The sequence below is a fragment of the Acipenser ruthenus genome, chromosome 6 (genome assembly GCF_902713425.1).
Source record: "Acipenser ruthenus chromosome 6, fAciRut3.2 maternal haplotype, whole genome shotgun sequence".
Taxonomy (NCBI): Eukaryota; Metazoa; Chordata; class Actinopteri; order Acipenseriformes; family Acipenseridae; genus Acipenser; species Acipenser ruthenus.
In genome coordinates, this window is record NC_081194.1 from 72320025 (window position 1) to 72464203 (window position 144179).

General features: G+C 37.9%; 5 protein-coding genes across 7 annotated transcripts; 3 read left to right on the forward strand and 2 right to left on the reverse strand.

The window, feature by feature from the left end:
- The first annotated feature begins 24213 nt into the window (after positions 1 to 24213).
- On the forward strand, positions 24214 to 32067 carry LOC117972478 (adhesion G-protein coupled receptor F3-like). Its single transcript, XM_034921566.2, has 5 exons — positions 24214 to 26412; positions 26541 to 26582; positions 30963 to 30986; positions 31098 to 31163; positions 31677 to 32067. The coding sequence occupies exons 1-4, from the start codon at positions 25054 to 25056 to the stop codon at positions 31143 to 31145; spliced, it is 1473 nt and encodes a 490-aa protein (XP_034777457.2). The 5' UTR covers positions 24214 to 25053; the 3' UTR covers positions 31146 to 31163; positions 31677 to 32067.
- An 8391-nt stretch (positions 32068 to 40458) lies between these two features.
- Positions 40459 to 53739, reverse strand: mep1a.2 (meprin A, alpha (PABA peptide hydrolase), tandem duplicate 2). Its single transcript, XM_059025785.1, has 14 exons — positions 53662 to 53739; positions 53521 to 53545; positions 53369 to 53422; positions 52747 to 52787; positions 52581 to 52656; positions 52015 to 52132; positions 50901 to 51076; positions 49655 to 49876; positions 49243 to 49389; positions 48617 to 48832; positions 42207 to 42653; positions 41612 to 41776; positions 41218 to 41428; positions 40459 to 40894 (listed from the first exon to the last, which is right to left on the reverse strand). The coding sequence occupies exons 1-14, from the start codon at positions 53719 to 53721 to the stop codon at positions 40741 to 40743; spliced, it is 2112 nt and encodes a 703-aa protein (XP_058881768.1). The 5' UTR covers positions 53722 to 53739; the 3' UTR covers positions 40459 to 40740.
- An 8249-nt stretch (positions 53740 to 61988) lies between these two features.
- On the forward strand, positions 61989 to 86227 carry LOC117410972 (tudor domain-containing 6-like). 3 transcript variants are annotated; one of them, XM_059025786.1, is made up of 8 exons: positions 61989 to 62282; positions 67296 to 73762; positions 74187 to 74314; positions 75652 to 75741; positions 76052 to 76115; positions 77445 to 77524; positions 81571 to 81616; positions 85443 to 86227. In XM_059025786.1, the coding sequence occupies exons 2-8, from the start codon at positions 67369 to 67371 to the stop codon at positions 85670 to 85672; spliced, it is 7032 nt and encodes a 2343-aa protein (XP_058881769.1). In that variant the 5' UTR covers positions 61989 to 62282; positions 67296 to 67368; the 3' UTR covers positions 85673 to 86227. The 3 variants fall into 3 exon arrangements, 2 of the variants coding, with proteins under 2 accessions (XP_058881769.1, XP_058881770.1); XM_059025787.1 differs by having other exon boundaries at positions 85555 to 86227; XR_009328960.1 differs by lacking the exons at positions 77445 to 77524; positions 81571 to 81616; positions 85443 to 86227 and adding an exon at positions 74735 to 74840.
- Positions 86228 to 88178: 1951 nt separating this feature from the next.
- On the forward strand, positions 88179 to 91955 carry LOC117411357 (splicing factor 3B subunit 6-like). The gene is made up of 4 exons (XM_034018734.3): positions 88179 to 88365; positions 89514 to 89632; positions 89997 to 90135; positions 91547 to 91955. Exons 1-4 carry the CDS (start codon positions 88336 to 88338, stop codon positions 91634 to 91636), a joined length of 378 nt encoding a protein of 125 aa, XP_033874625.2. The 5' UTR covers positions 88179 to 88335; the 3' UTR covers positions 91637 to 91955.
- A 5061-nt stretch (positions 91956 to 97016) lies between these two features.
- LOC117411356 (visinin-like protein 1) lies at positions 97017 to 140951 on the reverse strand. The gene is made up of 4 exons (XM_034018733.3): positions 140625 to 140951; positions 115543 to 115709; positions 99579 to 99794; positions 97017 to 97970 (listed from the first exon to the last, which is right to left on the reverse strand). Exons 2-4 carry the CDS (start codon positions 115702 to 115704, stop codon positions 97773 to 97775), a joined length of 576 nt encoding a protein of 191 aa, XP_033874624.1. The 5' UTR covers positions 115705 to 115709; positions 140625 to 140951; the 3' UTR covers positions 97017 to 97772.
- Between the last annotated feature and the right edge of the window lie 3228 nt (positions 140952 to 144179).

Genomic DNA, 144179 nt, shown 5'->3' on the forward strand with positions numbered 1-144179 from the left:
GCCCATGGGGGCGGCCATGGTGGGAGGTCTTCCTTCTCCCATTGCTGAGGATGGGTCAGTCCATAGCCCGGCGCCCTCTTGGCGGGACCGAGACCTGGCGAAAGGGGACCCAGGTGCATTGTATGGGGCGTCGGGAGCACAGGCAGGCGACCAGCCAGCTGCAGCCCCAGGCAGAGGTGCGAGCCCAGGCGACAGTGCAGCGATGTCTGGGCAACCAGGGGGAGCGGAGCAGGAGACCAGGCGACCTCCTGTGCCTGGTGGTGCTGCGACCTGGGAGTCAGGCCCAGCGACCTAAGGTCCAGACATAGAGCCTGGGTGTCCGGGAGCCCAGGCCGAGGGATCCAACCCCCAGGCGCCGGGCTGTGGCACAGGGGTGGTGGTCGGGGCTGTGGTGGAGGTGGTCTCCTCACCTCCCCCCCCTTCTTCGTGGCCGGCAGCTCCCCTTTGTGAGGCTCCGGCCACAGTACTTCCTGCTGCCATTCAGGACTGGCAGCGACCCCAGGCGAAGCAGGACCCTCGGCGACCCCAGGCGAAGCAGGACCTTCGGCGACCCCAGGCGAAGCAGGACCTTCGGCGACCCTAGGAGGAACAAAAGCAGAGCAGCAGGCAACCCCAGGCGATGCGAGGCAGGCATCCTTGGGCGTGGCCAACATTGCAGGAACCTCCGGCCAGGGTGGCAGTGGCCAGAGTTCCTCTTCTCTGTTGGCAGCAGGAGGTAGAGCCCGCTCCAGCTCCTCTGGTGGCGGACGCGGGAACAGCAGCTCGTCTCCTTCTGATGGCGGAGGCGGGAACAGCAGCTTGTCTCCCTCTGATGGCGGAGGCGAGAACAGCAGCTCGTCTCCCTCTGGTGGCGGAGGCGGGAACGGCGATGCTGGTCCTTCCAGCGACGCTGGACCCTCTGGCGACGCGGGACCCCCTGGCCCCTCTGGTGACGCTGGACCCCCTGGCCCCTCTGGCGACGCGGGATCCCCTGGCCCCTCTGGCGACGCGGGACCCTCTGGACCCACTGGCGGCGCAGGACCCTCTGGACCCCCTGGCGCTCGGGACAGTAGCTCCACCCCAGGCGACGGCGGACCAGCAGCGACCCCAGGCGACGGCGGACCAGCATCCCTAGAAGAAAGCACACTGAGAGTTTCTCTAGACGATGCGGACAGGCAGGCACCCTTGGGCGGTGCTGTGCCTCTTAGCCGCCGGGCAGTTTGTCCCCGCGCTCCCTTCAGCAGCCGGTACAGAGGCTGGGAGGGACCTCCAGCATCTTCTGCTGGCGGTGGAGGGAGAGACAGCGCCCGCTGTTCCCCCTCTGCTGGCGGTGGAGGGAGAGACAGCGCCCGCTGTTCCCCCTCTGCTGGCGGTGGAGGGAGAGACAGCTCCGGCTGTTCCCCCTCTGCTGGCGGTGGAGGGAGAGACAGCTCTGGCTGTTCCCCCTCTGCTGGCGGTGGAGGAAGAGACAGCTCCGGCTGTTCCCCCTCTCCTGGCGGTGGAGGGAGAGACAGCTCCGGCTGTTCCCCCTCTGCTGGCGGTGGAGGGAGAGACAGCTCCGGCTGTTCCCCCTCTGCTGGCGGTGGAGGGAGAGACAGCTCCGGATGTTCCCCCTCTGCTGGTGGTGGAGGGAGAGACAGCTCCGGCCCCTCCCGCTCGGGCCGTGGACGCACCGACTCCTCCCGCTCGGGCCGTGGACGCACCGACTCCTCCCGCTCGGGCCGTGGACGCACCGACTCCTCCCGCTCCTCCCCCTCGGGCTGTGGACGTTCGGGCTCCTCCCTCTCGGGCTGTGGCAGCGGCTCCCCCTCTCTGGGCGACGGCAGCGGCTCCACCCCCTTTTCTTCAAGGAGGGGGATCTCCCCCATGTCTATCGCCAGGTATGCCAGGACCATGACGGCTATCTCCTGGAGGGACCCCGGGTGGTGCTCTCTCTCCCACTCCTCCCACCTCTCCCCATCTCGATACCACAGCGTGCTGAGGGCTGTGGGGAGGTCGTGGAAGAGGTCCGCTTCGGGGTGCACCAACCACTCCCAGATCTCCCGTGATGGTGGTGAAGGCGGTGGTGGTGGGGTGGCTGCCGACGACGGGGTTGGTAGCTGCTGCTTTCTTCGCTGCCTTTGTTTTTTCCCCATTCTGCGCACCGCCAAAAAACCTCCAAAAATCCCAAAATTCAAAAATTCAAAATTCAAAAAAAAAAATACTGCTCTGAGCCTCTAGGTGGCGCTATCCCACCGCTGCCACCACGTGTGGCAGGATGACAAAGGTTTGAGGCTCAGAGACAGTGAAAAGGGCAAAATAATGATCTTTATTCAACAAAAAATAATCAAATAAACAGGCACAAGGGCCAACAAAAAGGTTCAAACAAAATACAGACATGTAGGCTGGGCATTAGCCTTCACTACAGTTTCTTTCTCCAAAATTAAACAGCACAGCACACCAACAAACAACCTCACCCAAAAACTCCTCTCCCTAACAAAGGGTTTCAGCTGTCTTTTATAGTCTGTGGCTGGAGCCCAATTAACTAATAATTAACAATTAAACACTTAAGGCTCCAGCCACATTCTCACATGCATTTTACAGGGAGGAATTTAACCCCCTCCCTGCCAATCCAAAACAAACCAAGAATCACAAAAACATAATGAAAACAGTAAAAACAACAATAACAAAACACAAATTTATAGGGGCGAGCTAGCACCCCATCACAGAGGTCCATTTAAGTTTTCTCATTCGTCTCCTATTTGGAATAATAATCATTTACTGACAGGAGGTAAGCCTTTTCTATACCCTGCCTGGTCAAATAGCGGTGTGTATAGTTTTAAAGATATTTTTAACAGTAAAGGCCTTCGAACGTTCCAGGAACTCAAGGAAGACTTATCTCTCCCCGGTTTTTCTTATTTTCTATATACAAGACTAAGATCTGCTTTACGTGCCTATGGGGTTCCTTGGGACTCAGATGTATGTCCTCATCCTTTGATAGACTGGTTGGTCACAGACACCTGTTCATGAGGGACAGTCTCAACTATCTATGGACACTTGCTAAAACAAGCATGTAATACTCTACCAGTTACAAAAATTTGGGAGTGTGAAATGGAAAAGCTGGGCTTTTCTCCTGATTGGGACAATGTATGGAACAATACATTTTTAGCTTCCAAGAACCCAGCTCACCAATTAATACACTTTAAACTTATCCATAAAGCATATGCTACTCCATACATACTTTTTAAAATGAAAGGTCCCCTAGTCCGCTCTGTACAGTTTGTCAGGCTGGTGCAGTGGGCTCATACCTACACATGTTTTGGGAATGTCCGATTGTGGCTGCGTTCTGGGACAGTGTAGCTCAAACTATTACTGAGCTGACGGAGGTTCAGTTCATAAAAAATCTGGTTGTATTTCTATTGAATGATGACTCCTCCCTGGGCCTTTCTTAACACCAGAGCAGGATACTTCTGGCAGGGTTAACTGCAGCCAAGAAATCCATCTTACGGCTTTGGATAGACCCTACTCCTCCTATGATTGCTACCTGGCTCTCGGACCTTAGAAGCATTGTTTTTTTGGAATGCTCCACAGCCAGGATTAATAAGGCACGTCTGACAACTATACAGGCATGGAGTGCAACTGCTGCCGATGATTAATGCTACACTGATGATTAAATGACTTGGGCTTCCTTTCCATTACCTTCATACTAGCTTATATTTGTGGTATGTAATTTTATTTTTAGATAACAATATTGTAGTAACTTTCTTATTTATTTTTTTCTTATTATTTTAATGTGCAAGCATTGGCAATATTGTAAATAGTTTTTTTTTAGGTTTTTATGCTTTGTTTCTGTTATTAAAAATAAAAAAAAAAACAATTTATCACAAAAAAAAGTACTCTATTACAATACAGCCGCAGGTCTATGTTAAGTTAATATAATAATCATCCTTGTATCACTCAGGTACAGTGCATTATAATAATACTAAAAATAATAAGCCTATGGTATGGTTCTTATATTTATATCCGGCTTTATAAATTAGAGATAATGTATTGATGCAGAAAACGTCATAACACCTGGACACATTCGATATGAGTAGAGCACACCTTAGTACTTTTTTTTTTTTTTTTAAATGGTCTATTATTTAGTTTTGTATTACAGATTGTTCAATTTTGAATACTTCATTGCAAAAAGCAATATGAAAAATGGGAAAACAAACCTGAATCAATTTGTGTATTTTAAACTCAGAAATTGGAAAATGAAAAACGGGTCGATTTTTGTTTTTATGAAAAACCGAAATAGAAGAACGAGTCGTTTTCTGGTTTTTCGATTTCCGATTTAGAATGCAAAAACGATTGGCCAGAATGTACACGGACCCAATACAATCATATTAGCACAGGTTACAAACTGACTTTGGACCAGGTCTCAGTACAGCTCAGTGAATGTTTGTATCCACGTAGTCAGTTCAAAAGAGATGAAAAGACTGATAAAACTTTACAATGTTTGATATTTATACCTTTGTAAGCAATTGTCAACTGCCCCTTCAACCCGTCTCATTTCTGTCCAATAATCGAGGTAGTTGTTCTCTTATTACACACGGCGAGTCTACCACAAGCTTCCTCTATGGGAAAGGGGGCCGGGCTCTGTGACCTTATGGTCCTCCACGTGCTACATTCAGCAGGGCGCATGCATCTTGTCTTTTAAAATACCTCCCCCATCTCGGGGTGAGCCACATGTAATGTGGCATGGTGCGTCCATTTTGTCTTTTAATGCACCTTCCCCCATCTCAGGGTCAACCATATATAATGAGAGAATTCTAAACCTGGACAATACTGCATTAAAACGACTAAAAAGCACATTCACACACAATTTAAACATCATTATTAAAAACAACTTAACTATGAAAGACACACACATACACATAATGTAAAACTTATAATTAATAACATAATTAATACCTCATGCAGAAAGCCATTACTACATTTTAGTTATAATTTACTGCAGCTTGTACTGTTAGAACCGTCCCACATGCTTGGATCCTTGTAAATAACATGTCAGAACAACACTGAAATTGATAGTCTGGCAGAATGTATTACAATCACCTCTGTGCATGTACTAACATAACATAGCCAGCTGCTACCTTTTGCCGGTGCTAGTGGAGCAGTGAAAACTGCATGGCTGTCTTCTTCAGATTACTTCAGCAGCTGCGTAGCCTCTTCTGAGTGTGTGTTGGATGTGTGCAAATATTTTTCTCTTGAGTATCTCCTGGTCCTGGGGTTAATTTTAATTTGTTTTTTAAAAGCACTGTATTGAGGATTAACGTGGAAGGTAGTTATAGCAATAGAGGTTTGTGTTTGGGTAAGATTGGGGGGTTATTTTATTCTGGGGAGGGCTAAATTAATGTCACTTAAGGAAAAGGGCTTTCAGTTGAAAACATGCAATATCAAATATAACATGTGAAGCAGTTAGTGTAAATAGGCTAAATTTAAATGAATAATTGCATATCCTGAAAAAGCTAGAGGAATTTGGAGGTAATTCATGTCAAGATCAATGTCCTTTTACTGTTTTTTATATTATTGTGTAACTAAGTCTATTTTATCTTTTCAGAAGTCTATACATCTTCAACAACAGTCAATTGTGCTGCTGTTGCTGATGATATTACTGTAATGTGTTCATTTGAAAACATTATGGGGCAGGTGAAATCACAAGACATAAACATTTCAATTATAAAAGGTAAGTTTTCCTCTTAACATATTTACTAGATTAATGTAAGGACTTGATTAAAATCATTTCACTAAAGCTAACAGGGATAGTTTCCTAAAAAGCAAGTTTTAAGCACTAAGGTCCGATGCAGCGATGATTCCAGCTAGATAATTGACTGCGGCTACAGGTATCCACTGCGGAGGATATTCATTCTATAACACTATGTAACACAATTTTTGTTCCTTGGTAGTAAGTGTTATTTCCTAATTGCTTATGCCTCAAAAGTATAGAAAATGGCTATTATTCCCCACAAACTTTGCTTTTGTGACCAGGACAGTGATATTTTGAAATTGACCTATTTCCAATGAGAAAACGGGCGAATTTGTGTCTTTTCGTTCACAAAGTCAGAAAAAAACAACATATGAATCCAAATTAACATGTATTTATACTAAAGTAATACAAAAAAGATTTAGAAGTGAGTAGTTTTTCGAGATTTACGATTATACTGTAAATCACTTTCACGAATCAGCCCCCAAATGTAGTCTCCCATCATGTTCTCGTTATATTGTCCTTGGTAGCGGCGTTCAAAGTCCAGTATATCCTGGTGGAAGCGCTCGCCTTGCTCCTCCGAGTACGCTCCCATGTTCTCCTTGAATTTATCAAGATGAGCATCAAGGATATGGACTTTGAGGGACATCCTACAGCCCATTGTGCCGTAGTTCTTCACCAGAGTCTCAACCAGCTCCACATAGTTTTCGGCCTTGTGATTGCCCAGGAAGCCGCGAACCACTACGACAAAGCTGTTCCAAGCCGCTTTCTCCTTACTAGTGAGCTTCTTGGGGAATTCATTGCACTCCAGGATCTTCTTTATCTGTGGTCCGACGAAGACACCGGCTTTGACCTTTGCCTCAGACAGCTTAGGGAAAAAGTCTTGAAGGTACTTGAAGGCTGCCGACTCCTTATCTAGAGCTCTGACAAATTGTTTCATAAGGCCCAATTTGATGTGCAGTGGTGGCATCAGCACCTTCCGGGGGTCCACCAGTGGCTCCCACTTGACGTTGTTCCTCCCCACAGAGAACTCGGTCCGCTGTGGCCAGTCCCGCCTGTGGTAGTGCGCCTTGGTGTCCCTGCTGTCCCAAAGGCAAAGATAGCAGGGAAACTTGGTAAAACCACCTTGGAGACCCATCAGGAATGCCACCATTTTGAAGTCTCCTATGACCTCCCAGCCGTACTCATCATACTTCAAGGCGTCCAGCAAAGTCTTGATGCTGTTGTAATCCTCTTTGAGGTGCACCGAGTGAGCCAAGGGAAGAGACGGGTACTTGTTACCATTATGGAGCAGCTATTTATAATTCTGGAAAGTTCTAGAAGTTACTGCAAGTTTACTCAGCACTGAATCTATCTGGAATGTTCTGGAAAATAGGTAAATTTCAAAATATCACTGTCCTGGTCACAAAAGCAAAGTTTGTGGGGAATAATAGCCATTTTCTATACTTTGGAGGCATAAGCAATTAGGAAATAACACTTACTACCCAGGAACGAAAAAAAATGTTACACGGTGTAATAAACTGAAAAATAGGATTATAATTTGTATTTTTTTTATGTCATTTGTACTCAATCGCATAAGGGAAATTGCAACCTCTATGTCCACAGCATAGTCCACAGCACTCAAGCTATGAAAGAAAGAATTACATTAATACCATACTATCTATGCTGATTCTTTTACTAATGTAACTTATTTTCTCTGAAACAGTGATGTCATGAACTGAAACTAAATCCCTGCAGTAAGGAATTTAATATCAAAGTCCCATCGCTCCCATAAGACATAATTCAAACTGTAAATACCAAAACATACATATTCAAATGAAAACGTTACACTCTGAGAACTGTGTGACAACAACCTTTTAATTTTGAAATATCACAAACATTGATTTGATGTTGCTTCCATCAAAATTCCAGGTAGTGATGCATTTTGTTCAAATGACCAAGAGTGGCCATTAACCAAAAGTGGTAAAGTGGCAGTTCTGCAGTGTGCAGATACTCAGGTGGGGACAAAAACACGGAAATGTAAAGGAAGCACATGGGAAGAAAAACTGGAAGACTGTATCGACAAACAATTATATGAAGTACGTCAAAGAGCAGAGGTAAATTTTAACAAAGGGTTAAACAAACAATATACAATTGCTTTCTCTATTATAATTTATATTATATATCAATAAACCTTTGAATTCAAAATGTAAAAAATGTCTAATCGACCTGAACTGTGATATCAAGTCTGTGTGAGAAGAATATACAGTATATCCAAATATTTATGGACAAAATGTTTTACTAAAATGTCCTTTATGTATGATCTGAAATTTCATACATAAACTTTCATTAAACTATGACATCTGAGAGAACACTCGCTCCACATTTAATTCAGGATAAGCTCCCACTCTTTTCTATATATTTTATATCAGTATAACTCAACTGATCTTCTGTTAACAGGCGCTCAAAACATACAGTACCCATAATGCAATGTATAGCAGCATGTCATATCCACAGATATTGATGCGTGTTATTGTTACAATGTTTAGCAATAGTGATGTTGTAACAACCAGACTTAAGACACAAGCCAAGACTAACTGTTTTCAAAAACAGATAATTAAAGACTGATTGACAGCAAATAATGGGACCAAAAGTTCGTGGGTAAGAGTGTCATAATCTTCAGTAACCTTTTTATAGTGGCAAAAAACTGTAGAACAGTACAATGTCGATACAAAGGAAGCAAAATATACCTTAAACATTGCTCTAAGAAACCTCATAGCACAATAGAATGCATAGTGTATACACTGATATAAATATTTTGGCAGTGAAACAACAAGTAATACAGTAAACAGTCAAAATGACCCTGTTAACCCTGGGTATTACTGGTAAAACCGATTCGCAAAAACAGCTTGAAACACAATGAAGTAGTATTAACAAAAATTAACCAGTCCATGTAAATCAATGCGGTTATAAAGTTCCTTATTGCAGAAAGACAAACCAAACAAAGCCAATCCAAAAAACAAAGTCAAACGTGCTTCAAAACAAAACAAACTTGCAAAAAAAACATATTCCAGAGAAAAATAAAGTATCAAAATAAACACTCATAGTACTATGAAAAAAAAAAAACAATTGTAATCCAGCATTGTCCAGCGCAAAAAAGAAAAGTTTAACAGACCGTCTCACCCCTTCCGGCCGTGTGTCCAAGGACCGGCTGCGCGTTGTTCCTGGGAAGTAAATCGATCTGTTTTCTTCAGTTTCAAATAATCCATATAAAACGAACGGTATTTCAAAGCTGTATTCGCGACAATTAGCTCAGTGACACTCCATAAAAAATGTTACATCGTCTCTAGATAAGCTTAAATAATTTAAAAAGCAAAAAAGAAACCGCAACAAAACTGCAAACGACACTCAGCTCTCCTTTCAGGCCATCCTCTCATTTCCCACAATACGCTCTTTTATCAATGAAACCAGGTGGCTTGAATTAAAACAATTACCGTAGCTGGCAGAATATAAGAGCCTTCACATAGAAAAAAGAAATAAAATGAACCCCGATGAATCCCCCCCAAGCCTGGACAACTAAGCCAAACGGGAGATAGGCTAATAAACAAGGCAGAAATGAACAATTTATTCTAACCTGGCCAGGTATAATCCATTCTAATTAAAGAACAGATGATGATGTATTTTTAACATCATTTATGTGGCGGTCGCCACATAGTCGTCCCCCCCCCCCACCGGGGGTACAGAGGGATCTGCCCCGAAATATGGTTTTAAATTAACCACATTCACCACATCAACCTTCTGAGTTGGGTTCATCCACTGTATTTCATAGTTTACTGGGCCCAATTTTTTTATTATCTTAACTGGGCCCAACCATCTAGGTGCCAGTTTAGCTGAAAATTTACTTGCTGCTTCTGACTGCGGGTGTGCTCTAACCCAGACATAATCATTGTCCTGATAACTTGTCTGCTTCCTATTAACATTGTAGTATTTAGCCTGCTTGGCCTGAGCTCCCTGCACATGCTTTCTCACCTCTTCTGCTAATTGATGCTGGCGCTCCAAAACAGAATACTGTTTTGAACCAGGCAAAGGCGGCACAGAAATGAGACGGTCAAGAGGCCCTTTAAGACAACGCCCGACCGCAAGCTCAGCTGGAGAGTAACCCGTGGTTTCCTGTTTGGCGGAGTTAATAGCAAAACGGAATTCTGACAGGAACTCATCCCAACATTGATGGTTTTCCCCTACATAGGAGGCGATCATACTCTTGATTGTGCGGTTAGCCCGTTCCGTAAGGTTGGTTTGAGGATGGTAAGCTGTGGTCAACTTTTTAATAACCCTCCAGGTCCTACAGACATCAACTAGAAGCTGACTTGTGAATTGAGGTCCCCGATCAGAAACCAAAAAACGAGGTGTTCCCCATCTCGTAAAAATTTCATTAATAAGAATGCGAGCAATTTTCATGGTTTTACTGTCCTTCAAAGCAAACATTTCCACCCACTTCGAATAATAGTCAATGACTACTAGAAGAAACGTATTGCCTTTTTTGCTTCTTGGGAATGGACCCATCAAATCAACGCCCATCATTTCTGCAGGCTCCGAAACATGGGTAGATTGAAGCAACCCAGCCGGCTTCACATTGGACGGCTTATATTCCTGACAAATCATGCATTGTTTTAAATACTTCCAGGTGTCGCTGCGCACAGACGGCCACCACGCCACTTTCAGAATGCGGAGTAAAGTTTTCATCCGTCCTAGATGTCCTCCGAGTGGATTATCATGGTAATACTGCAGAAATGCTGGCCTCATCGAAGTTGGTACCACCAGCTGGTATCGCACTCCACCATCACCCATGGGTGCTTTCCTATATACTAGTCCTTGAGTCTCCACAAAGGAAATGCGTTCTTGTTTCCCACCTTGTCGTGACTGTCCTTCCTTTAGCAACGTGTTGATAGAAATATCACGTGCCTGAGCCTCTGCAATTTCATCCAGAGTGGCAGGTATATCAGAAGAACATTGTTCTCTGTCCTATAAAGAACAGTAAAATTAAATTGCTGCAATCTCAATGTCCATCTGGTCAACCGGGAAGAAGCTTTAGGTGCATTAAAAGCCCATGATAAAGCAGCATGATCAGTGACTACTTCAAAATGAGGACCTTCCAAGTAATGCTTCCATTTTTCTACAGCCCAGACCACCGCTAGACATTCCTTCTCGGAAGTAGAGTAGTTTTTTTCAGCCCCGTTAAGAAGGCGTGATGCATAAGCGATTACTTTCTCGTTCCTTTACACCTGTGTTAAAACAGCACCTAGCCCCACCTCACTGGCGTCAGTATAAATCCGAAAAGGTAACGTGAAGTCTGGGTGAGCCAACACGTCAGATGACTGAAGAGCTTTCTTGAGGTCTTCAAAACTAGCTTCACAGGCCGGTGTCCACTCCCACAGCACTCCTTTCCTTTTTAGGTTATTCAGTGGGGCAGCTCTATCAGCAAATTGTGGAATGAATTTGTGATACCACCCGGCGAGTCCTAAAAATCGCTGAACTTCTTTGATGTTAGTTGGTGCTGGATACTCTTGAATGGCACTGACCTTGTCAGCATCTACCCGTATTCCCGCTTCAGAGACAATATGTCCTAGGAACTTCAACGACTTCTTGAAGAACTGACATTTCTCCATGTTAAGGGTAAGATGGGCTTGAAGTAATTTTTTAAAAACACATTGGAGGTCTTTTACATGTTCTTGATTATTTGGTGAATAAATGATAATGTCGTCAATGTATACAAAACAGCAATTGCCCTTCAGTTCTCCTAAAACACGCTCCATTAACCTCTGGAAAGTAGCAGCTGCGTTATTAAGTCCAAATGGCATAACCTTGAATTGATAAAGTCCAAATGGTGTAATGAATGCGGTTTTCTGTTTGCTACTTTCAGCCATAGCAACTTGCCAATAACCAGAGCGCAAGTCCAGTGTGCTAAAGACTCCAGCACCACTCAGAGACTCTAAAATGTCATGCACTTGGGGCATGGGATAGGCATCAAACACAGTTTTTGCATTTAAACGCCGGTAATCCACACAAAACCTGTAAGTGCCTTTTTTTTTTGGCACAAGGACCACAGGAGCTGCCCATGCTGAAGATGATGGTTCTATGAGGTTTTTCTCCTTCATTTTCTTCAAGTGCTGTTCAATCAACTCTTTCTTGAGTGGCGATACCCGATAAGCTTTACTACGTATGGCAACTTCATCAGTAGTAATAATAGAATGTTTAGTCACCGTAGTCATTCCCAGACTGGACGTACACACGGACGGCCACTGTTCTATCAGTTCCTGTACCGGCTCCTGGCACAAGAATTCTTCCCTCACAGTCAGCAACGTAGTTGGAAGTGTAACCCCTCTGTCCAATAATGGCCGTGAAACTGCAAAGTAGATGCACTGCTTAGGTAGTATAGAGCTTCGTTGTGCATCCCAGACTGCCTCCCACTCGGGCTTCGCAAGGAATGGACAATACTTATAGCCGTCTCGCTGCCAAACTCCATATGATTTTCTGTACATGTCAATTTTTGTATTAGTTCTTTGAAGGAAATCAAGCCCCAAAACCAAAGGAAAAATTAGATGTTGGTCCTTCATGACATAAGTATCAATTTTCCATTTGACGCCATGGAAATTATACAACAGAAGGATCTTCCCCACAGCCCCGTAAGTACGCCCATCTGCCAGGACGAAAGCCTGCTCCTCACATGGTATGAGCGACTCTCCAGGTTTCCGAATCTGTTGCCAGAGTTGATTCTTCATCAAGGTGTAAGTGCAGCCTGTATCCAACAAAGCTGGACTTTGCATGTTTCCCATGCTGATCTGAACGACCAAAAGCTTTGGAATATTCGTATCATCTTCGGGAATCTTCAAGCTTTGCACCACTCCTACTTCAGTTTGCTTTTTCATAAAACTTTTAGCTCCCCTCTTGTCTGAACGTTCAGTTGACTGGTTGTTGACTTTAGCCCAATATTCCTTTTGAAACGACCAATCTCTCTCTACCATTGTTCCAACTTTTACGAGCTCAGCAACAGAAGTGACAGTACCACGCAGTGAGCTGGCCAGCTTTGGATTGCAATTATTTAATATCCTGCGTATTACTTCTGTTTCTTCCATATCCGCCTTCCACTTTATACAGAGAGCGCGATAATCGTAGGCAAAGTCTTGTATGCTTTCCCCTGGCGCTTGCACTCTGTCACGGAGCTTGTCTTCAATCATGGTTTGAAAATCGGCAGGTAGAAATGCTCTCAGGAACATAGTTTTAAACTGACCCCAATTCTTTATGGTCTGACGTTCGGCCAACCACCAACTCTTGGCTGGACCCTTAAGAATCGAAGAGAGGGTAGCAATTATTTCAAGATCTGACAAAGGACGCAGAGCTAAAAACTCTTCACACCTTTCAATGTATCCAATCGCATCTTTCTCTTCAGCCTTCTCACCGAACTCTGGGAAATTAATTCGAATAGGGAGCTTACCAGCCATCATACTGGTGTTCTCTCTTTGTACTATCGATGACGTAGATTGACGTTCCTCCTCTCTGGCATGTGAAGCCACCGGCTGGGTTCGAGGAAATGCTAACGATGATCCAAATGACACGCAGGGTGTACTAGCCTGTCTCTTTAATTGCTTCATTTCCTCCTGCCATATTTCTTCTCTACGACGCAAACATTTCACCACAGACCTCTCCAGCTTAGCAAGGGCAGATTTTACATAATTCTCTACATTCTCAAATCTCTGATCTATATAGCCTCTTAATGACTCTTCTCTATTAATCTGACTTTCCTGGGACTCCTTAAAATGTTTGCTTAAATCATCAAGCTTCTCCCGCACTTGATCTACATCAACTGATAAATTAAGGGCCTGATCTAACACCCCTTCATTTTCCAATTGGGACAGGTTATCTTCCAACTCTCCTTCTGCTCGTTCTAAATTATCTAAATAAAGCTCATCTAGGGAATCAATCAGTTCCGACACTGGTTCACGTCTGGTTACAAACGGAGCCGCAGCAAAATCAAAATGCTCAAGAGTTAATGTTTCACTTCCTAATACAGACATTTTACTTTTTTTTTTTTTTTTTTTAAATCCCAATTAAAAAAGTCTGTAAACAATAACACACCACTCTAAACGTAACCCAGGTCCCCGTACGGGCCACCAATTCTGTAACAACCAGACTTAAGACACAAGCCAAGACTAACTGTTTTCAAAAACAGATAATTAAAGACTGATTGACAGCAAATAATGGGACCAAAAGTTCGTGGGTAAGAGTGTCATAATCTTCAGTAACCTTTTTATAGTGGCAAAAAACTGTAGAACAGTACAATGTCGATACAAAGGAAGCAAAATATACCTTAAACATTGCTCTAAGAAACCTCATAGCACAATAGAATGCATAGTGTATACACTGATATAAATATTTTGGCAGTGAAACAACAAGTAATACAGTAAACAGTCAAAATGACCCTGTTAACCCTGGGTATTACTGGTAAAACCGATTCGCAAAAACAGCTTGAAACACAATGAAGTAGTATTAACAAAAATTAACCAGTCCATGTAAATCAATGCGGTTATAAAGTTCCTTATTGCAGAAAGACAAACCAAACAAAGCCAATCCAAAAAACAAAGTCAAACGTGCTTCAAAACAAAACAAACTTGCAAAAAAAACATATTCCAGAGAAAAATAAAGTATCAAAATAAACACTCATAGTACTATGAAAAAAAACAAACAATTGTAATCCAGCATTGTCCAGCGCAAAAAAGAAAAGTTTAACAGACCGTCTCACCCCTTCCGGCCGTGTGTCCAAGGACCGGCTGCGCGTTGTTCCTGGGACGTAAATCGATCTGTTTTCTTCAGTTTCAAATAATCCATATAAAACGAACGGTATTTCAAAGCTGTATTCGCGACAATTAGCTCAGTGACACTCCATAAAAAATGTTACATCGTCTCTAGATAAGCTTAAATAATTTAAAAAGCAAAAAAGAAACCGCAACAAAACTGCAAACGACACTCAGCTCTCCTTTCAGGCCATCCTCTCATTTCCCACAATACGCTCTTTTATCAATGAAACCAGGTGGCTTGAATTAAAACAATTACCGTAGCTGGCAGAATATAAGAGCCTTCACATAGAAAAAAGAAATAAAATGAACCCCGATGAATCCCCCCCAAGCCTGGACAACTAAGCCAAACGGGAGATAGGCTAATAAACAAGGCAGAAATGAACAATTTATTCTAACCTGGCCAGGTATAATCCATTCTAATTAAAGAACAGATGATGATGTATTTTTAACATCATTTATGTGGCGGTCGCCACAATGTAAACACTAAGGGTTGTATATATACTTTTGTATTTTGTTTCAAAATATAGTTAAAACTGTAAAACCATAAAAAATATATCCAAATGTGATACCCACACAAATTCCCCAAACTAGCCCAAAAATTAGGCACCCACCAAAAGCCATTACAGCGACTGCCCATAACAGCGCTACGATATCACCGCGCCAAACTACAATTTAATTCCCAGAAGGCTCTGCAAAGTTCACAAACGTGTCACTTACCAGGAACTCCCCCCGCCCCCCTCAGTATGCAGGTTTTAGTATGACCTAGCAGTGTCAGTGAGACTCGTATTGCAGAATTGTAAAGCAGTTACATTCCAGGTTTGATGAAGATCTCTTTGGAGCATAATATATAAGTGTGCGGGTTCTATGTTTGTTTAACATTAAAATCTTTCTTCCCTGCAACTTAAAGACTTTGGATGTGCGTATTTTTTCTCTTTGTTTACTAGCAGCCCCACATCCCATTTCTCAGATCGTCCATTTCTTAAGGGAGAAATAAACAGTGGTTGTTACCATTATTTTGGCGCCAACACTGCCTTTTCTTCTGTTTTCTTTGTCCAAAACAAAAAACTGTCAGTTCAGCTTGTTACAGTTACGTACTGCTTTGTTTGTGTTGTGCTCTTGTAGCCCTGCTTAAATATATTTTCAAAGAAACAAGAAATCACCATTTAATGCATGCAACAGAAGCATACATTGGGATACCTTTGACAAACAACTGTGGATATTGGCCAATTGCAGTATACGCTGAGACCTTGAGGGTGGAAGACCCACTAAAATAAAGATATGAATGCACAATTTATTATTAATAATAATAATAATAATAATAATAATAATAATAATAATAATAATAATAATAAAAGCTTCTGCTCGGAACTCAGATACAGGGGAATGGAGAAGAGCTGCACTGGAAGAATTGGATCAAGCTTGTGCCTTTGACAATTCAAAAATATTAGCGAATGTAAATATCTAATATAAAACAACAAAAGCAAACTCGCTCTGGATAAAAGCGTCATGCTAGAAAAAAACAGTGGGTTCAGTACGCATACGACAGGGCAGAGAAGTAAGGACAACAATATAAAGTTAAACTGTTTATTTAAAAAGCAAATCTGTACAAAATATACATAAAAAAAAAAAATCCAAACACGTCATGTCCTTGTATCGGTCCCCAATCCCGGATGTCCTGTGGAGGAGTAATCATATACAAAGAGATATATATATATATATATATATATATATATATATATATATATATATATATATATATATATATATATAAACCTGCTGAATATCATTCTGCAACAAGTGAAAACCAAAAAAAAATCGGTATGCAGCCCTACTACATAAAAAATGCTGGTGGAAACACGCTTTTAATGCATGGAGGTTTTACTTAACGTATTTACCAATATGGGAACAGTGAAAAAAAAACTATAGTCTTCTGCAATCAGAAAATCTGTGGTGAACCCCTCTCTGACTGCGTCGTGTGTCCAAGTTCCTGGTAAGTGACACTTTTGTGAACTTCGTAGAGTCTTCTTGGAATTGTAGTTCGGCGTGATGATGTCATAGCCCTGTTATGGGCAGTCGCAGTAAAGGTCTGAGCTGTAATGTCCATCGCGGTGATGTCGGTGTGGTTTTGGACTCACTGTTATGTCATATAACCATGTATGGTACAAGGCTAGTAACTTAATGATCTAAAATATGTTGTTATATTCAGAATACAAAAGAACATACTTTACAGTTACTTACCCCGGCTTGTTACATTCTGTACAGTATGCCTCCCATCATCTTTCTTGACTTTACATATGCCAAGTGACAAGACAAAACTCTGAATGTACTGATTGTATAAATAGTTATCTTTATTATTCTTCATAACATTGATGTTTTTAGGGTTCATGTTGATTCAATGTGATTTCCAATACAGACAAAACTGTAGTTGAATAAAACAGAACACAGAAAAACAAAGGCAGCTCGAGCCTTAATCAGGCCATTACACATCTTTATATCAAATTCAGTAACTTGTATTGATTTAATATATTTCACCAAAGGACTGCCCATTGGTTGTTTGTTTAATGTAAACTATCAGATTGACACTACAGTATATTAAAATATTATTTCAAAATGACAAAATGTTGTATGCACATCTATGCACATACATTGAGTTTACTTGTATTTCCTAATATTAGCCACATAACTAATTGCTTAAAAGTATGTAAATATTCATTATGTCCCACGGAATGATCATGTATATGTTTGTCGTTTGTCTTTATTACAGAAACTGGCAGCAGGTATTGGAAACCCAAAATTTCTTGTCAATGATTTGTTAAATGGCCTTGCTGCAGGGACTGACAAACAAGATAAAGTTTCAGTTGCAAGTCTTAATGCATCATTAACTGTTCTGAAACTAATAAGTACTGCTTCAATGAACACAAATACCACATTTTCAGGGGATGTTTTGACAGTAAGTTTCCTTTTTACTAAAACCTTTAAAATAGAGGCATAATAATTTAAATAACAAATGTTTTGACTAGAAGTCTTTCAAGGTGTAATGTTGAAAGGAGTTCAGATTCACATACCTATGTGGACTACAGCCCCTGATTGATAAAATGTGAGTATTCTCTTAATGGTCCCATTAAGAGGAATGTGTGTGTACTAATTATCCAAATGGAACATTCCCCTTTCAGAGGTGTGAATGGTGCTAGTTGAAAAGGAAAGGTATGCTAACAGGATCATTTTTCTTAACCAAAAGTAAAATATCATGAACTATGACAAAAGTGGCATCTCTCGTGGCTGTAGTATTATTTCAGGAAGGCATGTGAATATTTCAAGCCCTATAAAAGTGTCGTCATTTTTTTTTTTATCAAAGTGCACACACATACAAATGCACACTTGCCCAGATTAGCCGTCAGCCCCGCCTCCCTTAGACTGCAGGATGGCCAAATGTCTAATTATATGCTCCTTCCAGGTAGAGCTAAAGATCACTACATCATCAGTGTATACGGCAGCATACTGATGATGGGGTGCCAGAACCTGGTTCATCAGTCTCTGAAAGGTAGCCGGGGCTCCATGCAACCCAAAGGGCATGGTCAGGAAATGGAACAAGCCATCTGGGGTAGAGAAAGAAGTTTTCTCTTGCAAGATCTGAGTTAGTGGAATTTGCCAGTATCCCTTCGTCAGATCCAAAGTCGAGATTAACTGCGCCTGTCCCAGTCGGTCGAGGAGTTTGTCTACTTGGGGCATGGGATATGCATCAAACTTGGAGATGGCAATGACCTTTCTAAAGTCCACACAGAACCGAGTGGAGTTGTCCCTTTTAGGCACCATCACTATCAGACTGCACCCCTCGCTCCGGGAAGGCTCAATTACTCCAAGCTCGAGCATATCCTTGCTGACTGTACCCCTGCAGCTTTCCAATCAATCAATCAATCAATCTTTATTTTATATAGCGCCTTTCATAGTGGACCACCATTACAAAGCGCTTTACAAGATGCAGTAACAACAAGAAAATCCATAATACTTTAAATACAGAGAAATGCATAATACATGATATATAGTAAAAAAAAAACAATGCATAATACACTACAGTGAAAAATGCATAATACATGAAATACAGTAAAAAAAAAAGCATAATACATTAAATACAGTGAATAATGCATAATACATGATATAGTAGCATAATATATGAAATAGTAGCAACAACACAGCAGCTAATAGCAGATAGGCTTAGAGCATGGAAAGCAAAAGAGAACAAGTGGGTCTTGAGAGTTGATTTAAAGCGAGCGACGGTGGGAGCATCACGCACCAAAGTTGGGAGATAGTTCCAAAGAGTCGGAGCCATGAAGCTAAACGAGCGTTTTCCAAGTGTGGTGCACTTTTGCTTGGGGATAACAAGCAGGCCAGAATCGGAGGACCTCAGCTTGCGAGCAGAGACATAGCGGGTCAGCAGGTTGAGGAGGTACTCGGGACCTGTGTGATGAAGGGCATTGCTGGTGAGCAGGAGAGTTTTGAAAGTAATCCTGAACTTTACAGGTAGCCAGTACAGCTGGGCAAGACGGGGGGTGATGTGTTCACATTTTTTACATCTGGTAAGGTTCCTGGCAGCGGCATTCTGAACTAGCTGCAGTCAGTTTATGGTGCGTGCCTGGAGACCACCATAAAGAGAGTTGCTGTAGTTGAGTTGAGAGGAGACAAACACATGACAAAGTATCTCCGCATCTGGGAGGGAAAGGTAGGGATGGACTTTGGAGATGTTTCGAAGATGGTAGAAGGAAGATTTAACCACAGAGGAGATGTCGACATCAAAGGAGAGATGGCTGTCAAGAAGTACACCAAGGCTTCACACTGTGGGGGAAGGCAGCAGCAGACAGTTTCTGAGGTTCAGAGGGAGCACCAGCATCAGCATTAAACAGGAGATCATTCACAATCCGGAGCAGAGCCGTTTCAGTACTGTGATGCAGCCGGAAGCCAGACTGTAGAGGTTCAAGCAGATTGTTATCCGCAATATGTTTCATCAGCTGACTGGCTTCAGCCCTTTTTAGAGTTTTGGAGAGAAAAGGGAGATTGGAGATGGGACGGAAATTAGATAAGTCAGCTGGGTCGAGGGAAGGTTCTTTGAGTACCGTTGTAACTCGGGCAAGCTTAAGGGCAGCAGGAACCGAGCCAGAGTCCAGGAACAGGTTGAGAGTGTGCATAATGGAGAAGTTCCAGGGTGTACCATGGGCAGTTTCAATCTTTCTTGACAGTTCTGGTTGTAAGCGGGGCAACAGTGTCGATGACATGAGTAAGGGTGGCATTGTAGAGGGTCACCGCATTGTCAACTGAGGACGGGAGAGTACCAGTTAAAGGGGATGCAGAGACACATTCTGAGAATTTCAGAGGATTCAGCAGATTCTTGGGACAGAAGGAGATAACAGTATCAGTAGCGGAGGAAGGAGCATTGAGATTGATATTAGCAGAGATTAAGAAATGGTCAGAGAGAGAGAGAGATATCCGAGACAGAGAGATTTGAGGGGTTAAGACCCTTGGTGATGAGGAGATCCAGGGTGTGTCCTCGAGTGTGAGTAGGGACGTTGACAGATTGAGAGAGCCCAAGACAGTCCAGAAGCATGCTGAAGTTGGTCACTAGGGGGGAGGAAGGCAAGTCAACATGAATGTTGAAGTCACCTGGGAGTAGGATTGTGTCAGTAGAAGTGCAGACGAGGGAGAGGAATTCTGAAAACTCTTAGGTGGATGGTAGATAACAGCAAGGGTGAGGGCCATGGGAGAGGGGAGCTTGATGGCGAGATGCTCAAATGAAGAAAAGGCAGGCAAAGAAAGAACTGAGGAAGCGAGCACAAAATTAGCGATAACAGCAGTACCCTCACCTCGGCCAGTGAAGCAAGATTTGTCAAAGAGGGAATAGTCCTTTGGGGTGGCTAGATGCAGCAAGTGCATGTCATTTACAGAGTGCCAGGTTTCAACTAGACAGAGAAGATCAAGACTGGTATCAGTTATAAGTTTGCTGAGAAGCAGAGATTTGTTAGTCAAAAAGTGACAATTGAAAAAGGAGATTTTCAAGTTTGTAGCAGGCAGTGTGGGGGGAGAAGGAGTTAGTAAGGGTATGTGGAGCAGGTACTTACCAGTGTTCATTCTGGGAGTGGAGAAAGAGTGAACCCGCTTTGTCCAGGGGATCCAGACGTTAGGTGTCAAAGTAGGAATGAGGCCTCTAGTAGCCATTGGGAGGGATTTGGAAAAGATCCTCGCTCCACCTGTCCTCGCTCGGACTGCCACAGCTCAGACCTCCCTTGGACGTGTGGCCCTTAGACGGCTGGTGCTTAGAATGGCTGGCATTCTAAGACACTGTTTGCCAAGTTATACTATCCTGAAGGCCTAGAGCTGTATACTTAGCACAATATTCTAATGAACCTCACGATTCAACACAGCCCAGCACAGCTTACAAAACTTAAATTACAATTGTTAAAGGCAGGGATAGTTACCCCAGCAACACGAAATGTTCCCGGATCCGGTATGGTCTCTCCCTGACCTTGACACCTGCTGGAGTAATAATAGCATGTTTAATAACATTAGTTCTAACGGGCAGGTCAGAAAAAACATCACCAAACCTTTTCACCAACTCATGGAGCTCACACTTCTGATCAGGAAGTAACGAATGTTAACTATAGCTGGTGGATTAACAGTGGGACCAAAATCCTCTTCCATACTGCCATTAGCTATAAACAAGGCCTCCCTTTCTTTCCAGTGTTTTAGTAAATTAATGTGATAAATTTGGGTTTTGTTACGGTGATCGGTGAGCCTAATTTCATAGTTTACTTTACCAATTCCCCGTATGACCTCATATGGTCCCTGCCACTTAACACACAGTTTAGATTCTGAAGTGAGAAGTAGCAACAGTACCCTATCTGCTGGTCAAGAATGGACCGAATTTGTAACAATTCATACAGTTCTTTTAAACATTAAGACATAAAGTTTGTTCCTTGATCAGTCAAGATTTCTTTGGGGATATCTACTCTCACTATGATCTGTACTAACTCTTTTGCAATTGCCAAGGCACTAGTGGATCTCAATGGTACTGCCACTGGATATCTAGTCGTGTAGTCCACCACTACTAAAATATGCATATATCCAGTCAGACTGGCTTAAGGGGCCCACTATATCCACAGCAATGCGTTCAAAGGGGATATTAACCATGGGCAGTGGGTCCAGCAGGGCCAGGCGAACCCACCTTGGCACAACTTGTTGGCATTCCAGACAGCCCGCCATATATCTCGTCACCTCAGTAAAAACTCCCATCCAATAAAATCAAGCCAGAATTTGTTGCAATATGTCCCTAACAAGGGACATTGTGAGCCAACCGCATGATCTCATGTCAAAAAGACCTGACATGTGCTTGTGGCTTGGGATACCCTATACAAGTAAATGCATGACAATAATGTGGTGAGGATGTGTCAGCGGCCGGTTACCTTCAACCTCCTTCCCCTCGATAGACCGAACCTGCCCCCAGAGGTGGGCCAGTGGGGCCTATTGTAGCTTCAGCACTAGGGGCCTCAGTAACCTGTCTGACGCCCAACAGTCACAACTACTTTGGTGATGGGATATGCCCTGTTTTCCCCATGGATACAGGAGATGACCTCAGAGCCCTGTGACCACCAGGGCACCCCCACCAAGAGAGCTTCCTCAATTAAGGTTTGCCCGCATCCCGTCCACTAATGCATGGGTGCATACATAGGAGGCTGTGTGGTCCAGTGGTTATAGAAAAGGGCTTGTAACCAGGAGGTCCCCGGTTCAAATCCCACCTCAGCCACTGACTCATTGTGTGACCCTGAGCAAGTCACTTAACCTCCTTGTGCTCTGTCTTTCGGGTGAGACGTAATTGTAAGTGACTCTGCAGCTGATGCATAGTTCACACACCCTAGTCTCTGTAAGTAACCTTGGATAAAGGTGTCTGCTAAATAAACAAATAATAATTACCAACCCATATATCAACAGTACAAGGCCCATCCCAATCATTACCCCTGGACTTGCCTGTTTCCAGTGCAAAATACTGCATGGTCGTGCCACGCAATTCCTGGAGAGGTGACCAGCCTCATGGCACCGGTAATAGACCGAGGGAAAGGGTGCCCACGAAGCCTGTGTGTCCCGCTGCCAGCTTGGCAGTGGGGAGGGGGCCGCTCGAGGTTGCCCTCGGCTTCCATTGATGTGGAGCGAGGCCAACCGTTGGGTGTCAAGGAGGTGTCAGTCCGTGGGTGAAGGGTGCTTGCTGATGAGGGGGCTGATGTCCTTGGGCCCACCATCCTGGGTCTGCTGGAGAGAGGAGCTGGTGTTGCAGGCAGCGGAGAGGTGGGCTGGAAGTCCTCGTATTCTTTGGCCAATCGGACCGTGCCCTCCAGCATGGTAGGGCGATGTCTGCTGACCCAGTTTTGGGTTTCCAGCCCCAACACCTGCACGAACTGTTCAATGGCAATCAGTTTGATTATTTCTTCTGTTGTGCTGGGGCAGAGCTACCGGGTCAGCTGATCCACCAGCTGATGCACCACCACGCAGGGCCTGACTCCTGAGGGTAGCTGATATTCCCGGAATCGGCAACGGTGTATCTCCATCGTGATATTGAGTCGCTGGAATATGGCCTGCTTCATGCGGTCGTACTTCAGGGCAACCTTGTGTGTTAGGTCCTGGTAGGCCACCTGGGCCTCCCCAATCAGATTGGGGCCCAACTGGGTAGCATATAATACTCCCGAGGCCATTGGGCTGCAGTTGATTGCCTCTCGAAAGCCAACAAACAGGCATCGGAATCATCCTCCATCGACATCTTCACCGCCCGTACCTTCGGTAGTGGCACTGCTGGTTCGACTGCCTGTTCCCTCCTCTGATTAGCCGCCAGGAACATGGTATTCATCTGCTCCATCATGGCTGCAATTCCCTCCCGATGTCTCTGCTCCTGTGCCTTAAATATCGCTGCCACTGTACCCGGGTCCATCTTTATATCCCTCTTCTGAACACCAAGTGTGGCAGGATGTGAGTGGTGTAGTGAAACAAGTGAATGTCCAGACAGTGTTGTTCTCAAAAATATGTGTTTATTTTTTCTAAACTAAATAATAAGCTGCCCCTCTACCAGCTGTGGTATCAGGGGGTACACTACAGGTTACAATCCTAAACGCAAATGTACACCCCAAAACCACAATCCTCCACGCACGAAAATGTGCGGGACGTGATGCGTGTCTGTGCTGTGCAGTGAGGGTATTGTGCAGGGGTTCATGCTGGCTCCATGGCAGCAGCTTCTCTCTCCTCAATCCTCTGCTGCAACACATAAACAGACAACAGCAAAACAAAGCTCCGGCTATCAATCCTGTTTAAGCATAAGGGGGTGTACTCACATAGCTGCATCCCCTTTGTACTACCAAACTCCTCCCTGCAATCAGCCCGGCACCATGGTTTATCCAATCACTGCCTGCCCCGTAGCTGATCGTAATGGAGTAGTTCAGAACATTTGCAGCTATGTGTTTCCCCAAATATGGCCAACTTCCGGTTTCCGCCTACCATCGAGTCCGACCGTCTATGAGGAAGCATACCACCCACTTTACATAGTGTCCTTTTTGGTTGGGAAGGAATTACAGCTCAAATTCCTCCTCTCTCTGTCACAGGCTGTTAAGAAGAAGAAACAATGTGGCGGTGAAATGCAGGATTTGTATTAAAGCTACAATCTACCACAAAAATGTTCAGTTGTATACAAAAAAAGAATATTTCTTCATTGTTTACCCATCTGTGTAATCTGCGTTATTAGACCTTACCTTTTCAGGGTGTGTGCGTTTTCTAAAGGATAAAGTATTACTCAACAGGCTGTTTGGTTTACAACAAGCTATAAGCTCTGTTGTAGGGAAGAAGTTGCTGTCAGTGTTATGGAGGAGCCTTCTTAATCTGTTGGTTAAACAGCTGTATAATGTTATCTTTTTTTTTTAAATGGTAATCACTGTACCATTATATCACATATCATGTGATATAATGGTATGGCATGATTCTTTTTTTTTTTAATCCAAAATGCCTCTCATAGTTAGCAAATCTGAGGTAATACTGTTTTTATAAAATCAAATATCAGAATATACCTATATATACAGTGCCTATAGAAAGTATACACCCCCTTGAACATTTTTCACATTTTGTTGTGTCAGTGCCTCAGAGTTTCATGCATTTAAATGAGGATTTTTTTTCACTTATCTACACACCATACTCCACACTGTTTAGGGGAAAAAAGTTTTTATTGAGAAAAAAATAATATATTAAAAACACAAAACTGAAAGAAAAAATGAAAAATGAAAAAAAGCGATTTTAATGCATTTTAATTCAAGGCTATAAGGCAACAAAAGGTGAAAATTCTGAAAGGAGGTGTAGACTTCATATACGCACTGTATGTCTATATCACCTGCTGTACTTTATTATATACATGTTACATGTATAAATAACTAGTTCATTTTGATTTAATACAAATAATCTCTTTGTTGGTTGTGCAATGGCTAACTATCATTTTCTTACCTCATGCAGAACTATGTTGGTAACGCAAACAATCTCATGGAACCTTCTCTGGCAGACAAATGGAAAGGATCTACTGATGAAACTTGTCTTAAAGCTTCTGACTTCCTTCAGTCTATCGAAAACTTTACAAAGCTGACATATGCAAACAATGGATCATTTTATAAAAATTTTACCAATGTTGAGTTGAAAGGAACTCCTATACTAGCAGATAATGAAGCAAAAATAAACTCCTCAAGTGCATCTGTCAAAATGAACTTTAAAAAAACCTCTCCAAACGCCACAATTTCTATCTTAACGTATTTTTCGTTAAATTCAATTTTACCCCAAAATACTATTGAAGACTTTGGTGTTAACAGCAAAATTCAATCCATCACAATAGTAGATGCAAAACCACAAACAGTAGAAATTACATTTCAATTGGAAAATGAAACAATTTCAAAATATAAGATGATGTGTGTTTACTGGGATTTCAAAGCAAATGATGGAAAAGGAGGATGGTCTGGTGAAGGCTGCAAATGGGACAGACAAAATTCAAACTCAACCACCTCATCTTGTGTTTGTGACCACTTGACATCTTTCTCTGTGCTAATGTCAAAATTTCCTATCAGTTTACCTTGGCTTGACAAAATTGGTTATGTTGGCGTGGGTGTGTCCATTTGTTCCCTCATTCTCTGTCTCATAATTGAATTTTTAGTATGGAATTCAGTAGTTAAGTCAAACATCTCTCATTTTCGACACACAGCCCTGGTTAACATTTCTGTGTCTTTGCTTATTGCAGACTGCTGCTTTTTGTCTGCTTCTTTCCAAGGTGGTAAAGATGATGAAGTCTGTTTACCTCTAGCAATGGCCATGCATGTTTCTTTCTTAGCGATGTTCTTTTGGATGCTCTGTCAAAGCATAATGCTCCTTCACCAAATGATTTTCCTCTTCCAACAACTGAGAAAGAAAATTTACCTATCTTTTTCATTTGTTCTTGGCTACTTAGGCCCAATATGCATTGTGATTGGAACATACATGGTAAATCCTGATAAATACCACAATAAAGATTCCTGCTGGCTAACGTATGAAGGGGGGATGAAGGGATCCATTTTAGCTTTTGTTCTACCTGTTGGAATCATTGTTATCATCAATACTTTTACTTTGGTTGTGGTCATTTCCAAGCTATTGAGACCATCAGTATCAGAAGGAGATAAAGCAGATGACAAGGAAGCTGTGAAAAGTATAATGAAAGCAGTTATTATCCTGACTCCAGTATTTGGATTAACATGGGCCCTGGGATTCCTTACTCTTATATTTGACCTACCTGAGACGTTTGGAGCTATGGCAGTTCACTACTTATTTTCTATATTGAACTCATTCCAGGTATGCAAAAATTATTTAATATGTTGATTCTGTTTTACATTTTCAAAATTCATAAATGTGTAACTACCTGTTAAGCCAATACTAAACTAACAAGTATACTAACATATTTGTATTATTATTATTTAAAGGGCCTGCTTATTTTGATAACTGGATGCTTTACAGAGAAAAAGGTGTGTATGAGCAGTATTTAAATTTTCAGTCTGTTTCAGTTTGATCAGTGAACTCCTGAGTAAGATATCAGTTTGAAATCACGGTTGGGGGAGATTTGTGTTACTATGGCCCCTTCCCCCAAGTTTCAAGGTTACGTTTTCCTTAATTGGTCCGACTTAAAGAAATGGTCTTCATACAGTTTTAGTGTGAATTGGACACTTACTTACGGTAGCCTTGAAGTGCAAAACACAAGTACAAATCGAAAAACACAAATACCCAAAAAAAAAAAACACAAATACAAATCAAAATCACATACAAATCAAAATCACAAATACAAATCAAAAACCACATACAAATCAAAATCACAAATACAAATCAAAACCACATACAAATCAAAATCACAAATACAAATCAAAAACCACATACAAATCAAAATCACAAATACAAATCAAAACCACATACAAATCAAAACCACATACAAATCAAAATCACAAATACAAATCAAAACCACATACAAATCAAAATCACAAATACAAATCAAAACCACATACAAATCAAAACCACATACAAATCAAAATCACAAATACAAATCAAAACCACATACAAATCAAAACCACATACAAATCAAAATCACAAATACAAATCAAAACCACATACAAATCAAAATCACAAATACAAATCAAAATCACAAATACAAATCAAAAACCACATACAAATCAAAATCACAAATACAAATCAAAAACCACATACAAATCAAAATCACAAATACAAATCAAAACCACATACAAATCAAAATCACAAATACAAATCAAAACCACATACAAATCAAAACCACATACAAATCAAAATCACAAATACAAATCAAAACCACATACAAATCAAAATCACAAATACAAATTGAAAAACACAAATACAAATAAAAAAAACAAAATACAAATAAAAAACAACATAACTACAAATTGAAAAACACAAATACAAAAAGCCCGCAACACAACAGAAGTAATTTCACAACAAAAATACATCGCGATTATGGCCACTCCCCCAGTTTTGCAGAGAGAGAAGGTTTTTTTTTCAGTGCGAAAAATAGATTACTTTTAAAAAGTGAATTACTGTATACAGAGAACTTGGAATTAAAGAATGGAAAAATTAATGCTTTAGAAGGCGATAATATTGTAGAGTTGTATGTGGGTGTTTAATAGAGAACCCGACGATGCTGTTTGGTCCTTGAAATGCTTTGCTGGTTTATTTAAATCAGATCTGAAAAAACAAGAACAGTCACCATTTTCTTTTTCTTTACTGCTCTCTCTCCAGTCTCAGCTTAACAATCCCTGCGTCAATCACACAGGCATGGCAAGTCAAACATCGCTCAACCTATACCCCAAACATTTCCCATGACAATTCTTACTATATTGTGGATGAGGAAGCAAAAATCTAAATTTCACCGCCACCAAAAAATTAAATAAAACAAGGCAACATATTAAATTATTCCCACAGGAGCCACTCTGCTCAGCAAAGTAAACACACTGGCAACTTCAAATGCAGTTTGATAAGCAATACAAAGACAGTTTAACCATGAATATTGCTGTTTAATATTCTTTATCAATTCTTTCTTCATCAGCGTAAATGCCAACATTCAGATAACAAGCTCATTATTATTAGTAGTCGTAGACGTCGTAGTAGTGTTGTTATTGTTGTTGCAAACTTTAAATAACCAGTAGACTATAAATATATAACCTGCTTCAATATTTGACATAGTTGCATTAATTTATCCGTAGAAATACTGCATTAAAATTACCTTTTTTTTTAAACGAAATAGGTAGTTTTTCCGTGATAGTATGTTATTGTATTATAAAGAATATAAGGTATGCTATTTTTTCTGTCGTAAAAGCATCTGTTAACTGAACATTTTGTAATAATTCTGTATTACAAAATGCATCAATAGACTATGACTATTACATCTTATGCTGATATTTCAACACCTGTTAAACCATCTTTCTGTCCATGCTTTTTTTACATTTTAAACCCATATATCTTGTACTTTGTTTTACAATAGGCATGCTTAAAATGTAATTTGTCCTGCAAAGCTATAATGTCATTTAAATGTTTAAAATGTAATTGTGCTTAATTTTTATAGAGAGAGGTGCTGGGGCAAAACCACTGACAATACCGTTCTTAAGAATCTTACAAGTTTATTTGAAAGTGTGTGTGTACTACTAGTGTTATAAGTTGGTTGGCCATCGTATATTTCTGTCAGTGTTATAATTGGTATCGCAACGATAAATATCATGTTTACCATAAATGAGTTTGTGTACAGTAATTGGGGATAAAAACTACTATTTTAGTTTAACACATTTTTTTGTAGCTCAAAAAATTCTGGCTTCAATGTCTATGAATTTCTAGCTTCCCCTAATATATACACCATTGGTATTGGTTAACATTTCCACAATTATGGCCGTGTGAACGATGAACTTTATAGTATTGTACATAGTATTTACCCAAACATTGATTAAATAAAAACAACAACTGAGAAGTGCACGTATATTTAAATCATCAATACGCTGTGACCCAGAAGTAAACTTTGATCTTCAAGTGTTGAACCTCAATGTTATTGTGTAAAACACTTATGATGCTTTTAGAAAACAACTAGAAATTCACAGGCATTGATGCCAAACTTTTTTGAGCTATAAAATCGGTAAAAAATAATTTTTAATTGAAACATCGGTACAAATCGGGGGTATACACTAGCAGTATACACACTTTACATGAAAGATTAAAGAATATGATGTGTAGCAGTTCTGGTTTCTGATTAAAAATGTCCCTGGCATGTATGATGAAGCAGAATCTGTGCAAGTCGAAGCCACATTTTCCCAAGTTAGCTGGTATTTTGCGAATGTTTGGACAATCGCTGTGCTGACGGAAATAGTATCTACAGAAGGTATGAACATGACATCAGCACAAAACAAGCCAGGTTTATTCACCTTGAAATCATAAAAAGAAAAGAAAATGGACAGAACTGGGTGGTGCAATCCATCGGGAGACGCATCAAAAATCACACTGGACATTTCCACCAATGCGTTCCATAAGTTTACCAACGAAAGCATCACCATTTTCTGTCAAATATGTACGATTAAGATTGTCAGTGTTAGGCAGTGTTTTACTACAGACAGCACTGTTGCACAAAGTCACCAATAGTACATACCTCTCTGCAATAAACAGTGGCTGTCCAGCAAAGAACTGTTCTGTCAAATCATTGCGCTCTGTTTTTATTAAAGTGTGTGTAAAAGCCGCATAATTGGATTGCTTGTCTCTCAGTTCACTTTCTTGTTTTAGTTTTAATGTGTCGTTTATTTTTCAGTATGTTCTTTTATTCTGTCAGCGCGAACATGTACCTCAATGCAGCAGTATTTGCAGCGCTGTGCATCCTCTGCCTCACCTGAGCCTTCTGCTATTTTCCTTTTGGTATACTTCAAAACATTATTTTTCTTTTGAATATTCATAAACTGATTTACGTTTTCTCCCCATTCCTCATCCACTAAAAATATTATATTTTGGTGTAATTATTTCAGTTTAGTTTTTGATCAAGCTAGCAGTTGCCCAGCAATTGCCACAATAATCAGACTTTGATTGGCCAACATAATCAGGTGATAGTGTGTTTGTGAAGTGACAGAGAACCACTTTGAACGTTATTTGATAACTCTGTCTAAACGTCTGCTGTATCCTAGGATACAGCTGCTTATTACAATGGTGTTTTAATCAAAATAATGTGTATTTCCTAGCAAATTGTACCGGGAAAATATTGAATGATAGACAAAAAAAATGTCCAGTTAAAAAAAAAAAAAACAACCATGTAATCTTTCGGTAAATTTTGGAATAAACCGGAAACGCAGAACACTAGGATAGGTTTTTGTGGTCGTCGGTCAAGCTTCAGGAGATGGTGGTGTTGTATAGAGGCAATCCTTGTATGGAGATTTCTCCTTTTTGACACAATGTACATAATGGCTGAAGAAGCAAACATAACCGCAGCCATCACCAATGAATATATATATATATATATATATATATATATATATATATATATTCACACTTCACACTCCAGACCTTCTCCCTGTCTTTTGTATTTGTTTTTCTCCTCACTCCTCTGATTCCTGCTTCCAATCACCCTCTATATAGTGCATGCGATTGCACCCTGTCGCATCGCACGGAAATCGCATAGTATCGTGGCCTTAAGGAAAAACAGCAGATATCGATACAGAACACACACACAATATGATATTAACTAAACTATGGTGCCTTGAAAATGGAATTGCCAATATATGACATAGTGGTTAACCACTGTTACTACTTTTTTGTTCTGAAATAGCAGGTCACTGTTTAATTTTCTCTTTTATGTCTGAGCATAGGTGCGAGAAGCCCTCTTGAAACGGGTGAGTGGATCTTTTTTTAACTGCTTCCTAATTCTAGCATGACCTTTTAACAGTTTTCAAACGTATACATTATTTTACAACATACCTTCTTTCTTTCTTTCTACATTTCAGTACTCTCCACAGTCCAAGAGTGAAACCTCAAATTCTGTAAAGAAGTGAAGAAAGTAACGGTGACAGGTTTGTCATTTTTCTGTCCCTTGCATATCATTTGAACACTAAAGATTTTCATAGGCCCTCTTTATGCTATACTTTTTATAATTCCTCTTCTAGACCAAAGAAAAAGCAACCATTTAATTGAAGAATTAGTACACTTCCAAAAGGAATATGTGTTTGTATTTCACATGATAGATTTCTGCCCTTTTGTTACAGCACTAGTACAATTAGTAAATTAAATGTAAACAGTTACATTACAATAATTAATTGTAAAGTGTCTTAATATCCTGCTATTTACCAGTAGACTTCTACCTATATGACCTTTTTCTATAGAATACACATGTGCAAAAAAGAAAAAACTGTTTAATTGGGTGATTGGCAAAAGAGAGAACCTGTACATTCATACTTTACACTGTCAAGTTTTTAAAAAGTTTTTAAAGTGCAGGAGTGGTTTAGGTTGGGTCCTAATACTAAGGATAATTGTTTGTTTGTTTGTTTGTTTGTTTGTCTGTTTGTTTGTTTTTTGTTTTTTTCTAGATTGGAAATTGGAAGAACCTGGAATGCAATCTCGGGCCCTCTTCACAAGGATATTCAAATCAAATAAGTCAATTGTTTATTATTAAAATAAAGGTTGATATGAATTAAGCTGTTCTAGCCTGTTTTAAAAAAGCAAACAGCAGTCTAGAATAGTGATGTATGCTGCAAATGTGCTGTAGTCATTGTTGCTACCTTGTTTAGAAACTTTTTTTATGCATTAGAAAAGCACCCATTCTGGCACTTGTAAACAAAACAAAAACTCTTACTTGTTTCAATTGATTTTCAGTTCAAACTCATTAGTAATTACACACTATTTGCCATACAGGCAACACTTTATAATACAGGTACATTAACTACAATGTAACTAGAGTGTATTTAGTAAGTAAATTATGTGTAGTTACAGATAAAATACTATTATCGAATATGTAATTACACCACAAACTTACTTACAGTTAACTACGTGTAGTTTGGCTTAGTTACATGTAGTGTGGCTTAGTTACATTACACCTTCAAGTAAAATGTGACATTTTGTGACCTTAATGATTACATGTTTTTTTTATTGTAATTAACATGGTTTATAATATAACTAAACTGTTCTTGTTATAACATGGTATTAGTGAGTCACTCCACAATACTGTACACTTCCAAAGGAGTAACAATCATTAGATTATTCTTTACATAAGAGGAGAAACCAATATTTAGATGGCAACACATTGTCCATATAATTTCAATATAGAATCAGGTGCTCACATCACAAAACAGAAGGGGTAATGTATGCAGTGAATAAAGCTGAGATTCAGTGTTACACACACAGAGCAGACCACAAATCTAAACAAACAGAAGTCCCGAAGTTACAACTTCACTGATGCAATGTACAACTGGTTTCTAATTTTGTGAGGTAAGAATGATTAAAATCCAATTCAGTATGCTTCGTAAGGATATACAATTATCATTATGCTTGTTTTTTTTATATAGAAAGATGTCTAATTCGTAATGTTGGTTAGATGTATACACACAAGCAGCAGTTTCTACAACAGTGCTTTTGGCAAAGCCACAGAACAAGGTATTCCAGAATATTTAGCGAAAGGTTTTTCTAGCACAGTGCTGTATTTTGCACATGGGAAACATCATTTTTTGGTGTCTTTCTAATATTCCTCATGTTACTCCGGATGTGTTGTGTTCCAAGCACAAGATTTTTGTGCATTTATGCTAATTGGTGTGCTTACACCATGTTAATAGATGTATTGGGCTGGTAAAAAAAATGTAATGTAATTACATGTAAATAGGAACTCGTGATAATCATGTTGTTACACTGTAACAAAGGATCACTAAGACACACTGCATGTAACTAAGCCAAACTACATGTAGTTAACTGTAAGTAAGCTTGTCGTGTAATTACATCTTCAATAATAGTATGTTATCTGTAACTACACATAATTTACTTACTAAATACACTCTTGTTACAGTGTAGTTACAGTGTAGTTAATGTACCTGTATTAGAAAGTGTTGCCACAATACATTTACACAAAAATAAAACTTATTCATGTGCAGGGCTCCTGCCCTACCACAGTCAGGCAATTAAGAAAAATAATAACTGAATATTTAAGCAACAAAACCCAAAACCACTTAGAATGATTACATTCATTATAAAACCTAACATATAGCAATGTAAATTATCAAAAGAAATGACATTTTCATATGTCCTCTTTTCTGTTTTTTTTTTGTAAGGAGCACAATCTCTTTATATAATAATTGATGAATCATTAATTTTGGAACATTATTTTATTAAATATTCTATTTTTAGTTCTTTATTATAAAAACTGTCAGAATAATTATATTCTTCAATGTAAAGCTAAATGTGTGAAATAATATGTAATGATTTGTAATGTGTACCTTAATTATAACTCAGTTTCAATGTGTCTCATTTTATTTTCAACTTTTTTGGTTTACTTTTTTATCTATACATATTTAGTAAATAATTGTAGTAATATTAGCGATAGCTATTGAGTTGTGGGAATACTTCGATCTTGTACCTAGAAATGTATATTTAAAACAAGTAACTGTTTTAGAAATAATTCCTGAAATAAAGATATTTGATTATTAAGGTTACAATTGTATTATTGGATTATGTTATAACAAACTTGGGTGGCGTGGTCTTTCCTAGATAGAGCCCCAAGAAAACCAGGAAAGCCTCCAAGCACCGACTATACAGTAAATAAACTCTGCATATACTGTACTACACAGCTCTACCAGCACAACCACTCCAGCCCCACACACGCCCATCTAAGAACTAACCCACCTGTATAAATGAAGCTCTTGAATATATTCTTTCTAAATACTGTAGGTCAGTTACAGTTTGGTGATTAAACATGAATATCTTACATACAAATACCTTGTTGTCCTTCAAAGATAATGTACCAGAAAACTATATACTATCTATATTACACAAGAGAACATTTATTGAATCATTTAGAGGAAAAAAGGACCACTCCTTTGATGGGAATGTAAATTGCGACATCCATAGGACAACAGTATATATTTGCTCTTGGGTTGACTTTTCATAATGTAGAAAAATAAATACCATAAACGGGGAGGTATAGAATCCCCGAGGTTGGAGATCCAGGGTCTGTTAGTTTAAATTACTCAATGCATCTTTACAAAGCAACTTCTTGTATTTGGATCATCCTCTGACCTCGACTTCAGCATCTGGCTTCGATTCCCCTCTTTTTCCTCGTGACCTCTAAAAGCCAACCCTTGCCGTGCCAGAAACCACACTGTGCTTACAATCTTCAGCAGGCAAGATCTTGCCTCCTGTTGCTGTGACGCCAAAGCACTTGAGCTGGGTGTCTACTGGTCTTGCTGCCTGAGCATGAGTTGTCACCGCTACCTTATGTGATTGACAGTCCAGGAGGCTGTGTGGACCAGTGGTTAAAGAAAAGGGCTTGTAACCAGGAGCTCCCTGGTTCAAATCCCACCTCAGCCACTGACTCATTGTGTGACCCTGAGCAAGTCACTTAACCTCCTTGTGCTCCGTCTTTCAGGTGAGACGTAATTGTAAGTGACTCTGCAGCTGATGCATAGTTTACACACCCTAGTCTCTGTAAGTTGACTTGGATAAAAGCGTCTGCTAAATAAACAAATAATAATAATAATCAGCATGCTTTGCAAACCTCTCTAGGGCTTTTTTCCAATTTCTAAATCCTGAGGATACAAACGCAGGGTCTGCATTTTTGGCGAGCGGTGACTTTTTTCCTCTGAAAGCTTTTGTGCAATAAAAGCATAACCCCTCTTTCAAACAAGGGCTGTAGTGGAGCCAGGAAAAATCTCTGAACCATTTGTCCTGAAAATGAAGTCCTATTTGTCAACTTTTGGTCTATAATAAACCTTGGGTTTGGCTGATGTGGGATATTTCCAAGTGCATCTCTTTCCGACCCTCCTAACTCTGTGGCTTCTGCCTCATATGCCTCTGTGCTGGGCAGATGTTGATGTTCAGCTGATAATTCTCTCCTCATCACAGCCTCCCTGCCTGCATATTCTCTCTCTCTCTCTCTCTCTCTCTTTCTAGGTGGCATTGCTGCTCACACCTGCCTGCTGCTGCACCTCCTACAATAAACATGACAGCAAAAAATACCAAACTCAGGTACCACAGTAAACCCCTTAACACCTCTTTCTAAATCCCCTAAGAAATAGGGATTCTTACTTTACAGATAGGCATGTAAAATTGAATAAATAGTAGTAGTAGTAATAATAATATAATTAAGAATTCAACAAACAATTCAATCAACACTTACACTGCACTGCTTTGCTTGGAAAAAAAAGCCTTTTGTCCATTTTTTTGCTCTTTGCTGCTTTTGACATTGTTGGTAACTTCTGTAAACCAAAAATACACATTTAATTCGTTGTTTTACACTAACAGTACAGACAACCACTTTCTACAATTAGACCCTCATGTCCACACATATATTATTTAAGATTTACAGTAGTGAAATCATGGACATAATTTATCTAACTGTATTTTAAAACCAGACATCTAGATCGCTAGAGGGATGATTCTTGCTTCTCTTTCCTTAGCTGCCAGTGACCAACTGCCTGTCTGTGTTTCAAACACTCCACTCAAGCTGCGCCAAGACTGAGGCAGCTGCATTGTTACGTGAGTCTCCGCATGGTCCTAGTGCAGACTGCGTTCGTGACAACTGGTTTTACGTAAAAAATAATTGAGAGGAAAATAGTTAAGTCGAAAAATAACATATCCCCATCTTTCAAAAAGTGGGGGGGGGGGGGGACGACAATTTGCCACACTTCAAAAAGTGGAGGGGACATGTCCTCCCTGTCCCCCCTGTAAATTACATCTATGGAACATATTACTTTCAATTTAAGGACAACTTCAAAATCCTGTCCTGTCTCAAAGTGTAAGAAAGTCTAAATGAGATGAGGTGACCTGGCAAGAAAATTGATTAACCTCATATTTTGTATATAAAAAAAATCCACTCCCCTCCCTCTTTCCCACTGAGATGGCTATTAACATCAGATAAATGTAACTTGAAAGCAGGTAATTTGTGCATTCATGTAAAATTTTTATTTCATTATTAGCATGCATTTTTTCAAAGCACGTGTAAGTTTTTTTATAGCCTGTTAAAGTCAACAGGACATAAACAAAACTTACTTCAAAAAGAGTTCAGTTATATTGTTATTATTCTTATTGTTATCATTTTAACTTTGTTTTCTTTTTTTCTTTTTTGCATATATTAAACTCTTACAAAATCGAATAAATCATCAATACATAATTTACATATTTTGAATCACTGTCGTTTATTTGTGTTAAGTAAAGAAAAAAAAAGTCTTTTCTATCCTATAGACATTGCAATAGTACTCGGTTACTACAATCCAATGAGTTAAAAGGGTTTTGCAGTAAAATAAATAGGGAGTGTGAAATCAGCTTCAAACCAGAACCAGAACTGTTAACCGTCATTGTAAATGAACATATAGTACTGCAGAAAGTGGTGACAACGTGGCGCCTGTACTGCTGATTTAGGTCACGTGAAAGGGACTGGCCAATCACCTGCGGCCATTTGGCGATCAAAAAAGATCAAACTGAGAACCAGGAGAATAGCGCCTCCAAGACTCAGTTTTGCAGTTTTTTTTTCTTTTTTTTTATAAACTGGGTCTCAGGCAAACAGGAAAAAAAAGTGACCAAGGGAGGGGGAGGCCTGCTCGCCATCGCCAGGGGAGGCCTGCTCACCGTCACCAGGGGAGGCCTGCTCGCCGTCGCCAGGGGAGGCCTGCTCGCCGTCGCCAGGGGAGGCCTGCTCGACGTCGCCAGGGGATTTGCTGTTTCTGGCCCATGACCCTGACCAAGACTTTTGGGCTTTTAAGGGGGAGGTGGCCTTTGAGGCCATGTGTGTTGCACACAAGGGGGAGATATGTGGTGGGGTGCCCCACACCTGTACGTATATTTTTGTGTTTTATGTGGTATGTTAGTGTGTATATGTGTGTATGTATTGGGTCATGTCGGGATTGTTAGTATTTAAAATGTATATTTGTATTTAGGCACTGGGATTGCACAATCACTGCAGATTAAAAAGGTTTGATCGGGTGACACAAGGTTGGTGTGTTCAGGGAGAAAGAACGTGAGTTAAATAGAAACTGACCAATTGCTACTCGTGCTGGCTTGACACCAGCGCGATACTTGTTTTATTTAGGGTTTGGTTAGTGTTTGTTTAGTGTCTGTTTGTTTTGGCGACTGCGCCTTTTTGTTTCTGTAAAGTGTTTCTATTTTGTTTAAACTTTTTATTTTACAATAAATCCACGCAACAGTGCATTTCATTCATACCTCGCAGTCGTGACTCTGTGTTAATTTCCTGGCCTGACGTCATCACAAGTCATCCATGTCACATGCCCTTGATTTATTTGGTTCTATTACCTGTAAATTGCGTATCCTTGCTTTCTTGTTTGTTAATACCAAACTAGACATGAATTGTATCTAGTCAGGCATTCACCAGTTGTGATAAGAAACAATCTTGCTTGTTGTCCGAGGTCATGTGATCCCAGTTTGTGTTTGAGAAGTTGAAGTCTTCCACAATTAAAGTGTTCCCTTCCTTAATATTTTGATGCTTGCATATAAGTTTTCATTTAATGATTCATCAGAACTTGGGGGCCTATAGCTGTGGCAAAGTGCTGAATGGATACAGGTGAGTGCAGTACAGGTACAAATCACACGGACAATTACAAACAGGTGCAAGGATGTTTATTGATAAATTACTACAGTGTCCAGAGCCTTATGGCAAACACCTGTAAATAATAATGATGGAAGTGATTACAGCGGCGTGTATCACTTCGGTTTGTAAAATCCCACGGGATTGACCCGCAACCAAAAAGTCCAGTTTTATCACACACATAAAACACAAAGTCACAGACACAGTTCCTACGGTGTGTGAATTAAGTACTTGTGGAAAGTGAAGTTCTAGTGTCTGGGTTTAATGCTGGCCTGCGGCTGCAGCTCCGGATCGTGCTAGTAATCTTGAAACAAACAAACAACGTTTACAAGACAGACTAACAGAACACTCACAGTTTTTGAATGCAGGGACTCCTTATAGGTTGTTTTCTAACCATTCACAAAAGGAACAGATCACGTACGCTATGTCACCTATTTATATCCTCTCTCATGACCCCTAGGTTAATGAGCGCGTCCGCTCCTCCAATCCTCGGATGCCACGCCGTTTACCATCTGGGTCATTGAGTTTGGATACCGTAGCCCCGCCCCTTTCCTAAATGACCGACTTCCACCTACCCTACGGAATAAATTGTCATGCCATTTAGTTAAGTGTACTCTGTTCCTTTTACACAGTGCCCTCACAGGTCGAGAGGGAGCTCGAACACCAAGAATCATTCGATCTCTGTCACAGGGGCCTATAGCAGTCTCTCACTATTAAACCATTAGATTTGTTTTCACTTAATTGAATCCATATTGATTCACTGTTGTTGCCATTACTTTCCAGTATTTCCCATTCTGTCATTTTTCTTTCCTAACTAACCTATATCCTTCAATATTGAACTCGACTCCATCGTTTGGAGTTAACCAGGATTCCGTTATTCCCATAATGGCTTCTACTTACAGGAATGTGTTTCTAATGCTTCTTGCATTTAAATATAGGCATATACGTTTATGAACATCAGTGACTATTTGATTGTACTTGTTTGTTGTATTCTTGTTCCCCTCTGCATCATTTCCAGTCGTTTTTAATTATTGTATTTGTTGTTTGCTGTGTAGTTTGTAGTGTAACTCCCCTTGGCTATAGTCTTGGCTCTAGCCTCCTTGCCCCCCAGGTCCCTAGTTTAAACTCTGCCTGATTACTCTGTTAACTGTCTCCCCCAGTGCACTGGATCTAAGGGCTTCCACTAGGAAACAACAGTATTTTTTAGAGAACAATACAATAATGAAGGTGAATGTGTCACATCATGCAAAACTAATTGCACATGCAGTAATGTGGTCAACACTGATCAGAAGCCTTCTGTGAACAGCTACAGAGAGGCCATTCAAAACACAGGAAATAATATGCAAAAATCAGAGATATCGTTAGAAAAGGAGCATTTACACATTGGAAAATGTAAATGTATCCACATCTTACTTTCATTTGTTTATATATATATATATATATATATATATATATATATATATATATATATATATATACATATATATATATATATATATATATATATATATATACAGTATACATATAATTCCTGAAGAGGTGAAGTGTCCTTTTGTTCACAGTACACCCATAGGAAAAAAGGTGTATATACATAATATAACATAATATGTATAAACATAACAACATAATATAAATTGCCATATATAAATATATTTTTTTACATACACAATCATATGCTGCAAACCTGAGAAATATTGATCTATTAACATATAAAATATTGTTCCATATATAATCATTTATTTTTCACTGTTCCCTTACCTTTATAATTACAGTTCTACACTACTCTCTATTGAAAAAGATGAATACATTTTGAAAGCTTAGCATGGGGCATGCTTTGCCTGTTTTATGGCACATCTCTCTTCAAATATATACAAAGGATTTGCATTGAAAGTTCATTCGTACCCCCAAAATATGATCCTTTAATAACAATGTTATAATGCTCTAGATTCCAAGATGTACACTGGGATAGGAATAGACCTTTCTGTCAGACACCTTCAGTAATAGATCCCTGTATTGTGTTTTAATGATGTTCTGCTCGGTCAGTATAATTGCTTATGTTAATCTGGGGAAATGGTGAAATAGTGGTCTTGCACTGCATGCTTTGTGTTTAAGGTGCTGTATTTAAATGTTACTGTTAGTATTTCAATGATGTGCTCTGGGATATTACTCTATTTGATGCCCTACATGTTTCATTGCTACCTTTGGTCATTTCCACCCACACTCCAGAAAGTGGAAGATGTCCCTTCTAAATCTCAGCAGAAACAAATCAATGTACTAGTTTTTTACTTTCTCTATCAGAAGCAGTGTGGAGTAGTGGTTAGGGCTCTGGACTCTTGACCAGAGGGTTGTGGGTTCAATCCCCAGTGGGGGACACTGCTGTTGTACCCTTGAGCAAGGTACTTTACCTAGATTGCTCCAGTAAAAACCCAACTGTATAAATGGGTAATTGTATGTAAATATAATGTGATATCTGTATAATGTGAAATAATGTATAATGTGATATCTTGTAACAATTGTAAGTCGCCCTGGATAAGGGCGTCTGCTAAGAAATAAATAGTAAGAAACTGAAATATGAATGAACAAATGTGTTTATTTGTTTTTTATTTCACAGATCAGCGCACACTATTATAAAATATATTCGTTTTTAAACAAGCATGAAATTATTTTTTTTAGTAAAGCTGTAAAATACAATATTTAGATATTAAATGTGCTGTCATTAAAGTTATTAAATAAAATATTGTTAACCATAACATGCTTGTATGTCTTAAGAAAATCAATATTTAAAGAAAGCAAAGAGTTGTTGTAATTTAAGGATTTGGTTTTAGGACAGAGGAAGAAGAAGGTTTATTTAACTATCGATGTCTCCTAGTTAAAATTGCAATAACAGCAATGGTCAGAGTAAGAGTTCCTGCTGCTCCACCAATCAACATTCCCAGAATATCTCCATGGATCTGTGAAGACTCACACCTTTCCCCAGCATATAAAAACATTTGTCTTTGAACACACCTGAAAAACCAAGAGAGCAAAATGTTATTACCATAAAATCTTATTAATACATTTGTAAAGTTTTTTATTATTATTATTATTATTTATGTTAAATACATCAGGCCACAGTGATACCTTGAATACCAGTGTTCCAATTTTTGTAAAAGGAAATTATAGCAGAAATATTACTATTATTTTTCTTTCTCATTTACCTCAGAGAGGCTGATTTACATTTGATGATTCTATCAGTAAAGTACCTATGGTTCTCAATTATTATTCAGCCAGCATTTTCACAGATTTACTAAACTGTCTGAAAATGAAACACACAGGCACAATCTACACACCTGCATGATGCTTCTCCATTTCTGTTCACACAAGCCCCTTCATTCAGACAGGGATTTGGATCACAGGGGTCCTGAGCTGCTGACTGCGGTTGATGTTTTTCCCAGTTCCCAGCAGGCTCTGCAGCACGGCGTGGTCTTTCGTGAGTGTACAGGATATTGCTGGGCTTGAGGATGTTAATTGGAACTTCTGTTTTCACCAGAGAAGTCAAATCTAAAAAGCAACATACATGTACAGTAAACATGAAGCTTGAAAGCAAGATTGAATTTAATCAAATTGCAGTCAACTTTAAAACATTGCTTTTCTGTTTTACAGTCTCAGGCCCACTGAAACAGGGTTTTCTGTCTTTCATGTGACTGAAATATAATGCACTATACAGTTGAATGAAAAACATACCTTCGAAGTCTATAAAGATAATCAGGTCATCGTTTTTCAGGAAACTCCTTCGATGTAATTGCTTATGTGAAATAAATGTACTCCATCCCCAACTAGGGCCTCTGTAACAGTTACAAGAAGGATCCAATGTGCCACTGACTGGCTTGTCCCACTTAGGGTCTTTGTCTGTAAAATACATGGAAAAAATAAGCAAAGTTATCTCAGTCCAACTACGTGCATTGACTGCTGTAGTAGCCCCTTTGTTTGCCTTTGGCTTTTGCTGTGGATGTATCCAATTATGGGCTTCATTTTGGTGCAGTTTATTTAGTTGTTTATTTATTTATTTATTTATTGGTTGATTTCAAAATGGTTTAGTGTTACTGTATTTATGATCTATAGTGGAAGAGCATGCTGTAGTTCACATAGAAAGATTCCATTTTAAACTGCATTTGAAACCAACATATAATTGTGAATGAGTAGTTGGTTGTTTTTGTGTATTTCTGGGGCATTAGTCCATCATACAGAAAAGCACAATGTGACAGGATATAAAGTAAATATGCTGGTGTTGGCACACCTACCAGGAAAAATATCTAGTTTGGTTTGAAGTGATGTTTACCTGTTGTAAAGCTCCTGCTGGATGACATCCTAGACTTTATATCAGGATCTTGATCCATAGCAGTGATAGTAGCTTGCCTGTTCGCAGCTGGCCACTCCATAACCACATCATTTTCTCCACTGCACAGATGAAAGTAAAGACTTGTGTAGCCCTCATTGGTGGAGTCAAGACGACCGTGGGGATAAATTGTGGCTCCAAATCCGTAACCTTCTGGACTATAAAACCGTGGACTTTCAAGTTTATCACCTTTATTGGTGGTGTTTAGAAGACCTGTAAAATTCTTAATTTGCCAGACACCGTTAGGACAGCGAGTCTCTGTTAGGCTGATGTCATCGATGAAAATACCACCAGTGTTTTGAGATCCTTTAATGCCCTGGAAGAGATATCGGAATTTGCCTTTGGCATGCAGTGTCACATGGGCGATTTTCCAGGAATCATCACCATCAGCTGCAAATAAGTGAAATACATGACTTTTAAAAGTAGTCATGGTAGTAAATTTGCACTAATAGAATTTGCAGTACAGAAAATAATCTTAACCAGTCTTAGTTTTAGATATATAAAAAAATTAGAAAAAGGAAAACTGCTATGTACCAAAAGGTGCGAAATCAAAAAGGAAAAAGGTTGCCAGCTGGCTCCATAATCTCGGGACACTAACATAGACTAGACTTTTCAATTCACCTCTCTAAACCACAAATTAATTGATTGTATTCAACATGTAAAGTGAGTGTAAACTATGTGAACTGTTGCTAAATGATTTGAATTGTTTCAATTACTAGTTACCTAAAGCACAGACCTGCCCTGAGGTGGAAATTACTTCCTGTGTGGACCGCTTCCATCAAACAGACCTACTCAACATGCTGATTTGCTTTTGTGTCTGATTGAGTGGGACTGTGTGAAGCAGGAAGATACAGTTAGTACAGCTGATAAGTAAAAGTAATGTGCATTTTATGATATAAGCATGACATTTTCTACAGTGTTTCTACACACCCTAAGGTTTATTTTCAGCTGTGGAGCCATCTTGGATTTGACCTCTGACGACCGTGTGAGGTCAATGACTTTGGACAATGATAATTTGCTATTTTAGAACCATGTGTCATAATAACATGATCATCAACTCCCTAAATTACACACTTTTAAGTGTGTTTCTGTGTTTCAGGTGTCCTGCAGACATCTACAGATTATTTTCAATGGTGATGTTTAAAATTAAATTGAGAGGTCAATGACCTTGAACAATGCTGATTTACAATGGTCTGTACCCTGCATCAGTACCATGTTTAAATGAAAAAATAAACTACTTTGTGAGAGTTACGGTGATGTTCTGTCCCACAGAGTGTATATTGTTGTCATAATGATGTAGAAGCCGCCATATGTTTATCATAATAATGGCCACAAGAGGTCAATCAGTATTTTCAACTCGCTACACTGTGCAGTAAGATGGCCTAATGGAATTAAAATATTTTGAGAACACATTAAATATTTTTAAAACACAAAAAATATTTTGAGGACACAAAGAAAATATTTTTAAAACAAAGAAAATATTTTTAAAAACACAAAAAATATTTTCAAAACATAAAAAATATTTTTAAAAACACAAATAAATATTTTGAGAACACACACTTTAAAAACGCAAAAAAATATTTTTAAAACATAAATAATATTTTTTTTAAAACACAAAAAATATTTTGAGAACATAAAAAAAAATTTTATTCTCAAAATATTTAATGTATATATGTATGCTTGTATGCTGCAGGTGAATCTCTTTTGCATGTTCAGCACCTCAGAACTCCGGCAAACACTTTAGCGGTGGCAGCCTTTGTAAAAACTATTAGCACACTAACTTGTTTATCTCTGGTGTTGGTTCCCTCTCCTCCCCTATCACCATGGCAAAACATCACATCCTGGTAGACCCTACCACACCTAAACCCAAATACCCCAAGCCAGCTGGCACAACTAATTGGGAGCTTTGTGTGCTTTGTCAGAAGGAGACTGGGGAAGCTTTGCAGTGTCCAGCTAAATCAACCAAGGCACCCATTGGCAGCGGCTACAAATCATTAGCAGGTCACCTCGGTCAGTTTCAGGAACTTGGGCACGTGCCAATGGACATTGACACTGAAAGACTTAATGATGGGGATGGCATGGAGGCCACAATGATGACACACCTTGCTGGGTAGCATAAAACATGCTGTTTGAAATTTAACCAAACAAAGCTTGAAACTACAGAGGAAATCCAGAGAAGAACAGAAGGCTGGTACTTCATCAGCTGTGCACACACATTCAAACCATGGCAACATTGACCTCACAGAGACCATGTGCTTCCTCTGCCATGAGCCAGCTGGTTCTGCAGGCCTCCACCAAGCTTCCACCTATGACATTGGTTCGAGGGTTCGGAGATGTGCAATGGAACTACAAGACACTGCTCTGCTGGCCAAGCTTACACCTGGGGACATGATTGCTCTTGAGGCTAAGTACCACCTGAAATGCCTTGTGAAACTCTACAATAGAGCAAGAGTAGCTGACAGCACAGGTGCTGATGAGGATCCCGATGGTCGTCTCCACGGCATTGCATTCGCAGAGTTAGTGGTCTACATGGAAGACTTCCACATGGAAGAATCAGTTTCCCCAGTCTTCCAGCTAACTGATCTGGCACACATGTACACTATGAGACTGAAAATCAGATTACTATCTGTGTTTCCTGATCTAAGGACACATTCACAGGGGAGAGGTGTACTTCTCACATTTGATGACAACATTGGTGGTGCTCTTAGGAAGGCCTGTGACCGTGATAGTGATTTGGCACGAGCAGCACAAGTCGTGCGCAGAGAAATGTTCAACAGAAAGTTCTCATTTGATGGGTCATTCAAGCAAGGATCCCAGCAATATGCTGTACCTGATGATGTTGTTGGCTGCTGTGAACATGATACTGGAGGGTCCAAACATCAAGCATCAAACTCAGGTTGTCACTACATCCAGCACAACAGCAGCTCTCCTGATGTTCAAAAGTGTGAAACATGCACAAGCTGTGGATTCCTCTGGTACAGTTCATCACAACCGTGACCGCAAAACACCACTTCCACTGCACATTGTACTGAAGATCCATGCTGTCACACGCAAGATAAACCTCATTGACACTCTTCAGCATGGGGATGTGTGTTTCATATGACTGTCTCCTGCAATTGACCTCTGACATAGCCAATGGGGTCTGCCAACGTTTTAGGATGGATGACGTTGTGTGTCCACCAGAAATGCGTCAAGGACTCTTCACGACAGCACCAGCTGCCTTGAAGACCAAGCAGTTCACTGTACCATGGTCCTGTGAGACCCCCCAACCTGCAGACTGTTGTACGGGCTGCAGAGGCAGAGTCTGATTGGCTCAATACAGTGATAGCAGCTCTCAAGAAGCAGCAGTTAGACAGGATGGATTTGGTATCCTGGGCTGCCGACCATGCCGACATCCAGAAAGCAGTGATCCCGCCTGCAGTAATCAATGCACTATTGCCATTGTTCCTGGACAGTGCACACTCAGTGGTCATCATCAGACATTCCATGGCCATTGTCCAAGCAGCTTTTCAGCATCTCAACCCTGGTCAAGTCCCTGTTCTTGCTGCTGACCAACCCACTGTACACCGTTGCCAAGCAAATCCAGTGGACTTGGCCAACTACCCTTGAAGAGGACCACTTTGTGATGATGTTCTGCGGGCTACACATCGAGATGGCCATCTTGAAGCTAAGTCCCATGATTAAACAAACAACATTAAGCAAAGATGATTAAGCAATGATAGAAGATTTCTGTCTGTCTTATGTACAAACCAGTAAGAACTTCAGCAACCTATATCTGCAGCAACAACATTAATGATGCTTTGATCAAACATACTCATTCATTTTATATTTGCAGGTACTGGGAGACTGGCTAGATGATAGCGGATGGACAAGTGCTCTAGTGCAGGCTGACATCGCAAGCTTTGGTACAGCAGATTCCTTCAGAGCCAGCCATGTGACGAAGACCTGGCATACACACCGTCACAGCTGCAAGTATCCACAATACACATCTGCAGCAACTGCAGCAGAGACAGATGCTGTGTCCTTGGAAGAATGGTGTGCAATGAGAGCACAGCAGATTGTCCAGTTTTCGATTACTGGTTAAAAATGCTCACTGTAGAGGCCCTAACTCCTGACCCTGAGCTTCCAAGCCCGTCAGACTGGAACTGGAGGAAGGACACTGCAGGGTGGCAACCACTGTGGACCACTCTTCCAGAAGCATCAGAGTCGTGCAATGAACTCATTCACTGTGGGTGTAGGAAGGGATGCACTGAGCAATGCAAATGTGTCAAGGCTGCCCTCAAGTGCACTGCCCTCTGCTCCTGTTCTGGAGAATGTTAGCACTAAGCTAGTACTCAGATCATTACTCAGACCTACCAGTTTCTCAGCTATCTGCATCTAATAAGTATTTGTGTGACATCTAATGTAATGTAAACACCAAATTTATAATAAAATTGTTTATTTGTGGCATTCATTACAACTTCCCAATCAGACAGCACATTTGAGCCCTGAGTGAGGTCATTGACCTCTCAAGGTCAACAGAGGTCAAACCTCCAGTGATTTCACATATGCAAATAGTGTTCCAGGACACAGAAATGCACATACATCTATGTAATTTAGGGAGTTATGATCATGTTGTTATGACACATGATGTAAAATAGCAAATTATCATTGTCAGAGGTCAAATCCAAGATGGTTCCACATCTGAAAACAAACCTTAGGGTATGTATAAACACTGTGGAAAATGTCATGCTTTAATCATAAAATGCACAATACTTTTTATATATGAGCTTACTAAGTATATTAAATAAAACAGAAACGTAACCACAAGCTTAAACGAAAGAGTGCGGGTGAGTGCAAAGTTCTGTATCACAGAATTGTCCTATTTTGATAAAATATTGTTTACCATGTAGAATTTTAAGCAATACAATTTTAATCCATATTGTTATGAGTAGGGGCGTGTCTAGTGGGGTGGAAAACGTGACTGGCCTCTTGTTAAACTGAGTAAATTAACCAAAATAATTGCACAGCTAATCCCGTTTGGCCATATTTAAAACGAGGATATAGCAGCTCTTTCTTTCCCATAACAGCGTTGTCAAACCATGAGATTTTCTTTTGAAAATAATTTTTCCTTCTCTTCTAAATGAGCCATTTTTATCAAGTCAAACAGGCAAATAAATAAATAAATAAATAAATAAGCTACGATAGTACAACACACAGAGATATCAATTTTGGTTTTAAAATAAGACGTTGTAATTGTAAACATGGTCTGTGTCTGGGTCGCTCAAGTCATATACTTGCCGGGACGAGCTTCTAGGTTTTCTGTAGTTCATCGAGTTTATCTAATGAACCAAAAACAAAAATCTAGCTGACGGTCAGTCAGCCATGCACAAGTTAAATAATTATTAGGGTCTTTATTTATTTATTTATTTATTTATTTATTTATTTAAAGAGTGACCAATGTCTGCTTCATAAAATAAAGAGTAAAAACGGAATACAAATCACATTATTAAAAATAATAACTTGTAAGTCTTTTTCCACACTATAATGTATTTAGATTGAATTATAATATTTTCTTGACTATATATCTATCGTGAGCAAGGCATCAAAAGACGTGTCCCCATGCGTTCTGTATTGGTTATAAAGGGCTACATTTTGGGGTGCTGCTGCTCGTGGGGTACGGGTTGCTCATTAAAATATTTAGTGTTTTTGCAAAGAGGGGGTGATAAGTGATACCTCGATATTTAGTGAGCAAAGCGTCTAAGGAGGTAAATAGGGCAAAACAAGTAATATATGGGGAACCGCTATGCTGCCGATACATATTTTTTATTAATATTTTCATTTTTCTTGAAAGAGGGAGTGATTATCTTTTAAATGGTACCTACATATTTATTGAGCAAGATGTGTAAGTGAGTTAAAACACACAGACACACTGCTTTGTCAACTATACCGTGAATAAGGAACCAGGAACAAGTAACCAACTTCCAGGTGGTACTCACCGCGGGGAAAAGAAGACAACGCAGCGACAGTCCATCTCAAAAATGTTACGAGTGACTTGTGTTACTCAAGTGACCCAGGTATGTGGCCAGAGAAAATAACAGATTTTGAAAGGCAAAATATCATCAAATGCTATCTAACAAGCATAGTCCTTTCGCGCCAGGCCATCTATAGACTATTCATAGACGTGTCAATTCATCTGTCACTGTCACCTAGTAGGGCCCTTTTTAAAAACAATTTTTAACCCAACTAACACAAACAGTTGGATAATACAAAGTTGAAACATACATCTTCCATGTTTAACTAGTTTTTTTCTTCTTTTTTAAGCAGCTATTTTCACATAATTACTATTACTAATAATAAAATTACTTAAATACCTTTAATAGTCTGTACTTTCATAACTTTACGAACATTCCCAGTTCCATCATCCAACCTAAGCCAGATTACCAACAAGTTGTCAGAGCCTCCTGTCATCTTGTAGAAAAACTGAAGGCACTGTTGATTGCTCTTGGGATAAAGTATACGAGACTCCAACAGGGCAGTTTTATCTTTCTGTCCACTTGAGGTATCAAAATGCATAAAATATCCTGCATCTTAAGACAACAGCAAACACACATTACATGTTAAATCGTGCAAGAAGTCACTATAATATTAGGTACAGTATTTAGTAAAAACATGACATTCACCCATTCTTTTACATGTATAATTGTTGTAAAAAGCTAACTACTCCCCTCTCAACATTGTTTTTGTCACACTGGCAACTAAAGCTATTGACAGATTATATTATCTGTGGCATTTTCAATGTAGGGCTTCTATAAACATATTTTGTTTAGCAAAGTACAGTGTATTTTTAAGATTATTCAAATACAGTCATGCCTTACTGTAAATTATTTAAAAATAAAAAATAACATCAGTAGGTAGAAGAATAGCATTACTTCTTAACATTTCCAATTTGCATACAGTATATCTAATGAGCAAACAGACTACTAAATACAGTGCTTACCTCTGCACTTCCCTATCAAAGTGTGATCCTCCATCCCTGGAGTGCTCTGTTTCTGAACCCAATCAGCATCATCGTTCATGTTTTGAACCATACCACAGATATTAATTAATTCAAAAGAACACTGGTCCAGCAACGTATGGGTAGAAGCTGGGGAAAAAAACAACAAATCCAAACAATAATATTAGATCATTTAATTTTGGGGGAAAAACTATGAATTTACAGGAGTACACCGATTTAAAGTTCAAACTATAAGAAACAAAGTCAAGTATACAAACATTTCAGCTAGTGCCTTCTTAAGAGTACACTGAAGAAGGCAAAGCAGAAACGTTAGTCGACTTGCCTCTGTTTCTTGCACAATTCTGATTGAGCTTTTTGAAGTTCTGGGGGGTAAATTGATTTTGTAAACACTTACTGCAGTTATACATTCGGTTCAGCCTGAGTAAGTCAATGGCACTGAAGTCCAGGCGCTGTCCGATGATTTCATTAAATGCTGGTATTGCTGTTGTGATGGTCGGCACACTTTCGTTTTTGTTAAACGAAAGTGGCCGATAGTGCATGATTGATTCATAATCATATGGAGTGTTAAGGTCAGTGATAAAGTTGTCATCATATTTATTAAAGTTGTGTTCTTTGCCTGTAAAAAAAGTCTTTATTAATCACAGTCACATTTTAATGCAGATAGCTCCTATTGTGTTTACAGGTAAACCACAGGGTACCAGGGGAACACTAATTACCATTACCTGTTACAAAATATATATATATATATATATATATATATATATATATATATATATATATATATATATATATATATATATAGTTTACTACAGTAAATGTACATGGTATCTATTTTTACAGTCTGCTGTGTTTTCCGGTGCTTTTACCATAGTTTTTTTTTACTTTTAAAGCATGCTTGAGATTTACCTTGTTTGTCTGTGCTTGATCACAATTTATCTGTGATTTTATTCAGATATACTACACTGTGCTAGGCTTTTCCCATGATATACTGCAGTGTTTTTTATAAGGATAATCAGAAGTGGGCTGCAGTTCTGATGGCTGATGGGATACGCACAATTGATAAAGTCTTCTTGTTGAGACGTATTTCTATAAACAGTACAGCAGATGTGTTGAATTTCTGATTGATGTAAATTTATAAAGTTTTTTTAAAAGAGCACAAAGAGCGACCTAAAACATATCTGTACGACTGCAGGTTGAGCTTCTGTACAGCTAACGCTACTCAACTTCACACACAGAACTGCATTCAAATTCTCAATACCTTAAATTAAGTTGTAGTTAACAACTAATTCATTTTACTACCGTCAAAGCCAAAATGTAACCATGTATTTTTTTCCACTGACAATTTCTTTTGATGCATAGTTTGTTGAGGAGAAAAGATCATGAATAATGAGCTTCGTAGCGCCTCAGCATGTGACCCAGCGGTAAGCATGTGCGTAGTTTGTTGCTATGATTGCTCACTGTAGAAATAACAATGTACAGTGATATACAATCCTTGATAAATGGTGTACTATAGAGGTATTGCTTATTCCAGGTCATATAACTAATTCAAAACAAGTTTACATTAAATGTATATGCACAGCAATACATTTTAAAGGTAAACAAACAGGTGTATGTCCTTGTCACTATTCTGTTAAACCCACCAGGAAGAATTTCATCCCACCAGATTTTCACATAGTCATCACGGTCTGTTCTGGACTGTTCATGATAAAATCCAAGTGCATGTAGAAGTTCATGTTCAACGACCGCCTTAGTATCGCACCCAGCACCAATGGAAACATTTTGACCTTCATGGAAATCTCCAACATAGGACCAGCATCTGTTTGGATGCAAATCGCACATCATTTCTTAACTCGGATTTGTTGCCATATTCACACACTAGTGGCAATAACTGCTGTTGCTTCATTTTGTATACAAATCACTTTTTTTCTCTAGGGCTCATTCATAATGTGGACCTTTTACACTGTTCATGTCTGTCTGGCTGTTAAGCAGTCACAGTCTACTTTGTGGATAATGATAACTGCATGGTCTTTACTCCAATCCTGTCTAAACTTCTATTGCAGACTGTGAGCCCCCTACAGACCATTCAGGCTGCATTTGGGTGTGTCGTCCTGGTAAAGTAGGTTTTGACAGATTAAATAAAGTTTCATTTTCATTAAACTGTTATTATAGCCAACAAATGTCAACAAGTGACTATAAAACTGTATCTAGTACATCATAATCATCTATCTTTAAATCTTTGGGAATTGGCTGTGTGGTCCAGTGGTTAAAGAAAAGGGCTTGTAACCATGAGGTCCCTGGTTCAAATCCCACCTCAGCCACTGACTCATTGTGTGACCCTGAGCAAGTCACTTAACCTCCTTGTGCTCCATCTTTCGGGGTGAGACGTAATTGTAAGTGACTCTGCAGCTGATGCACAGTTCACACACCCTAGTCTCTGTAAGTTGCCTTGGATAAAGGCGCCTGCTAAATAAACAAATAATAATAATTGTGCCATAGATTTAGAAAAAAATATATATTATGATATATATATATATATATTTTTTTTTTTTTTTTAAAGAGTAATGTATTTTTATTTGAAACAATGAAAGAAATTGTCTTTAAATGGAGAATCATACATGCTTTTTAAAGTAATAAAAGCAGTCATTATCCTTGAAATGCAGTGTTAGGTAACAGGGCCATTAAAACCTAGATAAACCAGTTTAACTGTGTAGAGCCAGATTCAATGCAGTTCATTTCTGTGTGTTCTTATCTTACCCGTCTAGCTTTTGAATGTGTAAGTATGTGCTTTCTCCTTCATATGGTTTAAAGTCCACACAGGATTTCAGGCGATACATTTCAAAAGCTTGATGAATTACACCTTTGGCATTAAGATCTAAAAAAAAGGAATAATTGCATGAATGTTGTTGTTGTTTTTTTTTACTTTCATCAAATAAAGAACTGAAGACTTTAAGAAAAAATAGAATCTAATTCTATTGAGAAATAAACTGAGGGCAAAGTGCCACCTAATGGCTCAACATCGTAACTATAGAAGTTTTGTAGAATAAAACACTTTAAGTTTAGGCACATGTTCATTATAAATAAAGAATTAACCATACCATAAAATGTTTGAATGAGTGAAAGAAATTGTGTCAGTTTATACAGAATTATATTTTTCCAGTAATTCCATCACACACACTACATTATATAAATAAACAACCAACAATAGCTTTAAACATTCAAAAAATGTACTGAAAGAGTGCATGTGCCAAAACGTTTCTCTGCTTCACTTTGAATATTACAGCTGTTTTTTGCAAACAATGACCAAGTTTTTTAATATTTACCTAATGTATCAGATAGAATATAGGGAATTGGAAACTTCCATCTGGTTGTATCATTTCTGAGCCCATTGCGTCCTGACTGTTTGAAAATTATAAAACCATAATGATGTTATTGTTTCGGTATTGTAAATATGAAATAACATTTGACAAGAATATAATGTCTACCTACCGGAAGTGCAATATCTCCTTCAAATAGATGTCTTTTCGAAGCTGGAATACAGACAGTAAAGCCAAAAATATATGTAAATAAAAAAATTTAAAAATTTAAAAATTAAACTTTCCCAAATAAAGAACGTTCTACTGCTCCATATGATTTTTATATTTAGGTTCCTAATGAACTAACTAATCACATTTTCTATTTCAGGTGGGCATTGAATTTGTCGTCTGACATCCCTAAAACCCTTTGGCTGTTTTAGCAGAAGAATAACTCATTTAAAATACAATAATATAAATTAAATGGGACTCAAAGCACAGGAAGATACCGTTTAAATGATATACAGTGTATTAGAAACTATTGTTTTCAAAGCACTTGCTTTAATATTTAATTAACTTTTTTATGTCTTCTTTCAAAGAATTAAAGACTTGAGTTAGTGCTTTCAAAAAATGCCCCTTTTGAAGATATAAAGCATTTAACTTTTTCTATATACCAGCATATTTTTACTGAAGTCATTTCCAACAGCAACAGCTACAGTACAAAATATTGAATCTAATAATTGATATTTTCATTGTATAAACAAGCATTCCATTAGCAACAAACTCTGTTCAGTAGAGGTTGTAAAAAGAAGACTTACCGAGATTTATGTCTGGGATGTCTTTTCTTAAATCACCTGCATCCACATCGTTGTCTGTTTATCAAAGGAAGAATAATATATACAGTAATTATAATCTAGCATTATATGTTATTAAAATATAAAAAATCAAACAGCAGTAGGTTTCTGCATACCATTTTGTTTAGGGGCAGCTTCTACCTGAAATATAGAAAGAACAAAAACAATTTAAAACTGCTTTGAAGGATAACTTATTATTTAACATAAGCATGCGATTTCTGAATTAAAAAGAAAAAAGGAAAATAAAAACACCTTACTGTATATGCAGTAAAAACTGTAGTTAAAGCTAAGAAGGCGATGAAGAAAGGAAAGTCCATCTTTTCTTCAGGAATCTGAAGAACGATTTGATCTTTGGAATCAAAACATCACCACTATCTCATAAAATGTACTTGGGAGTACTTTGGACTGACTATTAGATAAGATGTTTTTCAGGTTTCAAAGATCATATTATATAATTTTTACAGGTAATTGTCAACATTTACCAAGTAAGGTGGTGTCCGGAATTATAAAGAAATATATTGCTTTTTGGATATTTACTGGTTAATCTTATGATTTACCAAAGTTTATTGGTAAATGTTCAGAATTATGAAGAAATATATTGCTTTTCTGACATTTACCGAAACCTTATTGGTAAAGGCACTTGGTTATTCTTGAGATTTACTGGTAAAAGTCTGAAGTAAAGTGTTATAATGTATATTTCAGCTATTTACCGCTTTACTTGGTAAATGTGGATATTTACCAGTAGCTCTTAAGATTTGTCAATATTCTGACTTTTGCTGCAACATATACATCTGAATGGTTGACACAAATAGATTTTAATGTTTGGTATACATAAATAAGGTATACTGTATAGACGGAAACATTTAAAAAGTATACATTTAATAAAATATGTTTTATAATGCAACTGCAGTCAGTCAGTTGCATAATTTAATTTGCACAATTTATACCAATACAGTATGTAGTGCTGAGTACACAAACACAGCTGGACCATTATACCAGGTACTTTGCTCAAAAGTTCTTCCTGCGTTTCTACCCTTATCCTGATTAAGTAATATATGCACAGAAAACAGTATGCAAAAGTGCCTCTCTTAGATTAAATGTCTCAGTTTACTCAAAATTAAGTTATCATTGCTTACAACCTACTGTGGATAAGGGGCTAGAATTTCATTTGTGGGTTAATTACCCAAGTCCTACATTTACTATGGAGTTGGCAATTTGTCTACAATTTTCCCAAACGGGAAAACGTACTCTTAGGTATTGAAAGTGTGTGGTGAGGCAGGAATCCATAGTCCAGACCAGTTTTTAATGAAGTGGAATCACAATGCACTACCACATAGCAGCGTAACATACCCCATGTAAACTTTGATGATGCTCCCTAATGGTTTCTATCACACAGCCTGTGAACAAGAAGATTTCTATAAACCGTGGTTCAGCAAACAGAACGCTGAGGCAAGATTAGTGAGCAGGTCAGAGCACATACCAGTAAAGGTGCCGCCTTGCAATTGCGTCTACCTATAGTGAGACATATGTCTTCCTAGCACTCTGAGCAGTGTCTGCACCCTGGTCCAAACGAGAAACCAAGCACAGATCTTGCTTCAACAACATGCTGTGTCAAAGTCCCTAACATTCAATTTCTCTCATAAAGAAATACCAAATACCTGGGCAGTAAATGCCAGAGTTCCCCATGCCTTCCCTATACAAATTATCAGGTCAATTCAAGGTTAAGAAATTATAAGAGTCACAAGAAAACAAACATCCAAATAGGCCAGACTTATCAAGGTATTTACACCAGTCGATTGCATTATTGCAAGCCTGGACTTGAGGAAAAATGTTTGAAATCCAAAGGGATTTACTTAGAAGTCCATTTGTTTTCTGTGTTTTTCATGCAAATAATTAGTGTTGCATTTGTTTCACAAGGTCACCTCAGTTTGTTTCATCTACATTTTAATACATCCCCATCAGGAGATAATCAGAGGTAAATACAAACTAGGAAGTATCCCAAATCAGGGGATGTGGCTGAGCGATCTGTACCTCTATTATGGTATGGACTGAGTAAAAGAAACCGTGAGTGTTTAGTGTTGCATTGTCTGTCTCACTGTTGTTATTTGTCATTGTAGATGGCTAAATATCCGGGAGCTGTCTCAAACCCGGTCTCACTGTCTCAAAGCCAGCATCAAACCCGGACTGCACTGCACCACTGTAATCAATATTAACGTGTATTCACAACACCACTTGCACCCGGAGCACTCACTATTGGACTGGTGACCGTGTGGGTGTTTTAAAGAGTGTTTGTTGATATTGTTTCGGGACTGAACCCCGTGGTTTTGACTGGCTGTACACATCGTTGTGTATAGTCAGTCTTAATTAAAAGCAATTAATAAAGCTTCATTTTCGCCATTGGAACTGTTGTAGGACTGTTGTTATTAAGCACTACATCACCTCTACACCTGTACACTACAAACCAAATGTGTTATAAAATAGTGTCCATTGTTTTAATACTTGTAATAAAGACAAATACTATCTTTTTAATTTCATTGTCTGGTGGTTCTTGTCCATACTGTGGGGTCTGGGTGGTCCAAGGGAATCCAAACTTGGGGAGAGTATGAGAGATACATAATTAGAAACTGTCAATATAACATACATTAATATAATTACAGTCAAGTTTTATTTTTTTCTCTTCTATTAAGTCCTGGAATAATCTACAAAAAAACAATACTGGTATACTCAAATTATATTTGTGTATTCCCTGTGCATTATAGTTAATGAGATAAACCGACTTTATTTGTATTGTAGTCAAAATAAGGGTTCCTTGGCAAGTACTGGTAAGTTAACAGGAACTACTAAAGTTCCCTTATCAAAACAGTTGCTGCCCTTTGTGTTGGTGGATTTTAATTGTTGACACTGTGCTGATGGAAGAGTCAGCAAATTTCTGCTATTTTACTGGTATATCAACACACTGAACAGCTCATGTGACACTACCAGCAATGTTTGTGCACGGAGCACATACAACACAGTACACAAACTTTGGTTGCATCTACAATCTCTGAACTGATCTTCTCTGTTAAATAATAAATTAACGTTATTATACTAAACTTTATTATCATACCAACAAGATCATAAACATTTATGGGCCTAGGAAGAGATAAGGGTGCTAAGGGTTACTTTGTAAGTTAATTGCACATAAAAGTAATACATAATTATAGAGTCTAACGTAATTGGTCTTCTGTCAGATAGTAGAAAGTGCAATGTCAGGGGAGCTCAACAGACAAACTAGTGCTGCAAAAACTGGACAAGGGAACCTTGGTACAATGTATACTGAGCATCAAAAGAAACTTACCACATATTTGAGCATCAAAAGAAATGTATCATTCATATTTGCATAAAATGCACTAGATGTGATCAAAAAATGACAAACTCTGTCTTAGAGAAGGTGCAGTGACTTTTTATTGTGCTGACTAACAATTGACATTTTACTCTCTGAAGTTATGGGGGGGATGGGGGATACTATGAAAGTCACAGGCTAGTAGCGTGTGTGGCCACCGTTGGAAGTAATACAAGCAGTACATCTGCAACGCATGCTTTGCACCAGGTTTCGGATGTTGTCTTTTGGAATCCTGGCCCATTCCTCTTGTAGTGCCTTGATAAGCATCTGCCTGTTCAGTGGTCTCCGAGCCCTAGAAGCCACACGTCACCCAAGTTCATCCCACAAATGTTCAATTGGGCTCAGGTCTGGGGAAGAAGGCATCCATGGCATGACTCTCACGTTCACATTCTGCAAGAAAGCTGTTATGACACATGTGGACGTGTGTTGTCTTGCTGGAATGGCAAGTGAGGCCTTAGGACTTGGTTAACATATCGCTGTGCAGTCATGCTGCCATCAATCACTCCAGCGGAGTTCTGTAGCGACTCGACACTCCTGCCCAGACCATCACACTGAGCCTCCCCACAGAATGGTCCCTCCTACACAACAATTAGCGTATCGTTCACCATGTCTACGCCATACTCGCTGACGTCCATCAGGGCAGTCTATGCAGAATCTCGATTTGTCACTGAAGAGGACCTGGCTCCACTGAAGGCAAGTCCACCTAAGGTGTTGTTGGCACCACCTCATCCTGTTGCGACGGTGCACATTGCTGAGCACCGGACCCCTGTATGGTCGTCTGGCCTGTAGATGATGACTGTGTAACCGCCTTCTTACAGTTGAACTGCTGATGCGTGGATTGTTACGACCTGCAGTATCAGATGCTGTTCGACTAGCAGTGCGAAAACGATCACGAAGATGCTGCATAATGATCTGTCAGTCCTGGGCAGGTGTTGTGACTCTTGGTCTCCCAGTTCATGGCCTGTCATTGACAGAGTGTGTCTGGTTATACTGTCTCGCCAGGTTTGAAATTGCTGGCTGTGAGCACCCAAGACGGCAAGCCACATTACACTGCCCTAGTCCAGCCTCCAACATGCCGATTGTAGGAAGGCGCTGCTCTCTTGACAGACGTGACATGTTGGTGTTTTTCTGTGATTTTCTTTATTGCTTTTATCCAAGCTTGCAATTCAACAGCTGAAATCACTCCAATCAACTGTCTCACTAATTAGGTGATTAAGTGCATATGCTTCAGTCATAGTCACTCAAGCATGTCATGGTCAAGGATGAATGATAAACATTGACACATACCAAGAAGCCCCGCAGCAGTCTTTCTGACGGCTGTATTCAAAACACTGTAAATAGTATAACGAACGGAGAAATAGTCGGACGTAATAGTTTTTATAAATTTATTTTTTATTGCATACGTTACATAAACATCTTAAAAACCGAAGCATATTATATATATATACAGACATGCTCAAATTGGTTGGTACCCTTATAGCTCATTGAAATAATGCTTCATTCCTCCTGAAAAGTGATGAAATTAAAAGCTATTTTATCATGTATACTTGCATGCCTTTGGTATGTCATAGAATAAAGCAAAGAAGCTGTGAAAAGAGATGAATTATTGCTTATTCTACAAAGATATTCTAAAATGGCCTGGACACATTTGTTGGTACCCCTTAGAAAAGATAATAAATAATTGGATTATAGTGATATTTCAAACTAATTAGTTTCTTTAATTAGTATCACACATGTCTCCAATCTTGTAAGCAGTCATTCAGCCTATTTAAATGGAGAAAAGTAGTCTCTGTGCTGTTTGGTATTATTGTGTGCACCACACTGAACATGGACCAGAGAAAGCAAAGGAGAGAGTTGTCTGAGGAGATCAGAAAGAAAATAATAGACAAGCATGGTAAAGGTAAAGGCTACAAGACCATCTCCAAGCAGCTTGATGTTCCTGTGACAACAGTTGCAAATATTATTAAGAAGTTTAAGGTCCATGGAACTGTAGCCAACCTCCCTGGGCGCAGCCGCAAGAGGAAAATCGACCCAAGAGTGAACAGAAGGATAGTGCAAATGGTAGAAAAAGAACCAAGAATAACTGCCAAAGAGATACAAGCTGAACTCCAAGGTGAAGGTACGTCAGTTTCTGATCGCACCATCCGTCGCTTTTTGAGCGAAAGTGGGCTCCATGGAAGAAGACCCAGGAGGACTCCACTTTTGAAAGAAAAACATAAAAAAGCCAGACTGGAATTTGCTAAAATGCATATTGACAAGCCACAATCCTTCTGGGAGAATGTCCTTTGGACAGATGAGTCAAAACTGGAGCTTTTTGGCAAGTCACATCAGCTCTATGTTCACAGACGAAAAAATGAAGCTTTCAAAGAAAAGAACACCATACCTACAGTGAAACATGGAGGAGGCTTGGTTATGTTTTGGGGCTGCTTTGCTGCGCCTGGCACAGGGTGCCTTGAATCTGTGCAGGGCACAATGAAATCTCAAGACTATCAAGGCATTCTGGAGCGAAACGTACTGCCCAGTGTCAGAAAGCTCTGTCTCAGTCGCAGGTCATGGGTCCTCCAACAGGATAATGACCCAAAACACACAGCTAAAAGCACCCAAGAATGGATAAGAACAAAACATTGGACTATTCTGAAGTGGCCTTCTATGAGTCCTGATCTGAATCCTATCGAACATCTATGGAAAGAGCTGAAACTTGCAGTCTGGAGAAGGCACCCATCAAACCTGAGACTGCTGGAGCAGTTTGCTCAGGAAGAGTGGGCCAAACTACCTGTTAACAGGTGCAGAAGTCTCATTGAGAGCTACAGAAAACGTTTGATTGCAGTGATTGCCTCTAAAGGTTGTGCAACAAAATATTAGGTTAGCGGTGCCATCATTTTTGTCCATGCCATTTTCATTTGTTTTCTTATTTACAATATTATGTTGAATAAAAAATCAAAAGCAAAGTCTGATTTCTATTAAATTTGGAATAAACAATGGTGGATGCCAATTACTTTTGTCAGTTTCAAGTTATTTCAGAGAAGATTGTGCATTCTTTGTTTTTTGTGGAGGGGTACCAACAAATTTGAGCATGTCTGTATATATATATATATATATATATATATATATATATATATATATATATATATATGGGCAGCTGGCTCTTTGAGCTAATTTACTTACATTTTCCTGTTTTGATTCGTAAAATAAATGTTCATATGTCTGTATGTATATATATATACACATATGAACATTTATTTTACAAATCAAAACAAGAAAATGTAAGTAAATAAACATCTGAACAGACATCGGTTTACAACATACATATTTATAAAAGTGAAACGATAGCAATACAGTTTTAACTTTTCAACAGCAGTCGGTTTATTATCAGATGCGCAAAAGCAACTGAACAACGTAGTTAAATAAACTTAGAAGAAAACGTTTTACAGAAGCGCGCAGCACAAGAAGTTATAAAATAAAGTGTAATTTATTTTTCTTTTTTTCTTGTTTTTCGACAAAATGGTATTCCAGTTTTATTTGTATTGCACTTGCCAACCTGGCATTGGCGTCTCTTGCGGCTCTCAGCGGGTTTGCCAGCTTCAGCTGTGGGTCCACGCTTGGCAGTTTCTCTCTGTTCCAAATGCTTCTTGCGAAGTTCCTGTGATAACTGTAAAATATATTCTCTCCTTGGTAAATTCTGCTCCGTGCATTCTTTGTAAAGTACCCAATACATTGTAAAACACCTGAACAGCCCACCGTCGGGAGCCAGCTTTCACGGAATACTACCGTGCCATCTGATCCAAACATCAATTTCATATTTTGTTGCGTTGTAAAACTCCAGGGTCTCTGGTATTTATTTTCACTAGTTCCGATGCTAATTGACTGACCAAAGCAGCGCAGCTGGCAAGCAGGCGCCAGCCTTTCTCAAAAGGCTGATTGAAGAACAATATAGACTGTCAGCCATTCACTCAGGCAGAGAGTAGAGACTAATCGAATTACAGCTAAACACATTGCGGACTGGTAAATAAAATTAATAAAGTAGAATACCGTTCTGTATAATGTCATTATTAATGAAAATACAATTGTTTTATGTGTGGCCGTCAATGTGACTGCTCCCGGGGCTTTTATGTGTATAATTTCTTACTAGACGCCCTTATCCAGGACGACTTACAATTGTTACAAGATATCACATTACTTTTACATACAATTACCCGTTTATACAGTTAGGTTTTTACTAGAGCAATCTAGGTAAAGTACCTTACTCAAGGGTACAACAGTAGTGTCCCCTGCCAGGGATTGAACCCACGCCTCTCCGGTCAAGAGTCCAGAGCCCTAACCACTACTCAACACTGCAGGAGATATAACATATCTCATTTATTTCTGCACTCCCGCGTTTCATGTTTTATGTGTGAGTAATACATACGGACACAAAGGTACACGAACGCGCAGTCCCATATGTGTTACAGGACTGTATAAAACTACATTTAAAACCAAAAACCGCCAAAATGACCGCCGCGGTGCTAGTGTCAAACCCATATAGGATTGTTTTAATGATTTGTTTAAAACTTAAAAGTTGCAACAAGAGCGAGCCATAATTGTTTATTTAGTACTTTAGTTTGACACAATGACAATTCATACTACATGGCCAGTAGGCTACTACAACATGTAAAGAAAACAAAACAAAACAAAACAAAAAACTTATCCAAGCACTCCCTCGGTTTAAACCACACGATGGTCACTTTCCCTGTGGTGTGCCCTAAGTCACAATAAAATCCTTTCCTCTTGACAACTAACAACTGCTCAACCGTGACTTAGCTGTACGCAGACATTTGTAACGTTCATATGCTACTGTATTTCAGCTTCACATAACAAAAAAAATGTATATAGAAGAAATGTAATTTGTCACGGTGCACTCCAACGGTTTCTTCTGCTCCATGATTGATTCAAGTCTCCAAAATACTCTTCCGACTCCGGTTTTGGAGCACAGAGCAGCAAGGTCTCTACCACATAAGTAATTTTGTAAAAAAATAAGTAAAATGTTATGGTGCATTAAATAAAAAAAAATTCAACATGTAAATGTATTCAGTTAATGAATGTATTATTTAGAAAACAACTTCATTTTCTCTTACAACAGCTGTGATTATTTTCAGAGGCACGCCCCCCACCCCCTGCCTTTGAAGTTGGAATGACCGGAAGCGGTAAATGTGACAGAAACGGTTAGGTTGGCTTGAAGGAGTTTTGTTTGTGAAGACGAATATTGGAACAACTAAGTTGTATAATTTGTAACCTTCAAAACTTTGAAAAATAAACATTTTTTTATCAAACATCCCTTTGAGACTGTTCCAGATCAAAACATATTTTACCCAAATTAAACTGAACATTAGGCAATGTGTTTCGTGAATTAATTATTGAGGAATCCTGTGTGGACGAACGAGCAGTTTTCCCTCCAACCTGTTTGGTTGAATCTGACATTGTTTACGAAAGGAAAGTTTACTTACTGAAATACGAAAGGGGGTAAGTAAGTTTGTATTAAATATTAATATTCAGTCTGTGTGTGTGTGATATATTTTACCGTTTTTTTTCAATTGCTGATTGTTTATCAATGATTTGATAATAATCGCCCCATTGGTTTTTATAATTGAAACGCCGTAATCTAAATCTGCGTGATTTGTTTTTTGCGTTAGGACTTGGTTTTTCAGGCTGCATAATATTCACTTATTTGACACTCAAATTAACTCTGTAGAATATTATCTTTAGAAAATGTCTGGTAATTGATTGCTTTTTATTGTTTTACGGTTTTGTTTTTTATTTAAGTGTACGGATAGTTACATATTTTATTTTTAAGATTAAAAAGGCGGAATGTGTGCAACGTAGTTAACATAAAATGAAAGATTTGAAAACGGTTAATGTAGTAAATAAATACATTTGAAGATATCTGTGATTTTTCACCATTTTTCACCCATAGAAAAAAGGCTAACAAATACTGTACAACCGTTTTATCGTGGGCGTCAGGGTCCCATATAAATCCTCTACATAACCTGTTTATTTCTCATTTTTCGTATAAGTAGCACACCATTTTAACTCGCCCTGTGACTTTTGCCAGTGCATTGCAGCTGGCACAAGTGAATATCTGGTTGGTAAAATAAAAACCGCTTCAGCAAGTAGGTATTTAATTTGCTTTGTGTTATTTTGCAATGCGTGTGTAATATAATAACAGTGCGATTTGTTTTTTTAATTGTTTTGTATATTTGTGGTGTGCAGTACGAAATAAAACAAACAAGTGAAATTGCATGCGCAGTTAGACTGTAAAAATGGGGAGCCAACTCAGGCCCGCGATATATCCGAATCCGCAGTATAGCGAGGGGCGATAAAACGAGGGGTGGGTGTATTTCTATGTTTTCTTTTGTAAACAAGGTATTTACGGTGACATATAACTGCAAATTTGGAGCTTCAAGTCGAATTATAAATATGGAAATATGAATATGATCTGACTTTTTAAATTAAAAGGTTGTCTCTGTACTTGTAACTTTTTTTATATAAAGGAAAGAGCCTGCTTTGCAACCGTGTAGAAATAATTCATTTTAAAGTGGTTCCAAACTGCCCAGATGTAGGACGCCCAAAAACAATATAAAACACGAGTGTTGTTAATGTAAGTTTATAACACTCGAGTGTAATGAACGTACGTTCAAAACACTATGCTGCGCTTTGAATTCACGTTCAAAACAGTCCCATTTAACCCTTTGCTGCCTACGCCGAATGACCATATTTGGTCATGAATGATCACTGTGTTTAAGCGCTTTAGTTTTGGCACCTTAAATCAGAAATGAAACCCCAATACATCTACAGAAAGGCATCAAGTATCTTTCCAGTGATGTAATTTATTTTGTTGCGGTGTCTATTATATATGTTTCATATGCGCTACACCTCCCAAAAAATGTAAAATAAATATTTAACTGCCAATTTCAACCTCTTTCCAAGTTTTGTATATATATTTTAAAAAAGCACATGGTAGCTGCGCAATTTTCCAAGAATTGAAATATATTGTACAGTGAGTTACACAAGGTTTTACAATGCATAGTATTTTAGAAAAAATAACTTCTGAAATGGCAAATGTAAAATAATAATAAAAAAACCTGCCAATTTCAACCTCTTTCCAAGTTTTACAGAAAAAACTTATATTGTATACAAGTATATTGTAGCTTCATAATTCCTCAAGGATTTCAAATCTGAAATGAGAATTTAAATATCTTGTACAGTTCCAGTGCTAGACAAGTTTTTACAATGCATAGCATTTTAGAGAAATCAACCTCCGAAATGGCAAATGCAGACCAGGCCAGGTCTGCCAGGCCAGACAAGGCAGGTGTATGCGGTACTCCTAGCCGGAACTACGATTTGCCTGAAGTTAAGCCTCTCATCATGTGACAGAGTTTACAGCTTGGGTTTCGTTTTGAGCCTATTGCTCCGTAGCAGCTAGACAGAAAGGGGCGGTAACGTTGGAAAGCTTAGGCGCTCAGCTTTCTGCCCCATGTTAATTTCATAGAGGTTCAGTGGTGCGGTGTGGTGTGTTTTCTTTTTTTTTTTGACCAATGATTACAGCATATTTAGCAGTGACCAAACATGATTATTTTGGAAAAAATATATATTTTATTTTCCCTATATTCTCATCTCTACCACATATAGTATGCATGATAGTGTTGTAACTTGCATAATATGAAAGGACATTTTGTGGCCTTTCATTTGATATGTTACATGCATGCAGTACAAACTATCCAGTAGTTTATACATATGTAAATGAAAACAGTGTAAAGGGTTAAAAAAAAAAAAAAATGGAGCACTGGTTAAAAAGAAAAGCACTTTTTTCTTCTGCTGCATGCAAAAACTTCGTCAAGCAGTGGCTAAAGCAATGGAGAGTGCTCTGTCTCACAGTGATAAGCAGCTGTAGGTCTCCTGAAAGCAGCTTATTTTAAAGCAACACCAGTGTGAATGATGATGCAGTAATATATATATATATATATATATATATATATATATATAAATATATATATATATATATATTAGTTTTTATATGCAAAAGTGCCTTTTCTTTTGCATTCCCCCCTAACATTTTGGAATATCCCCCCCCCCCCCCCATTGGCTGCAGCATAGGGTGGAACCCCCCCCAGCACACATGAAATTCAAGCCCTGCAAAACCCTGAAATACGTTTTTGTTGTTGGCATCACATGGGGGTCAAATTAAATTATTCAGAATTTGTAAGCTCCAAAAAAAATCTGATGAACAGAGGGCTAATGTGATGTCAGTGCTTTAAAAATACCTCAAAACACAGGTCAATGTTATTTAAAATGCCATACTGGCATTTTAGAGGTTAGAATTTGAATGTTGTGAATATTGATATAGTTGGTTTGTGAATAAGTTGTGGAAAAAAAAAAGGCAGACTCATAATGTCATGATGTCATTTTAATGAGGGGATTACTTCCGTTAGAGCTGAAAAGAAGTGATAAATATAAAAAACATTCCTTAACAAGGTTTCTAGTAACAATTATTTCTACAAAGATAATTTGGATAACAATGTGGTTATGGTATTTGCTTAGCTTAAGCTATGACAGCCAACTATTTCTGACAGTTGCAACTGTAAAGTTCAGTGCACTGCAGAGCACTTACAGTTTCAACAACCTCGTTCAGACTGCAACCGCATTTGATCAGTTCACTGTAAGCTTTAGCTGCTTCAGGAAGTCATCCAGACAGGCTGTCAGTGGTTGTCTTTCATCCTTCTGGTATGGGAACCTTGGGCTGAGGTTCTGTACTTGAAGTCCAAATACCTCCATGATATACCACTCTTGTTGTATATTCCATTTCAAATCTTTACCTGTGTAGGTGGACTGCATGCTGCAGATGTGCACAGCAACCCAGTTCTTCGACTTGCCAGTTTTATTTATTATTATTATTATTATTGTTATTATTATTATTTGTTTATTTAGCAAACGCCTTTATCCACACATTTTGGGGAGCCTGTGCCCCGGTGGTTACGCGCATATTACTCTGGCACCTACCTGGCTTGTTTAAAAGTACAGACTAGGAGCTTTCCAATGACGTAATCGGTGTGCGTATGCGGTACTCCTAGCCGCAAATACGATCGCCTGAAGTTAAGCCCCTCATCATGTGATACTTCACAGCTTGGGTTTCGTTTTGAGTCCACTGCTCTTATCAAACATTTTTAAAGGCAAATCCATTCTAAATAAAAAAAAAAAAAGTTGCATGCATAAATTAAAATTAAAAAAAAAAAAAAAAAAACGCTAAGTGACTGAGTCAGGGCACCCACAACAGGTACTGCGGTTCGGACACCGAGCATGTGCACATGACGCATGGCTCGTGTCTCGCCGTGTCGTAAATGCCATGTCGATATCGTAAAGTCAAAGCAGGGTAATAATGCAAAAAAGTCGTAAGTCGAAGCGTCATAAGTCGAAGCTCCTGTATTTCAATGAAGGTTTATTGTGGCATTGACATACTAAAATCTCTGAGCCGGGTTGCATAGTAACCAATTTAGAAACTGAAACTGACACACAAAAATCTAAACAGTTTTTATATTACCAAATCGATATATTTGATCATTATATTGCACTGTTTTTTTCTGGGAAATAAATAAATAAATAAAATATATATATATAATTACATATTACTTTTGTAGTTGTCTATACAATGTTAAAATGTTATTTGCTTATCTGTATACATCATAATTGGGGCGTCTGATTTTCAGTTTTAACCAATAAAACCCTATAAAACACCCCCGATACAAAATAAATGAAACTGGTAGATAGCCAATAAATGCCGGAAAACACCTGAAAAACTGTGGAAATGGTTAATCAATTCACGCTGACTTTACCTTTTTTCTGTTAAATAAAACCTACTTCAAGAATAATACGTACATTTCCCAGTGTTGCCCCGCCTTCCTGACTTTCATCTATCATTGATTCGTTCTGAATACTTTAAACTCGCCCCAACTACTGAGTGACAGCCCATTCCTACATTTTTATTGGAGACGCTGCTTGGGAGATTTAAAACGAGATTACAACCAGGATGGAGGTTTGTTAGCGGGATTTAAAGCTATATTACAGTTAAGATGCAGGTGATTTAAAACAGAACTGTGTCAATGTACAAAAATGCCTACACTCAAAAACCCTAGCAGAATATGTCTGTGACCATAAGGATTTCATTGTGGAAGACAACGAAAAACCGCTCAAGCATTTTGGAAAGTACCGAAAAACACTAATTTTATACAGTATATTAAAAACGAAAGCCCAGAAAAAAAAACAATTTACATAAAATTCAAAAATAGGTAAAGCACAGAAATACAATTAATAAAACCCCCAAAACAGAAGCTCAAATCATAATGTAATAGAGTGTGTATGTAGATATGGTTTAAATGCTGACACCTGCATAACATTCAAATGTTCATAAAAATGTATCAAAAGCACATCCATAAGGGGGAATGCAGACTAAAACCTTTCTTTTTCTCTTCACTCCCCACACAGGTTGTGCAGTATCTGGCCATTTTATAGATCTTAAACCTTTTAATGGAAGACTTGACTTTGGAGTTTCTTCAAAATGTGCTCAACTCCTGGACTGCCGACACCAGGTTCCAATATTACTATTCATTTTACCAGGATCAATCTACATCCATATTCTGTTATAGTGGAGTTATGGGGCCAATTTGATCAGGAGAGAAAAGTAGAATACCAACGTTTAAGAAGAGAAATTCAGACTTTCCCAAAGACTAGGTTTGGAAATGCAGAAGGAAGTCCTGGGGACTTGTGTCTTGTGCAGATAATTGAAACGTGGTACAGAGCAAGGATTCTTGTTCGAAAAGGAAGGGATTATCATGTGTTTCTTATTGATGAAGGACGAACCCTGGATGTCGTTGCTTATAATTTAGCTCATGGGCGGAATGACTTTTTTCACCTTCCTCCTGAAGTGGAATTCTGTATTCTTGCTAATGTGGTGCCACTTTCCACTGAGAATAAATGGTCCCCCATGGCTTTAGAGTTTTTGAAGAGTCTCGGTGGTAAAAGTGTTGACGGCTGCGTTCAGGATGTGTTGCTGCCACATAGGACTTTCCTCCTTGATGTGCCCTGTGTATCCAAACAGATGTTTGAAATGGGATTTGCTAAAAGGTTGTCCAATAAAACTTTTAAGTTATTTGTTGAAAGATCAATGCAGTCAATGACTACTGCTTTATCCAATCAAGAATCTCAGCAGCTTTCCCTCTCTATCAGAAGTAAACTTGTGGAGAGTGGAGATGTTCCTGAGAAGGACCTTGGGATCAACCAAGATTACTTTTATCCGCAGCTACAATCTGAAACTACAGAGGCGGTAGTTGTCACAGAACTGATTAATCCTTTAAGATTCTTTTGCCAACTGAGAATCTTTTCTCATGAACTGAAGAAATTAACTGAGCATATGAGTCAGTTTTATGAAGGAAGATCTGGCTTGGAGAAGACTATACCAGAAGTTCTGGGATCTCCGTGTGCAGCTAGAGGAAAAGATGGCAGGTGGTACAGATCTATTGTGCAGCAGGTCTTGTCCAGCAGTAATGTTGTTGAAGTGTTGCATGTAGATTATGGGAGGAAGGAACTGATTCCTTTTGGTGGCATCAGAAGTTTGGCCGCTGAATACTTCAGAATGCCGGTTGTCACTTATTTGTGTTCCTTGCTTGGCTTATCGGACCATGGAGTTGGATGGTCAACTGCCCAGATGGAGAATCTGAAATCTCTTATTCTACACAGAGTTGTAAATGCCAAGTTTGAATATCACAGTTACTCGGAGGGTGTTTACTATGTTACTCTCTATGGAGATGAAAGTTTAAACATAAATCTCATGCTTGGCATGAGAGAGACATGCCTTTCAGAAACAAAGGAGAATCCTCTTGAAGGTCAAATTACCGGAGAAACATTCTGTCTGCAACCTCAAGCATTAGGTCAAGGTGATGAACCGGCTTCTGCAGTGCACAGCACTTCAGTGGCAAATATGTACAACATTAAGACAGAAAGCCTTGGACTGGGCTGTTTCTATGATGCAGTTGTTGAGTTTGTGACTGACCCTTCAGAATTCTGGATTCGGACGCAGGACTATGCAATTAAGTTTGACCAAATGATGGGTGGCATTAGAGAGTTTTATACCAAGGCAACTCAACTAGAAGGCATTGTCAAAACCCTTAAAACAGGACTTTATTGTATTGCTAAAGCCAAAGATGGCTTGTATTACAGGGCCGTAATCCGTAAATTGCATGGGCATTTGATTGAGGTAGATTTTGTAGATTATGGAAATACAGAGATTGTTGACCGGTATGATTTGAAAATTCTTCCTTCCAAGTTTCAAGAGTTGCCTTCTCTAGCAGTGAAGTGTCGTCTTTCAGATATCCAACCCATAGGTGGAAAATGGAGTAAAAATGCAGTTACTCACTTCATAAAGATAGTTGCCGACAAGGTACTTATGATTCAAGTATCTGCAAAACATCAAGACGAGTATGTAATTGAATTAATTGATAGATCTGTTGATGGAGAAAAATGTGTAAATAAGTTGATGTGTAGTGCTGGATATGCAGAGTATGAAGAAACTGAGAAAGCTGTCACCAAGTTTACAAGAATTGCACAACCTTGCCTTGCAGTGCAAACTCAAAGTGAGAAAACAGACCACTGTAAACTCACCAGAGGCCCTCCTCCTGTGTCAAGCGGCATGCCTACAAGTGGCTGTGAAACTAGGTCTGTCTTCAAAGAAACTCTGTTTCCAATAGGAAGTTCTGTAGAAGTAAATGTGTCGTGTATTGAAAGTCCAAATGACTTCTGGTGCCAATTGTCTGAAAGTGCTGGCTGTCTTGCATTACTTATGGAAGAAATCCAAGAGTATTATATGACTCGCTCAGACCCTTACAAACCTGGTGAAGTAGCTTGCATTGCTCGACATGCTCACGATGGAAGGTGGTACAGAGCATACGTTATCAGGAAAATTCCTGCCTCCCTGGAGGTTGATGTTTTGCATATAGATTTTGGCAATACAGAGAAGGTCTCCTTGAAAGACTTGCGTGCCATAAACCCAGCATTTCTTCGGTTGAAAGGTCAGGCTTTTAGGTGTAGCCTGTATAACTTGATTCAGCCTGTTGCCCAGGATCCTTTACACTGGAATGAGAGAGCAGTATTTCAGTTTCAAGAGTTTGTTGATAATGCAGCTACAGCCTGTTTGGAGTTGACGTGTACTATTTATGCAGTTATGTACGACTCAAACAAAGTTGTCTTCAATGTGGTGGACCTAGAAACACAGTTTCAAAGTATTTGCAATTTGCTTGTTCAGAAAGGATTGGCTCAGTGTGCACTGCCAAAAAAAGCCCCACAGCCTCCCTTTCATCTTGACACCTACTATTATTCAACACACAATATAAAAACGGGTGGAGAAGAGGAGATTTATGCAACGCACATAAAAAATGTGGGTAACTTCTACTGTCAGTTAGGAAGGAATGCAGACATCGTACATCAGCTGGCAGAAAAGGTGAACTATCTGTGTGAAGAGCTGCAGCGCATAGACTGCCCCAAAACATTTGGCACAGTGTGCTTTGCAAAATATAGTGATGGTCATTGGTACAGAGGGCAAATTCAATCTGTAGAACCGACAATCCAAGTGTTTTTTGTGGATTATGGAGACACTCAGGTGGTGGAAAAATCGGATTTGCTTCCTGTTCCGATTGAAGCTAGTGACATTATGTCTGTACCTATACAAGCTGTTGTGTGTGGCTTATCTGATATCCCAGTTGATGTGCCTAAAAAGGTAAATGAATGGTTTGAAAATGCAATCTTTGGTAAGACCTTGAAAGCTATAGTGGTAGCAAAAGAGTCTGATGGAAAGCTGATTGTTGAACTGTATAATGAGAATAGCCAGATCAATGCAAATATCAAAGAAAAACTTGCTGTACAGAGTTTGAGACAGGAACGTCTTTCCATTGAGGTAGTGGAAACCAAATTTAGGAATGCACAAGAACTAACACTAATGAGGAAAGAAACTACACCAACTTTTAAGAGTAGGGATGAATATAAAGCAAGATTGTCTTCCCAAATCGGAGAAAGTAAATCATTTAGTGGCGATTCAGGAGTTGTTTGGACACCAGACAGAGTGAACTGGAGACCACCTAAAGGTGAACAAAAGCATCTGATTTCCTCTCCCAAATTTGAACACAATAAGAAAATTGCTCCATCTAACCAACAGATGGATAATACAAGTCCTTCCAGTGGACCGGCACATGACTGGGAAGTTTGCAGTTTAAAAGAAAGTGCTGTGGTAAATGTGAAAACAGGAGCGAGGTCTTTACCTAATCTTGGAGACCTCCCTCCAAAATGCATAGAGCTTGGTGAGGTAAAGGAAGTGTATGTTTCGCATTCAAATTGCCCATCTAGTTTCTTTGTCCAGTTGGTTCAAGAAGAAGATGAAATATATTCTGTTGTGGAAAAACTAAATGCTGATCAATTGGGTGCTACAAACCTTGATGCTGACCGTTTACAGCCAGAAGATTTAGTGTGTGCTGAGTTTCCTGATGATGGTTCCTGGTACCGTGCTGTTTTAAAAAACAAACTTGAAGATGGCACACTGAATGTGGAATTTTTAGACTTTGGAAATACAGCTACAATTGATGCCACAAGGGTTCGTCTGCTATCCCAAGAATTCATAAAAATCCCAAGGCTAAGCATTCATTGCTTGCTCAGTGGAGTGGAAAGTGCCAATACTGATGGTGAGTGGGGGCAGGATTCTGTGTTGCAGTTCAAAATGGCAACTGGGGAAAATGAAGGAATAAAAAAATTAACATGTGAATTCATGAAGCAGTCTGGACTGTTATGGGAGGTTAATCTACTTGACCAGCAGAATGTTGTTGCCGACTATTTAGTTAGGAGTGGTTTTGCAGCCAGTAGGAGTGTTATAAAACAGTGTGTACAGCAAAAATCAGGTGAAGCAGTCTCAAAAGGTTTGGCTAGTGTTCCTGAAAACAAAATGAAAGAACCTGAAATGGAACAGCCTGCCTTACAATATTCCAGATGTGTGATATCACCTGGACAGTCATTGTATGCCTATGCTTCTTCTGTGGTGGGTCCAGGATATTTCTGGTGTCAGTCTGCAAATTCTGATATCCTTCAAAGAATTGCTGAAATGGCAGATTCAGCTGGAAGCAATCCAGAAGAGACTGGTGTCTGTGTTGATTTTCTACGTCCTGGAAACCCATGCCTTGCTCTGTTTACAGAAGATGAACACTGGTATAGAGCAGAAATAAAAAGAATACATATGGATGTTCTCTCAATAATATTTGTTGACTATGGTAATGAAGTTGATGTAAACCAAGAATTACTTAAGTTGGTGCCTGCTGAATTTTTTGAAATACCAATGCAAGCATTTTTGTGTATTTTGGAAGGGTTTGATCTCTCTGCTGGTTGTTGGGATGTTGGTGCTGCTGATAAATTCATAACACTTCTTTCAGACCAGCTTTTAAAGGTTTCAGTTTTGAAGTGTGAAGAGGATAACCATGGAGATCATCTATTTCATGTCAAAGTAGAGAGCAATGAAGCAGTGGTAAATGACATCATGAGAAATTACTGGAAAATGCATACTGAAGAAAGAAAGGAGTATGTAAATACTGAGCATGAACAGCAGCAAACTATTGCAGACATGCTGGTTGCAAATGAAGTGTGTCCACCTGAAGAAAAGTCTGAGTTGCAGAGAAGGATTGCAACATTGAGTAATGCTGAAAAACTTCACATTGGCACTGATGAACAGAGTATTCATTTTGCTTCCAAAAAGGAGAGCTTTACACTGGATGAAACTGGTGGAGACGCAGACATGGTTGGAACAACCTATGAAGCTGTTGACCATGATCCCCAAGCTTGTGCTCAAAAACCCTTTCTATCTGTAGAGAATTCTGATTTGTCAACTATAGAAAGAAATACAGAACTCTTTGGCGACGCGGGAAAGATTCAGACAGGCACACTTGAAGACTGTAACCTTCAGTCCAACACAGAGTCTACCCTTACACAGGAAGAAACTCCAAAAGATAAACACACAGTTGAAATAAGTAATGTTTCCCAGTTGCCTTCTGTAGATGAAACTGGGGACGATGTTCCAAAAACCTTTACAGTGGAAGAAATGTGTAAAGTTGTGTCAACAGTACAGAGAGCTACTGAAAAGCTTCAAACAGATGAACAAAGTGCTAATCTTCCTTCAAATACAGACACTGCTCAAGATGTAACTGTTGTAAATGAACTTTCAATAAAATTAAGTGATGCTATTGAATGTGAAAAAGTAAAACACGATGTCCAGGATGTTGAGAGAGTTTCCTTTGAAGAAAATGTGAACAATCCTTCTAGAGGAGAAATCTGTCCAAGGGAAGTAACCAAAGCTGAACAACCCACAGTTCAAACAGTGGATTTATTTTATCAATGTAAAACGAGCAATTTTCATCCCCTAAAGGATGTTCAAAAAATAATTCTGTTTGAAGAGTCTGAGTATTTGGAATCAAATACTGATGAGCTTAGCTTAAATAATGATCTTTCTTCAAATGGAGGAGAAACTTGTATACAAGAAGAAAACTGTACGGACACAAACACAGTTGAAATAAATGATACAATGGCTAATTATCCTAAATATGACCATGCTTTCCTGCTCCTTGAAGATATTCAAGAACGTGATTCCAATGTCCGTGAAACTAGCAACGCATGCCACGTTTTAAATCGATCTCTAACAGAACATTCTTGCTGTAAACTGTATGACGTAGATCAACAATGCTGCATAGTGGATGGAAACGTTGAGCTTTTGGTTTCTCGTGATCAGGTAGAAGGTAAAGATATTCATGAGGAGAATCTCAGACAATTAGTGGGTTTAGATTCAGCAGCCGAGGTGGTGGATAGTTTGGTTCTGGACACGGAGATCAAAGGGGTGCAAAATCAACAAAGTGATCCTCATGGATGTGAACCAGGTGGGTTGGTTTTAATTTAATCCTAATGTTCATGTAAAGTCAAAATAATAAGCACAGTAAAGGGGCACCCTTTTTGCATAGACTATGCCTTTTGTATTATTGATTTTAGGCTAATTTACTCTTGTGGGCATGTACAAATACACATCTGAATTAAGCAAATAAAGGTATTTATTTTTCATCTGGATATAGTTGACGACAGCACATTTATCCAAGGTAGCTAGCTACCTGTGGTATCTCTAATCATCATAGAGCATATCCTTTATCTCTGTAAATGTTACTGTGCTTCAGCTATATGTAGCTCTATATGTGTAAACTGTATTGAAAGAAATGCAAAAAAAGATGTTGGACTAGGGATATACAAGTCTAATACAGATGTTGGATCAGTTCACCTAGGGTGATTTTTATAACAAAAGCATCTTTCTAGATTTCATTGGATTGAAGCTTGAGACTGAGGACGAGCTTGGTGTTGGATCTGATTGTGTTGTGTGGGCCTACGTCTCCAAAACTTGGTGCAAGGCTCAGATTCTGAAGGTGTATGATGAGACGACAAAGGTAACTGAAAACAGTATTTGAGTTGTATGTAGGCTTGCTACTATTCGATTTCTATTTTTTGCCATAGCAACGTTTATTTTTGGGAGAATTTTTACCTTTTTTCTATCTTTCATTTTTCAATTTTGAAGCAGCGAAATGGATGAAATCAACCTTTGCCATTGAGAAATGTCTCATTTTAGCGAAACCCCTTTCATATTCAACATGCAACAAAATCATGCTTCCCAACATTCTAGTTGAAATAATGTTTGGTCATAGCGGAGCTACTTTGTAGAGATAAAGATCCTACACATTTTAAATTGTCTCTAAGCAGTAGAAAACGCAATATAAAAGTGTATTACACATAGATTTACAAGTAAAAATAATATGCACAGAACAAAACATTAGATAGCTGAACAGAACTAACTTGCACTTATTATCCAGAGTCTGAGCTCCACCCCTCTACTGCTTCAGCACAGCTGGAGTCATCTGAAGGCAAGGCAGACGGGTCCGCTTCATCCTGACACGGAGACTTCAGTCGTCGTTCAGGGTATTGTGCATAATACTCAATTAGTGTTTTTCTCTTGAGCCCCTTTTTCAAATCAAATTAGTAACTGTCACCGTATGAACCTATAGCAAAAGCCTACCTACACCTTAACCCGCTAATTTCAAGGTAGGTGTTTTGAATGAAAGCGCTGTAGCTGGCAAATGAAAGTGCACAGTCGGTGCAGGTTTGTCCTTTTAAACGAATGAGAGCATTCTAGCGCTGCTTCAGTCAACGAGATCTGTCGGAACAGGATGAAATGACTGACGGTGAAACTACAGTAGCCACTGAGTTGACTGACGGCGACCGCCAGCCATTCGGAGCAAAACGGAGACGGGACAGACAGCAAGTATTAACTACACAAACTAGAAATTATTTCTAAATTATGATTTTGGTAAGAAAAAATAGAAAGTGGTTTTACCGATGTTTATCGTATGTAAATATTTGTCAAACTCATTTCTTGGGAATTCGACATTTAACGAGCTTTACCAATTTTTCAAAATCGAAAAGTAGCAAGCCTAGTTATATGGCACTTTGACATTGGAAATTATTGGGTGAAACATGTAGGACTTCATTACCTTTTTTCATACTCTTCAACACTCCAAACCTGTGTAGGTCTAGGAAACGTAACTGCACTCAACTGCAGACTGCCCTTTTGAAGTAAATGGAAAAACTGTAAAGTTAGTGGTGAAAAAGTTTAAATCTAGATGTATATCTCCTTGTATTTACCAAAGCATAAACAATTTATAGAAAGCGTGTGTTTTGTTTGTATTGTAATTTATGAAGTAGGACTCTGTGTGAAACCTGTGATTTGTAGGTATTGCTGTTGGAATCTGATGCTGAAGCTATAGTGGCCTCACAGAACATATGGAAAAGTGCACCCAAGAGTATAAATCATCCCACTCAGGTTGGTATGCAGTACTGCCTAACTTGCCAATAGTTCAGAGTGTTTTTTAAAAGTTTCACCTTTTTCTGGATTACCTTTTTATCATCTTTGACTAGTTATGAAATGGGGTTATAACCTGCGTATGCAGACTCAAGTGTTACTGAGAAAGTATTCAGCCTTGGAAATATGATTCATGGTGAATTGTTTTTCCAGTTTTTATGAAATTGTGCATATTCTACATGGGTAATTTGGATATGGGTCATACAGACACAATGTATGTAAATATGTCTGAAATATCTGTTGTACTGTGTTGACATTTGTTTTTAAACAGCTGGCTGATCAGGTCCATGGTGCAGCTGCAAAATGTAGTTCTACAACTAGTACAGTCCAGCTAGGTATGTTTTTACATATTGGCTCATTTTGTATGCATTATATACACATGAACTATGCTGTCTTTTAACCCTTTGCGGTCCTATGTCGGACTAGGTCCGACATTACAATTTTCCCTTTCCGGTCCAATGTCGGATCCTGTCCTACATCATCAAAAAGACGTAAAACACAGGTCTCTAGTCGTTTTTTCTCTGGAAGTGAGACCTATAGGAGCCGAGAGAAGCCGAAAAAAGAGGACAGATCTTAGCAATACACATAGCCCCGGCACCACAGAGATAACACTGACATAAACAAACAAGATAGCTGCTTCTGCATCCAGTGCTCAAAGAAGATCACATACATTTGCAGAGCTTTTTGAGATGTTATAGTAATAAAATAGCATTATTGAGGCGTTTGGTGATAAAACGAGTGATTAGGAGATGATTGATCAGTATGGACGACTATTATTATTATTATTATTATTTATTTCTATAGCTATAGTGAATGCCTATTGAGTGCTTTTGTTGATATGCAGGGCCTTTTAAACCTGTTTGACTGTGGGGGAAAAAAAAATACTTTTAAACAGCGCGTCTAAAATTAACTGCACGTGTGAAAATAAATTGGCCCTGACATGCACTTAATAAATGGACTGCACAGGGTTAAACAGTGCGTCTAAAATAAACTGCGTGTGAAAATAAATTAGACCTGACGCGCTGAACAAATGGACCGCAAAGGGTTAATTCAAGTTTTTGAGATACAAATGGCTGTGGGTTAATTCACCAATTCTTTTTTTATTCCACAGCATGTCTGTAGTAATGATGCACATTCTCTCCATGAGAAAAAAGTGTGAAATTGAGTAACTAGATAGCTATTTGCTGATGTGTACGGTGCTCCTGCAATAGTTCACAATTCTGGTAATTCACTGTTGGTCCACATTGACAGTAAATTGTACTAGTTTATTGTATAGGGACACATCACTAATTCATTGTTTTGAAGAGTTATATATAATGAAACACGTTGGGGATTATCCTTTTATTTATTTAGACTACAAAAGGCTACAAATATAAGGTTTTTAAGTATCTTTTGATGCCAACAATCCTGAAGGCATCAGCTGAAGTATCAAAGAGTATTTATTTGGGTCACACTATTATATAGAATGATAGAGCCTTCATTTTTATACCACCTTAACCTGGGTTTGGCACTTCAAAAGAAATTCTGCTGTACGGGTTGCAATACAATAAATACAAAGGTCACAGGAAGATTTCACAGAATTGATTTAATTAAATGCTGTAAACCTCCCATATGATGATCTGAAATTCTTTATATAAAGTTAACACATTTTGTATTTAATATAGATGTGCCTACATTGGATGTGGAAAAAGATTGTGCATCAAACTCTGGATTTGAAACATTAACTTCAGAAGAGCCCCAAAATGTAAGGACAATCCTTTTAGTAAACGTAGATAGTAAAGTACACAATTTCTACTAGTTAACAAATCTTTATTAAAAAAAAAAAAAAAAAAAACACTTCATTTAAAGTATTTGTTCATGACAAGTATTGGCACCCCTGCTTTTAGCATTGAGTGTCCTCCTTTTAACTTTATTACCACTTTCAGATGTGTGTGATAATTCTACCTTGTTGGTGAAATCTGGGCCCATTATGTCTTGTATATTTCCAAGCATTGGAAACACAATGCTTGGCTACAGCTTTTTTTCAGGTCAATCCAAAGCACTTCTATTGGATTGAGACCTGGCGATTTTGTACTTTGCAGAATGTTTTGATATTGTGCAATGTTATGTGTGATGCCTTTAAATCATTCTTTTAAGTCCTTGGCTGTTAATCTTGGATTTTTGTTTTTTAGCTGCTCGGATGATTCTCCCACGTGCTGTACCTGTAATTTCTTTGGATGTCCACTTTTCAGGTGTTTCAGTTGAATTTGTTCTGTGGAACATCTTGATCATCATTGTTCTGACTGGTGGTGGTGTTCCATATTTCTTTCGATACTGTTCCGTAGCCATTTCCTTTGTTGTAATTTGCTGTGAGTGCTTTTCTCAAACCGGAATCCAACTCCTTTTGTGTAGACCATCTGCTCTGACTATCGACTTTACATTGCAGCTTGGTTACTGGTGTAATGATATTCAATCAAATATATATTTAAATTAGTTATATTACATTTCTACAGAATTAATGTAAAGGTGCCAATACTTTTTGTCATAAACAAATATTTGAAATTGCATGATTTTTGTGTGTCATATATATATATACATATATACATACATACAGTACTGTGCAAAAGTTTTAGGCAGGTGTGAAAAAATGCTGTAAAGTAAGAATGCTTTCAAAAATAGACATGTTAATAGTTTATATTTATCAATTAACAAAATGCAAAGTGAGTGAACAGAAGAAAAATCTACATCAAATCAATATTGCCTTCAAAACAGCATCAATTCTTCTAGGTACACTTGCACACAGTTTTTGAAGGAACTCGGCAGGTAGGTTGGCCCAAACATCTTGGAGAACTAACCACAGTTCTTCTGTGGATTTAGGCAGCCTCAGTTGCTTCTCTCTCTTCATGCAATCCCAGACAGACTCGATGATGTTGAGATCAGGGCTCTCTGGGGGGCATAACATCACTTCCAGGACTCCTTGTTCTTCTTTACGCTGAAGATAGTTCTTAATGACTTTCGCTGTATGTTTGGGGTCGTTGTCATTCTGCAGAATAAAGTTGGGGCCAATCAGATGCCTCCCTGATGGTATTGTATGATGGATAAGTATTTGCCTGTACTTCTCAGCATTGAGGAGACCATTAATTCTGACCAAATCCCCAACTCCATTTGCAGAAATGCAGCCCCAAACTTGCAAGGAACCTCCACCATGCTTCACTGTTGCCTGTAGACACTCATTCGTGTACTGCTCTCCAGCCCTTTGGCGAACAAACTGCCTTCTGCTACAGCCAAATATTTCATATTTTGACTAATCAGTCCAGAGCACCTGCTGCCATTTTTCTGCACCCCAGTTCCTGTGTTTTCGTGCATAGTTGAGTCGCTTGGCCTTGTTTCCACGTCGGAGATATGGCTTTTTGACCGCAAGTCTTCCATGAAGGCCACTTCTGACCAGACTTCTCCGGACAGTAGATGGGTGTACCAGGGTCCCACTGTGTTCTGCCAATTCTGAGCTGATGGCACTGCTGGACATCTTCCGATTGCGAAGGGAAGTAAGCATGATGTGTCTTTCATCTGCTGCAGTAAGTTTCCTTGGCCGACCACTGCGTCTACGGTCCTCAACGTTGCCTGTTTCTTTGTGCTTCTTCAAAAGAGCTTGGACAGCACATCTGGAAACCCCTGTCTGCCTTGAAATTTCTGCCTGCTAGAGATCTTGCTGATGCAGTATAACTACCTTGTGTCTTGTTTCTGTGCTCAGTCTTGCCATGGTGTATGACTTTTGACAGTAAACTGTCTTCAGCAACCTCACCTTGTTAGCTGAGTTTGGCTGTTCCTCACCCAGTTTTATTCCTCCTACACAGCTGTTTCTGTTTCAGTTAATGATTGTGTTTCAACCTACATATTGAATTGATGATCATCAGCACCTGTTTGGTATAATTGTTTAATCATACACCTGACCTATAAGCCTACAAAATCCCTGACTTTGTGCAAGTGTACCTAGAAGAATTGATGCTGTTTTGAAGGCAAAGGGTGGTCACACCAAATATGGCTTTGATTTAGATTTTTCTTCTGTTCACTCACTTTGCATTTAGTTAATTGATAAATATAATCTATTAACAGGTCTATTTTTGAAAGCATTCTTACTTTACAGCATTTTTTCACACCTGCCTAAAACTTTTGCACAGTACTGTGTGTGTGTGTGTGTGATATATATATATATATATATATATATATATATATATATATATATATATATATATATATATATATATATATATATATATATATATAGCAATCAAATAAATGTAAGAAATAACCCACGACAGGGTGTGCCACCCAGGAAGTGCGGCAAGAATTGTCTTACCGCACACCCTGTCGTGGGTAATTTCGCTTATAAAATGGCTCCATTTTTTGCTTGAAAATAATTACACAAACTAGCTTTAAGGAAAAAAATAACAAATATTATGTATCCTTCCACTGAGAGTCCCTGAAGACTGTTTGTTTTGATTATAACTTATATTGTAATTATTTGCCATAAACCATTACATTGAACATTTGCCATTTTATAGTAACATTTGAGATGAAATTACATTTGTGCATTGAAATCAGACTGATTTTCCACATCTGAGGGAGGATTCATGGAACAGCCAAACACTGCACTGGCACTCGAGAGAGGGGCTTCAGAGTTGTTGGGTGTTGTGTGTGTGTGTGGTTGTGTGTGTTGTGTTTTTTTTATTTATTTATTTTTTAAGAAAATGATCCTGCTCTGGCTTTTCGGTCTTCAAGAGAATCTGACCAATAATTTCTGAGGCTGTTTTCACACTGATGCCTGTAACTGACATTCCTTAGATTGTAAACCAACATTAGGTGATATGTGGACTAAACGACTTCAGTGTCCTTCCTGTCCACGGCAAGCACAATAGAATTCTATGCTGAACCCGACCTTGTTTAAAAGCCCAATGGTTGTGTCAGCAGAGAGCAGGAGAGAGTTTAATTGTTTTAAATATGTTTCTGAAATCAGAGGGTAGTAGTGGGATGTATCTGTTGTGTCAAATTTAAAAATTGCATATTTTCTAAGGTAATATTTAGATGCTAAGTAAGTAGATGCTGCTGCATATACACTATATTACATGCTGAGTGAGACTTGCGTGGTGATTTCTCAGATGGCTTTTGAATAGTGTTACTGCTACTGCTTGCCTCAGAGTTTTCTTTGTTCTGTTCTCTGACTAAATACCACAGTATATTTGCCAATTTTTCTGTAGTTCTTGGTGACAGGTGAAAAAAAAACTGATTGTTTAGTGATTTTTAAATGCTGTTTCAGTTGTATGTTGATATTTGTACCTACAGAAACACTTTGTTTATATACTTGTTACTATTAAGGCTTAGTAATATTAATAGATCAGTTAAGTAAGTTGGTCTATGATGTCATACCGTGATCTTGTTCAGCCAATCACGGCACTTAATTTATCCAAGCCATTTTTTATATATATATATATATATATATATATATATATATATATATATATATATATATATATATATAAAAATATAATATATAAATATATAAAAAATAATATAATTAATATAATGAATCTGTTAAACTACCAGAATTTATTTTGGTGTTTTGTTGTTTTAGTGGCTAATGTTCATGAAATGCTTGTATTTAACTTGCTTCCTTGAAAGATCTTATTTTAAGTGTAGGGTGTCAATACTTTTGTCTGTGACCTATGTCTGCTAATAAATAAATAATAATAATAATAATAACTTGTCCCCCCCCTCCCCCAAGATGTTTGTATTGAAGTACTTTCCTCCCCACAGGTTATTCAGTCACCAGAAGACAACAGTTATGTTGCAGAAATACGGGGTAGGATTTTATTCTATGTATTTTGAATGCTTATCCTAATAAGTTAAGTTTGGAAATACTTTGGATCATTGTTCATAATAGGACTGCAATGTTAAGGTTTCTGACATCAGGGCTTTATTGTACTATTTAGATTACATTTATTCTGGATTTATTTTTGCAAAGTTCTGCTTGTCATAAAATTTGAATTACCGCTTAATGGTTACAAGAAGTTGTGGAAGTTTGTTTATAATTTTTTGCAAAGTAACTTGTATCAAAAAATCAATTTTGTTACTTCATGAGAGAAATACAGCTGAAGCAAGTTTAAGGTTAAATTACAGAAATGTAAAGTAAATGTCCACACGTCATCTCGCACTCCAGTACCCCAAACCAAATGAACAATAGATTAGCACATAGCCTCAATTACAGTAATTACAAACAAATTATTTATTTATTTTCTGCCACCAAACACACCACCCCTCCCCAGTTGCCCAGATTATCTGAAACATTTCTAGCTTGTACACCAATTTATAGAAAGTAAAATCTACTTTGATTCTTGCTGCCACCAACACTAAAAACAAGCACTGCTGCAGCTATTAACACCTAGCTAGTAGCTAATAACAGCCAGGCAAAAGCGCCTGGCTTTAGTGACAAATATAGCTGGGTATCCTCACCATAGCAATGGAAGTTCAACGGTAGCATGTAGAATGAAAACAAGAAGGGACCTAGAATGGAGCCCTGTGGAACACCACAGACAACTTCCGATCATGCCGATTTTACTTCCCCAGTAGACAAACTGAAACCTATCGGACAGATAAGATTTGAATCAGTGTAGGACAAGGAATAGACCGTCCTACTGTGCTTTGAGACGATTCAGTGGGGTGGAGTGGTCTATGGTATCAAAGGCAGCACTTAGATCTAGAAGAATTAAAACTGATGTAAAGTCGGATCTTATTGGCAGATCATTCACAACTCTGACAAGGGCCGTCTCGGTGCTATGTGCAGCACGAAAACCAGACTGAAACTTCTCGACCTATGCTAATTAAGAGTTAGAAATGTTTGTAATTGAATTGCAACAACTCTATAAACTTTTCTGAGATTTGGCTTATAGTTATTGAGGACTTTGCAGTCCAAATTGTTTTTCTTAAGGATAGGCTTTACCACAGCTAAGTGTTGAGGGAACTATACCAGAGGAACGTGAACCATTTGTAATTTAAAATGTGGTTATTAACACCAAGAACATTGTGTAATAGTATAGGAATAGGATCACTCGCTAGTGATTCGGGGCTTTTTTCCAGGCTTGGTTGTCAAAATTGATTTATTTCCCAACCTTTATTACCCCTCTGGAAATGAAGTGCAATAAAATGTTGATTTCTAAAAAGTGGCATTTTGAAAAGGCAAACTATAGGCTCTTCAAGCATCCAGAACAGACCTATAGACTTAAACCTTACAGGTGTTGAGCAACCCTGCCCTCCTTCCTCTACAGGTAAGTATAACACCCCTGCGTTGTCCAATGCAGACCATCACAAAAAACGGCAATTGTCTCTGAACTTCTAAAAGGGGGTCGGGGTGGGGTTGGGGGGTTCGTCTCCAAACATTAGTCTGTGACAAAGCATGGACATGACCAAATTAATTAACGGTCTGCCTTTGTAGGAAAGCTTGATTTTAGAAGCCAACGGCAGTTTTCTAGTCAGCCTTTTAAGTGTTATAAAACTCTGTCCCAGTTCTCTTTCACTATTCCCTGCCCCCCCCCCCCCCTCCCTCCCAAGTAAACTCCCAGGTACCTGAAAAACTCCTGATTCCATTTTAGCCCTGGTGGTAAATCTAGTGGTTGGCTGCTCTCCCAGTCCCCAATCAGAAATGCCCTTTTAGCCCAGTTTACCCTAGCTGAGGACACCTCAAACTCCTCGCTATTGTGTGAATGTCACGGTGAGGTCATCATTTTGAGCTTGAGGTCTTGTTAAAGCCAGTCTATATCTGCTGATGCTGATAGGAATAGGGATTTTGTACCATGACTAAAAATAACCTCCCAATCATGAATCCATTCTGATTTTATTATCAGTGTGTGTCTTTTGGAGCATAGCAACGCTAACTTTCCTTTATGTTTTCAAAAAGATGTTTTCCCTGGTTTTATATTTAAAGTTACTATATTAAGCGTGTTTCTACTAGTAAAACCAGACAGTGATATAAATAAGGTATACTGTAATAGTACAATCTGTTTAATTTACAGGGTTTGGCTGTGAAATGTTTTAAATGGGTTTTTAAATCCTCCATGTCCTTGCATTTAAATGAAGAATGAGAATAAGTGACTATGTATGTTAATACAATTATGAATTGTGACTGTAAATGGTGTATCTATCATATATATATAATACACCATTTACAGTCACAATTCATAATTGTATTAACATACATAGTCACTCATTCTCATTTTGGGGGGGGGGGGGGGGGTTCCAGTCTGTCTGGGTTCTGCAGTCCTGGATATGCATTTGTACCCCCAGAATGCTGCGGGAGATGGTGGTCCGAATGGCATGCCTGGGATTGGTGAAGGTAGATGGAGGGTGCGGTTTAATGCGAAGAGATAAATAGGATTGCATGCATGCCCGAGTGCAGTTGTGCGAGTGAGTGAGAGAGAGGTAGACTGGAATTTAGCACAGATAGGCTTTTATTTTGTTTTGGTTTGGTTTGAAAACAATGTCTGTGTGGGGCCTGCTTTCATTTTACACGCAATGTTACAATGTTATTTTAATCATATTTTTCTAAACATTGTACTGTTTACAAAGGGGGGAGGGGGGCGTAGCAAAATCTCTGGGGGAATGCGGCAAAAAAAAAGTTTGGGAACCCCTGCCCTAGGCCAAAATACCCAACTCTTAAGATTTTTAATATAAAACTAACATAAGAAAATAAATTAGAAAAAGATAGAAAACAGGGGAGAACCCTTCACTCTGAGCTCTGCACACACACCACAAGCACTCCAGGCAGACAACATAAGTAGAATGAACTGCCAGATATACCATTTGAAATGCTACAGCCCTTAAAACCTTGAATTCAGAATGTCTATGAATAATGAAGTACAGTGATGTATTGTAATTTTAGTTAATGTGATCTGTATTAACACACTTTACTTGAAATATTTACTGCTTAATTCAGTTTTGTGGCATTCAACTGCAAAGTCCATTCAAAAGTGACAGAACAATCTGTGATGTACCTCAGCCAAAACGGCATTCTTTATCACGCTCTTTGACAATGGACTAAATAATGACTGGTAATGATTAGAAAACAAATATAACTGGATTGTTATTTGTATTAATAGTGAATTATATAATGGCTATAGGACATCTGTGAACACAGTAAACATCAGTGTGGGTTACAGCGACACTTAAACATGCCTGCATCTATCTGTCTGTTGAACTTGAGATATCTGAAAATGTATTTTAAAGATTTATTTGGCAGATGCCTTTTATCCAAATTAGAAATGCATTTTAGATATCAAGTTTAAAACGACACTTTTAAAGATATCTGGAAATCCTCTATCGCCTAAAATGTATTTAAATATCTGAAAATAGAGATCTAGAAATTTAGATATCTATAAATTAATTTGAGATGTCTCAATTTTCATTTTGGCTTGCCATAGTTCAACCCCCAACCTCCTCTTTTCATCGGGACTTTTGATTACCCAAGTAAAATTTCATATTAACCTAGATCTAATATTTTGCACTGTAATGAAACATCTGGATAACGCTTCAATTTGGAAGTTTGTGTGTCGGGGGGGGGGGGGGGGGGGGTCACTGGTCATTTTAATATAGACTCAACATTTGTTCTTTTAACAATTACTACATATTCTTTGTAGAAAATCCTGCATTGGATAGAGATCAGCAGGAGTTGATAGGCCTTGTGGCTAAATTAACCTTAAAAGTTGAAGAGGACAGTTCATCTGAAGATGAGGTAATGGTTTTTGACAGGAAACCTGAAATACCCTTGGAAATTACCGAGATGAGTCTGCAGTGCACAGAAATACCTATTGCCTTGGAGAATGTAACTGGAAGCTGTGAAGAAATGGCTGGAAAGAGAAAATACTGAAGATCCTGAAATGTTTGTAACAGAAAAGACCAAGTGAATGTGTAACTATTTTGCATATCCTGTAGCCCCATACCCATGTTCATATTGTTTTGAAAAGGTGTTGAAACTACAGTCATCGTGTCTGTGTGCCTTTTGTCTCTTGCTTTTAATTATTGTCTTGTAGTGTAGGGGGTAAAAAATGGACGCATAACTATCTAAATATAAAAACTAAATATATTAATTACCTTTTTTGTTATGGTTCTAGTATTGATATTAATTCTAGACACGTTCTTTGAGTAGCACAACATTTTCTAAGTGCTGCAAAACAATTTAACCTGATTTCATTTTTTTTGTTGTTGTTGCCATAGCACTTAAGAGATTGACTAAAGCATTGTTGAAGTATAACCTGTATAAAGACTTTAGCATTGTAAAAAAAATATGTACATTATTGAAAAGTATTTCAAGGAAATGTTATGCACTTTGTCATTTATGAAAATTTGGAAAGTACTGTTGAGAAATGAAACTTGGTACTTTATTTGTTTTGATGTAATTTGCAGAAAATAAAGCTAAAATTGTTGGAACAAATCTTGTTTTTAAACCTTGCCTTTGCATTTAGTGGATAGTTTTACTGTGCTTTTTTTATAAAACAAAATAGCGCTTTTATTTCCATATACATGTATGGGGCATGAAAGGCTCAAGCACAATTGTCACTTATATCTTGAACATGTTTACCTACATTTTGATCAAACTTTTCTTGAACATTTGCAATAACCTAGTACAGTAAATATACTATCAAGATGTAGATCACACCACATGCTTAACTGGCGGTACGTTTTACACAATAACCATTACAATTTACACAATTAAACCCCGGAGGGCTATTTTTGATATGCAACGTCAGTGTGTTTCTGGATTTCACTGCAGCAATGGTCGCTAGCAAGCCCAAAAAAGAAAATGTTTCCTTAACTTGGGATGGGAGGAAATTAAAGCACTTCTGATTATTTGGTCAGAAAGTTCATTTTTAACGACCACCGACACAAACAAATACTTACCATGCATGCTTTACAAACTAATACCATGCGAGCTTCACAAACAAATACTTACCATGCAAGCTTCACAAACAAATACCATGCGAGCTTCACAAACAAATACTTACCATGCATGCTTTACAAACTAATACCATGCGAGCTTCACAAACAAATACTTACCATGCATGCTTTACAAACTAATACCATGCGAGCTTCACAAACAAATACTTACCATGCATGCTTTACAAACTAATACCATGCGAGCTTCACAAACAAATACTTACCATGCAAGCTTCACAAACAAATACCATGCGAGCTTCACAAACAAATACTTACCATGCATGCTTTACAAACTAATACCATGCGAGCTTCACAAACAAATACTTACCATGCATGCTTTACAAACTAATACCATGCGAGCTTCACAAACAAATACTTACCATGCATGCTTTACAAACTAATACCATGCGAGCTTCACAAACAAATACTTACCATGCATGCTTTACAAACTAATACCATGCGAGCTTCACAAACAAATACTTACCATGCAAGCTTCACAAACTAATACCATGCGAGCTTCACAAACAAATACTTACCATGCAAGCTTTACAACAAGTGCAGGTCACCATCTTTGTCTTTGAATAAGTGGGGTATTTCAGGGGTTAAATTGTTTTGGGTCACTTAATTCAAAGTTGTTTCTCACAGAGGGGGAAGCCCTCTATGGCACCCATATATGTTTATCCCGGCCCAAAACGGATTTTGATGCACTACTACTACTTAGTTACCTACTTTTTGAAGCATAAATCCGGGAGTAATAATTTGCAAAGATTAACTGTTTCCATGCTTATCCAGTCTGCAGTACAGAGGTGTGAACTTAAAACATGTCATAGTAAGAAAACAACCTCAAGTCTAATGTATTTAATATATAAAAGCATTCTAAACAATGACAACTTTGACAAGAATTAACCATCTCAAAAGCATTGATATAAAGTGCTGCCTTAACATAAAAAAAAAATAAACAAACCTTTTGTTTGCACCATTATATATATATATATATATATATATATATATATATATATATATATATATATATATATATATAATGTAGAAGGACATCACTAAAACATCCACGCATAGTATTTTATTGTTGAACTATTTCAGAATTGAAACATCTATTGCTTTGCCGTGTCTAGTATGCAATTCATAGTAAAATTACATGACTCGAAGGCGATTCACACCTCCTGCCTAGGTGGCAGTAGCACGTGGAGTGAGGATCTGGTTGCCTACACACCTCTTTGTCAGCTAACGCTCTGCTGCAACGCAGTACCTGTTGAGAAGCTGCGCGGCTGTACAGCCACCGAAGCCCATGGATGTGTGACCCGGTGACGTCTTTTCCGGATGAGGTCACGCAGACGGCGATCTTTGACTGGTTTGGAGCGGAATCTGCGCAGACTGAGCACCCTCTATCTGCGACAACCCGAACGCTGAAGTTGGAGACGTCATATCTGAGGGCCCAGCTTTGTCCCACTTCCTGTAATTCTTCCTTGATCCTAGACTTGCTTGCTGGCTTACTTAGTTTGTTTGTCCAGGCATCTTCGGTGGATATTCGTTTATTTTAAAATAAAGCAGAGCTCGTGAAACCAAACATTTGCAAAGATGGCTATGCAAGCGGCAAAAAGAGTTAATGTAAGTTGGATGTATTGTATTTTGGTAGAGAAATATCATGTTTAGATCACACGGGGTGTTTATCAGTTAGTGAAGTGTGTTTGTGTACGTAGGCCTCTCAGAAAAAGTAGTGCGTGTGTGCTTTACTGTTTGTAAGAACGAAAACAATAGTGACGAAAAATCGGAATTCAATATATCTGAACCCCAAACGGTTGACAAGTGTATTTTTTTGTGATTACAAATAACCGAGTGTATAAGCAATTTGGAATTACGATCCGTGACGCAGTTTAAGTGAAAGCGGTCTAGACTAGTGCAAAGCTACACGATAGCTGAATAAAACGTTTATACGTTCTTTTTTATTATTACGTTTTATTTTTTATAAGCCATTTATTTGTTTGAGCCAGCATCGGTATGCAAGTTAGGAGTATCAATCAGATCGTAAATTACAGAGCAGTTAAGAGGTAAATTCAAAGACCCTGTCCACACTACATAACCGATCTCGAGAACCGTGCTTAAAACTGTTTAATTAATCCAGCTCAAAGCGTCCCAATTGAAGGTACCGTTTCATGTTTAATCGGGCTTAATGCGTACACACACTATTACAATAGTTAGGTTACAGTTCCTAGCAGAGCAATGAACAGTGGACATTAATACGCGATAGTATCCCACCATGCACTGTATTTTATTTTATAATAATGTGTTATGCCCCATATTGCCAATAATAAATAAAACAAGTATTTTGAAAAGTAAATGCGAACACACACGTAGGACTTTACGTTTTGGGATTTTATTTTTAGTCCGGTGACGTCCTTTTAAACCCGTTGAGTTGATTCTGTTTCATAATTACGCAGAACCGGGACCTCCTGGTTACAAGCCCTTTTATTTAACCTCTGGACCACACAGCCTCCTCCACAGTACCTGATGTGATCTAATTTAGAACCGGACTCGAGACTACCCCAGAGGTATTAAACGCTGCTGAGTGCAGACGCTATAACAGTAATTAAACGGGCTTAAAAAGTTTTAAAGGCATAATGTGGACAGGGCATTGGTCTTAATTCACATGCTTAATTTTTGCTTGAAACATGTTTTTTATGGAACAAATTGTGATTATACACGAGTTTGACATTTTAGGGTACTGGTGTATAAACTTATTTTGTTTGTGTTTCCAGATCCGATTACCACCAGAAGTAAATCGGATCCTGTATATTCGCAACCTGCCATACAAAATCACGGCCGAAGAAATGTATGATATATTTGGAAAATACGGCCCAATCAGGCAAATCAGAGTGTAAGTGTTCAACTGTTACTATTATTAGCCATATTCTGTCTACTAACTTTCATACACTCTTAGTGGACATTTTCATGTTACTGACAGATACATTTTTTGAATTTACAGCGACGGTGGGAGATGATGTTACCGACATGCTTTTTGTAATACATTTTTTGCAAATGTATTTTGATTTATGATTGTTAGTATTGTTATTGTTTATAATACAATGCTGTTTTTGAAACTGGGTATAAAATAAAATCCACTTTTGTGTTCACAGAATATTATACTTTTATTTTGTATTTGTCATGATGTAAAAGTTTCTCATTAGTGTGTTGCTATTTCAGTCAATTTTTGAATTAATTTCTAATAACTTTATCCATAGTGGGAACACTGCAGAATCAAGAGGAACAGCATATGTGGTCTATGAGGACATCTTTGATGCTAAGAACGCCTGTGATCATTTATCAGGATTTAATGTCTGCAACAGATACCTTGTAGTATTGTACTACAATGCAAACCGGGTATGTATGATAGGGTTAGATTTTATAAAATATAAAGCAGCAGTACCTTTTGTGAGTGATTCCTAATTCAAGGGCTTTATAGGTACGGAAGATACTGGGGAATCTCAAAATACCCAGTATTTATCTTCAATAACTGGTGATTAACTGATGTTGGTTGTGTGAGTGGACAAGCATACTGTAGCCTTCTTTCAATAGGGGTGACAATTAGTGGTGCAATCGGCACCCTCATTTTGTATTTGATTATTGAATATGCATTTATCAACGATAATCAATGCATTGATGTTTTACTTTTCAAAATAAAGAACAAACATTAGTTTTAACAAAAGATCCAATAACTAAAAACACTGTTTTGCATAATTAAACAAAAAGGCACAACTTATATTCAAATTAGAACACTTCCTATAATATAAAAAGAAATACAAAAGGACTTGAGTTTAACAACTGAAAATAATGTGCGTGCATCCACATCAGATGTCCCTATAATAATAATAATTGTAATAATAATAAAAAAAAAACTATTTTAACAGAAGTAATTTCTATCTGAACTATGGATGTTCATTACTGTTAACATATTATGTCCAAAATCAAAACATTTGAATTAATCTCACAAATCCTGACTAAATTTAACTCTTGTACTAAATTCAGCTTCTTTTTGCCACCCAAACACAACATGCTTTGAAACAGAAGAAGGTAATCGGTAGATTTAATAGATTTAAAAATCAAAGAAAACAACATATTGCCTTAATTTATAAATCAAGAAAACGTAAATACAATAGGCCTACTTTTGAATTGGTTTGAACAACGCAAATGTAGAGGAGTAAAGTGTGTATCCAAGCAACGCGCTAATCTACCGTACTAGCACTAAAAGAAGCGCATTCACACACTGAAGGTTTTAATGCAAACCGGCAACAGGAGACTTCAGACTGTGTTCTAATTTGATTTGAGCTCGGGAAATTTAAGGACAGAGGATCAGTCGATGGATCGATTTAATTGTTGCACCCCCAGTGACAATTGATGTGATGTAGAACCTTCAGTATGTCTTTGAAGTTTCTATGTACACTGTGAAGCGAGTTAAATGCTGTGTACTTGAGCTAGCCAGTCCTGGTAGTCCAGCTATGCTCTTAACTAAACTTTTGTGGCGGTCATTTATAAAGTTCTTGTCGTCTTAGTCTAATTCTTATATCTCAGAGAACAACTGAGCTCTTGCTGTATCTGCAAGGTTATTTAAATACTTCCGTATGTGTTGGTGAACCTCATGTTGACATTTGACCCAATAATTACACCACATTGAGGTTATAATTTTGTGTTTGTAGATAGTCAAGACTGCACACTTTGTAATATTGTCTGGCTATTTTATAAACTGCTGTATTCCCTGTACATTATCGGATCACTAACTACTTTCTTCTTTCAGGCTTTCCAGAAAATGGATACCAAGAAGAAGGAGGAGCAACTCAAGCTTCTCAAAGAAAAATACGGAATCAACACAGATCCACCAAAATAAACTTTTTTATAATACATTGACTTTTGTTCCTAGTTAGGAGCGCTTGCAGTGATGCATTCGGGACACACCCGTATAACAGGGTGCATCGGTTATTTTTACAGTGTTGCTTTCCTGCAATCCGACAGTTTTTCTTTGACAGGCAGAGTAATATTTTTTTGTTACAAAAAAATCAGTACTACAGATGTGTTGCATAATTTGGATAGACCCTGATAAATCAAAATAGTTTTAACATGGCTGTTTTAATAGTGTTTTGATAACAAGGTCACCAGACATCATAAATAATAAAAAATGAATAAATAAAACACACTTTTCTCTCCAACACTTGATATGTGGTCCTTTCTGGAATATGACTGTCCCATCCATCCAGTGCTTGCTGTAAGCCAAATGGTTCAATTGCAATAAACACTTGACCACAGTTCAGTACCAATAGCTAGTACTGTACTATCTCTTTTGTTAGCTGCAAACTGTACTAGGTACAGTATCTTGGAGCAGTGAGAAGGAAAAAAAAACAGGACAAATGGCATTGAGTGGATGATAGGTTGGGAAAGTAAGAGCAGCATACTATTTTGATGTTTTTTTCAAGGGGGTAGTAGCCTCAGGTAATGCTCTGGGTATGTAGGTAATTTTACAACACTGTGCACATGTTATTTAAATGGCAAAACACAAGTTTATGACATGAAAATTAAGGATTCAATATACATCTTTCAAATTAAAATGGAGAACAAATCCTTTATTAAAAGCTACCTACTTGTGAACGATATGGAATAGTTTGGTTCATTGCAATTGATACACCAGGCTGTCATATACTTCCCTCTGTACTTAACACAGGATTATCTAGTTATTACAATACTTTTTAGTTTGTTTCTTGTTACTTCCAGGTTTGACCCCAGTTAAGCTCTTTTATCATTCTAAACAATTTAAAACATTTTCATAACAAGACCAACATTCAGGATAATTTAGGGATTTATCATATTTATTTGTATTGGACATTAACACACACATTCACACATAAAACTCTTTCAACACTGCAGACCTGTCAAGAATTACAGGAAACATAACTCCCACTCAATACATGCAGGCTTACAGCCAAAAGTCTTGCATCACCTAGACATAATAAAAAAAAAAAACAGATATGAACATAATTTAGATCCTTAACAAATCCCACCGCCAGCCTGTTGTGACTCTCGACAGTCAACGTAAAATACCTGCAAAATGAATTCTTATATGTTCTTAAATAATCGTTATAAAAAATAGGTATCAAAAAGGAGTTATAAGATATGCAGAATCATTATATAACATTCGCTACCGCCAAACAGTGTCTTTACTGGGTTAATACTGTACATTGAGAGAGAGCAGGTGGGTTAGGAGAGGCCCCATTGTCACATGACTCAAATGGAATGAGTAAGTCTGTTCAATGCCAGGCAGTAAGGAATATCCACGTTCACAGGAAGCCAGGCATTATTGGAGCAACATCACCTAGAACCGTTCAGAATTATTGCAAATGCCATTCAATAAAGACATTTAGACAATCAATTTAAATAACACGTTATATGGGGAACAACAAAGGGGTATTTAATTCAATATGTTAACGTAACATGGTTTATGAAGCAAAACGTTTTACAGTATAGAGGGGCTGGGGAAGAAAAACAGGCAAATCTCCCCGTTTATTGTATATGTATTAAAGGAGAAAGGAAATGGCCTTTTTAATTTTATTTTTTACATCAGACAAGTAATACATGTTAAAATTAAAAGGTAAGGAGTGTGGTTTCACTTTAAGTTGTTTCTACCTGTCTTGCTGCTGAGTGCTGTGTCTGTTGATTACTCATTTTCGGTCAATGTAAGCCACCTTCACAATAAGCTACTGACCAAAAGATATGCCAGGACTACTGGGGCTTTTGATATCACTGTGGTCACAGGTAAGTCTCTGACATCGTGTACATTAAATTAACGCTCCCAATACATGTAGCGTGCGCGGTATGCAAATTAATGCATTCTCTGTTAGTAAATAGTGCAGTAAATTTAGATTCATCTCATGTTAGGCTCACTATGTGCGCGGTAACTCCAAATTTAGTTTAAATGAGGCCCATTGTGTTTTATTGCCATGGCTACTAAATATTGGGTACAAGGGAGGAATGATAAGAAATCTATGTCTGTGTGCATGCAGGTTACAGGGACAAAATCGGAAGTATCATTTAAAGTCATGATTGTGATTCAGTTGTCCATTGTAATAATTGTTACATGGTTAATGTTTCAGTTACGTTGTCTGGTGGCCAGTCACAGAAAACAGCTCGCTCATTTAATGAGGCGGCAATTGGGTAAGGCACTTCTGTAGCAAGCTGACGGTACACACTTGTGAAAGGCAGATGATGGAAATAAACAGATGCCAAAGAGGTTCTGTTGGCACACAGATGGGAGATGGCAACACGACATGTTTAAGGTTGGTTTGTCCATCAATGAAGTTGCCCGGTAGAATGTATGTGTGGGTGGGTAAGAACTGGGTTTGCACCTGGTCATAAAACGCTACTGGAAAATCTTTCCTATGGTGTGCACCAAAACATGGCCTCTGGGGCCTCGTAAAGTTTGGTCCAAGGGGGAAATGTAGGTCAAAAGTAGGTAAAGTTGAAGTGTCTACGTGTCAGTTTACAGACAGGCTTTAGGGCGAGACGTGGGAGGTTACTTCAAGGTTCTGAAACATTCCATACTATATGTAGGCCATAGTGATATATATTAATTACCATGAAGAGATTCTGTTGTCAGGAGGCTAAACTGTAAGTATTTTTTTTTCAATTGAGCCAGTAAAACACAGCTATAATGGTATGTATTATTGGAAATAATACTTACTGTATTAATTTATAAGGGTGGGAAAATGCTGACACAAATTGTGGTTAACTGGTGTACCTAAATGTTGTTGGTGTTGACCCTGATCCAGATATGCAGGCTCACTGTGCTAATATAGATGAATGAATGAGTTGTATAGGTCTGTTGCAGGACATGTGGAGGGTGCATTAACTGCTGTAGCTTATAAGTTCTATATAAGGAACAGCATAAGGGGGAATGTATCTGAAAATGTATTGATATATTGGGTAAAATTCCACTGACAGTTGAAATTGGTTTTGTTTGCTCAAGGCCAGGAGATGCTTGGGTTGTGTTTTCGACTTGCATAGCAGAATGTCCTTGAACATTCTGTTGGTTACATCCCATGTTATTAGATAATAAGCATGGTAACCATTGGAGGAGCCTGGAGGAGGCTGTGTGCTAATGGCTATAAATGTCAAATGAAAAGGTGACTCTTTTGTAGTTCTCTGAACCGCGGAGGGCTACCCAATCCGCTGAATGCAACAGTATTGTAATGCTATGAAGATTTCTGCTTGAATAAAAACTACTCTGCTAAAACACAATTAAAGTAAGAGACTTTGTGAAGTTTTCTTACAAGAAGGTAAAACACCTACACAGACTAAATGTCGTGGATCCTCAAAACCCTGGCTTTGGAACGAGAGTGTTAAGGGCAGCGTCCGAGTGGACCCTTATAACACAGACATAGAGGTGAGTTTCTCCCTAAATCTTTTAGCCCTAGCTACTTCTTACTGGAATTCCTAATGGTAACGCACGAGGCAGCCTCTTGGCTTAGCCTTGTAGCATTCCAGTCGTTCTGCAATATTGCTTTGCGATGGCTTTGGTACACTCACCCATTAGGTAATAGTTACATTTCATACTTGAAAGCGAACGTTAGGTTATTATCATAACACTGGTTCCCTGAAGTAGAAATGTAACCATTAACTTTCAAGGTCGCTGCATCCATGATTACAGCGGGCTTGAAGGAAAAATGACGCTGAGATCTGTTATTTTGTGCCCTTGGCGACGGGCCATGACTGCGTCACAGGCTCTGCGAGCAGTTTTGATATATTTTATTTTTAGGAGGTACACCCATGGTTACATTTCTATTTCAGGGAACCAAGGTTATGATAATAACCTAACATTTGCACAGGATTATATTTCACAGATGTCTGTAACGAATCAGGTTTTACTTTAAAGGAACATACCAGAAAATGTAAGGTAATTAAAATATGTTGGTCGACTTTGTGGTTCAAAAGCTATGGTCAATATTCTTATGCAGGTTATGCTGACCCAGTGGAGCATTTGCAAAACCTATTACAGAACGACAACATCCAACAGTTTAGATAGCTACTGTAAAATCCAATACTGTGTCTTACAAACTATTTTAAATACTATTACAATTACTGGTACTTGAATGTGTTTTCACATTTTTGTGCCTATTTGAATGTACAGAGACACACTTCCATACTTTAAAAAGTTAAATAAACACCACATACCTTCAGAAAACAGCCCATAGATGCTTTATTATTTGAAACCACAACATAGGGATTAGTACAGCCAATGTCCTTTACAATTTTGAATAGTTGCTGTTTGTTTGAATTTAGCATTTGATAAATATGCATTGTCATATTCAATACAAACATTTGCTGGGAAAAGATATTTATGTGAAGTGTTGATTGTGCAAACTGGCTGGGCCTCGTTTAAGAAGGTGATGGTTTCAGTCTTATTGATGCAGTATTATATAATTTACTGAGCTGTAACAAATCACATTAACAACACATTCTAATGCAGGTGGAGGCTAAATATCAATCATTTAAGTCATTAACTCTTCAAAGATAGTATAATATATATATATATATATATATATATATATATATATATATATATATATTTTTTTTTTTTAGAGTCATATTATTGTGTTTAAAGTTACACATAAATATGGGACGCCTCCCCTGATGCCCAACTGTATGTTTCAAGGTTGTATTGCTTGAATTATGATGCACAGCCTCTGGGCTTTGCATGTGAAATGCTGCATCTTTGAAGACAAGGGGCTATATACAATACGGCCAAAGTGTGATTGTACTCTTCACAATCACACTTTGGCACAGCCAGGTTCACCTCTATTTCTGTATGCTGGTAGTTAAGCTTGAACACAGCATGATACCATTTACATTTTGATGTAAACAACCTGTGTAGGATCATTTTTTAGGCAAATAGGCAGGTGCTATTTAAATAATTAAAACATGTATAGTTTTTCTATAATAAATCTTGTTCAAATGCATTACTTCCCAATGTTCTCTTCATAAAATATATCCTACATTGGTGCCTGATACAATGTGTACTTAATGTTGTACAGGAATAATGTGTTTTTTTGCCAATATAGTTTGATGCCCATACATTATGCTGGGCCATTAAAAAGGTGAGTGATTTGAAATCGGTTGTCATACTTAACCATAGACTGCTGGTGTTGGGATTACGCTGTTATTTTTCTCTGTACAAGATCACATGAGCTTGAAAGTAAGTAGATTTAAAACGGAGACAACAATAAATTTAGCAATATCGATATTTTAATAAGGAAACATGCTCCCACAAGTATTAAATAATTGTTAAACGAATCACAAATATGCACCCCAAACAACAATACAGTACTTTATTGAAGGACCTACTGCAATGGAAGTTTAGTTCCTATTGGCTCAGCACTAAATTTCTTCGATAAGGATTAGTCTTGTTTGGATTTTAAAAGATGCAAATGAGGAAAGTATTAGGTCAAAACCTACCGGCATGCAAAGAAACTACTTTATATTCACGAATAGTACAAGCACAATCGAGAGGAGGAAGCTGATGAATTCAGTAATCCATCTCTTTTTCCATCCAATTTTAATTTATAAAAGAATGAATACATGGTTTATTAGAAACAGTTACATTACCATGGGAATTCAGTTTCATTAACATTACTCAGTACTCAGAAACACATAACTAGCATCAGTAAACAAGAACAATAAATAGCATAATTCAACGCAGCACATTACTGATGCACAAGCTCCAGAGGAAAAATATTTGATGTTAATAACTTTGCACACTTCACATTTGGCAGTATTTATATATATATATATATATATATATATATATATATATATATATATATATATATTTTTTAATGACATTCTCATGCACACAAGTGTTTCAAACACAAGAAGCGAGTCCATTTATAGGTAGTCCAAGCAAATATTTTGGTGGAAATAGCTGCAAACTGAATGGAACATTTAACTTTTTGTGCAGTCCATAACGTATTGACGTCAGCTCATTTCTGAATGTCACACTGAAGCAGTAATACAATGGATGGATCACTCTTTGCAGCTTCTTTGAACTCATCCAGTGTGATCTGATCATCGTTGTTCTTATCCATCTTACTGAAAATCCTGTCTACCCGCTGCTCAGGTGTCAGGCCATCCTCATTCATTTTCATCATGATGACAGTGCCCACCATTTTGTAAATCGCCTTTTGAAAGAAAAGATAATGTTTTTGAGATATATTATCCAAATTGTCAGACATCAAGGAATTCAATATCACTCTATCACAGATTGAAACCCTACCCCCCCCCCCCCCCCCCCCCCCCCCCAACATAAATGGCCAAAAGTCAAAATGCTTCTTCTGTAGAAAATAATACTCTTTTAATACATTTTTACTGTGTTTTGTGCAGTCAGTCTTGTTTACACAAAAGTTTAAGATTTTTTCTCTGGGCCTCTGTCCCTTGAAACATGACTGCCACACATTCTGGAAGTGAAGCAGTCCTGTTACTGCTGTCGTAGTAGAATGTAAGGAATGTGACTTACAGCTAAGTTTCAGTTCGGGAAGCAAAACAAGCATTAAAAAGGTCTGCTGCATTTTAGCAGTTTTTATTTTTTTTAAAACATGTTTTTACCAAATGCCTACAGCTATTATGGAGATTACCATAAAAGAGCATTTAAATTGTGTGTTGAAGGATTGTGTGTAATTCTAAAAACAACGAAAGGCTTTGTAATTAATCGATGTGATTAAAGAAATAACTAAATCATAAAAGCTGCACAAACAGTGGTAGAGCAATATTCTCGGGCTTGCAGGGTTGAAGAAAAACAAGCAATCAAGCAATTGCTCATGGTTAAGTAGCTTAATTAAATTCATCTAAAAAGCATCACCACACCAAGCTGGATGGATACAGAGCTTATATAACCCAAAATAATGGATATCAGTTATTTCTTTAAAATGATGAGGCTTACAGAGACAGAATACAGCTCAACAATGGACTTTAATAGAACCACATTTCTATATTGTTATAACTGAATATTAATCTGATAAAATTAGCACAATTTGACAAAATCACAGGATAAAATGTACCTTTACTAAAACCAATCAAACAGCAGAAACAGTACTGTAGGTGTCCTAGAACTAAGAATGATAGGTCTGGGTAACCCACACGTAAATCTGAAACAAAGAAAATCACCATGGCAACAGCTGTTCAGCTCCACAGCTTCTATTGCACTGTAATTTTCTGAATATATTCGGTATGCAGAATACTCGATTGAAAGTATTCTATACAGTAGTGTGCAAGGTTAGTAACAACATTATATTGTTATAAGAAATGTAGCCCAAGGCAGCTCAGTTATGCATGGTAACATGGTATACAGTTCCCATAGATGTTTAGCATGCTATTCAAATTCTAACCAGTTGGCTTATTCAATATCCTGCTTTGACGGTATTCTCAGTTTTCTGTTTCCATGTTTTCTCATGTGTTTGTGATACTGTCTGACTTTCCTACTGCCTTTTTATTTTACATTGCAGAATGTGCTGTAACTGTAATGCTTTTAATTACTTTTCAATTCAATTTTAATCAGTCTCTGAGACACAGTTAGACACCATTAAGCCACCTTTAAACTCATTACTTTTCCAATGGGAAATCCTGTCAACAGTAAAACACTTCCACAACCCTTTAAACCAACACCAATGGCTTTTTTTCCATGGCATCAGGGAGATTGATCTCCTCAATGCAGTAGCTTGCAACATCACTACAATCCATATTTGTATGATACTCCTGTTTCACACTGTTTTTCAGTCTCAGTCTCAACTTACCTCAATAATCTCTAGCATTTCCACTCTTGTAATTTTTCCATCTCCGTCCAAATCGTACATGTTAAAAGCCCAGTTCAGCTTCTGTTCAAAGCTCCCGCGTGATGTGATAGACAGTGCACAGATAAACTCTCTGAAGTCAATGGTCCCATCTGCGTTCTTATCAAAGGTTCTGAAGGCATGCTGGGCAAACTTAGAGGCATCACCATATGGGAAAAACTGCAAGAAAAAAAACCAAAAAAAAAACCAGAATGAGAGTAGAAGACAACATATCTTTATGTGGACCAAGAGCAAGTTTGTCTAACAATGTTAAATAAAAAAAATTGCACCTTACAATGTTCTATACATTTGCAGTGCATTACAATGGTTTAGGCTTTACCACACTTTTATGTGTGTGATTTACCATACTGCCCAGTACAGTAGATAAAAACAGCTATAATATCCATGTCATATACACAAGGGCCTCCAGTGATAAGAGCAAAATATGTGAATGCTATGAATAAATTTAACATTCATCAGCTTAAGCATCATATATAAATCTTAGATGGTTATTTAATTGTTTAAACATACAAATTTGTAAACATAAAAAAAAATCAGCTATCAGATGAGTTTCTTATGAACAATCACATAGTATCTCACAATTACTTGTAACAGAAAACCACTATTGAAATGTGTATGATTTAAATTTTTCATATCCTATTCCTTTAGTACCCTTAACCGTCTTTTTTTTAATCTCTATTTTAATTGCACAGCTTGTGTCAGAGCCTTAAAATAATCTCTGGCTGCAGTGTAAATGATACCACACTATATAATTAAACGTCAACAACAAAAGAAGATTGCTTTATATAAGAACATGTAACGACTGAAGTTTAGGACCTACATTGGCCAATCGCCCCCGGTATAGGAAAATCAGGCCAGAGAACTACTGTACTTCTCAGCATTGTACCAAACACCATTATTATTATTATTATTTATTTAGCAGACGCCCTTATCCAGGGCGACTTACAGTCGTAAACAAAAATACATTTCAAGAATCAGAGTACAAGTATTAATACAATTAAGAGCAAGATAAAATACAATGACTTCGGTTCTAGCAAGTACAAGTGTATGACAAAATACGACTCAATAACGGAGCAGATAACAGTGTCAGTGATAGTTACATCAGGATATCATTAAATACAAAATACTACGGATTAAATAACACTTGTGACAGATTACAGTACTCTAAAGTACAGGATTAAATACAGTAAAATCGGGAGCAGATAAGACCAAGTAAAGTGCATTAAGGAAGAGTGATAAAGTGTCCAGAGGGAAAAGAGGAGTTCTACAGGTGCTGTCTGAAGAGGAGGCGCCAGAAGGTGGTCAGGGACCGGGCAGTCCTGACATCTGTAGGAAGGTCATTCCACCACTGCGGGGCGAGGGTGGAGAAGGAGCGGGCTCTGGAAGCAGGGTAGCGTAGAGGAGGTACAGCCAGTCTTCTAGTGCAGGAGGAGCGGAGAGGTCGAGTGGGGGTGTAGGGAGAGATGGGGGTCTGGAGGTAGCTGGGTGCAGTCTGGTCAAGGCATCTGTAGGCGAGTACAAGAGTCTTGAACTGGATGCGAGCGGTGATCGGGAGCCAATGGAGTGAGTGGAGCAGTGGAGTTGTGTGGGACAAGCGAGGCAGAGAGAACACCATATTTTCATGGTTTTTATATTTTATTTCACCCTCAACATTTGCCTGCAAATCTAAATTGAATTAGGAAGTAGAGTGGAATGAGTTATCTAACAAATGATTGGACAAGATTTAATTTCAGATGAAGCGAGCTGAAACAAAAGACAACATCCTATAATCTGTTGCCACTGACTGTTATCATGAATTAATGCAGACATTAATACGCTACATTAATTGACAATGGAACATTTTCATTAATATTTTAATTTATTTTCTAAGTATTTTTTTTCCTCAACAAGGCCTTACACTATTGAGCTGCAGGGAATTATTTGAGGAGACATTTTCAAGCTGAATCATATTTAGTTTCAACATTGGGCCAGTTTCCATGCGGGGCTATTTACATGTGAAGTGGCGATGCACGTGCATGTTTGGGAGAATTACTCGTGTGAATCAGGTTTGTGGCCAAAAAAAACGGCCAAAGAGAGGGATAGGGTGAATCTCATTTACTAGTGTCAATTATGTAAAACACGGGAAAACCACGCCCATTTTCACATGGAAACCCGCATTTCACATGTAAATGTAAATTAGCTGGTTTGTCCTTATGTGACACAGCTCTGAATATTGCAAGAGCACAGGTCAGTTGTTACTGTGGGTTCCAAGACGGCCCAAAGTGGGCGGTTTTATGGTTAGCAGTGGTGTATTTCACCTTAATGATAATGCGGGCAGCTTTTTTTATTGCTGTTTTTTGCTGTGTGTCTGTCCTGTCATGTTGTATATCTCACGTGGGTTTACAGTTCTGTATAAAACCACCTACAAATATACCATGAACTGCGGTGTACACTTGTTATAGTATTAAAGCAGCTGTTTGAGAATACCCTTGCTGTAAAAACTACGCTAAAGTTTAACACGAAGAGCAAGTGAGCTGCTTAAATGTCTGTAACTGAATTAATTCCTGTGCTTTTTTTTTTATCTCAGCTATATCCGAAGACAACGTGTGTGTAAATATAGTTGGTGAACTGGATGTCATGAGCCAGCTCAATATCCCCAAAACAGTGCAACAAACATATATACCAACAAGTTGTTGATGCCCTCTCAGAACTGACCAAATAAAATTGCAAATGAACGTATTGGTTGTGTTTTATTTGTTTGCATCATTAATATTTAACATAACAGTAAATCCAACACAACTTAAAAGAAAGGAGAGAATCTGACAGCACGAGCCTCCTCAAATCGCTGCTGTCCAATTGAAACTTACGGCTGAGGTAACCTTCACCCTGTCTGTCTCACAGGCAGACACTCATTTTGTTGTTGATGAGAGTTTGTGCAGGATACAGCAGGCAGGGGCAATTCTGGGAACAAACTCATGCTGCATTTCAGTCTGTTTCATCAGTATCTGCCACCTCCCTTTCAAGTGCCCACTACTCGTATTTGCCCAAGCGTGGTGTTGAATGTTTCCTCAGCAGCTGTCAGCCGTCCGGACGGGTAGAGTTTCATAAGCCAGGAAAATAGTATACACAGATCACCATATGCTGTATTGCCTGAGTGAAAGGGAAATATATATATATATATATATATATATATATATATATATATATATATATATATATATATATATATATATATATATATAACGTCTCCGCCGGTTTTCAGCCATGGTGATCTGCAATACCTGTTGGTCAGTTTAATTTGATACCTCCAAGTTCATTTTTAATTAATGAGTTGTAAGATAAATTAGTTGAAACAGTATTCGCCACCCCACTAATGACATTTGAAAAACAATTTGGGCAAGAGCAATAAAACATATTATTAAACACCAGGCACTAGATATTTAGAAATGGCAGCTTAGATTCTCTCATGTACCAGTTATCTGTGTGCGCATGGAAACAAAGCCATCTGCGAAAACAGCGCAAGAACTTTACGCTTAGCTAATCTACATATCAACCCCCCACCTTTCCCTTTCACTTGCATGACGTCAGGTGAAAAGCTGTGTTTATTTAAAACAAACAGAGCGAATGGAAACCTGGAAAAGCATTTTGCACAAGACATTTTTCTCGAGCACATGTCTCGGGCTAAAAAAAAAAAACACAAGTGTCAAGATCAAGCTGAATGGAAAATATTTGTATTTAAAATAGAGAATTATCAGTATTAAAACTTCCAAGTTATTACTAGAACAGTATTCAATCATGCATATTAATTATTATTTCTATAATTCATTTTTTCTAAACTTGTTGCGAGTATATTTTAAAGTCTGCATTTCTCCAGGAAAGCACAGCATTACTCAGTCATTGTCTATGTCTGCAAATTGCTCTTTGCCAGTCATGTGTGTGTGTGTGTTTTATTTTAAAAAGTGTGAATGGGTTTACATATGAAATCCAATTATTTTAATAATTCGTAATGGCAAAATACCAAACAGATAGAAAAACCACGATTGTCAGAAACAGAAATACGTACAGAAGTGGGAAAATCAATCACTAATGCATTATCTTTCATTAGGCACTCAGAAAGTATTGTAATGCATGAAATAACCTTTTAAAAACATACTTTCAAATAGCACAATCTTTACAGTGCATCCAGTTTTATTCAGTAGATAATTACAGATAAATGTTCTAAATAACTAGTTAAGAGTTCTAGGTACTATAATGTATGGATGACATTCACACAGCATTGGCATTTTGAAAAATAAATATATAAATAAATATATATATATATGAAATGTCATTGCCATCAAAAAAACACACTAATTAAAGGGAAAATATTTGTATTTGTATTCAAATAAATTACACAAAAGTCTCCCCTCTAGCTTTGTATTAGGATCCTTTCACATTCACATATACTGACGACAGCTACAAATATGTCTTTAGAAATACTGGTGTTCTCAGCAGAAAGGAACTCTGTCAAAGAGGATGACGAGAGCCTTATTCTGCCAGTCCATTTAACACCGGCCAACAGACAGCACACAAACATTACCTTTCACCACGAACACTGACATTAAATCTCAACACTAATTCTTCTCTAACAATTGTCAGCTCCAGCCACAATTGATGCAGGGAGGAATTTAACCCTCTCCCTGCCACCCAATATTATTATTATTATTATTATTTATTTCTTAGCAGACGCCCTTATCCAGGGCGACTTACAATCGCAAGCAAATACAAATACATTCAAGTGTTACAATACAAGTCATACAATAAGAGCAAGAAATACAATAATTTTTGTTCAAGTGTGACAAAACACAATTCAATAATACAGCAGATAATAGTGATAGTTACATCAGGATATGATTAAATAGTGATAGTTACATCAGGATATGATTAAGTACAAAATACTACAGGTTAAACACTTGGCAGATTACAATATTCTGAAGTACAGGATTAAATGCAGTAAAATAGGGGGCAGATAAGAGCAAAATAAAGCACATTTAAATGAAGGGTGATAGTGTCCCAGGATACAACAGAGGAGTTCTACAGGTGCTGTTTGAAGAGGTATATTCCCCACACACCCGTCCACCGTCAGGGCTTTCACCCCCCTGCCATACTATGTTTTTTTTTGTATTTGTGTGTTATTATGTTATATTTTCAGCTTATATCAGCTACAGTATATGATCTGTATCATTGTTTTGTCTAAATTATTATTAATTGAACTTTTTCATTTTTTTCTATTTTTGTCAGTAACTTGTAAATGAAACCTAATTAAAAGAATACAAAATAAATGATGCAAATAATGACTGGCAATGGGCCTTACGCGCTGTAAAAGGAAAATCAAACATTTTGTGCTCAGCATTGTGTAACAGGGCTGAGGCGGGGCTGTTTTGTACTGTGGTTAAGACACTCGCTTGCAGTGCACAGGGTCGTCGGTTGGTGCCCAGCCCCCGCCCTGTTACAATTTGGGAACTAGGGTTTCAATTATTTCCCTTCCACGATGTTACAGTGCTGAAACATCGCTAATTTCAGCCTTGCAAAGTGTTTTGATGAAATCGACTTAATCAGAATCTAAGAATTATTCAAACTGCCTTAACTACAGATGGATGAGGAATGGGAATGCTTGTGGTGTCATCAGTTTTCTACCAATACTTTAAAAATGTTATTATGTATTTTATTTCACAAATTAAAAGGGCTATTCATACTATAGCGTTTATGCAGTGTTTTTTATGCCTGACGTTTCACTGCTATTTTTGCATTCAGACTTGCGTATCAAATATCACAGGCAAGATGGGGTAGCGTCTGATTATAGCAGTGCAGAATGGGAAATCGAATTCCAGGTAAGCACTATGTTTGGTATGTTAAAATAAACACACTGTTTTGACAACAGGTTTTTGTTAAATGTCTGGGTGTAGCGTCTAGAAAGTGCATGCCATTAGATACATTATTAAATATATTCCACGCACAGTTGAGATACCCATACTGTATGCTTCAGAATACAGTTTGTTGCCAACAACATTGTTTGAGATTATTTGTTGCCAGTAACATTATATTTAGACAGTGAATGGATCTAATATATTACATACAGTATGAACACGAGTAGAAAGGATTATATTGACCTGGTAAATAGAGACGGCTATAAAAATTGATTTGATCGAATTGGACCCAAGTGTGTAACATGTTTAATTATATTACTACTGTATATTATGTTAAGAGGTTTGTACAGCATACAAAGACACTGTATAGTATGCAGCAGTATTGCAGAAAAAAATCAACCAGCACAAGAATAAACCAAAGACTTTGCAGTGTTTAAAACCTTGTATGACCAAGATGAGAAAGCAACTTACAATCAATGTGAGGCATGTGTATACAGATGAGAGATTACTTAACCTGAGTTGCAGCAGAAAAGTTATAAAACAAACATCCTTTAACCACTAATACTGTCTCCTAAATAAAAAAATAATGCAAAATAACAATACCGTTTCATTATTTAATTAACATTACACACAACACACTTCCATCAACCCAACAGCAAGGTTGTGTTATCGGTGTCAGATCACACAGATGAAAAAACAATTGCTGCTATTACATTGATTTCAAAATGAGACTAAAAAATCAAACATAGGCTTTATTTAAAGCTGCTAATTTGAGGATTAACAGTAAAATCAGGAGCTTTTGTGATGATCTCCATAAATAAGGATTACCAGTTGGCTCAGTTCAGGCAATCGTAATGCAGATGGCACAATAATCTAATCATAGTGGTCTACATGCATAAAGCACAGCCAAGGGTCCTCCAGTCACTATCCAAATCACCTTTCTTTTAGTGGAGCAAAACAGCCTTCATAATCAGCTGTCAAGCTGTCATTCTTTCCTGCACTGGAGACCAATACATTCCTGCTGTGCACACATTTTCTATAACCTCCACCTCAATGGAAGTCATTTAACAATGTCACAGTTGTAATGACTGTTATACATTTTCTCCTTTTTGGTCTAGAGTCTTTGCTGTTATTTCTCTAAAACTGGCAATAATAACTGCCCTAAAATGTGTTTATACAGAATGTAGCAACTAGCCCCAACTGTCATTCTCCATTAAAATTTTACACTGTAAATCAGATATTTTTGGACCAGTTTTACTTGGTTATCCATGAACACAATGCTTCAAAATACAGTGCCTTGAAGCAACAGAACAGCAACAACAATAATGGCGGTGCAGCGCCTTTTTATAACCTTAGCTGTGCCCAATTATGCAAATAGGGTACCAGAGCTTATACACATCCCATTGGTCCTCAGCCGCACACTAGGACCAATGGGCACAGACAAACAACAGCCAATAAGGGCAAACAAACAACAACCAATCACAGGGGAGACACAAAAGGCACGACACAGGCTAGGGCTACACAAACACAGACAGAGGCAAACACATCAGCGGCGGGAAATACAAGCGGGAAGGAAACTCAATTACAGTGGGAATTACAGTACACAAAAACAATGGAAATACAGCAAAAAACACAAATGCATGGACTGCTACAGTATTCAGCGTGCACAGTAAATCCAAGATGGACTTCCGGGTTAATAATGAGCTGATTTTTACGAATTAAAATGATTTCATGGTTTAAAAAAAGTTTTTGATTCAAATATATTTAAGTTAAAATTGATTAATAAAATCCATTTAGATTTGTTTCTGTTTAAATCTAAAAATACATTTGACCAATTCTGAGTATGTATATGCATCAAGGATCTGACCTGTCCCTCTTTCCCTTCGGATTTCTCTGCCATATTGATGATGAGCTAGAAGTATGAGCACCACTGTGTGTTCTATTAGGGTCTGTGATGGAAATTGCCACTTGCAGCTGCTGTTTGGCTGTTGCAGGTTTCTGGTGAAAATCGGTGATGCCGCAGCCCTGTGAAAGTTTAATGAAACCCATTTTTTATTTGCGAGCTGCTTACGATTGCAAACCGCTTTTCTGAAATGAGCCCCTGGGATTGTCATTTCTCCTTAAGTACACTCCAACTAATAAGACAGAATATCACCCTGATTCTGTTAGGTTAATTGAAAACTTTATTTGACAGAAAGATAGAATTGAAACAGACTTTGCATCATCTATCATGCTGTCTATCCCAGCTACTGCATTTCATGAAACCATATTTATTTGTATACAGGTACTGTGTCTTGACAGATCTGTACACAATCAGCCACATTAAGTACCTGGTTCATACATTACTGAATATCCCCCAACAATAATGCAAACCCCATAAGCAATATGACAGACCAAATAACATGGCCACTACTGACTAATTATGCCTTCCTTGGCTAGTTGCCATAGCTGTACAATTGTTTTCCATTGACACTGCATATAACAATACTCACTCAACAGGACCACAGTATGTAAGTAGGTAGAACAACAACAACCATGTTCATAGCATTGCATTATTAAAAAAAACCCTCACTCTGTTTTATGAAATCAGTAAATAACAGTGGTCTGGCACTTAGAATAATTGTATTCTATTGTATGTGCTTTTACAAATCATTTCACACCATTTTGGAGGGGGGTATATCTGAAGAAACTCACATTGCTTTACACAGCAAGTACATGGCAGAGAAAATGTCAACCAAAGTCCAACGAAAACCCCTTTTTATTTATGTTGTATAAAAGGGTGATGGAAATTTTGAAATTGATTAAATTGTGCTCCAATGCAAATCCAATATCCTGTTATTAACTGTGGAGTAGCTAGACCCAATATGGTGGACTATGCTGGTTTGCAATGTATTTATTCACACTGTAGATCTAGCAACCTGACAAATGGAAGGAAATCAATTCAGATGGAGAGATGGGTAACAGAGATGCCTCAGGACTCTTTAGAATACAGTTTGTTTGACAATTTGGTGCTAAATGTTCGAGTAAGTTTTCCTGGTTATTTTTTGCATCATGAAACCAAACATGCTTCAGTTCACCTGAAAATGAACTGCACCAGGCAAATGAACCTGAAATAGACAAACATTTAGTACATGCTGACCAACACAGCTCTCTGAGCTGCCAGGATTTCCTTATATAATGTGGCAGCTCTGTTCCTAATGCAGTTGTTTTAGCCTACAGTTATAAATTAAACTGAAAGGTTTCAGCTTCAATGCTGCCTTTAAGCTTTACGTGCACATGTTAGTTTAGCTCTAACAGAGCTACAAAAGCACTTTTAATTTTCACTAGATACCTTTTTGTTTAAATGCGACTCCCCCCCCCCCCCCTATGGTTATTGTTCACTTGTGCTGCTCTCATGCAGTCCAATCCTTTCTCATCAATTCAATACCAAGGCTGCTCTTCAGCCAAGTAAAGTGTAGTAGTGGAAAGATGTACAAGACGTACATTTTACAACAGTAGATCTGAGGAACAGCAACAGTAAGTCTTATCCATAGTTATTTAATTATTAGCATGGTTTGGATCACTTGGAAACAAACCAGATGTTAAAAAGAGCTCTGTACCTGGCCACTGTGGACACAAAGTACATACATTGTACAATCTTTTCCATTTCAAAATTGTCAGTGCGTATCAGTCACTTCTGGACTGCAACTAGTGACTTAGAAAATGTAGGTTTCCTGTTGGATTAAACTGATAAAAAATCCATTTCATTTTTATTGTGTCATTTATTTGCAGTCCAGCTTTATTTTTTTATTAACCAAATTCCTTGCTTTCTTAATGTAAGCTTGAAAATCTAGAAATATTTGCAGGTTGCTGTTTTCCATATTTTACCTGCAGAGGTCGCTGTAAATCAACACAGGGTGATTCCTGTCTGCAGCAGTGGGCTTTCCTGCAACACATCACTGACTCAGCATCTCATTGTCTGGCTGATCGGAATAATTTCCACAGGACTACAATTTTTTGCTGATATAGGAAGTTAACATAAATATATTTAAATAAAAAATAAACACACATAACAAATACTGAATTCAAGGATTGGTATGTATATTGAAAATGAGTAAAGAATATATTCTGTTACATATCTCATACATACTGCATATAGCATGGCTTAAATACATTATAAATATATCTGGAGTATAATCAAATATTTACATAGAATGTGGTTTAGGTGTGCAGATTGTAGTCTTCAACTTCCATCAGAAATAAATGGACCATGATCTTCCCTCATAAAGCATCCCATGGAACTTCCATCCCTTTTATCTGGAACGTTTCATCTATAGAAGAATGCCCCACCCCTCTGGAATGCAGGAGGAGCTGTGACTCATCCATCTATAGCACACACCTCCAATCCTACAGAGACACTATGGATCACTGCGTACCATGTTCCATTTATAAACTATTTGTTTTCAGAAGGGGGCATGACATACATTTCAATCAGAGGAAATTCCTTTCATACTTTTTTGATGGACAATGGATCATTTTGTGCAGAGCTGGAGGAGGGTTTTCTTATGGGCATTGTGAGTTTTTATATTTGTTACTTGTAACTTGTTTTTCTTTTGCATACCATTGCGGTTCAAACTATAAAAAAAGTTTGCAGAACTCAAGTTCGCTTGGAAGGAACAGCAACGTGTGTCAAGGGTTGGAACAATTGTTTTATCCTAAATTCATTTAGTCATGGTATCCACGACAGACACCACATGCTTTCTTCTGATATGAACAGATAATCTGTCTTCACAACACTATTTCAGGTGGACAATAGGAAGTTGGAGAATGCACTATGCCGGTTCCAGACAAGTAGAAAAAGAAGAGCAGCAACCTGCACAGATGAACCAGCTCTTACAAGCTGCAGCAACCACAAACCACCACCATAGAAAGATATACATGAGGACATCAAAAACCTAGAAAAAGAACGTTCTACTCTAGGTGCCAATAGTCATTGTAAACATAGCCAATGTACGTGCCAATATATAAAAAAAAACATGAAAATTGTTTATTCATATGTAGAAAATTAGATGTTTGGTCTCAGTAAGTAAACTGATACAAAACAAATCTTTCTTCAAGTGTTTTTCATTTGACAGCTTAGAATGTGTGTTTTTTTTTTTTTTTTTTTAGCAAATCAACTTCAAAATGGTTTAATTTAAGAGAGATTTATCTAAATGCTATGTATTGGAAACATACTGTCCATATGCATTCTGTTTATTATGTTTGATTGCCTGTTAGAATCAAATTTTCCCATTTTCAGAATCATTTTCTTTGGTGGCCTTTTGTCAGCAAATGATCACTGCTCGGGATTCATTGGTATTGTACACCAGCATGGAACCTGCAAGTGATATTGAATGCTTTACAAAGGGGCTTGCACTGTGAAGCACAGTAACAAAGAGGGAAGGGAATTGAAATACAATTTAGGGCGTCACCTAAAAATTGGTTTCTACTATTTTTTTGTTATTATTATTTTTTAAATAAAGTAAAAAAATGTTACAAATAAATTGATTTGAGAAAATAAAACATTACATTCCTAGTGGTCCTCCAGTAAATGTGTCTGACCGCACAAATGTTACAGGATGGCAGCTTTGGTGAAATTATTGAAAGACTTAAGGACTGTGAGAAAAGGTGAATGGCATATATAGATTATTGTCTGTTAGGGTAATGTTTATGTAGTAAGCAGGGTGTTTTATCCCACATTTTAAACCACATATTTCATTTTATAATTTAATTGCAGTAGCTTAGGTATATTCATTAATGACCAAAAAAGTTTAAACAAAACAGAAACACTTTATAAAACAAAAGGCACGTTGGCCAACCACATTTGGCACAGGGTTTCTCATACGTGTGGTCAACAGCCAGTTTGTCAATAATCACTTGCTGTTGACCATGGGGCATTTTAACCCCATCCAGGCTGTAAACAATAATAACAATAACATTGGTGTGTTTTTAAATATACCAAACAGTACATTTTAAATACCAATACAACAACTATGAATACAAAATAACACAAATACACACAGGGGCGGGGACTACCCCATCACACATCCATACCCTGCTACAGCTGTAAATACAAAATCAGAGTCATCAGTATCATGAAAAAGAAGATCACCATGACGTAAATCCATTGCATGTAAAAATAAGTGTGTCATGCGTACGTCTCGACTATATCCCTGTTGCTGGTGATAAGTATTTGTAATGGGGGATAATAAAACATGGCCGAAGGAGATGATGGACAACACAGTTCTAGGATAGTCACAATAGTAGGTGATGTAGCCGACTACTGTAAGTGTTACTGCATTAACTTTTAAATGAGAACAAAATGGTTTATTTCTCAGTTTGGTTCACTATGTGTAAAAAGGCCCTACATTCCTTGGAATTCACTGATTTGTGTTTTAAAAATAAATGGGATGGTCTTGTCCTTTCAATGCCAGTAATTACATTGCAGGTCATGAATATGTATTGACCTTTTTTATGATTTTTTTTATGGTTTTCAGTTGTTGAAAACATCACGGTTCAGTCTGCAGTGTTAATATCTTCAAATGTTAACAGCAGGAGGGAGCAATTAAACATTAGTAAAAAGCCCTCTACATTTTCACGTTTATTCAGACAATAAACATGTGCCAGGATGTAAACATGGTGGGCTTTGAGTAACAACTAATCTCTAGAAATTCAATGATGCTAAACTGCAAACACACTTTCAATACTGAAAACTGCTTTTTTTCCCGAAGCATGACATTTGCAGAAACTTTCCACTGAATGGTCTGTTGTTTTTATTTAATTATATACAGATCTATACTAATGCAGATATATTTTGAAAGCAAGCTTTTTGCCTGTTGTTACAGCTCGATATGTTATCCTTTAAGTGCCACAGCTTTTGTCATATTCAGGGACATCCCATGCAATTCTAACTCCCCAGTCCTATCTATCTGATGCAAAGAGAATGACCTTGTATGACATTCATTGCTCTTGCTCAAAGCTAATGTAATCCTTTAACAATTAAACACTTGAATTAACATGAGGATTGTGATCAACATTATTCTGAACACAGTTTGCAGGTCAAAAAGCTTTCCCTTGTGTAGTTTGCCATTCTCTAAATTGAAATCCCAGTTGGAGATTGGGATCTCCACCAGTAGAATTTCAAATATTGTATCATTTGAAACAATGTTGTTCTGACATTGAATTGAAAAAATGGGATTGCCTCACTTTAAGTAATATGAAGAAAGCTGCTGACGATAAGCAACGTTAAATGTTGTGGAAAATGTTCAAGCAGCAGCAATGCAGCAGTTTTAGGCAGATATATTTACCTGACCTTGATAATGAATACTGATTCTATTAACACATTCATTCTCTAACCCAGGGGTCTCCAACCCTGGTCCTGGAGAGCTACTGGGGCTTCTGGTTTTCATTTAAACCAATCTTTGTTACTTAATTGAACCAATTATTGGCTTAATTAGTCAGGTGACCCAGATCTTTAGCCATTGATGATGTAAAGACACCTATAAAACCTGCTGGACAGGGGCTCTCCAGGACCACGGTTGGAGACCCCTGCACCCATTTACAACATCAAAGCAGCCCTGTGCTCTACCAAGTTTACTACTGCGCCATCAATCACATTATCACCTGATCCACCTGGCAACTCCTATTCAGTTAATGAGATGCCACCCATTTTTGCTCAAGAGAGATCATTTTTATATAAACATATAAACAGCTTGTTCAACTGTTGCCTAGCAACGCAGCACAGCTCCTTGACAAGCCTAGGATGTAAACACGTTTCCATTATGAAAACTAACAATACTACAGTACTAAAATCAAACTATACATGTTTCTGCCTGTCTTTATATTCTTGTCAAGGTATGGTATGCCTAAAGGTTTCACTTGCAAATCTGTAATATTCTCAAATTCCATCATTAAATCAGACCTCTCAAAAAGCAGTAACATTAAAATTCAATTTAGAGACATGCAGCAGATTATGAAATCTGCACTACAAAATGTTGGCAGCAACTGCACCAGTGTGTTAGAGGAAGACTTATAACCTTATAAATCTTGGTAAAGAATTGGAATAATTTATATTGTGTGTGTGTGTGTGTGTGTGTGTGTTTATATATAATATAGGGGTTTTAATTGATTAAAGATTAATCGATTAATCATGCCTGTGGGTGTTGATCAATTTAAAAAACATCATTGATCGATTAATCTAGTCTACCCATGTCCTGTAGCAAAAAGCAGTGTGCGAGAAAGACATCTAGAAAGATGGCGGAGAGTACTTCAAAAGACGGTGGCAAACGGGTTACAGGGAGAGATACCCAACATTTTGCCATAGCTCAGAACAGTGTTTTTCAGGGTTATTTGGGGTGCGCCAAGACTTGACTGGAAAATAAATTGTTCTGACTTCCTGTCGATTGTAAAAGCTCCATGGTAAGTGGCAGACTCTCCCAGGTGATTGACTCTATCAACTAACCAGGCAGGGATCACATTTAATCTGACCAAACCGTCCACAGAGCTTGTGTTGTTTAGACCTATTGTAGCTCAGTGCCTCTATCTCCCAGCCCTCCTTCATTTGAAAAGGTAGCGGCTGCGGGTTTTAACAGCAAATAAAATAAAATAAAAATCTAGATTTAGATATAGCTTCAGGTTATAAAGGGGGGGGGGGGGGTACAGGTCTATTATCTGAAATCTGTAGCATGGTAGTACATGTACTGCTATAGCCTATCTAAGTCTTAATTTCGGCATATTCAGCTAACTAAATTAAACAGAAATAAAATAGCTCTCAATTACCTGTTAGTTTAAAGTTTATACGAAAAACGCCCCAACATATCCAACACAGCTGCCAATTTACACTAATGCATGGCCCAGTATTGCAGCTTCCAATTTACACTAATCCATGGCCCCGTATTTTATGTATTATATTGAAAGACTTGCTTTGGCTAAAGTAAACATTTTCATTTATTGTCAAAATGTTAAATTAAAGTTGCCTGTAAAACGTTAGGTGTCATTCATAAATGCTTGCAAAAAATAGCATTAATAACAATTGTTACTTTTAGCTGTCTTTCACTACAATTGCATAATGTATCTAAATGGATGGTATTTAATATTAAACCTGGGAGGATATGCAAGACACAACATAAAATATACAGCTGATATCTGTTTTTAGAATAATTACATTACATTAATTAATAATCGCCATGTTTTACAATGCTCCGCCTACAAATAAAGGTTTGTCATCCCACTTTAAAATATAAATATTAAAACTGTATTGAACTGTGATGCATTGCTTTGAAAATGATGCATGCTTCATTGCAGCATTATGTTGAATGCTTGAGGCTAGACAAACCACACTGTTGGCTGAAAATTTGTTTCGAAAGGGATGCTCGTCATTCTTATTTATTTATTTTTTTAAGAAGTTGTTGATGCCATGAGGGGGCTACAGAAGAATCTCCTTCAAGTCATGAGATGGCCACAAAAAAAACACATTCATGTATTTAGAAAAAGTCGTACTCCATCTTTCTAACGAACAGTAAGTTATTTTGTACATGTTCAGTAAAACACACATGCTATCCCTAGTTTTGCACGTATGTGGAACAGCACGGAGAATGAGTGCAAACCGACAACCTCGCACACCTGTGCATGTTAACCACAGTGCAAAAAAAAAAGGCTCATCCATTTATGGGGATAGAGCTTTAACTGACAGGGGGACAGAATCAGTATCTGGCAGTGTATCACACAATACTGCCCGTTACATACTGTATGTATATAAATGAGAAGGGTAGGGGCTGGGTAGGTAATAAAAAAAAAATAAACTAGACTGATAAGTAAACCAATACTCGTCCTTTAAAAGAGGCCTTTTAATTACACCAGAGAACAGCAATTCAATGTATTGTCATCTCTGGTATCTTGGGTTTGAATCAGACTCTACAAGTGACATGGGTTTGATGGTCTCAACCTTGCCCCAGTGTGTACTGTACAGCATGGGTATAACAAAGACATTTAACCCCCAAACATACCTTTACATACAACTGCTGAAACTCATCCAGGTTGAGCCTGCCACTGGGACAGTCCTTTAGAAATCCCTTGTACCATTGTTTCAGTTCATGTTCATTAAACTCTGTGCTCTTCACCAGATCCTCCATGACTTCAGGGGCCAGTTTGCTGTTCTGTTTCCCCATTGTTTCTGCAGAAAAGAACACATTGTCATTTGTTTAATTACCACTGGCTTTGTGTGTAAATTCCTTTGCTAAATGTCATTAAATGTTACATAAAATGTCAATGACAAAAACCCCATGCACAAAATTATACTTATCTTTTAAATAACTGCTGATACATGTTAGATTGCTTACTTGTACAATAAAAATAGATATCTACAGTAATTCCAATTCTTTGATTGAAACATATTGTAGTGAATGAAATATTATTCTCATTTTATATGCATTAGGTTTTACTGTTGTTATTCAGTACCAGACACTATATAATAGACCTATGTATTCGGTCTCTGTATTCATCCTGCTAATATATTAGCAGCATGGTACTGTGTGAGAACATCATACTGCAGTACCTGATGGGGGGGCTTGGGGGGGCTTGGGGGGGCTTGGGGGGGCTGAAGCCACCCCAAAGTTTACCTTAGCCCCCTCTGTAGCCCCTCCACCAAAAAATTTAAAAGGGATATCTCAAATTTTTGAATTATCGACAAAAAATATTCCATTATTGTCTTCAACAAGGCAACTTTAATCAGGGACCAACAATACAGTCAAGACATTCAACATGAACTCACAGACTGGATGCTTGCTGTGTGAGCACTGACAACAAGCTACTCACTAGTGCTGAAGGGGGAACTGTGTTACTACTAAACATACCCTCCAGGACACGTTATCTCACAAACTCTTGTGCTGATTCCATTTCACTACGTTCAAAAGTTCCTACTAGTTTATATATAAAGAACACATTTAGCAACTGTTATTGGTTTACTTTTAAACAGATTGGAACTGCGTAAACCTTCCCTCAAGGAAACGTTATCTCAAAAACTCTTGTGTTGATTCCATTTCAGTATGTTCTAAAGTTCTTATTAGTTTCTATTTAAAAAAAAAAAAAACATACACAAACATTTAACAACTTTTATTGGTTTACTTTTAAATATTATATTTTGTTTAACTTTAAGTTGTTAACAATCAATGTTATTTAATGTTTGTAATTATTTCAACTTCTACCCCTTGCTTAAACCTTTAAATGTAACCTATACATGTTAGTTGTTTGTCCACTACATGACTGCTTATTTTATTACAGTGTAACGGGCGTTGTCGTTACAGATCCTGCCCTGTGTCAGTGAGATGAGATGAGATGACATGACATTAAAAGCTCTAAAACCATGACTGCAAAGGAGCATTTGCATTGTGGTTTACCCTTCATTCACACAGGGGCATCGAATGCACAACTGATTTTTCAATATGTGTAGATCGTGACGAATAACAATGAAGTTTGGGGATTTTTTTATTATGTCTATGTCATTTGTGTTTAAGGTTTTATGTCAACATTTTATCAATGTGCGACACAAGTGGGCAGTAAAAGTGATACGACAGAGACAGGCGATGAGCTTTTCAATACTGGAGAAAAAAGATGCTCAATTGAAGTATTTGACTTACAACGACGATTCCCCTACACAGTGAAACGTCAATGTCAAAGGTTTGTAAACTACCTGCAGCCACATCATTAACAAAACGTTCCTCAGATGTATTCTCCCATAACTAAAACATTTAATCAAATAGTTCTCTACCAAATTTTTTTTTGCCGGTTTTGTTACGTTATATTGTCTGTAGGATTTTTCTTCTTCTTCTTATTTATTATTATTTATTTCTTAGCAGACACCCTTATCCAGGGTGACTTACAATCGTAAGCAAATACATTAAGTGTTATAATACATTAAGTGTTACAATTCTTCTTTGCAACGCTTTTGTATAACTGCAACATGCAGCAATACAATGTAGCAATTATGCAAAAATAAATAAATTGCAACTTTGTATATAATTGTATAACAAACCAGACTTAACCAAATAGCATATATGTATCCATTTTACAATCTTGCACTGCTTTAAAATCTGTATGCTTAAAAACCCAATTCAAAATAATAATAACAAATGAAGGACTGGGACTACTATTAGCATCAAAATTATTACCGTAGAATAGATCTGATTTCCAGAGCTAGCAGCATCTTCACAGTGTATGAAGACTAAAGTGTTTAAATAAATATGAACTACATGCCGCGTGAGCCCTGGGCTGGTGTGATTACAAACGACCCGCCCCCAGACAGGTTAGCATTCACACAGGGCAAAAATAATAGATCTGCACTAGGGTCGATTGCCCATACCAGACGAGACCACCTATTTTTATAATCTCGGATTATTTTAAGTGAGCCGAGATTGTCTGAGAAGCATTCACACGGATCGCCAGTTGAGTGCTCTAAGACCCCGTTCAAACGGGAGCAATTGGACGCTCGCTTGAAGTGCGTGGGGTCACCGGTTCGCGCCCAGCCTCGGCCCTGTTACAAATCGCACTTATACTTCATACTGCACTGTAACCCATCTAAATTGTGTTGGATAAAGGCATCTGTTAATTATTATTATTATTATTATTATTATTATTATTATTATTATTATTATTATTATTAGCAGGTACTTAATCTACATCAGATTCCACCATCCTAATATTGAAGTTTTGCGAGACATATTGAAACATTGACACTATACGTGCCCACACAAAGTGGAGTGTCCCCCCCTCATATTTTTGCCAACCCCCCGCCCCGCCCCGCCCCGCCCCGCCCCGCCCCACCCCGCCCCATCACCTCACCGGGGAGAGCCTGGCGCCGCCACTTGTACCAGATTAGCACTAATTAAAAAAAATGTCTTTACCAGACGTATGACATTTCTGTTGAAATAAATATAAATGAGTGCTACCATTCATGAATCACAGTTTGAAAATACCAAAGAAAATGTATTAAGATACTGCTACATTAATAACTATGAAAAAGAGTTTAGTTGTGAGAATACCTTTTCTTAATACAACAACAGCATGCTTGCAGGCCTGTGATCTCAGCTATACGTTTTATAGATATATAAAAAAAAGAGATATCTTTCACCATACATACGGGCAGCAGTGTGGAGTAGTGGTTAGGGCTCTGGACTCTTGACCGGAGGGTCGTGGGTTCAATCCCAGCTAGGGGACACTGCTGCTGTATCCTTGAGCAAGGTACTTTACCTAGATTGCTCCAGTAAAAACCCAACTGTATAAATGGGTAATTGTATGTAAAAAAAAATGTGATATCTTGTAACAATTGTAAGTCGCCCTGGATAAGGGCGTCTGCTAAGAAATAAATAATAATAATAATATTGAAGGATAAAAAAAAAAAAAAAAACATTGCTAAATTTCTATCACAGTCACTCCAATCCATAAAACAATTTCTACTTTGCTTATTGTGGCAGTCAGATATTCCTGAAGTACAGAATTATTGTATTATAAAGCTACTTGAAAGGTATACATTTTAGCTTCTCACATTTAGTTTGTATGATTGATTTTAACCTTGGATTAGGAAACACGATTTCCATCCCCAGATTTAGTTATGTTATCTCCTCTTATCACAACCCACACACTTTTAGTGCTATAAGCCTCACATGCAGCATGCCTAAAGATATTTTTTCACAGCTTTAATGTAAATTATTCAATTTTTTTGTATATGATTGAGCTAAAAGCTGCCACTAGAATGCAGCTTTTGCATCACATGTTGTAGTATATTTAGTGGATATCCAGCAGACTTCACAGAGAACCAGCTAAAACTGGTTTGTTCTTGCTTTGCTCTTTGCTCCCTACGGATACTAACAGGTGCCTGTATTTTCTTAAGAGCAGACCACGGCAAGGATGAATGGGAGTTTCCACATCATAACAGAGGCTTGAAATTTGGCGTGGCTGACCTTGTTGGTTGACCTTGAAGTCGAATTGGATTTCACCACTGTGAATTACATATATATATATATATATATATATATATATATATGTATATATATATATATATATATATATATATATATATATATATATATATACACACAATTGTATAAGACCCATGAGCTCTGATTTGTATATAGTAACTTTCACATGCCGGTGTGAAAGTGCACCCCTTACATCATAAACATATTTTCCTTTTTGTTTTGTCATTTTTTATACTTACTAGTTATATACAGCGCTACAGTTAAAACATTGAACACAACATCTAGTTTTTTTATGCACTTATCGTCAATTTTGCAACACAAGTAAAAAGTTCTGTGAACAAACACATCTACAGCAAAAGTACAGAGGTGGGAAAAGCTTGCAAAGAGAAAAATGTACAATATGTGCTTGTTTCCTCTATTTTTAAAATGTTAAACTCAAGTTTTTTTTCCATCGCCTCCCCTTACATCGCTTGACGTGCACATGATAAAGGCACACTGCTGCGCTGAAGGGGTGCACGATCTCACGGGATGCACCTTCATACGCTACACAGGATCGGTGAAGACAAAGGGCGATTACCCAGCATGTCATTCATAAGGTTGAAGTAAGGAAAAAATTATAGATTCGCCCACTTCTGTTTTTTTTTTTTTTTTTTTTTGCTTTTGCTTATAGTACTGTGCTTTAAAAACATCAATGACAAACTTGATCCACAGTTCTCTCAAATCCCCCTTCATGATTTTTTCCGCTATCCTTTTAAACACTTCTGCACATCTCTGTTTCTTGCCATCAAGCTGTTTTATGACTTTAAAATCCTTAATAAAAGTAGCTGTGTTTTCTCGCATGTGCCGTCATGTTTACTGCTGTGAGTATTTGTTATTGTGTGTGTCTGTTGTGGGTTACACTTCATAGTTGGAATATGCCGTTTACATGGCTTTATATTCCACTAGTGCAATATGCCACCTCCAATATTCCGAATATGCAGAGGTGGAATATTCCTCTTCGTATTCCGGATAGGCTGTTTACATGGCAGAATATATATATATATATATATATATATATATATATATATATATATATATAGATATATTCGGATTATTCAGTATTCCGAATACTAGTGGAATATTACTGGCCATGTAAACGCACTGAGTGACAGCATGGAAATAAAGCATTGGATGTTTGATAACATGGGCCCTCAGGAGTCTACCAGTTGAAGCGTTACTGTATATACAGTATTTTAAGTAACATTAAAAACTCCCTTTTGAAGATTATTTTAATGTATAGTTCTGCTCTGCAAAGAAAAAGAAACCTTCTGAGCAGCTGCTCTATGTATAATTAGTTAAAGGAAGAAGAAAAATCTATATAGTAGGTTCCAAGGATTTTAGTGAATCAAGTTAGTGAATCAATATAATGTAATGAACAACATTGACACTGATTTATGTGACAAAGGGTGCATCACAGTCAAGGTCTTATTTTATTTTAAAAGACATGCATATAAGTCTTCTGATGAAGACAAATTGACCATTAGAGCTTCAACTAGCTACATCTAAATGATGAGCACATGAAACTTAAATCTCAACCAAAGAAAATCTCTAGCTAGCTGCCCCAGGCAAACACCCCATTCAATTACACCAACGAGGGCAAGAATAAATCACCAAATATTGTGTTCACCTCTGACCTCTCATCTCTCCCTTGTCAACTTACATACAATATAGACCATTTCCATTAAGAGTGCATCATATTTTTTTCTAACCAGATTAACAACATAAAGAACCATGTCAGCTGTGTCATTTTGTGAGATCAGAGGTCACAAAACATCATAAGCTTTCTTTAACAAAGGCTATCAAAGGTTTTCCTGGTATTACTTTCAGCACATGAAGAACACCACTCCTGCAAATGGCAGAACCCAAACTGTCCATTCTCTCTAATGATAGCACTGTGATTTTTAAAACACTGCAGATATTTGAGGGAAAAAAATAAATGGAATACTGTAATGACAAAACAGCCTGAGACTTAAAACGGAGAGGTTCACAAAAAAAGGTAAAGGCAGTGTGGTCCAGTGGTTAAAGAAATGGGCTTGTAACCAGGAGGTCCTCAGTTCAAATCCCACCTCAGCCACTGACTCATTGTGTGACCCTGAGCAAGTCACTTGACCTCCTTGTGCTCCGTCTTTTGGGTGAGACGTAATTGTAAGTGATTCTGCAGCTGATGCATAGTTCACACACCCTAGTCTTTGTAAGTCACCTTGCATAAAGGCGTCTGCCAAATAAACAAATAATAATAAATATTGAGTAATTTTGTTATTAAACCCCTCATTCCTAAAACACTGCTATCTATTTAGTATGCAATACATAATGCACTAAAATAAACAGTTCAAGTAAGAACAAACAATGAATAAGTACAGGGACTGGCCTCAAGTTTAAAGATTTAGTAATGACTAACCGATCAGGTATACTTTTTATCTAACACACATGATGGGGATATTTTTATTGTTGTGAAGAAAACCCATTTCTGTTTAGGTTTCTAAAAAGCACATGTATATGCATTAGTTTCTTTACACATTCAAATATATGTGACAATGTATAGCAATGAATGTATCATAGTGGATTTATAGTAAAACATTAAAGAATACTGTAGCCTGATTACTGTACAGAAATACACAGCCTGGGCACTGAATTAGGGACACCACACAGGTTTAGCTGGCACCACGCAGATGGATGGAAATCATCTGATGTGTTCAGGTGACCTGAGGCTAGCAGGTGCATCAATAATGGAAACTGACACCCTATGAGGCAAAGCCTGTGTGCATGTTTAAGACATTTCTTGAGTGGAAAAACACCATGAAAGAACACCTCTGGCATGAAGCCTGACAGTGCCCAGATAAAACAGTGAAACCCTAACAGAAGACACCTTGCATGGCTTATGACTAAGAACAGGCAGGCATCAGCAGAAATAGCATTCAGGCAGTATATAAATAACAGGAAAAAAACAAGTACGGTAACAGCATATACCCTGTGATGGCTATGAATACATTAACTAGATACAAATTGTTCCATATAGACAGACATGCAGACAGTACAATGCAGACAGTCTGCACGAAGCCTTACAAACATACAGCTCACGACTTTCTGTTACACTGTTGAGTGAATATTGTATTCTTAAATCATCCAAATCTGATATTCAGTTATTATCCCAGTAACCAGCTCACTTATTGCTTTGCCATGCTTCATCTTCTGCAGTGCCAGGTAACAATATTTAATACACATGTTTTACAATTCAATATGTCACTTCAACAAACAAAAAATTTAAAAGAATATGTAGTTCCTCGTGATGTATTAATAGGTCATATTCCCTTTCATCTCATCATTATTTATTAACAGTAACATGGACTAAACCCCAATAAATGTCATCACGAACTGCCTTGGAGAATTGATAAATATGGTTTGATATATTTTCCAATGAACCCTCAAGCTGACACAGTGGCTCTGAAAAGAAAGGTTTTAGCCAAACTGGTACCCTAGTGTCAGCACTTGTGTTGATTAAATCTACGCGCCAGTGCAGCGTGTCAATGCACAATGCTCTGTGACTGCCTCAGTCTTGTTCAGTGATGACCCACGTGTGTAACAACCCCCCTGTTACATAGTGTCTTATTAATTGTAATTGTAGCTAACAAAATAATTCTAAACATCTTAGACATTTTGCACTTCCATTAGCTACATACGTCTCAATTGTGTAGTTTTAAAAGAAACACATGTCATAACACATACAGTACATTATAATTAAAATATGATATCTGGTACTACTTTAGTTTAAAGGAAACTCTCAGTTTCTATGCCTTATTCTTGGGTTACCTGTTTGGACTTCTTGTACTCCCTATGTAATTTAATTTCAGCAGTGTCTTCTGGGTAAAGGCGTTACTGGAGGAAAGCATGCCAGTAAATGGGGGAAGCAGCTGATTGGTTATTGACAGGACTAGGGATGGGGTGGGGATGGGGTGGGGATTGGATTGGGGACAATTTCACTCTCCATGTGAACTGACCCAGAAAGTACGAGGCAGTCAAAAAGCATGGCTTCCAAACAGAGTTTTCTACAATCTTGTTTTGTACAAGATATCATGTTTTGAAATTGGTAGAGACATTTTATGGAAATATTTTGTTAACTACTGTAGGTAAACTAAAGATTATACGACTGTGAAGGAAGCATATGACTACTAAATTAAATAACAGTTATAGACAGCGTACTGTACACATTTGTGCTCCTATGCTGCAGCAATAGGAAACACATACTGTATTTCTTTGCTGCACAGAGATGTTTGTAAACAGCAGTGATCTGAGTGACCTTGTAACTGACACATTAGAACATTGATTGGAACACATTTAATGGTTTCCTCCTGAAAAGAAGACCAAACGGTTAGTACATCAATCTCCTCTGAGACTTGCATTGTGCATTCTCTGGAACCAATATAAAAGTTGTTGTTTTTTTGTGCTGTTTTCAATATTTTTAAGGTTGTGCACCATGGCCAGCGCTAGGGGGGTGCCAGGGGGGGCCCGGCCCCACCAAATGTCCCTTTGGCCCCCCCAGACCCACTTTCCTAAACAGTTTTAAAAAAAATCGTATTAAGATTTTTTAAAAATCTCTAAGTGAGTGAAGCTGGGTGGGACAAATGCGTATATTATCTTCTGTTTCATTTTCTAATTTCATCCATGCATTTTTACATTTTCTCTTTGACTCATATATGCTTGAATATAGATACAGTACTTGCAAAGCATGTCACATTATTAAACATTATATATATATATATATATATATATATATATATATATATATATATATATATATGACATAAATGATGTAAAGTTTGTAGTATTAGAACAGCTAAAATTAGACAATGCGACGTATAGAAGAATAAAAGAAAGTAAATGGATAAATAGATTGAACACGATTATGCCAGCGGGACTCAACAGAAAAGAATGAACTAATTAACTTAAATAAATATATAACATTTAAATAAATAAATAAACAAAATTCATTCAAAAGTTGTGCATGCTGATGCGCTGGGGAGGCCAAATCAAGACTGATCCTCAGAGCCAGCATTGCATGATAATATAAATATAAGTTTATATAAAGTAATGTTAATTAGAATGAATACAGATTCAAAGATAGAAGTAAAAATGATGTCACAATATATAGAACACCATTACATCATGTAAGAATAAATCATGGATTTGAATATAAACAATAACAAGTAATTGTCATGCCGTCAGACACCTATAAATACCTCCAATGTTTTGATTCAACACAGGCTCCCTTGAGAAAGATATGTACAACATATCGAAACGTTGGGTAGCTGGCTTTTTGATATATATATATATATATATATATATATATATATATATATATATATATATATATATATATATATATATCTGCCCAGTCAGGTTAAGCTCACATCCGGTTTAAGAAGCTATTAAAATGAAGTGGTCAGTCCAAGTCGGTAGTTCACATATATTTTTTATGCGCCAGACTGCAGTTCTTTCTGTTCCTAAAGAACCTCCTGCTGCAGTTCTGGCTGCATTTTTCTCCCACCCTTCTCATTTTTGGGCACCCTGTTCGTGGCTCCACCAGGAAGAGAGACCTCCTGGTGAATCTGTTCCTGGCTTTTGCTAGACTGGCCATCTACAAGACCAGGAAGCACACGATCACCAGGGAGGGTCTCTTTGACTGTGGGGCCATGTTCAGGGCCCGACTCCGGTCCTGGGTTAATTTAGAGCACGCCCACGCAGAGTCTGCTGGCGACATGACAGCTTTTGTCGACCAGTGGGCTCTAAGTGGCATGCTCTGTACCACCACCCCCTTTGTTTTGACCATTTAATTTACAGTCCGTTTTAACCGGTTTTATTATTTAAAATCAGTTAAGGTTCGTCTTTGTTAGCACCCTCAAGGGTGCTAAATATAATTTTTTCCAGCTGTCGCGTGACAGCTGGTGCAGTCCCAATTTTAAATAGGACTAGTAGCACTGATAATAAAAGTCCAACGGAGGAAAGTAACATAAAATCTGCCATTGCTTCTTGTTCTTCTAGTGCAACTGCTGACAATCTTTATAGAGATACTCCTAGCCAGCCTGTTTTACAATCTTATCCACACCGAGGTATGTTTGGTCTGTGAGAGAGAAGCTTTAAAGCAAGTTGGTTTAAAACGCATCCCTGGCTCGAATATTCCACAACAAAAGATACCTGCTTTTGTTTTCCTTGTCGCATTTTTGGGGTAGCAAATGACAAGGATACCGTGTTTACAGTACGCAGGTTTAACAATTGGAAATCTGCGCCTGAACGTGAAAAGGGTTTTCACAAACATGCCACGAGTCATGCTCATTTACAAGCTGTTGCCACTTGGGGGAAGTTTAAACACAGACAGGCAATGGGAGAAACCACTGATTCTCTGTCAGGCCCCAAACCAGTGGAGAAAAACAGGTACTATGTTATTATTATTTATTTCTTAGCAGACTCCCTTATCCAGGTCGACTTACAATTGTCACATTATTTTTACAAAGAATTACCCATTTATACAGTTGGGTTTTTATTGGAGCAATCTAGGTAAAGTACCTAGATTCATGGGTATAGCAGCGGTGTCCCCCACCTGGGATTGAACCCACGAGCCTCCGGTCAAGAGTCCAGATCCCTAACCACTACACCACACTGCTGCCCGTGTTAAAATCATTGGTGAGATAGTACATTTTCTTGTAGTCAATGAACTCCCCCTTCGTGGGGATAGTGATAAAATAGATGATGTGGACCATTTTACAACTGGGCTTTTCATAAAGCTATTTGAATACACTCTACAGAAAGATCCCAAATTAGCAGAGATAGTAAAGAATATACCACAAAATGCAAAATTTACATCAAAAGATATACAAAATGAGGTGATAGAGACATTAAGTAAAATGGTTCTTAATCAAATTAAAGAGAAATATATATGCATTCTGATTCTAGTGGGTTCTGTATCAAAATTGATGGGGCACGAGATAAGTGCAATGTAGAAAATCTGTCCATCATGGTAAGATTTGTTACTGATTCAATACCTGAGGAGCATCTGATTGGCTTGCTTGAATTGCATCAAATACTTCAACACCTCTCTGAAGTAGGTTTTAATGCTGACAACATCATCAGTCAGTGCTACGATGGTGCATCAGTGATGAGTGGGGTTAATGAAGGTGTGCAGGCTTTGCTGCAAAGAAGACTAGGAAGGCACATACCATACATACATTGTTACAACCATCAGCTGCACTTAGTAGTAGTGCATGCAATTCAAAGTGAACCATGTGCAAAGAGATTGTTTGATCTTTGTAGTTCTCTGTATGCATTCTTTCATCGGCACTACATTACTCAAAAGTACAATGGCCCTTCCTAAAGAGACTGCTAGAAATTCGCTGGACAAGCCATTTTGAAGTGACCAAATGTGTTGTTGATAATCAGGATATTATTCTTGACATACTGACTTATGTACAGAAGCATCTGGACTTTTTTCTCAGCTGAAGAGACAGAGCTTTTTGTTCTTGGAAAGTTCCTAGTCCATATTCTTGGTATTTTAAAGCCAGCCAATGCTGTTCTTCAATCACAACCTGCTGATCTGTGCTCTGCTGGTGAGGTGATGAAAGCATCAGTAGATGCATTAAAAAATCTCCATCAAGATGAAGATTTCTGGAATGAGCTCTGTAGTGTGGCTGAGATGTGCATACTACAAAGAGACAGAGAACCATGAGTGAGCATCTAGCTGATTCTGTTGTGTTTTCAACACTAGGACATTCAGACTCTGCAAGTACTGCTAAATCTGACTGCAGTCTGACATTAAAGAGACCTGTGTTAAACATTCTAGATACAGCAGTGTCAGAGATGGAACACAGATTTTCTCTGAAGAATCTGGATTTAATGAAGTCTTTGTCTTGCCTTGTACCCCAATCTAGTACATTTCTCGATGCTACAATGCTAGAGCCTCTGCAGATGATAACTCTTGTTGACAAAAATTACATGGCCAGTGAAATTGTTGTAGGTAAACCTATGTTGCTTAAAAAACTCAACAAAGATGCAGACTGTGCCCCTGTCTGTAAACTTCTCCATGGATATGCAGATGCATTTCCTTTGCTGCATAAGATGTATGTGTCAGCTTTGGTGTATCTACAGCTTCATGTGGAAATTCCTTCTCCACTCTGTCACAGGTACTTACTTCTTTTTGTCGATCCATGCTTCAATGACACAAAGAGAAACTTTGGCTCATGAAAAAGCTGTCACTATGAGTCTGAACATGGAGGACCTTGTAAAATAGTTCTCCAATTCAAAAAATAGAAAACTTATGCTTTAATTATATTGCTTTCATTTTGTTTGTTTTTTTGTTTTTTATCATTACTTTTGGAAAGTGGAAAGGAAGATTGTATATATAATAGTTTAAATAAAATGAATGGAAAGGCAGTTTAAGTTTAAAGGAATAAAAAAGACAGCTCAGAATAAAAGAGGTAGAGATAAAAACTTCATCCCAAATGCACACCTGTAGAACATGGATGGCAGAGATGCTCTGAATATATCTAAAAGAATACTCAGTATTTGGTGAGTCACTCTGCAGTTACATTTGTTTGTCATGGAATTGCCTGTAAGCCTATATTATTACTGCAACAAAAAATTACTATGTTTAAAAGTATATGTCTAAATGGGGGCCCCTCTGAGAGGTCTACTGGCCCCCCATCCTAAAGGAGCTGGAGCTGGGCCTGTTGTGCACACCAGGTCTATGTTATTTGTGCAGTAGGGTCATTTGATGCAGTCAAACAATTTCAAAAACATAATTTCTAACAATTCTTGAAAATCACATTTACCAAGGTAGATCTTAAGACTGCTAATAATTGGTGATTCACAAGATTTCTAAAAATCATTCTAATAATTCTAAAAATAAGACTTTTCCTTATTTTTCACTCATACTGCAAGCCTTGCAGAAGTTTTTGAAACCTGCCATGTCACATCAGATAAGAATCTCTGAAATTTCAATTACAGAGGCAGATATTCTACACCAGGTTAAAATAAAACAACCAATATTTCAGGATAAAATATTCAAAACAAAAAAGATCTAAACAATCATAATTTAAAAATTCTACAGAAGTCTCACTTTCAATAGATATCAAGCATTGAACCTATCATTTTATAGTGGGCTACTGGCTGTTAAATTCAAAAATGATTCTGTGATGTGTGTTATTTTTGATTATTAATTAGATAATGAAAAAGACACATACATGACATTATACCTAAAGAGATGAACAGAAGTACCCACAATCAGCTTCTGGGTGCTAACAAGGCTGCAAACAAATGCAAGTCTGTTCAGTGAATTCTCCCTGAGGTATTGAAGGTCTAAAAGAAAAACGATTAAGAAAAGTAGCTGCCAAAACAAATTAATTTTACTATACATACCATATTCAACAATAAAAAAACTAACTTCATTGCAAGATAATCAACAATATAGCACCCAAAATGATATCATCCTTTTTCTTTCTCTTGGTCATGACTTCTGAACTATCCACTGTATATATTCACTTCAACAGCAGCACCCACACACACCCCGATCAGATTCTTTGACTAATGTTACATGAGGAATGTAAGACTTTCCCAGCAAAAATAACATTGCACTGTAAATTACACAGCTAACAATAATGCCAAAAGATTTAAACACGTAAAACCAAAAGTAAAAAAAAGGACAACCCAATGGCTTTCAAAAATCAAATATACTTCCTGTTTTACATGACAATGTAAGCATCATATTTTTCTATACTGACATTTAGGTATATTTACAGGGGATATTTTATTGATTGAATTACCAGACAGTCTTGATATTTAGTACTGCAGGATTCAATACAGTATGACACATTGTTGCAGTGCCTGCGTGAAACCATTGTGTGATATCACACCCTATCAAATCCTGTGTATATCCTCACTTCAACCTTAGGGCTTCACATATATTTATACACTTGTGAAAATTACAGTCCCTGTTTGAACAGTACTGTACATGCTCCTCAACAATCAGTATTGTAGAAATCATCTTTCTAATTAACACAAAATGTGTTAGACTGAGAACACTGGCACTGGCGACCAGAAATATTGCATCCCCTTTTCCATGTATTTTTAAATAATTGTTTAAAGAACATAACATTACTAAATATTATTTAAGTATTACAAAAATAGCATGTACTAAGATCCCCACCCAGGATACTTATGGTTAGTGCTTGACAATGTACAACATCCATACCAAGACAGTGCCTGGAAGTAATGAAGGCCAAGAAAGAGCCCATCAATACTTAACGCAGCAATTTGAATCAGTTACTCAACTTAGTTGCATGCAACCGAGTCGCTTATATGTGGACGTCCCTCCAACCAGTTGTGAGCAGTTACGCAACCAGCTGCTTGAAGTAGAGCCGGACTCTGCTTTCCAAGCAACCTCCTGACAGACTTCTGTAGACAAAGACGATCACGTGGCAATTCGTGAACTCTGATTGGTTCTTATAATGCTGACTGCACGGTAAATTGCCACACAGACATCAGGGATAATTACAGACAGGTCTTGCTTTGAGATTCTGTACAGATATCCCAAGCTTGTGTAGGTATCACCTACACAAGCCAGATATGGCCAGATATCTCAGTGTCACCAGCAGTCTCTCTTCTGCCGGTATAGGCGCTCTAAAGAAGGTATCTTCTTTTTCAATTAAAGGTTTTACTAAGTTTAGTAGTATTTCGAATGATTGGGTGTCCATCCGTAAGTAGTTTCAGAACTTTTCTGCGTCTTCGAGCCTCATTTCCTCAACAACAGCTGAAAAAATAATAACAGTCAACTCTTCCTTGTTAATTACTGGACACATTATGACCTGACCAAAAAAAGTGTTACCTCAGTTGTCAAAAAATAAATTATTTGAAATCATTCTCAACCATTCATCGTACTTACTATGTGCTCATACTGGACTTTACTCGTACAAGCAAATATTTTTAATGTAAGTTAACTGCTCTTAGTCGAACCTGCACTTACATGTAATTTACTGTATTCTCTATTTTTTGCACTTATTTGAATTTGATCTTTTGCTACTGATTTTATTTTACTTGCAACTGCTCTTATCTGTAATGTGATATTCTGAAATGCGATATTCTGTAATGTGATATTTTGTAACAATTGTAAGTCGCCCTGGATTAGGGTGTCTGCTAATACATAAATACATAAACAAACAAACAAACAAACAATAATAGTAATAATAATAATAATAATAGTGTGAAAAGAAATCTTTCAATTAATAAAATGTAAGTGGGCGCAAGCCTACTTTTTGGTTTAAAAAATTCATTATCAAACAGTTTTATAATTAATTGTAAAATCAAGTCACTGTTGTGCGTGTTTGTCTGCATGTCAAATTGGAAGGCACTTAACTTTCAACAGTGAAGACGTACAGTAAAGAAAGACTGCTACACACGGCAGGCTAACCAAACGTATGTACACTAAATATTGTAACGATCTGTGCATTTGTGTTGTACTGTAATTCCCACTTGTTTGTATAACTCAGTCTGTGTGACCCTATCCTGCGTGTGGGCATGTTCTGTGTCTCCCCTGCGATTGGTCCTCTCCTTATATCAGTCATGTTACGCGTGGTCTGTGTCTCCCCTGTGATTGGTTCGGTGTGTCTCTATATCAGTCTGTTGCGCATGGTCTGTGTCTCCCCTGCGATTGGTCCTGTCTGTGCATGTGTTCCATGTGTTCCCATTGGCCCGAAGTGTGTGTATCGCTCTCCTACCATCAACATACAGGAGTGGGTGTGGGGGGTTAATCTATAAGAAAGGCACGGCAACGCCGCTATTGCTGTGTTCCTGTATTTTGCTGTATAGAATCCTGTGCTGCTGACAGAGCTGTAGTCTCTGGTCTGGTTGCTGAGAGACCTTCCAGTGTTTTTTATTTATTTTTTTCTTACCGATACCACCCCACTTTAACCAGTGCCAGTGTCACAACACATTAGTGCGCAGTTCAAAGGAAGCAACTTATTAATAGAAACAGACTGAGTTTAGTTCTCCAGATAAAATATAACCAATGTACTGCTGAGACTGAGAACAGATGAAGTCAAGCGTTAGACTTACAGTATCAAAAGCTTTTGTCAAAACCACAAACATAACACGTTAAAAGCACAGAAAATGCAAAGTAGCCAATAACCTTTGGTGTGTCATTTAGACAAGAAGACATCAATTTAAAATAAGGAATATTGCAAATATGGCGGCGAGAGATTTTCTTCTGCGTTGCAAGCATACACTTGCTGAGCGCAGCTGTCTCATTGAGGTTTGGCATTTGTTATTTTACATGGCGTGGTCCTGGCCCGGACAGGAACCTTGTTTATTATCAAGTAGCCTATAATACATTTGTTAATAATTGTTATCTCTCAGTCTCCTGCTTTACTGTCAAAATAGTAAGGGTCATCACAATCTATTATTATTATTATTATTATTATTATTATTATTATTATTATTAATAATAATAATTTAATTTTGTATAAGCCCCGCTGACTACTGAGACCCAGCATTTATTATGTAACATCACTAACATCTTCAAATACTTCAGATGCAATCATGGAGAAGCCACTAACATACAACCTTATAGCATTAACAGAACTAAATTGCACTATTCCAGCAACATCGTTAAAAGGTTGTGTCAGTGGGTATTTAGTAACAGTTTTATTTTATAACACATGCCACTGTATTGTACACCCCCAAAATATAAAGTAAAAGTAAACAATTTAATTTTTAATTATTTATTTAGCATTTTTATATAGTGCCACTTGCCAGTTGGCATCTGAGTGCTATACAAGGCAAAAAACATTAAAATCATTTAATATATAGCACCATGTGATAAAAAAAAAACATGGTAGATCATTAGTCTAAAACACACAGAACAGTACAATGTAAATATATTGCACAAAATTATCCACTTTCAAATCATGTATTAAATTATTAAAACCGTTTCAGCTCTCTAAAGTTACCCAAATATTCTTTGATAAAGCAAAGTTTTTATTAGCTTTCCAAACTGAAGAAGAGGTTCTAATTTCCACTGGAAACAAATTCCATAGATAAGCTGCTCTGGACTGAAAGGTGCGGCCTCCCAAATTAACTCGAGAGAAAAAAAGAGGAGAGATATGGAAGGAGCCATTCAAACATACATTCCTGGTATTGATTCTAACAGGAAGAACATCTTGAAGATAGGCTGGTCCAGCTCCATTTAATGCTTTATAAACAGTGCAAAGGAAATGCAAAATGAACAAGCAGAGGAACGAATCTGCATTGAAAAACTGAATTGCATCTACCACTGTTAATAATAGAAACAATAAAATCCACTAAAAAGATCACATCCAGTGTAATGCGCATGGTATAATTTATTATTCATAACTTGCAGTTTACAAAAGACCCGGAGATTACGGTGACAGGCTCAGATTCCCTGATCACTTTTGGAAGAGCATGGAAAATGTGAGGCGACTTTTCAATGGATCATTTCACAAGTATTATTTTCTTTAGATTCATTGGCTTTTAATGTATTAATAGTAAAAAATGTGGGGAGGTTATATTGGTACTCACGGCCAATCCCGTTTCAACAGAAAAAAGAGCAAGAAATAACCCGATGGTTAGATTCACATTGAGACAATCATACTATAAACAAAAAAATATAAGAAAAAAAAATAGAATTTTAATAAAATCCTGTATTTTGCCGTCTTAAATAAGTACAGGCTTTCTTTTTTTTCAATACAATGACAGGGCCACATTAAAAAGTACCAGGAGGCTGTGTGGTCCAGTGGTTAAAGATAAGGGCGTATAACCAGGAGGTCCCCGGTTCAAATCCCACCTCAGCCACTGACTCATTATGTGACCCTGAGCAAGTCATTTAACCTCCTTGTGCTCTTTCGGGTGAGACGTAATTGTAAGTGACTCTGCAGCTGATGCATAGTTCACACACCCTAGTCTCTGTATGTCGCCTTGGATAAAAGGCATCTGCTAAAATAAACAAATAATAATAACCAAAATATTTAATCACCAATTATTTCAGGTTCCATTGCATTTAAAATCTTTCTCTAAAAATGTGTTCATTTAATATACAATAGTATTTAACAGAATTAACAGGCTGTCTGTTCATTTCACATAAATCCAAAAGCAATTACATTTGTGTTCGGATTCATCTGAGGATTCTGAGCACTCCACTAGGTAGCTGCAGTGGCAGTGCTAGGTGATTGTGGGCCCTCAGCAGAAATAATTTTTGCCCCCCCCCCCCCTTTCAGTTTTTATTTTTTATTACCTTCTCCTTTATGTTGTAATTGATTGCTATTAATCTGACTCTGATTCTTAATTAAAACATTGATAAACCTGTCAATTGTGAAATTAATTTAGCTAATACAGTAACAGGCTGATTTTCAAAGCTTTTTGCTCCAGAGCAACATTTGCTACTGATTTGCTGAAAGTAATAGTAAAAGTTTAAAGCTGCAAATCTAGCAAGAGACAATGCGGGTGTGACAAAAGAAAAACAGAATTATTCTTATTTTTTCACTTTTTTTGGAAAATTAGCTGGAGTTCAGTTGTTATCCACAGTCCCACCAGTAACACAGAGCTCTCAGTTCTTCCATAGCAATGCAATGAAACATAATTGTTATGATTTAAATGTATTAATAGTAAAAAATGTGGGGAGGTTATATTGGTACTCACGGCCAATCCCGTTTCAACAGATAAAAAGAGCAAGAAATAACACGATGGTTAGATTCACATTGAGAGTGATGTCTAAAAAGTGTATTTTGATTTTTTAAATTACAATAATCTGTTCTGATCTTGTCAATAACATTTTTAAAAATGGGTATAACATTATAACATAACTACATCCGATGTGAAAATATGTATATATAGAAATAACATTATCATGTTTTTAATTTAAAAGTTCAAATCCCATAATAATAATAATAATAATAATAATAATAATAATAATAATAATAATAATATCTTTTTCTTTTTCTATGGATTCCATCTCCATTTTTTTTTCTGCCCGATGTGTAAAGGTCTTTTCAACACCATTGCCTTGGCTTCACAGCTCCGCTAGAAATCCTGCACACTGCATGTACAGTACTGCCCTGTGAAGACACTACGATCTCACAAACACCCCCTTTTTTCATAAATAAATAAAAATTAGGTTTCTGCGCACTGTCAGCTTAGACAGCTGTCTCATTCTGTTACTAAATGTGTGTTTCAGGATCACTTTCATTTAAAAAAAAAAACAAAACAAAACAAAAAAACTATTTTTAAATCAGTACAATATCAGAAAATTCTGAGTTCTGGTTAAAAGAAAATAATTCTAATCACCCTGAGTCGGGGCCCCCTTGACTGCTTGGGGCCATAAGCTTTTGCGTAGCGTCGCCACTGGGTAGTTGTTCTAGTGTCAGTGTTCAATCTATGTACTAAGATTCTACAACATAAATGGTTTTCATTGAAAGTGGTTGCAGAGTAACTAGAATCTTGTCATATGTCTTACTTCATGTTTTGCAAGTTTGGGTATGCATGGTAAATCCCAGTTACATACTGTATTAGAAAGCATTTTAAAAGCAATGGTTAATAATGTAAAGCATAGCACATGCATAATATACAGTAAGGGGAAAGTTACTGTACACATTTACTGAGGTCATTATTTTTATCAAGAAAAACTTACCAATTAACGGGGGTACAGCCATTAGGAACGTGCCATCACAAATACAATCAGGTAGTTTATTGTTTTGTGTTTGGTTTCTCGTTTGACCTTATTTTAACATTATTATATTTTTGTATAATCTGGAATAGTGGTGGGACTAAATTATGCCACACTTTAACTCCAGCATCACAGCATTTAACAAAAATATAGCGGGACCAGGCCGCTGTAGGGCAGGTTTGTGAGTTTAGGGCGCTAATATACCTCATTAAAATATACTTTTTTCAAGATTTTGTAGATGTAGAAATAACACATTTGTTAAAATTAAGAACAAAAAACGGAATTGTTGTCACTGCAGTGTTTCCCTAGTAAGCATATTCTAACCTGTAAATATTCAACAACTAGATATCCGAAAATTATATAACAAAAAGAATCAACCCACACCTGAGCAGAAAGCATTTACAAATCCCTCTACAATATACTGTATAGTATATTGAATTATAACAGGTAAGTACTATGGGCCAATGTAAGGATACGTGCAAAGTGATTTGCGGCTGCAAAACACCTATATTGCTGCCAAAAAATGTGTTTAGCTGGCGTAAAGTAGGACTTTAGCTGTCCCTAAAAATGCAGCGTATGTAAAGAATGGTTTTCACCTGGTGTTCTGCACCCACTATCAAATTAGCACTTTGCCATCATTAATCCATTTAAATGATATTGAAATGTATTCAAATAAAGAGAAGCATGGAATTGGGCAGCGATCTGGAATACTAAGTGGGCGTAAACATTATAATGAGATGTAAGGATTTGGCCTTGCACTTGGATAATTGCTGACACTCCAAAAACTTTGCATCTTCTCTGACAAGGTGCAAACCATTGTAGAAACGAGTAATTAAGAGCTGTATAAAACCACACACCTTCAGAGAGCTGTCATTGGCCTCAGGATGGCTGCTGTGGCCTACTTCCTGATGCGGCGACGCTTGGCTCTTGTTGAGGACAGGCAGGAACACGTTCGGAAGAGAAGGGCAAGACGAAGAAGACCTTGCATATTCAATCCTAGTGTCACTTTGTTTGGGATGGATACCCTTTACAAGTTTACCATGGTATTTTTGCCATGCTTTTTCCATGGTAATACCATGTTTATTAATATGCTTCACCATACCTCACTGCTCTTTACATTGCTTTCCTATGCTTCACTATGCTTTATTACACTTTGCTATGCTTCACTATGCTTAATTACACTGCTATGCTTTTACTATGGTAAACTTTTATAAGGATAGTCTTCTCTGCTTGCCTGTCCTGCTGCATGCCTGTGCTGCGTTGACTGTCCTCCTGGTAACACCAACAACTATACTCCACTATAGAGAACAATATGGCCTCTTTGGTAGTATAACTGATGTTGGCTGAGGCTTTTCTAAATAACTTAATTTCATACTGAGTGACCTCAGCTGTAAGGACTCAGCTCCTCAGAAAACTTTTCTTTTCCGTGCACCAAGAGGACTTTGCTGCCCTTTCCTCTGACATATATTTTTTTTATTTGGTTTGATTTTCGTGCTCCACAAATCTCATACAGCGCCTACTGCTCTCTGTACTCCTAACTCACCTCTGGGCTGTAAGTGCGGCCGCTAAATAGCCCTATGCACAGGCAATGCTCATTGAGACCCTTATTATCATGATTGAAGATCATTATTTGTGCGTGTTGAGTAATTTACATTGCACTTAAGCTTACATAGGCTGCAGTGCAAAATAATTGCTTGGTCGCTAGGCAATCTGGATTTTGCAGTCGCAATTGTTTGCACAGCACCTATCCTTACATCATCCCCTATAACTCTTAAAGGTCACTGGCTTATAATACACCCAGTTGACCAGACAATGAAACACCACAGTTATTTGGTATGTTCAAAATACTGTAAAGATAAACTGTACCCTTGGACACACACTCATTATATAATGCTTTTGTCATTAGTCTCAGGCAACAGTAACACATTATTGACTGGTTATATTGATACAAAGGTCAAAATTGGGGTTGAATAAAATGATCAAAGCAGCTTTTAAATTCCGCTGTCCTAGTTAATTCCTCTCAGCCAAAATGTCTTCTGTGTTTACTTCTAATTTACGGTGTTAGCTATATTGTTATTTGCTGGCTTGTGAAAAAAGGTAAACAAAATATGTTGTGTATGATACGATTCTGTATTCCATGTCTACTCAGAGCATGTCACTACACAGTAAATAAATCAACACAACCACTGAGTTGAAAAAATAAAACAGAATGCAACTGTCAGGTCAACCAAATACTGTTCTACTGTGGAAATTCATACATGTAGAAATACTAAGTAAAATTAATTTCCAAACATTTTACATTTGTACAATTTATTCTTTGTATTCTTCTTCTTTGGTTATCCCTCAATGTTTGTATTTTTACGTAAACTTGAGTTATCCCCATTGTAGTCACAACGTAGTACCCATCAATACACCTCCATCCCAGCACATAATCTCCTCTTATGAATCTACTTAACTGAACAACACCTATATCCTGTCAGTGTGGAAATTCATAGCTAATCATGCTCTACAGAAACATCCAATACCAATAAATAGACATCATGCTAGGGATTCTTTATTATATAAGAAGCCTAGAACTTTCGAATACCAATTCGAAAATGATTCAGTACCGTCAGGCAATCAACTTTCAGCCCTCCGTGACATTAGCTCATCAGCTGTGATTCAAATCAAGTTCTTTTCATTTTCACCTTCCAGCTTCTTAAATTTGTCTGTGTCATATTGACTTAAATGTTTTGCTGCTGCTTGTCTGAAAGCAGCACTACTGCTCCCTTTATAATTGAGAAGTTGAATTTGTTTTATATACAATAAATGGCAATGTATTGTTTTGCTTGCTGTATGTCCTAAGTAGAGAGACACATGTGGGTACTGGCAATGAACAAACCACGGGAAACACAATAATGTAATGAAAAAATGCCTGCAGAATATCACATCTGTCTGTTGAAGCCCACAGAATATCACATAGTTAATGAACTATGAGGGAGCAGTGCAAAGAATAGTGCTAAAGCTAATAAAGGGTTCCTTTCACAACAAAACAGTACAATTAGAAGGACGACCCAGATGCATTAGTTGTTACTGGCACATGTCCCTCAGGCCAAGAATTGTAGGAATTTCCTCCATCTTTTATTATCTATTCCCCTAAGGCCCAGGGAGAAAAAAAGTGGCACAGCTCTCTCGTACAGGTACAGAAAATGTATCTTTAGTCCACTGATAAGACAATGTACAAAGGTTTTGTTTTCCATCTCTGTTACAAACAGTTTTGTGACTGTTTCATTATAACGGAACAATATCCACAACAGTGTGTAAATGTGCATTAAACAATTAATGTAGCACACCAATGGGCATACCTGCTCAATTTACATGTTCCATAGATTAAAGAGCACATTCTTGTTATTTTTTCTCTGTTTACTTCACAGACTCAAACAACACATTTGCAAAAATGGAAAGATGTAATCATTGGTCACGATACTATTGATCAAAATCTGCTGTCAGTCGTTGAATACTCAAAGGCATACCCTGTAAGCACAACCAATACTGCTGATTAGTAGTCCTAATAGTAATAGTAGTAATTGCAATAGTCATTGTAATTGTTGTAAGTAGCACTTTATAACATTAAGGAATACATTATCTCTCTCAATAGCCTTCTTCAGATTGGTGTATCAATAAATAAATAGCTTTGCACCAATGCAGATGTATGAGCGAAATGAATCTAACGGAGCATTTTAACAAAGACTGCACATGATAAAATGTTTTCCCCCTCACATTTTCATAAAGGCTACTTAATATGACACAAAAAGCAAATGTAGTAATGGGTAAGCTTCAAAGCACAATCAGTAGCCTGTTGGTGCATTGTGTAAGGACAGCCACACTGCTTTCCAGAAGTCTTCGCTTTCTTCAGCAAGGAATGACCTTGAGGATAAACACTGTGCTAAAATCGTACGTCTGGGAATTTAAAACGACAATTATAAACTTGTTAAAGAAACCCATTTTAAGCACTCTTAAAACGTTATGGTCTCGACAAATATGCTGCTTGATTGTGTAAACTGCTAACCTAAAATATGTGTTTTTTTTTATTTTTATATCTATATCATTTATAGCATAACTATATCCACATGTTTTGATCAAGGAATCCGTTTTACAAGAATTAACGGTACAACTGAATTTCAAGCAACCACTTCATCGTTCTGTACATCCTACTGTATTGCGACATCATTTTTTTAATTACATAATGTTAAATAGCAGATCAAAATTATGTTCATGCTTAAAAAAAATGTAATGTCGCAATCTGAAAATTGTAGGTGATGCTAAACTTTTGGGCATAGCTGTCACAATGTGTGCTTGTTTATTTGTGTGCACACCAGTCTGCTTTTGTGGGAGGGGGAGGGAGCAAAATGACAGTAATGCATTGACATTATGAATGTACGTTTGTTTTTTGTGCTAATTGGTTGCAGTGTAGGATGGGAAACTATCCAATAAAATAATAAGCGAATGGACACTACAGTATGTTTACTAAAGGGTCTTCAACTTCATGTAATTACAGTATATGGTATTGTGCTGCATAGGCTTTATACAGATAACGTTAAAATAGCACCAACAAGCAAGTCACTTTTTCTTGGGTAAACGATGTGCACCCATGAGTGCAATTTGACAAGCCCCTTTAGAATACATTCCCCTTTACACGAGCCTTTGCCTGCCAGTAATTCAATGAGATCTGTGAAAGCTCCTGAAAATAAATTTACAGGCGTTCAGAAATTTAAAAGAAAAAGATAAAAAGAAAAAAAAAAACGTATTTCTCACTGTTAAATCCATGCAATGTAAACCGTGTTGGCAATATTTAACTGTCTAGCATTACATGACATTTCTTTAATTAAAAATAATAATAATAATAATAATAATAATTAAAAAAAAAAAAATGCTGCATGTTAAATATTTACATTCCACGACCGTGCGCTTACAGCAAGAATGTTACACACAGCACATCATCACACATTGATTGATCTCCCTCCCTCTCCTCTATGGCATGTACTGCGGTAAATATGTACATGCTCTCTGTACCAACATTGCTTAATGTAACTAATTTCCTTCTATCAGGTTGATAAAATAATCTTCACAGTAAGGAACTTTCTAATACTGCTGTTCAATCACTCTTGACATAGCTCCAGTAAAACTAAAGCCTTCAACAAAAAGCTTCACATTCCCACGTTTCTACACCTACGAACAATTAAGAAGAAAACATTCTTTTACATAGGAGCCCTGCAATAATCACAAAAAGGCGACAATAACAACAATAAAATCCCATGCTACCCAGTGCAAAAGGGTGCCCTGTTATGTTATTTTACACAGTACAGAAAAGAAAAAATCTTACCTCTGCGGCACGAAATCGAAGTCAGTGGAGGTCTGATCTGTAAATGTTTTTATGTGAACAAAACTAATATAATTCAAGTATACCCAATTCTGATGATCCCTAGCGTTCGCTCTAAAGGTACAAGCAGAAAATAGGTAAGGTTTGCAGATGCAGTTCCAACAGAGATGCAGCAGGGACCGATCCAACTCTAGCCTTAGATTTGAGTGACGATCGAGGTTCAATAGGAACTCGGCGTCAGACCATGTGCATCATGCATTTATTTCATCTACTTGCTTGTCTTTTTGCGGAGAAACGTGATTATGCGATATCGTCTAGTTTGAGTTTGCGCAACCAGAAGCAATACGCCTCTTTCTCTGCACCTAGATTTAAACGACAGAGCATCATTAATCACACATATAGAGTGATAACTCCGGGTTGAAATGTATATAGGGCTGGGGTAGACCATGGTATTGAGGAATCCCCTGCTGAATATTAATTGACCTGTCGTTCTTCCAGTCTATCCAATGAAACGATACAGTACATGCTATGGCATGCGGTCTATAAGCTGTGATAAACTGAAAAAAGGTCACAGTTTTTTTTTTTAAATCAAGGTACACTGAATGGGTGTCAGTACTCATTAAGATGTCCATGTATTTATTAACTGCATAACTGTTAATTAAAAGTAAGTGACTATATCCGCTCTGTATACAAGTACATGTATAAGCACCTGTGGTAGCACATACAAATGGACTGTCCCTCACCTGACTGATTGTTTATGAACATTGCATCCCTGACATGTATTCTGTGATATATAGAAGCTGCATCTCCCAATGTCAGTTGCTGTCACAGATCTGACAGTTTGCTGTAGTAAAATATAGCAAGGAGTGGTAAATAACACAGAACTATGGCAAAGCAAAGTTAAATATGAAAAATAACTGTAAATCCATCCATTAAAACACGGGGAGCTGACACATTGCAAAGATACCATGTTAAACATAAGGGGTAACACACAGTTTTATGTAATGGTCTGTATTTCTGCCAATAGCATCCCTGATTTGTATTCTGTATAAAAGCTGCTTCTTCCTGTTGGAAGTCAGTTTCAATCAGAATGGGTTAAAGAGCAGACTATGAAAGAGGGCTATTGCAGCAGCTGATAGGTTGGTTAGCGTTTCTGTATCCATTATGAATGCTTCACAAGGAACAGAAGCAAGGTGGTGACCCTGAATGGTTACTCTTAACTTTCTTTCAATGCAAATATAATGCAAAAGAGGAAGCTTGAGAAACAATAACAAAAAATACAAACACAAGCACTAGCCCAAATGCACAGCAGAACATGTATTTACAGACCTGAACCATATGGTCACCTGCTCCTACCACCTAATTAATTTTACTATACATGTCTATTTAAACAAAATATCATCCATGCTCATAATTCTTAAAACATATTTAAACATTCCATATTAAATACAGATCATGGGACCATATTGTGTTTAAAAAAAAAAAAAAAAAAAAAAAAACTATTTGGGAATCTAATCAATTCATACATTTCTGAAATTATAGACCACTTTGATATTTCAAAAAGCATTAATGTCAACATTTAACATCCGACTGTGTGAATGTAATCTGTCCGTCTGTGGGTGTTGCCGTCATGCTAATGCCTGGTGAGTTTAAGAGCTAAGTTTATGACTACTTGACAAAGCATCAGAGTGCTTAGAGAGGTGGTCCCACTGATTACCTCTAAGACTGCTATCAGTCCAAGCATTGAAAAGGGCTGCAGTTTTAGGTCACAGCAGTTTGTATGGATATCAATGATGACAGCCTTGCCCTGTATATTATGTGACAGAAAAATGTTGGGAAATCATTCCAAATGTACAAGAAGTCAAGTCGGATAAAAAGTATAAGCTACATAAATACATACAAAGTATTGTATAATTGTGTACAGGATTATACAATTTGAGATTGATATAAGGAATCTCTCATTCAACTTTCATCAGGATTTCAAAACCTATTAACTTGCACTAACACAACATTCTAGTGCTTGCATAAACACAGGGTCTTGGACAGCAAATTACAGTGCCTTGCATAAGTATTCACCCCCCTTGGACTTTTCCACATTTTGTAGTGTTACAACCTGGAATTAAAATGGATTTAATTAGGATTTTTTGTCACAGATCTACACAAAATAGTCCATAATGTCGAAGTGGGGAAAAAAATCTACATATTTTTCAAAATTATTTACAAATAAAAAACTGAAAAGTCTTGATTGCATAAGTATTCACCCCCTTTGCTGTGACACCCCTAAATAAGCTCTGGTGCAACCAATTGCCTTCAGAAGTCACATAATTAGTAGAATGGAGTCCACCTGTGTGCAATTAAAGTGTCACATGATCTCAGATTAAATACATGAGAGCATATCTAAACAAACAGTATCATGAAGACCAAGGAGCTATCAAAACAAGTCCGGAATAAAGTTCTGGAGAAGCACCAATCAGGGTTGGGTTATAAAAAAATATCCAAAACTTTGAACATCCCCAGGAGCACTGTTAAATCCATTATTAAAAAATTGAAAGAATATGGCACAACCGCGACTCTGCCAAGAGAAGGCCGTCCACCAGTGAACGGTAAGGAGGGCATTAGTCAGAGAAGCAACCAAGAGGCCAATGGTAACTCTGAAGGAGCTGGAGAGATCCACAGCTGAGATGGGAGAAACCGTCCAAGGGACAACTATAACCCGGACGCTCCACAAAGCTGGGCTTTATGGAAGAGTGGCAAGAAGAAAGCCATTGCTGAAAAAAACCCATATCAAATCCCATTTGGATTTTGCCAAAAGGCATGTGGGAGACACAGCAAACATGTGGAAAAAGGTTCTCTGGTCTGATGAGACCAAAATTGAACTTTTTGGCCTTAGCACAAAACACTATGTGTGGCTCAAAGCCAACACTGCTCATCACCCTTAGAACACCATCCCCATGGTGAAGCATGGTGGTGGTAGCATCATGTTATGGGGGTGCTTTTCATCGGCAGGGACTGGGAAACTGGTCAGGATTGAGGGCAAGATGGATGGAGCCAAATACAGGGAAATTCTATAGGAAAACCTGTTTCAGTCTGCAAGAGACCTGGGACTGGGGCGGAGGTTCACCTTCCAACAGGACAATGACCCTAAACACACAGCCAAAGCTACACTGGAGTGGTTTAAAAACAAGAACCTGAATGTCTTAGAATGGCCCAGTCAAAGCCCAGACCTCAATCCGATTGAGAATCTGTGGCAAGACTTGAAAATTGCTGTTCACCAACGGTCCCCATCCAACTTGACAGAGCTTGAGCAATTTTGCCAAGAAGAATAGGCAAACATTGCAGGATCCAGATGTGCAAAGCTGGTAGAGACTTACCCAAAAAGACTCACAGCTGCAATTGCTGCCAATGGTGCTTCTACCAAGTATTGACTCAGGGGGGTGAATACTTATGCAACCAACAAATGTTTTTTTTTTTATTATTATTTTGTTTAATTAACTTTTGTGTCATAATAAAAAATATTTTGCACCTTCAAAGTGTTATGTATGTTCTGTAAATCAAATG

Bases quoted from the DNA above. Each gene is read 5' to 3' on its own strand.
- LOC117972478 (XM_034921566.2), top strand. From the start codon at position 25,054: ATGCAGAACTATGTTGGTAACGCAAACAATCTCATGGAACCTTCTCTG. The intron at 26,413-26,540 runs GTATGCAAAAAT...TATTATTTAAAG, and splicing joins CTATATTGAACTCATTCCAG to GGCCTGCTTATTTTGATAAC. The intron at 26,583-30,962 runs GTGTGTATGAGC...GTCTGAGCATAG, and splicing joins GATGCTTTACAGAGAAAAAG to GTGCGAGAAGCCCTCTTGAA.
- mep1a.2 (XM_059025785.1), bottom strand. From the start codon at position 53,721: ATGGACTTTCCTTTCTTCATCGCCTTCTTAGCTTTAACTACAGTTTTT. The intron at 49,877-50,900 runs GTGGGTTTAACA...CTTTTTTTACAG, and splicing joins GTGGGATGAAATTCTTCCTG to GCAAAGAACACAACTTTAAT. The intron at 41,777-42,206 runs GTAAACATCACT...TGTATTTTACAG, and splicing joins CAGCAGGAGCTTTACAACAG to ACAAAGACCCTAAGTGGGAC.
- LOC117410972 (XM_059025786.1), top strand. From the start codon at position 67,369: ATGTGCTCAACTCCTGGACTGCCGACACCAGGTTCCAATATTACTATT. The intron at 76,116-77,444 runs GTATGTTTTTAC...TATTTAATATAG, and splicing joins AACTAGTACAGTCCAGCTAG to ATGTGCCTACATTGGATGTG. The intron at 81,617-85,442 runs GTAGGATTTTAT...TATTCTTTGTAG, and splicing joins TTATGTTGCAGAAATACGGG to AAAATCCTGCATTGGATAGA.
- LOC117411357 (XM_034018734.3), top strand. From the start codon at position 88,336: ATGGCTATGCAAGCGGCAAAAAGAGTTAAT. The intron at 89,633-89,996 runs GTAAGTGTTCAA...CTTTATCCATAG, and splicing joins CCAATCAGGCAAATCAGAGT to TGGGAACACTGCAGAATCAA. The intron at 90,136-91,546 runs GTATGTATGATA...TTCTTCTTTCAG, and splicing joins TGTACTACAATGCAAACCGG to GCTTTCCAGAAAATGGATAC.
- LOC117411356 (XM_034018733.3), bottom strand. From the start codon at position 115,704: ATGGGGAAACAGAACAGCAAACTGGCCCCTGAAGTCATGGAGGATCTG. The intron at 99,795-115,542 runs GTATGTTTGGGG...TTTTTCTTGCAG, and splicing joins TTCAGCAGTTGTATGTAAAG to TTTTTCCCATATGGTGATGC. The intron at 97,971-99,578 runs GTAAGTTGAGAC...TTCTTTCAAAAG, and splicing joins AAATGCTAGAGATTATTGAG to GCGATTTACAAAATGGTGGG.